At 45.5% G+C, this 122969-nt stretch overlaps 2 protein-coding genes and 1 long non-coding RNA gene across 6 annotated transcripts; 1 reads left to right on the top strand and 2 right to left on the bottom strand.

The window, feature by feature from the left end:
* Positions 1 to 51034: 51034 nt before the first annotated feature.
* CLSPN (claspin) lies at positions 51035 to 76828 on the bottom strand. Of its 4 annotated transcripts, XR_002090507.2 has the most exons (26): positions 76738 to 76828; positions 75732 to 75867; positions 73193 to 73659; positions 72057 to 72224; positions 71626 to 71715; positions 71282 to 71354; positions 70579 to 70687; positions 69159 to 69715; positions 67808 to 67999; positions 65971 to 66149; positions 64924 to 65123; positions 64563 to 64627; positions 62813 to 63015; positions 61977 to 62137; positions 60894 to 61120; positions 60407 to 60521; positions 60192 to 60276; positions 58097 to 58212; positions 56643 to 56807; positions 56388 to 56509; positions 54385 to 54512; positions 53703 to 53817; positions 52926 to 53008; positions 52539 to 52700; positions 52178 to 52347; positions 51035 to 51502 (listed from the first exon to the last, which is right to left on the bottom strand). XR_002090507.2 is itself a non-coding variant. In XM_019488229.2 (25 exons), the coding sequence occupies exons 1-25, from the start codon at positions 76756 to 76758 to the stop codon at positions 52231 to 52233; spliced, it is 4053 nt and encodes a 1350-aa protein (XP_019343774.1). In that variant the 5' UTR covers positions 76759 to 76828; the 3' UTR covers positions 51035 to 52230. The 4 variants fall into 4 exon arrangements, 3 of the variants coding, with proteins under 3 accessions (XP_019343774.1, XP_019343777.1, XP_006269958.2); XM_019488229.2 differs by having other exon boundaries at positions 51035 to 52347; positions 72057 to 72221; XM_019488232.2 differs by having other exon boundaries at positions 51035 to 52347; positions 62813 to 63012.
* A 6641-nt stretch (positions 76829 to 83469) lies between these two features.
* LOC132251124 (uncharacterized) lies at positions 83470 to 93895 on the bottom strand. Its single transcript, XR_009462945.1, has 2 exons — positions 86456 to 93895; positions 83470 to 83612 (listed from the first exon to the last, which is right to left on the bottom strand). It is a non-coding gene; the product is annotated as an uncharacterized LOC132251124 (long non-coding RNA).
* Positions 93896 to 94079: 184 nt separating this feature from the next.
* Positions 94080 to 121664, top strand: AGO4 (argonaute RISC component 4). Its single transcript, XM_059729612.1, has 18 exons — positions 94080 to 94395; positions 98325 to 98490; positions 99056 to 99176; positions 101585 to 101766; positions 103191 to 103327; positions 103430 to 103564; positions 103768 to 103855; positions 105385 to 105532; positions 105626 to 105745; positions 106075 to 106203; positions 106383 to 106516; positions 108636 to 108820; positions 109101 to 109260; positions 109985 to 110300; positions 111662 to 111796; positions 113290 to 113391; positions 113629 to 113828; positions 117833 to 121664. The coding sequence occupies exons 1-18, from the start codon at positions 94377 to 94379 to the stop codon at positions 117939 to 117941; spliced, it is 2586 nt and encodes an 861-aa protein (XP_059585595.1). The 5' UTR covers positions 94080 to 94376; the 3' UTR covers positions 117942 to 121664.
* The last annotated feature ends 1305 nt before the right edge of the window (positions 121665 to 122969 follow it).

Genomic DNA, 122969 nt, shown 5'->3' on the forward strand with positions numbered 1-122969 from the left:
CCTCAATGAAAGCAAATGCTGCCCTTGGAAACAATGGTTGAAGCAAGAAATCCCTGCTTCTTCCCCCACCGTGGGTCAGGAGAGGCCGTTGGTGCTTGGAGCAAAAGGTGACCTCCTCTGCGGGACTGGGCTGTCCCTGCTTCCCAGCAGGCTGTTTCTGGACCGCGCTACGCCAGGTCTCCTGCTCTGAGTCACCTCCTCGGCTGTCGAGTCGGTCAGAAAAGCAATAGGTACGGATCTGAGCAGAAACCCGTGTGACCTTGCCCGCCTCCCTTTCTCACCATTTCCCGGTGAGTTCTGCAGCTGCAGAGCAAGTAGGCCCCCGCATTTATAACTTGTTCATCACCAGTCGCTTGGGAAAGAGGCAGAGCTGCCTGCAGAGCCACAAGACTGTATTAAGAGAAGGCAATGCACATTGAAGCCATCCTCCTTGCTGCTGTGGGCAGGGAGGAAGGAGAATCTTGTTGCCACAGCAAGAGTCAGGACACTGGCACAGTTGTTCCCGTTGACCTACTGTGCGACCACATCCCAGGCATGTTGCCCGCTCTCTCTGTGACCCAGTTCCCTTGCCCATAACATAGAAATAATGCTGCCAAGCCAGCCTTTGGGCACTGAATTAACATCTGTAAAGTGCATGTGGAGCTGCAGCACGTTAATGGCATTTGCACTGTTGAAGTGGGCATCAGATATGCCCCGTATTGGATCTTACAGAACAGATGGTTCAGCAGATTCAGTGGAAAACTCCTGCTGGTTCCAGTGTGGAAGCTTTACTCTGAGATGCAGTGGGTTAAAGTCAGTCATCATCAGTCAAAGAAAGCCAGTGGAAATTGCTAAGCTTGTTTCTTAGCAGGAGACAGGAAAGCTCCTGGAGTTTTAAAAGTAGGTTTTAAGTTCTTTAAGGCAGTGTGGGGCAGGTTTATAAGCCATTACCCTGCTGAAGTTGTATCCCTTCTCACAGCTCAGCCCCTAATTCCTTACAAGTTTGCTTTACAAGGAAGGAAATAAAGTGCTTTACAATCAGAACACAAGAAACGATCCAGATTATTAAAGCAACTTTGTTTTAATAATAATAATATCAGACAGATGGCCATGAATCCATCTCTGGGCTCTGCAAGGGACAGTGGCATATTTATTGGCCTGGGATGATGAAGTTTTTAATTGGGGGCCACTGACTTTGCAGCTGCACTAGCCTTTGTTGTCTGGTTTGTCCTACAGAGAACTTTACAAAAGAAGAGTCCTTGGGTTGTGTGGGTGTTTCTCCCCGCAGGACTGAATTAAGTGTGCTCGCTGCAGGAGGATCTCGGACAGACAACTCCTAGCACAGCGAGGAAGTACCACCCAGAGCAAGACTGAATGGCTTTAGCTCTCAGGGGCTTGCTAAACCTATTTCTGGTTCTGATCGAAGCAGGATTAATTCCCAGAGGCTTTCTTTGCATTTAAGGTCCTCAGAAATCTCACAAGGAAAACTCAGCACCCCAACTACAGATCCAAACCATTTGCAGCCCTTCCCGCAACCTCAAACTGGAGCACATGAATTTGGTGGATTCAAACTCTAAATTCAGCCACCAAGGGTTTATAACCAAGCTCTCCCAAGCGGGCAAATGTTGCCTGCTAACGGCAGGTTTGCACACTTCTGATGGCGTCACGCTGGAGAAAGTCAGCAGCAAGCACTAGTGAGCTAAGGAGTGAGAGACCCTGCTTCCCTGAGATCAAAGCTAAAGGGATAGAAACACACACGGAAAATATATCTTTATAGAAGGGCTTGTCCTAGGGAGTTTCTCATAGTTCCCCCAGGAAAGATTGTCTGCTTGTTAATTGTCCTTTAAGAGGAGGCATTGGGAGTGTGACAGTTTTATTACACTGCAATGAATTCTTTGGCTGTATGATGGCACCAGCCATTTTTCTGAGGGGATTTGCATCAACTTTTTTTTCAGTGAAAAAGTATCTGTTTCTCCAAAACAAAAATTATCATTTTGGGTTGAAAACTTTCCATTTTTGAGCAAGACAATGCCCTCCCCACCCTCAAAATTTCAGGTTTGGAATTTTTTTCCCTTCTTTTGCTTTTCCTTTTTCCTCCTATTCCTGGGATGGGGGGGCATGGATATTCAGGAAAAATAAAGGAGAAACTCAGGAATGTTTTCGAGTGCAAGTGTTTTCCAGTGGGTAACAGTGTATATCAGGGGTGGGCAAAATGCAGCCCGCAGGCCGGATGCGGCCCGCCAGGCCCTTCTATCTGGCTTGCAGGACCCCTCAAAAATTTAGAAAATTAATATTTATCTGCCCCTGGCTGCTTGTCATGCAGCCCTCGATGCCTTGCCAAAACTTAGTAAGCGGCCCTCCGCCTGAAATAATTGCCCGCCCCTGTGTACATCATGGTGGGGGGGACCTTTTTGTAGGCATGCCGCAAATTAGCCCCGCATCCTCCCCAAATGCTACTCCAGTCCCCTTCTCCTGCCTGCTCTGCTGCTCTGCTTTCTGTTCCCCTGCCCACTTCTCCCTTCCCCAACTGCTTTCCTTTCTGCCATTTGTGGCACTTGTGCTATAAGTTGGCTGCCTTGGGCATATATAATGCAATGTGTATGTGTGCATGTATGTGCGTGTGTAAATGCACACCACTGCCCTCTCCTGAATCTGTAAAGAAATGCTCAAGTGTGTCACAGGCTCCTACTGCTACTTTCTAGGGGGGGATTTCTGTTTACCTCAAGTGGGACCATTTGCACCATACAGTTCAAAAAGGGGATGCAAAACGGGGATTTGCACCAGCAGGGTGACAAAACAGGGGTGCCTGGGTGGCCACGAATGTATTACAATAACAACTCGGGGCTGGTTGCGTGTTTGGACGAGAAGGCACATTGCTAGAATTATCACCACCGATCTCAATCTCTGCAAGAGCCCAGTGCCCCCAGCTCAGCGGCTCCTCGCCCGCTTGACTATCGGAGGGAAAGATGGGTATATTTGGTCTAGCCCAACACTTTGCCTTTGAAGGGCCAGACTTGGAATGGGAAATGTCGCACATTTTCGGCTTAGGAAACAAGGGCTTTTAGCAATTATTGCAACATTCCAAGATAAACTCCCGCTTCCTGGTGAGTTTGTTTCCATTAACTTGTTTGGGCCACGGAGAAACGGATCCCTGCGAGAGGGCTCTAGCCCATGCCTCTTCCGACTGAAATAGTTTGGTAAATTCTCTCTGCATGGGTGAAATTCCCTCTGCTACCAGAGGTTATTATCTTCATACAGGAACCAACAATATCCTTTCATTTAGCACTAATTTAAACAATGTGTGCTTGGGGAGGGGGCACTTGCTGCTTAGGGCTCCTTTGCAAATTCCAGGTCTGAGCCAAACCAAAAGGAGGAAAAACTCCCAGCTCACACAAGGGATGTATGTTTGCCGTCGGTCCCCTAGGCTAGAGTCTGTGTTAGAGACATGGGCCCAGGAATTCAGCATTTGGACTGGTACCTGCCTTTGAATTCTGGTCCCGCACCAGAGAGCCGTCTCAATTTGAAATCCTGCCTCTGCGTAGTAGGGACATGGCTCTGAATGTAAAGTTTAGGGACAGGGTCAAGTCTGGCTTTCAATGTTTGGCTATGAGGGAGATGGAGATGGGTTGGGTGCCTTTTGGGGGGGATGACAGGGCACTGGTCTGCGAGCCAGGAGACCTGTGTCCTACTCTTGGCTTAGCCCCTGTTTGGCTCTGAGTTTAGGCAAGTGGTATTTCAATGCCTTTGATTCTCCCTTAGCAGAATGGGGCTAATGATCCTGCTCCCAATCCTCCTATAGCTGCTCTGTGAGATCTAGGCATAAACGGTGTTACACCCAAGTGCAATCACTGATTTGCCTTCCCGGTGGAAGAGTCTCCCTGCAGCACTGGGTTCAGATGTGAATTCAGCTGCCACAAGTCCCAAAATGTGGGGTCGAAGGCTCGTACTCGGGGGTCTGTTTTGGAAGCAGGGCCGGACACAGACAGGGATGGACTGGGCAGCAGCCCAGGGCCTGGACAGAAAGGGGGCCCCAAAATGGTATTTTGGGGGCTGACTATCAATATTATTATCATTATCTCTGGCAAAGGCAGGTCCCATACTACAAGTTCTCCCAGGGCCGCCAGGAGTCTATGTACAGTGCTGGCAGGAAGGTCAAGTTTACAACATCCTCTTTCTCCCTTTTATAGCAGAAAATCCCAGCTGAACAATTTGCTGCTGGTTCCAGTTACCAGATATTAAAGCAGAGAAATGGGGCTTTTGTGGGCTGCAGGGTCCCCGAAAGGAGACCAACAGGAAGCCTACTGGTGATCTATCCCTGGTCTTATAAGATGCTGAAGGGAGATGTTGTCATGTTTTAAAGTCATAGCATGGCCTCAGTCCCTGGGGGGGAGGTCAGATAAAGGGGATCCTTTGTACATGGCAGATCCTGGTGGTGAGAGGTACTGTCGCAATTAGGGAGATGAATCATTGCAAAATATTATGCAGCTGCAGACTTGTTGAGATGAAGGAGACCGAAACAGGAGGGAGGCAGGGGACAGCAAAGTTGCTTCCTTATCTTAAACCACTTCCATGTCCAGGAAATTCTCTGTCATTTCTCACCCCAAGAACCTTGTCAGGAAATTCTCTGTAATTCTTAGGAATTATACAAATATCAATATTAATGATGCAAAGATCAATATCCAGAGAGGAGGAAGTGGGGATAAGGGTGGAGATTGGCCACAAGAGATCTGTCCCTGGATTGCTTTTTTCTTTGACTTTTACAGTGGGAATCGGGAGAACCTGTTAGGAAAAAAATGAACTCACTTCCAGGCCTGTGGTGCAATATCGTTCCCCAGTGCAAAGAATGATATGGTCCCTGATTCAACAGAGCAGGTTCCCTGCTTTTTCCTGGGGTCCCTTCAGAACACAGTGAAAAAGAGAAGATATCTTAGCCCTGTTCAGATTTACACTGCAGCCTCTCTAGTCTCTCTACCCCATGCTGTGGGCAGGGTTTCATAGTAGCAGGAGGGACCTGAACAGATCATCTAGCCTGACCCCCTGCCACAGGCAGGAATGAATGCTGGGTTCACAAGACCCAGGGTTATGTATGACTGTTGCTGTTGACTAGCAAGCAGACGTGATACTAGTGGGACAGGTCCTAGAGCGGGGACATTTGTACTTTGGAAAGAGATAGGAATGCAGATACTGCAAGAAAAAGCACATCCGTGCTCTAGGCGGGAGACATCCATATTGGGAGGACACTGGAAAGCTTTGAATGGAGAAAAAATTCTCATTAAACCTTTTCTGGAGCAGGCAGATGCAGTCCGTGCTGTTTGTGTGTTTTGCCCAATGAAGAAAATCGGCTTCTCTGCTTCACCAAAGTGTTCAGCCTTATAATTACAATTTCCATGCAGCTGGAGGGTACAATAAAATGCTTTTAAATTTGTTCTGTTGCGAAGCTTACATTAGGCATCAGAAAAGTCAGAGTGTGTAATTGATAACTATAAAAACATTTTAATTTCCATTTCCAAGAACAGACAAGACAAACACAGGAGAGAAAAAACAAGGCGCATCTTTATAGCGAAGAGCACTGAGAAGGAAAACGTGCTCTGGAGCAGGACTGTGATGTACACGGTATCAGGCTGCCAATGGCATCATTGAGCATCACCTCCTATAGATCGCCCCTTTATTTTCATCCAGGTGCCTGTCTCAAATTTTCTAGAGAAATATAAACATCTAGGTATTGTATTGCTTAGTTTTTACTAGCATCAAGTGGCCCAAGCCAGGCCCACAGTCTTTAGTGTTATCCCTGTATATACAGAGAGAGAGCCCCTGCCCCAATGAGTTTGCAGTCTAAATAGCTGAGAGCTCAATTAGCCCCATTTTACAGCTGGACAACAGTGAGGCTCAGTAATTTGCCCAAGATCATGTCTGTGGCACAAGCAGGTCTGCTGTGTCCTAGCCCACGGCCACCCCCACAAGCTCACTGTTCCCTCAAACTATTGAGCAAGTCAGTGGCATTCCTTAAGAGGGAATGATCCATGCCCTGTCCCAGGGGGATTGGTGAGTCTCCAGTTTCTGACCCTTGACCACTGAGATACCATGGAGGAGCACAGGGTTCTTCCTCTAAAGCATTCCCGAGAACCTATAATGCACCCCCTGTGCACGTGTCACGGGGAAGACCTGCTTTTTTTCCCTCACCGGCACCAATTGGAAGGAGCTAGTGAGGCCGGGAGCTGTAAAATAGGAGAGGGAGCATAGGGGGAATAGAAGGCAGGATGGGAGCCGCTTGCAGCCAGCACTACGCAAACGCCACGCTCTCTACTCACACGCAGGTCGTAACCAGTGGGGAGAGCCCTGGCCAGTACAGCTCCCAGAGAGTTTTTAGCATAAATTATTTCATTATAAATTAGCCTGCGAGCCAGCCGTATTCTGGAGCACAGGTCAGGTTCTCAGGGAAAGGCAGTGGCAATTAGTGGCCTAATGACCTCTCTGGTTTGGGAGGAGGGGGACCAGGAGAGTCTGTGCCGGTCCAGGCCTGTTTCGGATGCAGTGCCTTTGCCAGGTGAAAAGGTGAAGCGTGTAAAATGCCAGTGGAGAAAGCCTTTCCCTCTGTTGGATCCATGGCTTTTTCCATTCTCCCTCCCCCATCTCTGTCTTGCCCACTGCTGCTGGCTCGCTGGACCATGGCCAGTTATAATGCCTGCACAATAGCATCTGGAGTGGCCAGTACTCTGCCAAAGCACGTAACTCCCACAGGATACCAGGGCACTAGCTACCAACCTTGACTGCCATCACCTATACTACAGTGGTGGGCACTTGGGGATGCAACGGCTAAAAGGGTGGATGATGACATGCAGCTCATCATTATTGTTCTTATTTAACAATGGGGTAAACAGAGGCCAGGAGCTTCGCAGGATGCAAAGGAGGGTGAGGATTCAGATAATGACTTCTGAAGAGAGTCTGAGGAAACTGGGCTTATTTAGTCTGCAGGGGCACAGACAGAAGTGACAAATGTTGCCTGACCTGGCCACAGAAAGTGGTCTATAGCTGTGACCAAACACAAGTGCGTGGCCGCAGACCGCTTCAGAAACGGCCGATTGGGCAAAAAGCTGAACCCTCCCTGTATGAGGGTTCAGATGAAGACATTTCAAAGCAGCAGCATCTGTAACTTGTGTCTGTGCTGCAGAAGTGAAGACTGAGGGGGGATTTAATAACAGCCTTCAGTTCCCTGATGGGGGGCTCCAAAGAGGATGGCGCAGAACTGTTCTCAGCGGTGACAGATGACAGAACAAGGAGCAATGGGCTCAGGTTGCAGGCAGGGAAGTTTTAGGCTGGATATTAGGAAAAACTTTCTCATTAGGAGGGTAGTAAAGCCCTGGAACAGGTTATCCAGAGAGGTTGTGGACTCTCCATCCTTGGAGGCTTTTGAGACCCAGCTAGACAAAGCCTTAGCTGGGATGGTCTAATTGGGGCTGGTCTTGCTCTGAGCAGGGAGTTGGACTAGATGTGACCTCCTGAGGTCCCTTCCAAGCCTCATTTTTTTTATTCTAATGCTTCCAGAGTCATCACAATAAAGGTCCAACTCATAAACCAGCATCTACCTAACAGAAGTCAGAAGGAAACTTCCCCTGGGGACAGGTTATCCCAAACCTGCAGGGCATCTTGCACCTTCTTCTGTCCTCTGTCAGGTACAAGATCTAGGACCAGATGGGTCCAGTCTGACCCTTTGCAGCAATTCCTATAGTGTGGAGAAAGGAGTTCCTTTTTCTGCTCTTCACACTCGAATCCTAACAAGATCTTGGAAGATGAGATATGGATGCAAGGAACTTCTCACTTAAAATTTTAGTGTAATTCTTATGAATATTCACACCCGTGTCAGGGAGAGAACGCTCGTTCCCTCGTGGCAGGATATCAGTTGGAACATCATCTAATTGATTACTTGGAAATCACTCTTGGTGGAAAGGGAAGCCCTCTCTTTACTCTCAGTGAATTAATTTAGCTTGTGCCATTTTTTGCTGTGCTCAATTAATCTTGTTAAAGTGATATAATTTTAGTTTGCACTTCACACAAAGAGGAACACGGAAGGAGCTGTCTGATATGAGGGAGATTAGTTAATGATGAAGTAATGGGGAATTGTTATTTTAGCAAGAGGCTGTGTGGGCCAGTGCCAGATGGGCCATGTTGGAAGGGCCGAGGGGCAAAAGGCGATCCACCCTAGAACAACGAGGGGCTAACACTTCTGCAACCCCCTAGACAGGGGGGCAAGTACCCTCCTGTCAGCTAGGAGATCAGGGCTAGAGTTTCTAATGGAGGATCATACATCCTCTGGCTTGGGTCTAGGCTAGGTAAGTCTAATGCAGAGCCTTGCTCCCTTCCACAGGCTGCCAAGGCTCATGCTTTAAAGGTCACCATTCCAATGTTTCAGCCTCAAATGATGTCTACTACGCTTGTACAAACACTATAGCAGGGCCCAGCCAAACACCCTTCAGAAAATGAGGAATGCTTAATCTTCCCAGGGCAGTGTTGTAGACAGTAACGTCACTTGTTTGTTGGAAATTTTAAAAGGATTGCGACTACCTGAAATTCAGGCTCTGGTCCAAAAAATCTTGTACATTCTGTCGTCGCCAGTGATGCCTAAAATAAGTGCATTTGCTGACACCCCTTAAGCCCCTCTCCCTAAGGGATGGGCCCTTGACCAAAGCTGCTTTGGTCCCCAGAATCCCTCCTCTGTCTCTAGTTCACACCTGGTTATAACTTGTGTTATAACCCAGAGGTCCCAGCCAGCAACAGCGTCCTCTTGTCCCAGGAGTCATACAAACACAGAGTAAAAGACATTTCCTGCCCTAAAGACCTTACAGCTCAAAGTGGCAGAGGAAAGATCATTACCCCCGTTATAGAGGCAAGCATTCAGCAATGTGCCTAAGGTGAGTCAGTGGCAGAACTATCCCACAGCAATGGTGCCCTCGCCCCTTTGTTAACCACCAGACATCCCTTCTTTCCAACCCTCTTTTGCTGTCACTGCAGAGAGACATGCAGCATTATCACCTCCCAAGGCACTAGCATTTGAGTTCAATACATGTAAATGGGCTATATATGAACATCCTCTTTCCTGCCGGGGGCAGGGGGTCGGACACGATGAGCCTTTGTGGTCCCTTCCAACTCTACAATCTATAAGAGGAGAGTTCCCGATATGAAGGCAGCAAGTAGGGGCCTGATCCCAATAGGAGCCAATAGACATCTGGGACCTGATTTGCTATCTATGCCTTGGAAAATTCAGCCCCTAAGTAATAACAGCAAATAGGAATTAAATGTTATCCACTATACCAGAGCACTGCTAACAAGTGAAAGTAGTATTGTTGCTTGGGGTATATCTACTGACTTCTACTGCAGGATTTCCAAGTGACTGAGACCAGCCTCAGCGTCTTCTCTCCCATTGCCCTGAGAAAAAGTAACTTGACATCAACTCCATTGCACAGGGGAGGGAACTCAGGCACTGAGCAAGGACATGACTTGCCCTCCCTCAAGGCAGACAGTAACCCAAGCTATTTGCCTCTATTCCCTCTGAAGGGCCCGGGTGAACCACTGCTCTGATGCTGCAGCCTCTGTGGTTAGAAAATCAAATTCTCTTCTGCTTAACCAGGATACCATTCTGCCAGCGCTCAGTCCCGTGAGCAGAGTGATCATCAGAGGCGGCTCAAGAGAGACTGCAAACTCCTGTGTGGATTCTCTTTATTCTGGTCTAATTTGGCACAGTTTGACGTAGCTCAGTTCTGTTCCTAGTAGTGACTTCAGCTAAACTGAAATCAGCCTGGTTTAAACCGGCACATCTGCACAGCTGGAGGCATCAAAACCTTCCTCTTCGATAAAATGACAGGATTGGCTTTGGACATTATAAGATCTCCAAACTTGGAGCATCTTTTTCAGCTTTGCAAAGTGCCTTATGTTATAAGCAACGGTCCTGTCAGAGCCTTCAGACAAAACCCTTGAAGCCAGGATGCACACAAATAACTGCTCATTCAAAAATAAGTGCGAAACATAGACACGCAGAGCCGAGCCCAGCACATAGCACAGCACAGCTGACCAGGCTATACAGCCAACAAATGCTTTGTAAAGTTTGCCTGGAACTTGGAAATGCTTGAGATTAGCTGCCTGGGTGAGTTTCCAGGAGCCATTTGTATCCATTGCAAGCCCTGTTTGAAGCATCCACCAGTGAAGTGCAGAAACAAAGGGCTGCCACTGAACTTGAGCAACTAAAACTACTCCCGCAAAGACGGGCGAGATCTTGGCCTCCCCCGCCTCTGACACTAGGCAGCTGGCTTGGTGGGACATAATCCCCTTCCTCTTCAGAAGGGGGTGCAGATGGGGGGGGTCACTCCTGGCCATGCCACAACAATTGCTGCCTTTTCTATGGAGGCTATTGACTGTCTAAATAGTTCTTTGGTGATTACAATGTAAATATAGCTTTTCATGGAGTAAAGGCCTTTTATGGGATTCACACACACTTAACCACTTAACCCCGGTGACAAAAAGAGCAGTGAATTAGCTGTTTAGAGGCTGCTCGTGCAGAAAAGCGAGGCCTCAATGGGATTTGGGGAGCTCTGTGTATAAATTGCTATGCTTCAGAGGTTGTCAATGGGGGTTTTGGAGTCAGAGCATGTGCCAATAAGAGTTGTGTGGATATGGATGGGGTATCAAAAAAAAAAGCAGCTGCTTCCCTTTAATAAAACAATGATTTATTCATAGCAACTGGGGAAGGGGGGAGCAGGAGGGGAGGAATACATTGCAAAGCATCCTTTAGGGCCCAAGGACTTAACGCCATCAGCATGCTTTTTCTTTGGACTCTGAGTGACAAAATGATCCTGTCATTGTTATCTGACAAGGAGCCCTAATAGAGATTTACTGCTTTGAACCCTCTCTGCAAAGCAGAGCATTGGCCTGAGAATGGCGGTCACAGTAGAGGTAGGCACAGGTTGGGACGGCAGGGCCTAAGTCTCTCCCCATGGCTCGGGAACACAGGGGTTTGGTGTTCTGGGCCAGCCTGGTAACGGTATGGGTATAAGCCTCTGAGTTTTGCTATCAATAGGGATTCAGACCAGAACTGCCCTTACATGTGAGGCCTCCCAGTCTGGACTTCTGTCTGGTTTGAAAAGATGCCAACGAGTCCCAAGCATGATTCAATGCACTGAAATGGGTGGATTGCTTTCTGGCCACAGCAGCAGGCAGGCAGATGGGACTGTGGCTAAAATGCTCCACTGGGTTGCAGGGGATGTAGGGTCCATTCCCAGCTCTGCTCCAGGAGACCTGTAGGATCTTGGGCACATCATTCTCTCTGTTCCTGACTTCCCCTCCCCGCACCTAGAGGCATTTTAAGACCACGTTCATTCACAACTGCGCTGTCTAGGTTTTACTTTCAAGACTGGAGCTTGGAGACTTCTTTGAGGGGATGTCACATGCTCATGCTCCTGTGTTACCTGCAGGGCAGGAACTCTGTTCCCACAGTGCCTGACTTCCTCCTCTGGATGTTTCCCATAGATTTTGCGGCTATTTGGAGTGGTGACAGTGAAGCAGGTGGAGAGCAGCTCAGCCCTGAGCAGGAGCAGCTTTTCAACAGAGACAGCCTTAGGGGGGACAAAACCATCATGAAGCGTGGGAGACTGCTGGAGTTGGTACTGCACATCAGCACCCTTGAGCCAGAAGCAGCCTCCCTCCTACTCTGATTTCCACCCCTGCTGCAGGCTACAGAGGTCAGAGACCAAGACTAAGTGGTCACAGTCCAGGGTACAGAGTGTCGCGATGCGGGAAGGCTGAGGTCTACCCCAGCCCTCCTGTAACTCTTCCTATGGCACTAGGACAACAGAGTCCCTGTATTATTTGGACCCTTTAGATACTACCTTCATGAAACTATATTGTGATAATTTAGATAACCCACGCAAAAATACTGAATGCTGTATCTTAAATGTATAATTTCCCAGCTAATAAGTATCATAGCTATAAAAAACTTGTTTGTTGTTATGATAATGTGCTATCCCCTTTAGAGCAGTGCATGCTGAGAACATCTTATAGGATATAAAATAAGAGAACTGTCTGCAAAGAGACAATCTGAGTAAGGTGGATAGAAAACCAGCCGGAGCACTGGGCTCGGGGTGGTAATCAATGGCTCAATGTCCAGTTGGCAGCCAGTATCAAGTGGAGTGCCCCAGGGGTCAGTCCTGGGGCTGGTTTTGTTCCATGTCTTTATCAGCGATCTGGAAGATGGGATGGAGCGTGCCCTCGGCAAGTTTGCAGATGACACCAAGCTGAAGGGAGTAATAGATACGCTGGAGAGTAGGGCTAGGATTCAAAGTGACCTAGACAAAGTGGAGGATTGGCCCAAAAGGAATCTCATGAGGTTCAACAAGGACAAATGCAAAATCCTGCACTTAGGATGGAGCAATCCCATGCGCCAGTACAGCCTGGGAGCTGAGTGGCTGGGCAGCAGCTCTGTAGAAAAGGACCTGGGGGTTACAGTGGACAATAAGCTGAATACGAGCCAGCAGTGTGCCCTCGTTGCCAAGAAGGCTAAGAGCATACTGGGCTGCATTGGTAGGAGCGCTGTCAGCAGGTCAAGGGAAGTGATTATTCTGCTCTATTCAGCACTGGTGAGGCCCCATCTGGAGTCCTGAGTCCAGTTTTGGGCCCCCCACTGCAGAAAGGATGTGGATAAATTGGAGAGAGACCAGTGGAGGACAATGAAACTGGTTTGGGGGCTGGGGCACATGACTGAGGAGGAGAGGCTGAGGGAACTGGGTTTATTTATTTTGGAGAAGAGAAGACTGAGAAGGGATTTAATAGCAGCCTCCAACTACCTGAAGGGGTGCTCAAAGAGGATGGAGCTGGACTGTTCTCAGTGGTGGCAGATGACAGAACAAGGAGCAATGGTTTCAAGTTGCAGTAAGGGAAGTTTAGGTTAGATATTAGGAAGAATTTTCTCACTAGGAGGGTAGTAAAACACTGGAGTAGGTTGCCCAGAGAGGTGGTACTCTCCATCCTTGGAGGTTTTTAAGACTCAGCTAGACAAAGTCTTGGCTGGGATGATCTGGTTGGGGATGGTCCTGCTTTGAGCAGGGGGTTGAACTAGATGACCTCCTGAGGCCCCCTCCAACACTAATTTTCTCTGAGTCTATAAGTTAAGGAAGGTTCTGCAGGAGCTGCAGCAATGGGCCTTGCAGGGATATTCAGTTTGGGGGTCACCCCTGATTTTCTGCTCTTCTCAGCTATTGCTAATGTTGTCTTGGGGGTTGTCTTGTCTCTGCAAAGTCTTTGCATGCTGTGGGCTCTGGAGCAGCACTGCAGTTCTGAGCGATCACAAGAAAGGACCTATTCCTCTTCTAACCATACAGCCATCGTGCTTGGCATTGGGTGGACTGTGACGTGTGTCAGGGTGGCTCATAGCACGATGGACCGTGTGTGCCCTGTGCTCACTGCCTAGCCCCTTTTCAAAGCTACTGGAGTCCCAAGCAGCAGCTGTTGTAAGGTAGGAGATGAAGTTCAGACAGAAGCTGATTTCTCTCTTCATGACTTTGTGGTTAGGGCTCCCACCCTCATTTTCTCCCCTTTCATACCCCCTCTCACAGCAAATAGGCAGCCTAGTTCCCACCCTACCACACAAACCAGCCATATTAGCTCCCTTCCTGCAGATAGGCCAATGAACGTGCAGGCAGGTGGCAACCGGCCTCCTCTCCCCTGGGAATTGGTGCATATGCAAAAATGTCTGGAAGACAGCAGCTTCCTGCTCTTCCTTCTTAGCAAATATATTCACTTTAGGACAATGCATGGTCTCTGCTCTCCCACCGCTGTTGCTAAAAGCCAGGAAGAGGCACGTTGCAGATGCATGAAAGACAGTGTCATTCACTGTAGAAGCTCACAAGCAATACTCCCCCCACCCAGTCCCTGTCTTGCAAAATATGGCAAGGAAAGTGCTAAACTGGAGAACATGCTAAAGTACTAAACTGGTTAACAGAACAAGCTAAATCGTCATGAAAAAGTGCGAGCATCGGCCCTGTTGAGGGCAATGAGGGAGAGTTCGCCTGGCAAAGAAAGATCAGCCAAGACTCCTGGGTTCTCTTCCCAGTCCTTACCACTTCTGCTTGTTTAGCTCAAGCCAGGAGCTTAACTGAGCTCTGCTCTCCCCAGCTGTAGTAATGCCCACCCTCTGGAAGGCAAAGGTGCTGAAGCTGTATCACTTACTGTTCATGCAGAGATGCTTGTGGGGGAGCAGCTAGAGAATCACTGCTGTGTGATTTGCTCTATTGAGGATGAATGAAACAAAAGGGTGTCATCCCAGTGAGCTTCTCTGCACAGGCTGTGTAAAGGTCACAGAGACAGTGATGCTACCCCTTAGACCAGGGTCTAGGGCCAGGGAAGCAGGACCCAAAGGAAAAACTTTCTTGTGTTGTGGCGATTCATATTTGCTCAACATACCATCATAGGCAAGGCTGGGGGAGCTGACTAAATTCATCTCTGCAGACCTGAATCAAACCCCAAGTGGAAAACAAGTCAATTTTTCTACCCATCTCAAACTCAAGCAAGCTGAGAACCCCCAAGTGTGCAGCAGACACACAAGCATTAAACCTCGCAGCTCCTGGGAGATCTTCTTTCCTATTCCCATATTATCAACAGGAAAACTGAGCCATAGCCTGGCCAACCAATCAGTGGCAAAGCCTGGAACAGAAGCCAGGAGTCGTGACTCCTAGCCCCAGCTTTAGCCCCCGGCCATGCTTCCCGTCATTCCTCCCAGATGCAGGACTGGACACAGGCATGGGTGAACTGGTCGGCTGACCAGGGCCCAGACAGGGGGCCCCAAAATGGTAATTTTTTCCCCATTGTCCGATAATTATTATAATTATCTCTGGCAAAGGGGGGTGCACAATACTAAAAGTTCGCCTGGGGCTGCCAGGAGTCTAGATACAGTGCTGCTCAGATGCACCGAGACCTTCAGGAGCTCTCCAAACTGAGCCCCGATTCTGGACCATTTGAAGCTTCACTCACTACTAGTGAAACTGTAGTTTATTGCACCAATGCCTGCATGCTCTGATAAAGCTTCATCAAACATTGCACACCTATTGCTTTGGAAACAATGCTTGAAATGCCAGCAAAGTGCGTGCACACTGTGCTGACTCAGAAGTGGTGAGTCTTGCAGGAGATTCTCCATTAAATATGCCAGTCCTCTGAGAAGGTGTAGCAGGATCCTGCCCACTGAAATACATACTGAAACACTGTAAGGTGAACCACAGTTCAGCCTCACATCTCTGCATCTCTCTCTGCAGCTCAGTCCCAGGCACCCCAACACTGGCTGCAGTCTGCTTTCCCCACCATCTCCCCCCTGGCACTGTGCCCTCCTTCCAAGCAGCTCACCTGGAATGGATGGGATTTGGGGCAACTACTCCTTTTTCTGACTTAAAACCAAAAAAGGATTAAAATAACCTATTGCTAGTGCAATCCTGGCACTCATGCCACTAAGGGTCTGTGCTATGTTCTCCCTCGCTCCTGTAGTGAATATGTAGACAGATGAACAGATCAACCAGCTTGCGGCTCTTACAGAGCGGTTGCTTAACCAGACTCCACCTTTCCTGCTAGCTCAGCCTCTCTGGCCACTTGCATTACTGCTTGCTCTTTTCTTTTTTGCTTCTTCCCATGCTGGTAATATGATAACAACTGACAACAAAGCTTTGGCACCTATCTTCCTTTAACACAGTATCAACACGTATCTGCTTGAGCTCAGTCGCTGCTGAGTGGGGGAGAACTCTTTTGGCCCACGAGATTTCCTCTGGGCATGCTCTCTGGGCAGGTGACGTTAGTGTTTGTGTAGCAATGTGCTCAGTGCCCCCCACTTCACTGAAACAAGAACTTCCCAGGGACAAGGACAGTTGAAGAGCATGCTGGAAACCAGAATTTCCATTCCCAGGGAAACCGTGAAATTTCAAAAAATATTCACTCCGTATCAGAAGGAAAAACTGGAATCTGCTGGGGAATGGAAATCCTCCCAGTTTTCATCTGGAGCCACCAGATCATTTCATTTCGCTAACACCAACCCATGTCTTTTCTAGAAGAAAACACATTTCCCTTTACCATCCGTTCATTTTCGTTTTACTTTTCTATTATTTTAAACATTATTTTACTTGTATTACCTTAAGTTGTATTTTATATTGAATAGTATCTATAATGTATGCTACACATAATGTCGACGTCCAAACAGAATTGATTGGAATAATACCTTCAAATCTGAATGTTTGAATGTTATCAAAATGAAGCAAATGGGTTGAAACAATTTGTTTCAGTTTTTTCCCGTGAAATGTTGTTGACATTTTCATGAAACCTGCTGATTGCAGCAGACCTGCATTTTCCCTTGCAAAACTGTCCCATTGAAAAGGTTTTGAGCAACTCCGATGAGGTTATCAGTCACCCCCGCAGCGCTTGACCTGAAGACCTCATCTCCCGGCAATGTAATTACTCGTCATCATACCTACACCTCGCTGCCAACCATGATAACCTCTTCTTCAAATGTCCTGGTGAGGAAATATGTGACTGCTGCAGATAGCCCCAGCTCTTCTGACAGGTGTTCATAACATGGCAATATAGTGTCGTATAGACCCAGCCAGTGAGTGGCGCTGGGTGTGCTCTGGCGCTCTTGATGGCACATGGAGGGGCAAGGATGAGGAGGTTGACCTCAGAGGAACCCGAGCAAGCCAAAAGATTTTATAAACTGTGCCTATGTTTTTCACAGGCTTTAATCCCTCCTTTGTTTCTGAGAGCCGTAACAATGCAAGATTCAGTTTCTTTCCTCTATTTCCAACGTTAGGAATTAAAAAGCTATGAAAAGACTGGACTTGACATTATTTTTGTCTCATAAATAGTTCCCCAGGAACATTAACGTTTTCATTGAAAAATACACACAGATGCCCCTGAACACCGGCACCACAAGTGCGACTCCTAGAGCCCAGGCACCGCTCTCACGGTGAGAGTTTTGGAGCCAATGTGTAGCAAGCCAGCCCTTCTTCACTCCGGCTAGGGACAGACATTATGCATAAACCGGTTTAAGTGATCAAAAACTGGTTTAAACCTGTAACAGAACAGCTGTTCCATGCACATAAACCAGTTTGAAAATGGCTGAAGCCGGTTTGAGATAAACCCGGTTGAACGTAGTATCAGACTTAATGGATTTGGGTCCAACCAGTTTATGTAATGTCTGTCCCAGACCCCTTGCTGGTTTATGTTAAATCAGAGTCCTCCAGCGTCCCAGCATGCTCTCTGGGCTGGGCGGGGCTTTCTGCTCCACAGCAGAGCTGGCCCCTCCCCTCTGCTCCCTGGCTGGAGCCCCAGAGACTGCAGGCATCTGCCTGGCTCCCCCCTATTCCCCCTCCCCACCACCACTCCCTGCAAAGCAGGGATTTCTCCCTCCCCTCTGACTTACACAGACACGTCTTAGCATTAGCTAGCAGACCACATGCTGGCTACGGCCTGTGCTGTGGCAGATGGGACAAAGGCAGAATCAACAGGTAGCTGGTGATGTCCCTCTGTTGTTTTTTTAATGAGCTGATAAACACTGAGTTAGGGGTGATAAACACTGTGTTACCAATTCTCTGCTGGGCTGGTCAGGAGTGGGGAACCCCTCCTTAATAAGAGCATCCTGCCAGGGGCCTGGCCACGCCCCCCTCAGCTCAGCATTGTGGAGGGGAAGGGAGGGCTGCTCTAGCGCCACCCCCACCCCAACCCCCCGGCTTCTAGCCTGAGCCACTGCAGGTGTGTGCCTGCATTTTTTCAGTCCAGAGGGAATGTCTATACAGTTACAAACTGGTTTAGCCTAGCCAGGTTAAACTAACCTGCAAAGATTAAATCAATTCAGGCTCAGGCTTTCTGAATATCTGTCCATAGCCTCAGCCTCTAGACTTTGGTGTGCTACACTTACAATTATACAAATAGGACTTTTGGCAGTATTCCCAGCTGGACACTGGACAAGCCCAATGCCCACTTCATGAGAGGGCATGTTCTCCTGAGAGACCCTGCGCTAACTCTTGCAGATGTGGAAAACAGCCTAGATTCATGTGTTTCTCAACAATGAACCTGACAATTCTGGCTTTCCCTCATCGCCAATTATCATCTCTAATGAACCTCTCCTATTTTACCGTTCTAGTGTATGTTTCCACCACAGACAATCCTCAAGTGCTTTTTAGCTTTGTACAGACAGAGCTACTGCAATCCATCCGCTACCAGGGTGCAGTGCAGGACCAGATGAAATGGGCTTTGTTGAAATGTTGGGTAAAAGCACTAGAGCAACCCTCCCTCCAACACATACACATGTTCAGAAAGCATCATAAGATTGTCTTTCTCCACGCAAGACCTTGCTCTTCAAGGTTTCTTACACAGCAATGTTAGCAGCTCAGAAAGAAGTCAGCTCAAGCTGGTCCTACTGGGATTCAAATCTGGGTGTGGGCAGTAAAAGACTTGCAAGATTTGAAGGCTTAGGCCACTGAGTCGCCCTTCCAACAATCATTGGAAGAAGTGGTGACGTTTTGGGAGTTGTGGTCATGTGCTGGCTGCATTGTGTATTGGCTTGGTTTCCTTTCCCAGCTGTGCCCCATGTGCAAACAAGAGAAACCTTCATGGAGCTGGACTGGGAGGGGGTGAGGCGGGAGAATAAACTCAAAGCAGATCTGAAATGAACGGGCTGAAATAAGAAGATGCAGTTGGACAAAGCCAGGGCTCTGTGTGAAGAACAGAGGAGTATTTGAATGGATGAAAAGCAGACAGCACATGGTTGGAGTTTAAAGAGAAGAAAGACAAACACCACCATGTGCACCAGCAAAGTGCACTGCAGACAGGCATGTCTCGCAGTCTCCCTGCTGTCTAACAGGCCCCTCAGGCATGGATGTGGGTGTCTCCATTAGGGTGGGCAAAAACCACTGGTGCATTCATTTGGTTTTGCAAAACCAGAGCTCAAAGAGGCTTGAATCTAGATCCCAGGGCTTGGGAGAAAGATCAGATAAATGGTGCTGATTTTTATCTTACAAGAAGCAGGGGAGGGAAAAGGTGGTACCCCTGTTTTTCAAAAACCTGGTTGATCTATTTTCATGTTGCAAAGCAAATCTCTAACAAAGATCAGTTCTTCTCCAGGGCCTATTTTATCCCTTCCACCCCCATGTCAGTGCTCAAGCATGTGCTTGGGAACATTAAATTCAACCATAAAAGACTTCTCCTTTAAGTGCCTCTCTAATTCCCATGGCCCAATTCTCCTGTCTTCTCCATCCTTCCCCCTTCCAACACCATTTCAAAAGCTACCTATGCACATAGGAGCATCAGTAATGAAGTGGCCTAAATTATATAACTAGGGGTTTAAGCCATAAAGTCTGAATGTAGATCTCTGTCCTGGGACCTTCTGAGTTCAATGAGACATTCATAGCTCTGCTTGCGATAGGACACAGGAGGTGCCAAGTTCAGGTACAATGCTGGTGGCACATACCAATAGCTGGTCATCTACACCTTGGCGCACTGTTTGAGTGCTTATGGGCCAATGGCCATACAAGGAAATATCTCCTCTGATTGCCTTTGTTGTCTCTTTGAATGACAGCGGGATTTGGTCTGGCAGCAAAGGAAAATGCTGGTCTCAGGACATAACTAGGAGCTGTGGCTGAGCAAAACATTAGGAGTCAGTGCTGGGGTTTGGGTGCTACATAAATAAGACACTAGTCAATCTTGTGATCCCATTAATCAACTAGTTTGTTTGGCCTGAAAGCAAAGAGATCTCTGTGAAAGAGAAATGCCCAGGGGTTGGCAGGGGCCCTTAAAAGAAACAAAGCCAAGTTAGTATAAGCCATGTTCTCAGTGGGCATCTTCCAACCTTAAGCAACCAGTGCGGAGCCTCCCCTGCAAAGCAAGCACAGTCGTTTTCCATGTTTTCTAGGGACCATTCTGCTACAGCACTCGCATCTGTCAGTCCCTTAAGCAGCTTTTTAACATGGACTTCCCAATAACTAGAGGTCATGGTGACAAGTGGAAGGTTTTAGAAGCTTTGAAGCTTCCCAAGTAGTAGGGTAACTAGAGCCGGATGACCACGATACCAACCCAGGATGAAGAACTTACTTTTTATATCTGTTTCCAAGAGTGTTTTACTGAGAAGCTATGGACACATGGACCATTTTATCCGTAGCGTTAACTGTTACATACATCTTTGAATTCCTCAGGTCAATAAGGGAGTTATTAATGCAATATCACCTGGCAGGAAATGGATCCGAAAGCCTCCTCCCCCCGAAGGGGAAATGCATCTATTGGCTTGTTCTGGATAAAGAAGCCTCACAGACAAATAGAGAAGGGGATAAAAGAGACACAGAAAGCAGACCAACCAAGCACACAGGAGGGAACAAGAAACCAAAGGATTTGCGTCTGCATCTGCCAGACTCCTGTGTAATTGAGGAGAGAGGCTTGCAAAGCCAGCATGGACTTAAACACACCCATTTTTACAGGGGGGGAATCAAAAAGTTGAAAAAACATTACTTTGGACCAAATGACTGCTTTGTTTGGGGTTTGACCTTTTCTTTTTTTTTATTCCTTTGACACACATTTTAAGGGCATTTTGAAACAAAAACTCTTTGACTCAGAAAGTCACAAGACAAAATGCTTCAACTTTTCCAACGTTTTCTTTTCTTCCCTTTGCTGAGCAAATGATCCAGTGAAGCCAACAGGATTTTGCAACACGTTTTAGTATCACCAAATATGCAATTGTTGCTCCCCCCCCCCCCCCCAAATATATTTCAACAGGAAAATTGTGCCCTCTATGGTTTGGATCTCCACCATACCCGCTGACACAATTTGTTTCTCTCTATTGTGCCCACCAACCCATAAATATCTGTACAGCAGGATAAGAACGGCTAGAGTTGGAAGTACACCTCCTGCTAGTGAGGGGAGATGGAGAAGGAGAAGGAAGGACACTGCAAACTCCATTCAAACACCAGCTTGTTCATGTGTGGATTTTAACTTACAAGCTGCCCAGGTGCTGGGCCATGTTGCTTTGCACACCTCCTGCCCTAGGATGGATCTAGCACCTTAACTCGTCCAGAAGAAAATAGACCATCCACTTCCTTCCTTCTGTGTCCTACGCAGGAGTCTCTGTGCTGCACACCTGCAGCTTCTGCCAGGAGAAGGATTAGCACGGAGCCTGCCCTTCTGTAACATCTCTGCTCTTGCTGCCCTAATGAGGCACCAGGCCTCTTCCCCTGCGACACCGGTCACATATCACTAAAGATTTGTCTCAAAACACCAGGGGAAGGGATAGACTCTTGCACTAACTTGTGCGGTGTGGGCTCCAGGGAAGGGGGGGCGGTAGGTCCCAGAACCTCTCAACCGCACCGGGGTAGTGTGGCACTGCTTACACAGACGGCTATACCCTGTATCCTGTAGATGAATCATGCAGTGTGTGTGAAAGCACTGGGAGGGTGGGGAACTTCAGGAGCCCATATCTGAAAAAAGAAATAACTGCCCTGTATATGAGTGAACAAGAATATGGCCTGTGGTGTTTACTTAAGCTGCTGACGAGACAAAACCATGGTGGTCAGCCATGAAAGTTCACCAGGGGACCCCTCAGTTTGGATGCCTGAGACTGTGATGCCACCAGCCATGCTGGTTCTTTCCCCTCCTTCCTGTCCAGACTGAAAAAAAAAGATGGGCTACAAATGGGATTTTACTGAAGTCCCCAAAAGTTTAAGCAGTGCAGATAAAGTCAGACCGAGGCCCTGTTTTTAGCCCCGCACAGAAGGATAAAAGAGGGCATAGACAGCCAGACAAACAAACACAGAGCAGATGTTGGGAGAGGTGCTTTCCCATTGCAGGATGTGAGCACACAAGCACCGTTGCAGGGGCACTGCCAGGGTCAGCTGGAGCTTCCTGGGAACTGAGACAGATCACAAGCCTCTACCCTGCTGTTTTGGGGGCCAGGTAGGCTTGGAGGGATGCAAACTGGGGCTCTGCACATCTCAAATGCTGCGGATGCACTCAGAGGGCCAGTCTTCCCTCACCCTTTGCTGATCCCTACCCCATGAGAACTCATCTTCTTCCCTAGTAAGGCAACGTATCTACTCTAAGAGGCGGCAGCCACCTGAACCCCCTGCTGTTACGAGCAATTCTGCTCCTCCATCTCATACCCCCTAACCTTGCACCTGGTCTGATGGGTCCTTGCTACGTGAAGGGACTATGAAAGACCTTGCCTCTGCCTGCACAGTGCTTTAGACTGCCCAGAGAGAGGGCAGCTGTCGACACAAAGGATGTGTATGTTCGACCCAGTCAGCTACCATCTGTCCATGACATTTTTTAGGCACCTGTCAGCTTGGCTCCTGAGCACCCAGAAGAGTGCCTGAGAAGATGAAGTCCCAGAGAGGCACATGCTTTTGCTGCGATGGTGGCTGATACACCCATCTTTGTCTAATGCAGTCTTGCCACCCTGCGGCAAGTGTGGCGCATGTGTACCACGTGTGAACATCCCCACGATGCCTGGGGCAGGACGTGGCTCCTAGTCTACCAGGATAGTCTTGTAACTGAAGCACAAGCGAGAGGATGTCAGGTCACCTTGGTCATCTTCCAGCTCTGCCACTAATTCTTTATCTATGGTTGGTAAGTCACCAAGCCTCAGTTTCCCCACAGGGTAAATGAAAACCATGAATCCCATGAGCCTGCCAAGAGGCAGTGGAGAGATTAGGTCAATTCCTATCTGAGATTGTCAGCCAGAAGGTGTTGAAGAAGGATGGAGTAGAGCTACGATTGCATTTGCTCTTAGTGTAGCTACTAGCCAGTGGAGACAGGAGTCCCTCAATGCAAAGGAGGCGCAGTATTGCTGATTGGCATTGTTGGTAGCCAGAGTCAGACAATGACAGGCTCCAGGGACAGAGCCAAGGGACAATCGTGATGTGCCTATCTCTGGACAGACAAGACTGTGAGCTCTAACATGTCTCAGAAAGACAGGACCACCGGGCCTGGTCCTCTCTGTTCAGATGCAACCAGTTTGGACACATGATGATTTAAAGGCAGGAGCCTGGGGGGGAAGGAGAAGACAGAGCTGCTCCATGTAGCCAAGAAGGGCTTATGTGCAAGGGAAGGCAGCATAGCACGCTCCACAGTTTTTACAAATGGCTTTCAAGTAAACAATGAGGTTATAAAAGTTCATGTGTCTGCACTTTAAATAGTCCATAATTAACTGCCCCCTGGGCCCGCCGGGCTGCTCGCACATTGGCTCTGTCTGAAATTCATTACGTTCCACCAGGAAGCCTGCTGGGTGGAAAATTTTAACGAGAGCCCGGGAAGGCTGTTTGGTGACAACTAATGGAAGAGGCCAGGACTGCCAGTTTGGAGCGGTAGGACCTCTTCCCCTTCTTCCCACCTGTCCCTCGCCGCCCTTCCCCTCTCAGAAAAACACCGCCTTACTCCTAAGAGAAAAAATAAGCCACCCTAAGGAAACATGGTGGGGTGGATGGGTCGAAAAGCAGGCCCCCGGAGAGGAGGGAAGAAAGTAGAGATAGAAGCTCTAAGAGGGGAGAGCATGAAACTGGGGGGACCCCTAAGGAAAGGACAGAGAAAACAGGGTGCTTCCTTGGCAGGGGAAGAACAAACTCCCCTGGGGTGATGAGAGCTGGTCGCAAAGCCGTCATCATCAGAGCAGGAGTCAAGGCTTTGACTGTGGTGTTGGAGGAGATCTGGGATCAGGGGGGATCAGATGGCCAAGGCTGCTAGTACCCTGCTCCTTTTGCTCTCGGGTCGTAGTCAAGCTCTTGTAGCCCAACCACCTCTGGGAAGTCCCCCAGCTCCTTGCCTTTGGGGACAGATCTGAGGCATCCTCCTTTCGGGCATGAGTCTAACTCACCCAGTGTCATACCCAACTGGCGCTCAGTGCCCACAAGTGCTGAAAATACAAAGTTACCTGGAAAAGTCAGAGGAATCTTCCCATTCTGGCCATGATGGTCCCTTGGCAGACACCTCATAGTGCTTCTCATGGAGGAAATAGGAGAGAGCAATCCTTAGCCATCGCTTATCGTTGCAAGAAACACATGGGCTTCTCAGCTGGTAGCAAGTCTTCCTGGAGCATTAACTCCAAGTGAGGCTGTGGCTGGATAATATACAGCAAAATGTGCCAGTCAGTAACTGCTGTTGGCTGGTATTTGTCTCTAATTCCCCAGGGAATCTTAATTCCCTCTGGCTGGATTAAGGTGCAGCAAGGAGCCAAGCAGACTGCTGGCAGTCTGCAAAATGGAGCCTGCTTGTTCGAAGAGGAAGGACTGCTCCCCGGATTTGATGTTTCCCCAGAACTGAAGCAGGATGGCTGTAGCCTCGGACCCTGCCCAGGGCTTTAGGACAAGCAGAGAAGAGCCTCCAGTCCTGAGAAAATCCTAATGAGTTTTTTGTACCGAGCCTCTTGGAAAAGGGCTTTGGGAGTTCAGATGGTGCAGGGATGATCATGCCACACAGGTGGGTTGAATACAATTCAGCTCTGCGCCTTGCTGCTGAATGCCACTGCCTGGATATAAAGAGACACGGGGACATCGTAACAGGGTTCAAAATGGCACATATCCCGGGAACACAGTTATTGCCATACAAATGAGACCCAACATCCATCTAGTCCTGCCTCCAATAATGACTGACTGCTGAATCTTAAGCCACAAAGCTTCATTTTTTCAGTGCGTCTAAAAGTTCACTTGCTTCTCAGGGCCCTGAAAGCCTAGGGCAGCATTCACTGGCCTCCGCTGAAGCTGGAAACACCAGCAAATGGCTTTGCCTGCAAGCTTTCTGTAAGGCAGGCAAACACCTAACGTAAAGGAAAAAAATCATCCTGATTATTTCAAGCTTCAGAAAAAAGCTTGAAGCTGGCAGCCTTGCTGCTGCTTATCTCCATCAGCTTGTCCACCCCTACTTTTGTCCTCCTGCAGATGTTCTGATGTCTTTGCCAACTGCATTGACCCATCAAATCGTGTTGCCCTTCATATAAGAAATAAAAGGGCCAGCTATCCAGGGGTAGGGCTCATAGGGATGTGGCTGCTTTGCCATCACCCCACAGACTGGAAGAGAGAGCTGCGCTTTCCAGATGTCTTATCATACTTTCTGAATCATGTCATGCATGTATCAAGGGTCTCTCTCTCTCACACACCCAGACACACACAGAGCGAGTGAGAGGACGGAGCGGAGGCTATCATAATAAAACCAGATCAGGCTGTGATATCATTCTCCCAGGAGGACCTGATCACTGATTCAGACTCTATATTCCAGGGCCCTCACATGAAGCACAATGGGAAACACGTGTCAGATCTAATTGCCCATTTCTTTAATAATCTTCTTTATATTATTTGATTGTATTTTATATGTTAAATTTGTTCTGAGATGTCCACTGATTTGGCTTCCGCTATTGCATGCATAACCCCTCCTGGTATCTACAGGTCCTGCTGGCATCTACAGGCTATGATCATGCCTTATCTAAAGTCAATGGTGTCTTTTCTCCTCTCTAGACAGAAAAGTCTTCAGTGCCAGAAGTCTTTCTGTGGGGTGCCAGAGAGTCCATTTGGCTACTACTGTAATAGGCAGCAGAAGTGGCAGTACATCCCCTGACTGTAGCACCTTCAGTCTGCGGGTTGAAACAAACACTAATTAATGGCAACGATTAATGGCAGGACTTGCAACAGAACCCAGAGGTCCTGACTCCCAGTTCCCTGTTCTACTAGACTACCTTCTCCAAGCAACTAAGAGGCATGCAAATTGATGAACTGTTTGAAATCCTTTAATGACACAGAATTGCACTGTTTTAACCAGGGAACGCTGCTAGGTCAAAAGGTTTTTCCACTTTTGTTGTTCTTCCTAGTTTTTTCCCTATAGAGCGGTTCACTTCTGCTGAAGCCACTGGGGGGTTTTTGCTTTTTGAGGTGTAGTGCAGTGACCAATGCCTTGAAGGGATTAAAGTAAGGAGGATGTAAGTGGCTGAGATAATGCCTTAATGATGATGTAAATTCACCTCACTGAAACCCATATTTGTCAATCAAGGTGAAGGCCGGACACCAGTCATGCAGGGCATGTCTACATGTGAAAATGCTGTGGGGTGGGTTTACCAATGACTCTAGAATAAACCCTCCCTGAGCAGGCGTCTACACGTGCAGGGATGCAGAAGCAGATCTGCTGCTCCTGGCAGCAGTCTGCTCCCACCCCCTCCGGCCCTGCCTCAGCCCCTTGCGTAGCCAGGGGGAGCTCTAGGCTCCCCCTGGGTGCTAGCCCAGGGGTTGGCAAGGAGCATGTGGCCAGGAGACAGCTGTCCTCTGGCAGGTGATGGGAGATTGTCCCACCTGGACTCTGGGGGCAGAGCCTGCCGCAGCGGCAGGCAGCTCCCAGGGGCAGGGAGCAATGTCCCCCTGCCCCAGAAGCAGGGAGCTCCTGGCCCCAGCTCCATGTTTGGGGAAAGAGGGCTTGGAAGGACTTGCAGGAGAGGGGCAGGTCCCAGCCCCCTGCCCTGATCCACTGGTGGTGCAGATAGCAGTGAGCCCCCGGCTGGCAGGGGTTCCCCACTCAGCTGGGGGCTCACTGCTAGCTGCCCTACCAGTAGATCAGGGCAGGGGACTGGGACCTGCTCCTTCCCTGCAGCTCTCTCTGAGCCCTGCACCCCAATCACCTGATCAGGGCATGGGGCTGGGACCTGCCCCAGACCAGGACAGTTCCCAGCCCCTACTCCATGATCTCAAGGCAGGGGCTGGGGAGCTTGTTCCTAGCCCAGTTCTGCGATTGTGGAGCTGGGCAGGGAACAGCTCTCCAGCCTGTTCCCAGCCCCTGCTCCATGATCCACGAAGCTGTGATTGGGAACTATCTCCCACCCCCGTCTCTGCAAGTGATTGGGGAGCCAGGGCTGGGACCCCCCTGCTGCCAGGGCATGGGGATATTGTCCCAGCCCGAGTTCCGGTGCCCCAGCAGCAGGCAGGTCCCAGGGGCAGGGAGCAATCGTCTACCCCTTGCCACCTGGCTGACAGGGAGCAAGTTTATTCCCACTCAGCTGTCTACTTGTGGTGTATGGCACAGTAAGAAATCACAAGTAAATTTGCTACTTGTATTTACAGGTTGCAAATTTACTCGTGATTAGAGCAAATTGCTGTGCAGTAAGCGTCTGCATGTGTAGATGGTGACACTTACTACGCAATAATTTGCTCTAATCTCAAGTAAAGTGTCTTGTGTAGACGTGCCCACAGGGATCTATAAAGCCAAGTTCGCTGTGTGCCTTTACAGCTGAAGACACCCTGAAGCACATCCTGGGGATTTTCTGAGCACAGTTCTGCCGGGATTCTTGTCTTCTGCTTCTGTGTTGACTCTGGAGAAAATGAAAAGCTGGTAAAAGCCATCTCAGAGATGTATTGTGAGCACAACCAAGGGGCGAGTGAACTAGTCCTTTTGCTCTTTGCCTCCAGGATCCCGGTTCAGCCAGCGAGGGTTGCTCTCCGGATGGACGGGCTGCTACTGTGTGGGTATAACTGGAAATGTCCGTGACTTGGAAGAGCTCTGGAGCTAGGAGGCTGCAGTATAATGCAGTCTCCATGACTGTGTAGCTGAATGTAGCTTATAGTAAAAGCTGTTGTCTCTCATTTCTGGCATCTTACTGACTCTAACACCAAACACACATGCTTATAAAGCAAGGGCCAGTTCCTCAGCTGGTGGAAACGGATTTCCATTGAAGTCAGTGGAGCTGCATCAGCTTATGCCAACTGTGGTTCTGGCACCATAGCTTTAACTTCCTTATGAGCTCACCACATCCCATGCTTTCCTCCAGGCTGCATTTCATTGCAGACTCAAAGACAAAACATGATGGGGGGAATCTTTAGATCTGCGAACTGAGGTGGGGAACTCTTTAGAAAACCCCATGTGATGTTGTCACAGACGTTCCTCAAACACAACCTGCTCCTGTCACCAGAAGCCCCACATTTAAAACAGATTAAAGCCTGAAAGTTTCTGTTTGGCTCTGAGGTAGAGTCTGAGAGCACAAACTAACTGCATGGGGACTACAGGTGGCTGGGACTGGAGGTTAAATTCCCACCGAGTGTGTGGGACGCTCTAGTTAATGGGTCTCCCACTCAAACGGCAGCCTCACAAGCTAGAAGTGTCCACCTAGGATCCCTACAGCCAGGACGGGAGGGGGATGTTAAGTAGCAGCATGAGCCAGTTTGTTTCTATTCCACGTGCCCAAGGTCCCGTCTAACCCAAATCTTCCATGCTTCTGTGTTCAGAGCATGGCACAAGCCAGCGCGTCCTGACGGAGGGGTGGACGGTGAATTATCGAATCATGGAAAAAGAGGGTTGGAAGGGATCGCAAGAGGTCATCTAATCCAACCCCCTGCTCAAAGCAGGACCATCCCCACCTAGATCGTCCCAGCCAAGGCTTTGTCTAGCTGAGTCTTCACAACCTCCAAGGGTAGAGACTCCACCACCTCTCTGGGTAACCTGTCCCAGTGTGTTACTACCCTCCTCGTGAGAAAGTTCTCCATAATATCCAACCTAAACTTCCCTTGCTGTAACTTGAACCCATGGCTCCTTGTTCTGTCATCTGCCACCACTGAGAACAATCCAGCTCCATCCTCTTTGGATCCACCCATCAGGGAGTTGAAGGCTGCTATTAAATCCCCCCTCAGTCTTCTCTTCTCCAAACTAAATACACCCAATTCGCTCAGCCTCTCCTCATCACTCATGTCCCCCAGCCCCCGAACCATTTTTGTTACCCTCCGCTGCACTCTCTCCATTTTGTCCACATCCTTTCTGTAGTGGGGGGCCCAAAACTGGACACAGTACTCCAGATGTGGCCTTGCCAGTGCTGAATAGAGGGGAATAATCACATCCCTTTATCTTCTGGCAATGCTCCTACTGCTGCAGCCCAGGATGCCATTAGCCTTCTTGGCAAAAAGAGCACAGTGTTGGCTCATATTCAGCTTATTGTCCACTGTAACCCCCTTCCTCGGGTCTCACCCACAGGGCAAAGGCAACATGCCCGCCCCCACCTTGCCCTATCTGGGGCAGTGGAGGGCAAAGTTTAAAGGAACTAAGTTGTAGGTGAGGGCGGGCACCTCTTGGCCACCCTCACACCTTTGCTCTGCTGCCAAGGGGCAGCCTGAACTGCCCACTACCTCAGCTCCCCAGCAGGGACCCACTAGGCCCTGTTGAACCTGACAGTTAGGCAATGGGAGGGTGAGGAATGGAGGTCCACATCACCCCCAAACAAGGCCCTGTCACAGATCCTACAGTCTGCCCCCGGCTTCCACCTGCTCCGTGACAGCCGGCTTTGCTGAATAGGTCCCACACAAGGCAAGGCCTGTACATGGCCAGCCTCTGCCACTGGGGTCTTTGTGACAACCCAGGCTGTCGCAGGGGCAAAACGCACACCTTGTTGCATGTTGTCGATGATTGCCCATTGACTAAGTCCAGCGATGGACTGCAGGAGCTGTGCGTGGCCACTGGAGATACTGGTACATGGCTGGGCAGTCCTGCACGCGCCGACTGAGTGACTAAGCAAAGCATGGGCCTGGCACCTGCTCAACTCCCCTCCTCAGGAGCCATCGCACCACCCTGACAAAGGGATTGGCTTCCTGTCGCTGCAGCAAGCTGCTGGCCTGCAGGCACCAGGCTCTGATTTCCATGAACAACCCCCTCAGCTTGATGGCCACTCATGCATGCTATGAAGCTTGTTTGCTGGAAAGATACATTCAGCAAATTAAGTTTGGAGAGTTTGGGAACTTGCGTTTCCCACTATCTGCACACAGCAGTATAAACATGCTAGACTGCCCCATAGGCGACACGTAGGGGGACATGTGCCCCCCCGCCCCCGAGACTGGCCACCACCAAAGCCGCGGCCGGTTTCTGCAGGCAGTTGCCGCTCACCACCCACCCCCCACCACCACCGACATCACCATCGACATCTGCGGGTGGTTCCCACTAGCCACTCGCCACCTCCCTCCTGCTGCCAACACCACCACTGGCATCTGCAGGCGATCCCCACTCACTGCTCACCACCACTGACACCACCGCCAGCATCTGCAGGGGGCCCCGCTCACTGCTGCCAGCATCTGCAGGTGGTCCTCGCTCACTGCTCACCACCCCCGACACTGCTGCTGGCATCTGCAGGCAGTCACCGCTCACCACCAACTTCAAATGGTGTCCCCCCAGTCTCAGGAGGCACCAGGAGTTCATGACCCCCAGTGCTGACTGGACCATTATTATTTATGTTATAGAAGCACCTGAGACCAAGGCCCTTGGTGGGCAGGAAGTGCAATATGGCCCCTGCCTCAAAGAGTGATTGATCACAAGAGCGAATGCGGATGAGGAGTAGAAAGGGAAGCAGGGACAGCAGGGGGAAGGTGAATTGCCCACGATGGGCAGTGGCAAAGCCAAAAGCAAAACCCAGGTCTCCTGTTTACCCCACTGCCACTCTGGTTAGCAATGAGGCAAATGGCTCATAACTCGTTGCATGCTACAAGCATTTCCCCTCCTCACCTAGAAAAACAGCCCCCATCTCTCCTGCCCGCTCTGTCAAGGCTCTAGCTAAGCTGCCTCCAGACTGGGTGAAGCCTGCCTCATACTCAACCAAGACAATAGGAAATGTGTGTATGTTTGAGCTCCATTTCTTCTCTGTTGTCCCTCTGACCTCTGCCAACAGATGCAAGGTGGAGGACTTGCTCTTTCATTGCACGTTTGCCTCTCAACACTTGGGGAGGTGGAGGGGAAGAGGGAAAGGCAGACTCTACAGTGAAGGGAAGAAGTGACTTTTGCTTGGGGCTAGAAATAGATATATGACAGAAATGCTTTCCATTGCCCCCTTCAAAAACTCTGCACCAGACGCGCCAGCCCAGCTTTGTACCCGGACCACAGGGTCTCAGCCCAGGGACTCCACACCCCTCGTCCTTCCCTGGTCAGCAGTGAGATGCGTTGCACAAAGAGAGATTTAAAACAAATCTCTGAAAGGCCCAGCCTGGGCAGGGAAGACACAATGGCAGCAGACGGAGTGATTGACAGGCTTGCTAATTCCAGGGACAGCCTGATTGACGGCTGTTTCAGCCAACGCCCAGGGCCTCTTCACAGCTCACGGAGGTGAAATGTTCAACCAGAGAAGGAGAGCTTGTCCCCAGAGGCGCATTCAGGACCTTTAACCTGTTTCCTCGCCCGCGCCCCCTCCCCCTCCATAGCCAGGAGTGGAGAGGGGGCAGCTTCTGCTCCAGCCCGCATCAGCCCCTGGCTAGTGCTGCACGGACGGTGGTTTTTAATGTTAAGTGCAGAGGCTGGAAAACTCCTCGCATTGTCCGTGTAAAAGCAAGCGGCACCCGTGACTGTGCTGCAGGCACAGGCCACTGGGAGGCAACACTGGCTACAAACCCATGGGACTGCCCATCTCCCCCAAGCCCTGCTCTCTTCCTCGCCCCCAACACTGTGCACTTGTCCTTTTAGTCCTTTTGGAGGCCAAGGAAGAGGTGGGGTTGTTGTACAAAGGAGGCTTAGGTTTGTGCAGTTGCCATGTACTTCCTTGTTGCAGAACGGACGTGCAGATCCCAATGCGGCAGGGTGTGTATACTCACACATGCGTGTGCACATGCTTATGCATGTATGTGAGGCCTGTATGTCTGTGTGCGTACCTATGTGCACATATGCAAGGGGCCCCAAATGACTCTCTTGCCCGGGGCCCCAACAGCCCTAAGGCCACCACCGCATGCGTGACCACAGGCATGTGCCTGTGGGCACAGGTGCACACATATGAGCATGCCAGCAAGTAGGCATGCACGTGTTCCTATCCAAGTGCCAGGGCGCACACAGACAGCTGTGCATGCATAGGTATGTATGTGTGCATATGCAAGTGGCCAGTCCCATGTGTGTCTATATATGTGCGTACACATCTGTAATGTCATGGATTTATTGTCACTGGTTCGAGGATCACTCCTGTTTCTCAACATGTGCCCCAACCCTCTGACCCATCCTACCCACTTCCTCTACCTCATTCCCAGGTTGGCTGTGGATCAGGGCCAGGGGGCAGGTGACTGCTCTTTCCTCGTGCCCCTGCCCGCACCCCGCCATGGAGGAGGGCAGGGCAAGCTGTCAGACGGGCTGCATGGGAGACCCCTTAGTCTGGAATCAGCATAACAGCATCTCGCTGAGCCTGCGATGGAGCAGAGGTGGGAAGGAAAAGCCATTTTTCTAATCTGGTATTTAATTATGAAAGGTTGGGGTTTTTCAAAGCCCCCCTTCAGGCTGAATGTAAAATAGGAATGTGGAAATACCACCTATTAATATCCCAAGCAGCCAGGGATACAGCATTAGCTCCTCGCCTGGGCAATTAATTATGCTTTTTTCAGAGAAATGAGGTGATATTAACTGTGTTGAATGGAATTTTAAACAGCTGGCACCGTCAGAGTGCCGGGTAAAGGGTCCTGCTATGCCATGCAAGGGCCAGGGCCACCACTGGGGCATGGGAATCCATGCCACACAGTCCCCTCACCCCAAATACCATGCAGCATCGTGCTCATCCTCAGAGAATAAGGAGTGAGGCCCCACATGGGGACTAGTGATTAGGGAAAACAGCTTTGTGTTGGGACACTGGAGTCCTGTCCCCAGGTCCGTGAGGGCAGTGGGGTCTAGCTGTTAGAGCAAAACTCCTGGGTTTTACTATGTGCATTGAGAGGGACAGGGGATCTAGTGTTTAGAGCAAGCCTGAGACTCAAGACTCTCCATCCCCCATCTCTGGGAGGAGATTGGGATCAGGGGGATTGGGAGCCAAGGTGGGCTGGGAGTCGGGACGCCTGGGTCTAAGCTCTGCTGAGCCACTGACTCGACGCGGTGCTGAGCAGGGTGTGTGCGGAGGGGACACCCCCAGGGGACCTAGGTTCAGGTTGGGGTGTGTCGCGTCCCCTAGACACCAGCATCCTGGGCCCTGGGAAGGGGTGGGATCAGGGTGATACCTCCACAACTGACCCTATATCGGACTTGGAGGAGTCTGCAACAACTCCTCAGGAAGCACTTCTCTGATCAGAGCTCACCTGACCCCAGGACCACGCAAGGCAGGTCCCTGCCTGGGACCACCATGCTGAGACTGAGCTGCCCCCACAACCTCAATTCTGGCTGACTCCATCCTCCCAGGGTGATGGCTCTTAGCTGTCCTCCCAGCCAAGCCCATCCTTGCCCATCTGCCTGGCGAAGGGCAAGAGGCAGCGCCTTCTTGCTGCTGCTTCTCATGGCATAGCACAGCCAACATGGCATTGAGCGGAAGCAGCGGGGCTGGGAGAGGAGCAGCACGTTTTCCCACAGCGCCTACCCTGAGGATGTGGCCAGATGTTGCTGATAAGGGTCTGTGATTCCTTTTAATTAATCACAGCTGTTTCCATGCACGCCGAGTTTTACTGGCAATAGCACGAGAGAGCCCTCGGGGTAAGGCAGAGGTGCACAGCTCCCCCGGCGCAAGCGGCAGGGGCTACTTCTGTGGGACGCAGCAACCTGGGTTCTCGGCTCCCCGTGTTTGGCACAGCGGTGCAGGCAGCAGAGCCGGTCCCACTGGACAGGGGACGACTCATGGATGTAGCTGCCAAGCTACCTTGCTAAAACGGGGAATCCTTTGATGAGATGCCTGCCCTTCTCCGGAGGCTTTTCATCTGGAAAGACTCAAAGCAGGTTAAAAACGTCAACCTGGCACCTCTGCAAGCTGGGGAAGCAAAATGAGTGGCAGCTACTTCCCTGGCACTGCCAGGCAGCCACCTCTGGTGCAGGATAGGGCAGCGGCTTTGTGCAGTAGCTGAAAGCAGGGAGTGAGGAATCCCCTGCACATTCAGACTCGCTGGGATTCGGGGGGAGGTGGGATCTGAACAAAGAAGAACCCAAGCTAAGTTGGGGATGGGACAGGACATGCTGCCTCCAAAAGCAAGGGCGGTGGGGTCTTTTATCACCACAGGGCATCAGGACCTTGGTTCTACGTGTCCGTGGAAGCGACGCACAGGGCTTTTGGTTATAAGCTGTTTTTGTGCCACGGAGGCTCCCGCATTTGGAAACCTGGCTCTTGGTTGCTAATTAACTGGAGAGAGCATCATAGCAGGGGTCAAGAAAGCCCAGCACAGAGCCCAGGTGAGCTGCTGCTGAGAAGACTGTCACGAGGGAACAAGCAGGGGCCTTTGTCCTGCCAGAATAGAGCTTGGTGGGCTGAGTGCATTAACCTTTCACCTCTAGAGACCTGCATTCAACTCCTGTCATAAATCACAGGCGAAAATGGGCTTGATAGTTCTCATTTGTCCACATCATCAAAACCAACACATTTCAGTATGATCGGGGGCCCCTGCCCAAGAGACTTGGGGCAGGAAAGGAAGGGGGGTCTGGGTCAGGAGTGAAGGGACTGAGAGAGCTGGTGGGGGGGTGGGAGAGGACAAAGGTACCTGAGTGGACCTGAGAGTAACCACAGGATTGAGATGGAGGTGCAGGGAAAAGCTGGGGAAAGGCCAGGGCTAGGTGCTGCTAGTCAGAGCTGTGCACTGCAGTGCGGTCATGGGCCAGCCGGGTTGTGCTGGGCGCTGGATGGATACAGGGCATCAGGAATGCTGCAGGAGGCAGAGAGAGGCGCTGGCACAGCACCTGCCTGACTCTGGCTGGCTTTATCCCTCCCTCATTTCCACAACCACATTCATAAACCACTGTAGAAAAGAGGGAGGCCTTCAGCAGAGGTGCTTGCAGCTGCAGGCACTAAAAGGGTTCGTGACCTGGCCCCTGGCTGATGCCTCTAGTTTGCTGTGCCGCTCAGACCCCTGGATCTCCTGCTGCGTGTGTTAGTATATGCTGCATAGCAGGTGCAGGGGGATCCAGGGCCCAGTAGGATGGGACTCAAAAGCATTTGTCAATATAAAAGTTTGTGCCGATGACAGAGCATGAGGATGCTCTTTAAGCTTCAGGCCCTCACCAGGGTGGCGGGGCATCTGGATTCAGCTTCTACCTGTGTCAGAGCTGTCTCTGTGATGTGGGGAAGTCACCTGATTCCACTGTACCCCACCGCCCCAGAGTGACAATGGTCCGTCCGGTCTGGGACTGTAAGCCCTGTGGGGCAGAGGCTGTCTGGACCTCTCTGTGCAGAGCGTGTACTGGGCAATGGGGTCCATAGATTCTGCTGGACTGCCCAAAAAGTCTTACCAGGTGCTCCAGGAGAAGGGCAGCCCATGTCCAATATGACACTACTAATTAATGCCTCTGCCCTTGGCTCTGAGAGCAATGGTGCCTCCCCTTCTCCCTGTTGTCATGAAGAGCTGCTGAGATGGTCGCTTTGGAGCAGATGGCTTGGGGCTCCCCCTGCTCACTTCTGAAATGGGGCCTTTCTCCTTTTACAGGCTCTGCTTGCCCTGATTCAGACTGAGCTGCCCAAAGACCCTCTTGTTTGGGTATGCGATTGGGTTTTTTAGCATGGAAGAGGCTGTTGTTGCAATGGCTCCAGGGACTGGAGTCCTCTCTCTAGCCCCAGAGCCAAAACAGCACAGACAGCAACAGGACCAGTGTTCCCAATGCAGCACCCTTGCTACAGGCCTCAGCCCAGAGCTGGACAGACTTCCAGGGCTTGTATGGAGCACTGAGTGCAGAGATGGATGGCTAGATGGCTGGACAGATGGACAGACAGGATGCCTGTAAGGACAGATGGGTCTAGATGGGGCGTGGAATGGTCAGAGTAGAGGAAAGGGCTGGGCTGACATGGGGATGGATAGAGTAGTCTTCATGCTTTGTTCTGTCCTCGGCCTCTCTGCCAACAATGCCAGCACATGGCCTATTAGACACCTTTGTGCCCAGAAACCAGCCACAAATGGCCCCAGCTCCCTTGTTCGAAGCCCTTACACCCTTACATCTCCATGTTAAATGTGAATCAAACCCAGTGTGCCATGGGGCCAGGGCAGGGAAAACGTATATAGCTTTGAGGGCTAGGAAAAACCGACTGCCTCTTATTTATGATTCGGCCTCCAGGCCTCAGAGCATTTCCTCCAAGGAGCTGGCAAAGAGCTGACCGGTGCTAAAGATGCTGTATTTTGCTGTGCTGGCTCCCCGCTTTGCCGCTAGCCTGACAGATAGCCCTGCCCCAGCTGGGGGCCAGGTCCAATTTGTTGCAGTGACTGGTTTAAAATGGGTCATGCTTCCCCTGGGCCTGGAGGCTGCTGCACATGCAGATCCAGTGACCCTTCACACGGAGACAGCAGGCAAAAAGCAGTCACCATCCTTCTTCTACCCTTCTCCAGCATCAGCTCCACCAGAAGAGCATACAGAGCTACCCAGAGCTCTCCTCACCCCTTTGCACCCTGCTCACCATGCGCAGTCCATCACACTAGTGCCCCAGACCATCCCCGGTAGAGTCAAGGGGGTGTTGCTATTGACTTTCAGAGGACTATTTGTTAGGATCCACTTTAAGCATACATAGATCAAGGCTGCTGGTTTATGCCCCTGTACTCCTTGCACGGTCTGGACTCTTTCTAACAGCTGGACCAGGGTGATGGAGGCACTGCCCTATGGATTCAAGCCTCACGAGTCCTGAAAGGAGCTATTCTGGGGAAGCTGTTTCCTCCGATTCCTCTCCCTTCCTCAAATCGTACCACAGCAGAGTCCATTTTCTTCTCACCAGTCCTTTCCAGAGCATGGGTGTCCAGTTCCTTAAACACATGAGACAAATGACCTGGTCAGAGCAGGCTAGCCAGACCCCATCATTGCCTCGGGGAGGGAGAAGCAGCTCTCTGCAGCTGCCCCCAGCATCACCCATCACCAGCACCAAGTTCTGGCCAAGCCAAGATACACACTCAGATCTCACTGGAGGAGAGCATCGTCCATGATTGACCACCCTCCCTGAGCTGGTTGGCCTTCGCTAGAGGCTACCAGGGTGGCAAGGACCTTATCCATGCCAAGGCACTGACACGACTTCCTAATCAAGGAAAGCAGGAACACACAAGTTCAGCCAGGCAAAGCCATCTCCACTCCCCCAGGTCCCACCTTTCTCATTCACTCATCAAGGCAATAGGGGCCTTGGATAATATTGAACTGCGCCAAGTAATGTGGCTTCCACCATTTCCTGCTGCAACTTCCCCCCTGAGCAGCCCAGCCCTTCTCCCTTATGTTCACCTCCTCTCTGCACCCAGTGCCAGGTCAGCTCTGCTGCCGTTCAGAAAACCCAGCCTGTGCGCTCAAGTCTAGGATGGAGCTATTGGCACTCACACAAGCCATTGCACAGCCGGAAGGCAAATAGGGTCCCTAATATAAAGAGTTGAATCAGAAGTCATTGCAGAGTGCTTCCACGCTTAGTAATATGGAGGCTTGCCCTTCATGCTCCAGAGAGGTGTGGCTGTCCTTTGCTTTGGAGTGGAAGGATCTCAACTGGGGTGGAAAGCTGTAGCTTGGCAGATACCTCAGGCTGGAGAAAGGTCAGGCCAGGGTGTTCCTTTGAAGCCATCTCCAGTGTTAGGGGAAGAGCTGGGACGGCTTATGAAAAGATGGCCTTCCTCATCACTCCAAGCTCCTCCCAGCCTCTAAGATGGAAAACTAGGGTGGGGAACGAGGCCCAGGGAGATTAAGTGACCTGCCCAAAGTCTTATGAGAAGTCAGGGCAGAGCAGGTCCTGAATGCAAATGGACCAGGCAAGCACCCCGCCTCCTGCCCGTATGTACACCCCTGCCCGTACGTACACCCCTGCTCGTACGTACACCCCTGCTGCCTAGAACTGCACAGAGATGCTGACCCTGAACACCGTAACGCAGGATGATGCAAGGGACCCCCCACAACAAGGTGCTGCAGGTGCGCTCAGCCTCAGCCCCGTCTCTCTCATGTTCCAAACCCTCAGGGCTCATGAGCATCTGCCACCCAAGCTGTATTTGGAGGAGAAGGAGGCCAGGCAAACCTTAGCACTTCAGTCCCTGCCCCATTTGCAAGTGCCAGGGTGGCCCCCCACAGCACATGCACCGCACTCCCAGCCACCAGGGCCTGGCATCACAAAGCTGCCAGCTCCTTCTCTGCTATCTGCTGAGGAAAGCTAATACTGACCTGCCCAGAGTGCATCCCCTGAAGGGGCCTCCAGTGAGAGTGGAAGGTGCATGTCCATAGCCCTCCCCATTTGGGAGCTCTCAGTGCAGCCTGCAGTGATGATAAGAATATGGATAAAGCTACCTCTTCTGTTCATAGGGATCATGCAGCATCCACCCAATCATGACTCCATTGCTAATCTCAGCCAACTTCTAATGCATCACTTAGTTTAGATCAATGATTTTCAACCATGGTGCCGTGGCACTCCAGGGTGCCTTGAAATCCTTTCAAGGGTGCCACACAGTATTAGCACTGTTGGGTGTACAAACATGATTCACAAGATTAAACACAGAGATTTCAAATAGGAATTTGTAGTGTTAAAACTTTCCGACCTGCTGTAGCCTTTCTGAGTTCTCTGCCACAGAAGAAGTGCTTTATGATTTTTCTGCAGTTCAAAAACCTAGTGAAAACTAAGAGCTGGCATTTTCTAACCTTATCAAGTCTACCTAACAAAGGCTTTCTAACAGACCTGCACACCATGTTCAGGTGTTTCTAGTATTACCCAGAAGCTGGCTGAGACCCCCAAGCTGCAGCTCCTGTGTTAAGAACTCCAAACAGAAGTAAAACTGGGACCTGGCTCAGCAGAGGTAAACAGGACTGAAATGGTGAATGGATTCTCCTTGTGCACAGGGCAAATTTCATGCAAAATCCCAACTTGAATGTTGCCTGGACTAAATATTCATACTGGAAGGGTTTTTGAGCCCATCTAGGTGGGAAATGACCCCTCCTCACTACCACCCCAACACACACACATATGCACACCCACACCCTTCCAGACAAGGACATCTAAACACCCCAGCTAGCATTCAGAACACCTTACACTGACCACTGAATTTCAAATGGAAGAGGCTCCTAAGTCCATCTGAATCTCAAAGGCCGTGTGGTCAGGTTTCCAATACGTAGAGGCTACGATTCTTAACCTCTGTGAATTGTTTGCTCTGTTCTAACCCAGATAATTGGTTCTCTGCTTTGTCAGTCACCTCCCTTGCCAATAGAAATCAGTGTTTTCATCTAGAATTGTTCTAACTGAGCTGTTTCCCTTCTGTATAGCACTGAACGCAGGATTTTTTGATTTCTAATATTCCAGGGTGTGTCGTCCACTTGTTAAACACGGTGTTTAATAATTTTCTTTTAATATCTTCCTGGATAGAGCACTAACAGTTCTGTACTAGGGAACAAGCCATCCTGAGCTGGTTGGGTTGGAATGGATGGAGCCTACTGGGTTTACTCATTTCCCATCATTTGGGTGTTTCAAAATGGATGTTTTAGGGCCCCTAGCCTATACCACCACCCATGCCCCACGTTCTGGTTCAGAACTGGATTATAAATGCCTTGAGAAGGTACCGTGACATTCAGCAGGGTGGACCAAAAAGGAAACAGGACATTTTAATGAAACGAGGGGGTAATTTCTGCACAATTTTTCACTGATTCACATACCCACCCACCCACCCACTCCATTTTTTTCAGTTATTTCTGCTCTTAATGTGGCAGGGGACCTAGTGGGAAAGCCTCTATAAAGATGAGGATGTGTTATGCGCCACTGCCCTCTCCTGGATAAAGCCAGGATGGCTTGTTTGTGTGTCCTAGACCTCACACGGCTAATACCTGGCAGAGATTCACATTTAGGTCAGGGACAGGGGCTTGACAGTAATTCACACCCATTCTGATTCAGAACTGGACGGACCTGAGAGTCGCTCTTCCCCATCCTGTGAATTAAAGCAACTTGATTTGCCTGTGGCAGCAACCTAGTGAGGCTGGGCCCTTGCTGGGAGCCACTGGCCCCTGCTGCCCATCTGCCCCCCAACCTCTTCCAGTTCACTTTGGTGCTTTCCAACTTGCCCAAGCTCCAAATGTAGCTTTGCTCCAGGGACGGCTCTGCAAGCTCCACCTTGGGCTTAGGCTGGGAGAGGTTAGTGTTCCCATGCTGCCATCTGATGGCCAAAGCACGAAGGTAAGGAAATGGCCTAAAGGGGCTGCTTCTGCCACCACCTGCTCTGAGGACCATCCCTGCTGAAGCAATGGGACATTTGCTCTGCCCCAAGCCCTCCAAGTCCTGCAGTCTGGCAGCGCATCCCTGGGGGCATCATTGCAGCCACCACCTCCCCTTGGACTGCGAGACAAGTCCTGGCTCTCTGCTGTCTCTGAGCTTTTGCAGAAAGACAGGCCTTTTGGCTCCTCTTTATCCCTCCCTTAATAAGCAAGGAGCCTGCCCCCTCATGCGTGCATGTCTAGCCAACAAGTGGGCACTTTTTATCTGCAGGAAAAATGAGCTGCAGTGAGAAATGGGGCTTGTCCTCTCCCAGCCTCCCTGCAGGAAAAGGTGAATGCTTCAGGTGTGAGGGGAGCTCAGCGCATCTTCAATGCTAGCTGGACATTTCAGCCACAAAGGGTCAACAGGGCTCAGGCCCAGCTGACTGATTCCCAGTTATTTTTCCCCTCCACTTGGGTTGGGGTGGAGAGTGGCAGACAGAGCTGTCTTTCAAGCATTTTCTTCCTTAGGGTCAGGGGCTTGCCTGGTACTCGCTGTGAATTAGAGCAGCCTTGGGCTCTGGGAAGGAGACAATAGCCATAGAGACGTGCAATGAAGCAACACCCCCTACACCCCAGGCTGGAATCAGGGCTGGCATAGACCCAGTCGCAGTTCTTTATCAACCAGGGAGCTCCTCTGACACCAGTGACAATAGACTGAGTCTCCAGGATGCGTGTTTTCACACTGGGACACTCAGAAAGGGGTACACTTGTTCCACTCCAAAGGGAAAGAGCTGTCATCACCCAGCCACATAAAGCAAATGTGCTAATATCACCAAATATTGGAAATCAATGGGCCTCTGCAAGGGGAACTGCACAGAGCATCACAGCAAAACAGCCCCGAGGAGGGAAAAGTCTTAGCTAAAAATGAAATTCATCTCTTGCTAAGCTCGGAGGCTTGTCCCATTCCCCACCCGCCTGCCCCCTGCACGCCAAGCTTTTATGTCAGCTTCCTGGTTCAGATCTTTGCTGTGTAGAGCAATGATTCTTCATCAGGATGCTGTTGCACCCTAGGGTGCCGCAAGATCCTTTTAAGGGTGCTGTGCAATATTAGAACTGTTGGGTATGGACAGGACACGGCTACACAGGATTCACCAGATAAACCCAGAGATTTCAAAAAGAAATCCATAGTATCAAAACCAGTCTGACCTGTTGTCTTCTTTGCAACAGAAGACTTGCTCTATTATTTTCCTATCGCTAAAAAGCAAGTGCTAAGAGCTGGCATTTTTTTAGGGGTGCCTTGAGTCCAAAAAGGTTGAGAACAACTGATCTAGAGAAAAATAGAGGGATTTTTGTCATTAATTGGGCTTCTCTGTGATACAAGAGAAAATGATGATGCCCTGGCCTGAAACGCCATCCCCAAAGCTACATACAGTTACGGTCAACAGGAAGGACTAATCATAATTAAAACACAAGGCAGCTTTTGCTCCCCTGGGGAGCCAAGACACATGGCTTTAGTGCATGTCCCTGAGAAAAAGAGTAATTTATAGTTATTACCTACTACATGTACTTATTTATCCTGCAGCCCAATATTGTTTTACTCCGCAAAGGCAGATCCCAAGGGTCCAGTCCAAGAGCAATTATAACTAAGCGATCAGAATTCAGGGAGCTCCAAGGAAAGACTCTGGCTCAGGCTCCTCCCTTGAGAAGACGTGCACCGTCAACACAGGAGATGCGAACGAGGAACGCTCGCTGTTGCCCACCCGGAGCCCTGGCTGGACCACCAGCTCCTTGGGACAGGGACTGTATCTTGCTGTTGGATATGTGCAGCACCCAGCACAATGAGCCCAGAGGCGCTGCTCCAATGCAAACACTGAATCACATCCGCAAAAGACCTGGCCGTGCTGCCTGGATCAGCTCACTCATCCCCTTGTCCACCAGCAACCGGCTTGGTCTGCTTTCCTAAGTTTTTATCCATGTCAGCCCTCTTGCACGTGGAAGGGAGCAGCAGAAGGGGTGTCTAATGTTGAAGACTCCCTGACCTGGGGGCTAGGGATGGTATAAGGGAAACTGCCATGTGCCATGGTCTGCTGGAGGCTTAGCAAGCATCTCGTGGCAGGACACAGCATTGGAAGGATTCAAGACTCCAGGCTGCTGAGCACATTCCCCCTCTTCCCTCCCCACTGTAACCCTGGTATCTTTTACAACCCACTGCTCCTAGTGACACGGGAGGCATGGTGACTGATTTCCTCGCCCTGGGTGGGTCAGGGGCGGCAGAGCGGTGGGGGAGGTCTCTGTTAAATTTCAATTTTCCCATTTGATTTCAGATCATTTATAAAACACGGGAGTCCGGGGTATGTTGGGGGCCCTTTCGGCACAGTGTTAACTTCATCAAGGCTCCAGTGCTGGGCTGAGATGGATGGAGTGTCCCTAAGGTCTGTCACTAGCAGATTAATGCGATCAGCTAAATAGCCCTTTACTGGCTAGAAGGCCAAAAAATTTTGTAGTCATAGGAAGAGGAGGGAGAGAGGGAGGGGAGGAGGGGGGACGACATCTGTCTGGACCTGGGTCAGATGTCTTCGTCTGGCAGGATTCGCTGTAGATGACGCTGCTGGTGCCTGTGGGAAACAACCCCTTTGAATAGACACCACCCCACTGAGTAGATGGGGCACGTCTATTCATACCCATACTCACTGCAGCTCCTCAGCTTCCCTTCAGAGAGGCACACTGGTATTTGAAGGGGTCTCAGGTCTCCTCTGTTTATTGGCAGTCCTACCCCCCAAGCTGCCCACGTACCCTGCAGAGCTCTGTTAAGTTGCATGGGTTCACATCAGGGCAAGAGGCACTGGTCTTCATTTATAGCCTCATTGAAATGAAAGGCCCTCTGGGGGGCTTCTGCTCACCTACTGGCGGCTGTGCCCTTGGCAGCCCCTGGGACTTTTGGTATCTACCGCACTAGTCCCTACACACATCCACTTCTCACCCTGCTCCGCTGAGCACAGGGGCAGCATAGCTGTCCTCTTTGGAAACCCATGCACCCGGGATATACCTGAGCCATCCCTGTGCTGGGGGAGAGCAGGTGCGTCTGATCCTTATGCATCACACACAGAGAGGGTGGGAAGCTGCATGCTGGCCCCTTTCCGCCAGCTCCCCCTGCACATCCCCACAACGGAGACAGAGTCTGAACTGGTTTGCAATCAAAAGCACAGGGAGAATCAGCCACAGGCCAGGAGGTAGTAGGAAGGGAAACCCCGAGGAGATGGGGTTAGTACATCCTGGAAATATTCTTTTAAAAAAACCCAGGGGAATTTATAAAATGGGCCCTGGAAGTCAACAGAAACGGGCTCTAGGAAGGCTGGCACTGCAGGAACCAGAGGGATATTCCACACGAGGCTAGCATGGGTCCCACTCTGAGGCCAGATCAAAGGACAGAGGCTATTAGCCACAGCCCCGTGCCTCAGATTCTGCTGGCATGTGATTCCATCTGAATTTTGGCCTTTATTTAAAAACCCAACATAAGTTTCTAGTCCAGCAGCTGTGCAGGGAAGCTTGAAAACATGACCCAAGCGTGCCTGGTGGAGCAGGGTCTGCCTGAATCTGCAGGTAGCCTGCAACAATCTCGCTAAAAGGGGCCCAGTCCCTCCCTCACCCAAAGTGCAGCATGGAGGTGCAGCATGGGGCAGGAAGGCTGGATGTGTCTATAGCCACAGATCACCCCAGCACAGCCCTGTTCCACCCTAACATACCAAGAAGGAAAGAAGGAAAAGAATAGCTCTGAAGGGAAGAGAAGCAGGAAATAAGTGAGGGAAGTGAGAGAGATCCTTCTCAGCCAGACACTTTTTTTTTTTCGGTTTTATTTATAGCTCCAAGTGAGCAGATAATTTAATTTTCTCCCCAGTCATAAAAGGAGGGGGAGACCCCTTCACTCTGTTCCTGCTGCTTATGTTTCCCATGTTTCATTTCTAATAACAAAGAACCTGAAGGAAAACAGACCGACGCTAATGCTGTCACCTGCTCGGTTCCAAAAACAAATGTGCCTAAGACATATTTCATAGACCCGAAAACACTCCCCATCCGTCAGTCCCAGAGATAGGATGCACCCGCTAATGAGATGGTTGAAAACCAGAGGAACTAAATAACTGTGACACGGCTGTTTCAGGAGACAGCCTGCCTCTCCTCTTTCCACTGATCCCTTAAGGGCTCCTATTGTCCTTTAACCCCCATAGCAGGGCTTGTGTGAGTGATGAAAGACCCAGGACAGATGAGGTTCAGGCTGCTCACATGTGCTGAGCACACACATGTACATACACTTCTTCTCACTTGTCCACTTTGACGTAATTTTTCATGTTTGGAAAATACAGATGATTTTAGCCTGGGTCCATCTGGTTTCTCAAATAACCTGTCTCTTTGATAAATAACGTAAATTAAATTAGACAAGACAAACAAATAGTTTTTTTCCCTCTCCCCCTTTCGGTCTCTGTGAAGAAGGAAAAAAAATAAGTAAAGAAAAAGAAAACATAATTCAGCAAGTGCCTGGAACCCCCAAGGAGCCGCGCGGTGGTGAAAGCGCTGATTATAAACGTGTCTGCAATGTTAACCCTTAACAGGGACCAAAGACCCTTCCGTCCCTTTGCTTTTAAGGTCATTTTAATTTTTCCTCCATTATATGGGTTCCCAAGAGCTGATTCTCTTAACATGGCAGAGCATCCCTGCTCACTTACATTGCTCCTGTTAGCCAGGCATCCCCAAGTGCTTTGCAGAAATGTTTCACAATTTCTTCTCATACTAAGGAATTGTTAGCTGCCTCTTGGCAGACAGGGAAACTGAGGCACAGAGAATGACAGTAATTGAGCCATGGTTGCACGCGCAGACAGGGATGGGACAGGAATAGAGCATACATGATCTGGTGAGTCCCCTGCTCCAAGCACTAGAGATGCTTCCCATTCAGAGTTGAAGCAGACCCTCAAAGTCTCGACTCTCAGCTCTGATTCCTGGACAAGATGTGGTGAAAGGTGGAAAAGCAATGAATGAGGCAGATGATTTCAGGACAGCTGCTGCATCCTCTCACTGCCGCTTGCTTCCTGGGACAGTCCTGCTGGGAAGGCACGTACGGTCCTATTCATCTCCCAAAGACCTGGTATAAGCTGGAGACTTTAACCTGTTAAGCCAGAACCGTTGCAGTGGAGCAGGCAACACAGGGCTGGCACCTCTCCCCATCTCCTGTGAGTGCCTGCCCTCATATTGACCTCACACCCAGAGGCCGTCAGTTTTGTGTCCCTCTTTATATACCTCTTCAGTCCTGACAGGAGCTATTCCTATTGCAAACTACTTCTCTCTGGTTGTGCTTTTCCAGCACACCCATCACTGTGGTCTCCAGGAGCCAAAAAAAAATTTCACCCCATCCAGCATCTTCCTTCCATAGGTCTCATGGCACTTGTAAACCTTAACTAGCTGTAGCTTCACAACCCCACTGTGAGGCAATGAAGTGTGATTGCACCCATTTCCCAGAGGGGGAAATTAAGGCCCAAAACTTACACAACCAGTCAGTGGCAGAGTAGAGTAGGGAACCCAGAAGTCCAGTATCCAATCATTAGTCCATTTTTCTGTCTTGCTTAGTTGAAAATATTCAGGCAGACTGGAAAATGCTGCAATTCTTCTTTAGCTTTTCCTGCAACAGATGGGAGGATCTCTCTTCCTCAGCAGTGCTGCATCATCTTAATGCGAGGAGGGGAGAAATGGATCAATACTTGAAAATGAGACGATGAGGCTGAGTTAATGGGAGGGAGGGAGAGGCAGAGCCTGGAGGGATTAGAGCACCAACAACTGATGGGCAGCAAAGTGTGTGTGTGGGAAGGCAAGGACAGAGAGATGAATGAGAGGATCACCAAGATGAATGGAAAGGGGAAAAGCCACAGAGGAGAAAGGACTAGGGCACCAGGCAGGCTTCTCCTCTTACAGCTGGGGACATGAAGCCACAACCAGAAGTGTTGCATCAGTACTGGTGGCATCACACTTGCACCCTGCTTTCCACCCTTATAGGTAACACTCCTTGGCATTTTCCTGTGACCAGCCTGGATGGATTAGCTAATTTAGTCCCCCACTCCATGCTGCCCCAGTGGAACCAGGCATCCAAGACTAACAGCTCTCTCCAGCAGCTATTAGTCAGTCCTTAGCCAGACCAAAGCCCTGCTCACATCCTCACACCCAACAGCAAAGGGAGTTGAGCTGTCTGTTCTGGGACATCCAGGGATGAAGCTGGGTCTCTACGTTTGTGGCCTTGTGGGTTGCATTTCTCACCATTCAGGTTAGTTAAAGGCTGTTTTGAGAGAGACAGCATTCAACTGTAAAACTAGATGCTGAGATCTGTGGTCCAAGCCTGGTTTTGCCATGGTGACACAGCTCTGTTCTGGGATGTGCAGATACCCTGAGGACTATTGCACACCAGAGGAACAAAAGTCATCCTTTGCACCACCACAAAGGTTTGCAGCCCCCCAACCCAACATGGGCCAAACCCCTGTAGCTGCAGACACAAACAAGGGCAACAGACCTGGTAGTTGTGCAAAGCCTTGGGACTAAGAGCTCAGCTCTGCTCCTGCAGAGTGGCATAGCAGGCTTCGAGGTCTTTGGGAGTAGAGGTTGAAACAGTTCAAGTGGGGTGACTATTCCTTTTATCTGGTCCTTGGTGATCAAGTTTTCAGACAGGGCTTCTCCAGTGCTTGGCAGGATTTTTCCTGCTTCTCTTCCTCTGTCACTTTTTTTTGGATAGCAGGTCCTTCAGATTTAGATGACAATGGATCCACTGACTCAGGAAGTGTCAGGAGGGGTACCTAGAGGCTTGGGAAATGCTTCAAGGTTCTTGAAGCAAAGGCATGCAAGTAAATGCAGCATATTCTTGTTGCAGCCTTTCCCTTCTCCAGTAGAGTGGGATAGGAGATATTTCTGGTGCCATTGAATATTTTTTTTATACACTGCATTACCTCCTCATTACTACAGAGACCCAAGTGCTGTACAAGTATATATTAAAACAAAGATGGCCCAGGGAGCTTAGGGGTCAGGTGTACAGGCACTAAATGAGCTAACCCCACACATTTTTGGAGCAGGCACCCGTAATGTGCACACCACAGTGTCTATTGGCTGCTTTCACCTAGGCTTGAGCCGTGGGCCAGCAAAGTGGAGCTGTGCTGACTGAGGAGGACAAGAATGGCAGTAAATGAGGAACTCCAATAAAATGTGTAACCCTGAAGCAAAAAATTCCTCCACAGCTACCAACAGGTTGAGCTGATAACTGGCAATTAGCATGCAATCTCCTTATGGTTAAGAGATAATTCTCTTTGTGGAGGGCTCTGTAACAATTAGCCAATCAATTATAACATGTTTGATCCAAAGGCACACTAAAGTCAGTGAAGAAACTGGTACAGACTTCACTGGGCTTGGAGGCAGCCATGGGTGACCTTAGCCAATACACTTGACATCTCCTGTTTCTCTTAGGCTCTCATTGACCCTGCATTAAAAATAAATTAACAATGGATTTTCCCCACAACACATACCCCTTCCTTGTTTGCCAGAAAAAGCAGCTTGAGGGAACCAGGAAGACAACTGACTCTAATCTGGAGCTTGAGAAGAGCTGCAGCATGGGGTATTAAAATAAAAAGTGGGGCAAAGATAAATGCAACTTAATGAAACCTAATATGAAAAGGTCCTTGGCCACACGCTGAACACCAACAAAAACACCCCCAAAGTGAGCAAAGCAGAGCAGGTTTGAACTAGACAAGGCTTAGTCTTGTGCCGCACCATATCTGTATATCGTCTACCTTCTCCTCCTGCAAGCTTCCCTTTGCTTTGACGTCTGCAAGTCCCTCACGTGGGTGGCCAGCTGCTTACCAGTGCAGTTTTTCATTTCACTGTCACCCTGGCCCTCAGCTGATGGCATGACCTCCACTGGTTTCATCTCTGGCTTGTCGCAAGCAGTTCAGGGCATGGCCTCTCTTATCCCTCTGCAAAGGGGTTGTTGGCAGTCTCTGTTAGGGTTCCCTCTAGGCACCCTGAACACACAGGAAGGATAAGTGTCGATAGGTAACAAAGGGAAGCAGAAATCATTCCTTCCTTTGGTTAGCTGAAGGGGGGATGATGTGATGCTATGTTGCTCTCAGCTGCCAGGGAGGTAAGGACACAATGCATTCCTGCATTATGGTCTGAGGTTTCCCATTGCCACACCTTTCACCTAATAGATCCTAGAGCAGGAACAGACTGACCATCCTGGCCCCATTTCACGCAGAGCTAACCCAGGTACACATTCAACTTCCCACACTGCTAACAGTCCCAATGAATTCCACAGCACCAGGTATAAAGCTACAAAATCATGTCATGACAGGCAGCTCTAAGCTAGACTTTTTAGAAGGATGAGTTCAAATCCCCAAAGCTGGTCTCCAACACCAGTGATTAAGCCGCTAAATCAGAATAAACTTCTTTATTTTCCTCATCGATACATCATGCACATCTAGGACCATTTTAAACACCTCGATGCACTGCAAGTTCCTGAAGGGGCACCTGTTCTATCATCCCCAGCATCAAGTTCTGCTAAACTAAATTTACTAGCTTAGTAATAGTTATTTAATGTTTTATGATCGCAAGAAGATTAATGGTAACATTTTGTAATGCCCTGAACTCCTGCAAATTTTCAGTGGGAAGTAAAGTGTTTTTTTCATTCCTAAAAATCTACAGGGAATATTTTTTTTTTCCTGGCTCCATTCTATTTCTCTTAGAAACTCTTGAGGCCAGGTAGTGTTTTTCTATTTGAGGCAACTAGCACACTATAAACTGTGTGAAATATAGCCTTCCCTGGATAACAGTTCTAGCCTACAGGCAAGCCAGATACCACCGTTATGCCAAATTCTCTCATCAGAATGACTCTCCTGAAGACAGCCAATAATGAGGCCTCTAAGAGCCACCCAGCACAATGGCAATCCTAGGTCTAATCAGGGAAATTGGTCTTTCCATTGAGCCTGGAAAGCCATCACACTTAAATGTATGCTTCAAATCAGACACTCTTTTAGGGTTTGTGCCTTTGCAAAGAGAAGCTGCCTGGCCTCTCTCTCCATCTAGCAGAATAGCTATTGCTTGAGATTTCTGATGCTGTCTTGGAGCAGGAATTGTTAGCAAAACCTTTAGGAATATTTCTGGAGTCAGAAATACCCATATATTTAAAAAGAAAAATAGGAATTCTTTGGAGGCCTTGGGCTGGTTTCCTATAAGCAAACTGGTGCTGAAATCAGTTCAACTTGCAAATCAATGCAAATAATTTCAGAAGCAGGATGACCACCTAGGGCATGGGGTCAACAATCTACAGCCCACAGGCTGGATCCAGCCCAACAAGCTATTCAATGGGGCCCAAAAAGCTCAGATACTGGCAGCATTTCAGTGGGGGATGGGTTGGCTTCTGAGATGCTGCATCAGACGTGGTAGCAGAGAGAAGTGGCAGCCAAACCAGAAATGTTGGCACACCTGACTGATCTATTTTGGTACACTGCTCTGAAAAGTATACCAAGCAAGCCCTGATCTAGGGGGCTGCAACTCCATCCTTTCCTTTTTCAAGTCCATGAAACCTTCCACCCTTTATTGTGTCTTTAAAAAGCAGGAGAAAACTGGATGCCCCTAGTACCCCAGATATAGAAACAACCTCCCAGAATCACCAGCAGTAGGCAGAGTGCTCAGGATTGCCCTACCTAACCCGTCTCTTGTGAATGCTTTTTTAAAGATTTTTGATTAAGCCACACTAGAGCAAAGCATTGGTTCTGCTACACTAATGTGAGGTCTCTACACAAATCATTTTTGCTCTAGGTTTCTAATACAATCCGCAGTCCTGGCCTACTATATGACTGAATATCTCAGATGCTCCTGCATGTTTTTCCCCTTTGTTGCTATAGCAGAAATGACAGCTGGACAATAAACCAAAGGTGTGTCTACACAGTCCCCAGCATAAGTCTCCATGCTGCTTGTCCCGATAGTCTTAGGAAGCATTATGACCATATCATTACCTTCCTCCATTTCTTATTAATATGCTAATATATTGTATTAGATTCCTGAAAGTAAATTGTTAATGCTCAATTTGTCAGTAACCAAGAGACACTCCCTTACCTTTGTGAGGCACTCTCTCTCAACAGTGCACAGCAAGCATTAAGCCTGCTTACAGGAACAAAGTGCAACTGTTTGTGCTAATCTGTGTTAAATTAATGAGATGTTAAGGGAATTATGAACTCGTTAAAGTTTGATTTAATGCGTGTTCCTCTTCTCAAAGTGGCGGGGAAAAAAGAGGGACTTTATTGCTCAAGCCACTGAGCACAAACACTTCTTACCTTATTATTAGCACATTAACTATTCAGTCACAGCAGGACAGAGCTCTCAGCTGGTGCAGTGCAACTGCAACAGCTGGTATATAACTGGAGACTTGTCTAAATGTGCAGCAGTCACCGGCTTAAATGTACAAAAGAAAAGGGCCAAGTGCGGTGGAAACTAAACTATCATCTATGCTGACAAGTGGGGAAGTGTCTGGATAGAAGTGACACCAACTCATTCCTGGGTGCAAGACAAAGCAAGGATGTACACATTTGTGAATATATTACTGAAGCATGAGTGAACGCAGGGGGAGAGGCATTCCAGGGGACTTAACAGGGACAGCATTTCACCTCTGGGTCACCAGTTCAAATTCAGAAAAGGGTGGCAGTAAACGTGCCCTTTTAGCCAGCAATGAAAGAAGTTTTGTCTAGAAACTAATAAACGATTCAGAAAGGAAGTTGAAGGAAATGTCTTTTTAGGGCCAAAAATTTGCATGCAGATGTGAACCTATGTGAATGCCACTTTACAGTCCAGCCCATGAAACACCTTTGACTGCCACAGTTCTTCCCTGCCATGTGAGGGCCCAGCTGTGGGCTAGGATAAATGGATAAGGGAAAAAGCAAGTTAGGTAAATAACTCAGTCTCTGGGATGCCTGCCCACAGGTGAGTGAGGTTTTGCCACTTAATTTCAACTGCCACAGAAAATTAAAAGCTCGTTTTATTGTAAAAATTGCACACCTATTAGTACCGCAGTCCTTTATAAACACAATATACATTAAAATATTTTACATTCAGCCATGCACAAAAGTGTGCTTATGAAATTACAAAATGTACACCTTGGGGTCAAGTCAGCATCTAGAGCATTTGAAATCAAGTCTCAGGAAAATGTTCAGTCTGTGAGAACTAGCCTGAACATTAGAATGAAGTCAAGTCGTCTTTAGCATCACACATTCAAAATGCAAGTAGATGCATGTTTTACCTGTTTTTCAAGTTCTGTTCTTACTGCAAAAGGGTTGTAAATAATTGCTCTTCTGGAGTGTAGCACCTAGTTCCTTCATTCTAAAGAAGGCCCTATGTTATTATCTGTAAAAGGATAGATGATTCACCTCTGCAACAGCTGAATTGTGATGGAGAACTTCAGCTTTATCCAAAAAAAGTCCACAGACAACTGAAAAAAAAAAAATCTTCATTGCATAAAAACAACTTTTACACGCGCATACCCTCTGCATACATATAAAAAGATTGGGTGTAAAAGTTAAGAGCTGGGAAAAGTGAAATGCTATTTACACTATTTTATAAAAGAACATTTTTTTTAAATATATTTAAAATGCAGACTGGAACCTCTCAGGTTATCAAGCCAGTACATGGTCAACACTGAGAAAAAGAAATAGGTGCGATAGAAGACAACAGCACTTTACTACTGCAGCTGTAAACAGTACATGGAAACATTTTTGTTTCTTTTATATAAAAGATCCTACATCTCACCACGCCAAAACTGTTGCCATGCACAGATCCCACTGTTATTCTAAAAACAAACTATCGCAGTAAGGGAATTTGTGGAAGGAAGTGACACTTGTGTCATAACTCTACAAGGTCTGCATTCTGTAGTGTAATGTTAGTAATGCGTTGGCAGACACTGAGTTAATGCCTCAGACCAATTAAAGCATGGATTTTAAGACTTCTCGTTTGCTGTGGAATGCTGGCAAAGACCTGGTGAGATACGTAAAGGCCACTGTCATGAAAGCACCGAATCTGCTGGGATAACCGACGCAAATAAAAAGCAGCAGGGGCAAAAACAGCAAAGAAAACTAATTTCCCCTGGACATTTAAAAGCATGACATACTGCTGGCTGACAAAAGGACAAGTTACAATTCCTGGCCCCAGAGAGAGAATTATTCAGCTCTCCAAGTATTGGAATATGCTTCGACTCTGGCTCCCTTGTGTTGCAGCAGCATCTGTCTTCAGCCGTTTGGGAGAGGGTGTCACTATTGCAGAAGGACCCCTCTTTTTCACCTAAAACAAGATACAATAGGAAAATATTGAGATCTTGCTAAAAAAGGACAGAGTCTTCCATCAACTTATCAGGATTCTGCCTGCACACTAACTTTTAGTAAGAATGCAGCCAATTAATTGAATCAAACATTAAACACAGCAATACACTATGCAAGTTAAACACTAGTAGCCCACCCCAAGTAAATCTCTACCTGCAGTTTTGATTTCTCCTTTGCTTCTTCACTCTTAGGTGGGGAAAGTGTGTGGAAGACAAAATTTCTTGAATTTCGGGGAGCATTTGGATTAAGGTCTGACATGGCTGCAAGCTTCTGAAGAACAGATTTAGGTCTGTTCAGAAGTGATCCACTCTTTACCTGGAGAGAACAAACAAACGTTGCATAAAAAAAAAAATCACTTACACAAACAACAGGACACAATATAGTTTCTACAAAAGATACGACTGTCACAATATCACATTGGTATCTGTCCTCTCCTCAGAACTCTTCTAGAGCTGGGCCTTCACCAGCTACCTGCCTTTTTCATATTGCATTTGTAGAATGCCCTTAAATCATACAAGTTTATGCAATGTAAATACCAACCATCAGGTCGCTGCCAGGTTTGAATGTTTCAAAAGGATTTCTTGGCAAGGATTTTGCTTCTTTTACAGCTGCTACAGGTTTAGCTGAAAGAAACAAAGAAGGAAACTTCAGTTCCTAAATATCACGAGAAAGACTATGTTTGGGTACAAAACTAGGAAATACGTAGGAATCATACCAGTCCTGTTCCAATAAATGCTGCAGACAGGTGGGTGTTGTTTTTTTTAACTGACCAATGAACCATATGACTGATAGGTAACATTACTAGCCATTAAATGTTTTTGATTTGGAAGGGAAGTTGTTAATTTTGAGGCAGTTATGCAGACTCTGAATCACGCTGTACCATGTGCAAGGAAAAACCTTAATATTCAATTGGGTTTTTAACTAAAACGTGGTATTAGTTTTTCCTCAGCTGTAACCATTTGGAGAAGTAGCTATGCTGTGAAGCATGTCACTACCCCCACAGGTTCTTTGCTAAAAGTGGCAACAAGTCTCTTTGTTGTCAATGTTTCCACAATCTTATTCCTCTTTTGATCACAGCAACACAATTTCTCTTAAATAGCAAAGAAGCATTTTAACAAAGAGAATGTCTTCCTCTGTCAAGCTTCTAGTTGCATCACTGAATGCACTGACACATTCAGCTTTAACAAATTCTGGGGGAGATCATCCTGCTCTACAGCCAGGTAGAGAAATGGCTACTTGCACCAGGGCTCAGGCTGGTCACCGGCTAGTCAAGGTTCATGCCTCTGCAGAGGCCACTCCCATATTAAATAAACCTACCTTTCTTTTGCAGAGACTTAGCAGTCACTTTTTTTGCTAGTTTCATGAATTCACTGTTTTCACCTATTTCTTCCTCCTCCTCCTCCTTCTCTTCCTTCTTGTCTCCTTTCTCTAACTGAAACAGAAAGAAAGGATATTTTGTGAGGATGGATAATGAATGAAAACCACAACTCAAAATGCATGTTTCATTTAGTGACCTGAATGCAGTTAATTCCTTTACTACAATCAATTTTACAATAAAAACTCCATGGAGGTAAAGCTTCCTGCAGTTTCTCAAGTCATTTATCAGCTTCCTTTAATCTATTATGATAGCCTGAGCTAGAGGCTAGCACATTTCAGTCCTTAGACACTATGTTAGTTGAGGCACCTTTGTCAACCTGGAAGTATAATGGCTTTGCAGCTATAGTTCTAGAGCAGGAAACTGGCCTTCAGGCTCTGCCACTGTCTTTGTATAGGAACTTAAGAGGTAATTTCACCTCTCATTTGATGTAGTTGTCCCTTCTATAACGAATATTTAAAAATGTAAAGGTCTAGTCAAATCTAAAGAACCACAGATGGAACAAGTGCAGAATGTTTATAACATACAATTTTTAACTCAAGGAAGCATCTGTTTGTCATCTGCTAACTACGTATCGTTATACATAGAGTAAGGCGGTAGCATTGCTACAGCCTAACTCCATACCTGTTCACGTAACCACTGCTCTCGTTCAAACCGCTCTTTCCTCCACTTTGCCTCTGTCTCATCAAGTTGTTCTTCATTTTCCTCATTATCAGAGTCTCCATGAAACATATCCAATTGGGAAGCATCATCTAGACAAGGAGACAGCAGTTAGCTCTCAAATGCAGGGGACATAACGAATGTAGATACATGCTAAAAAGACAGGTACTGCAAAAAAGCTTTACTTGTGTTGCTCGAGAAAGCAGTACATGTAAAATATTAAATACATTGCACTCACAGGTTAAAAACTTCCCACCCCTGCAAAGCCAGTACGAATCTCAGAACCAATGAAGATCAAACAAGATATTAAAACTAGTCAAGTTCCAACAAAATTCTCTTTGCCAGAAATCTCATCTCCTAAACAACTCAGATATACATTTCCAAGAAGTAAATTACATGCAGAATGCTTCCCCTCATTTAGATGCATCACAGATGGAGCCAGACCATTTAGCAAAATAGAGATGAAATACCCAGTGGAAATGTTTCCTATAAGAAGTTTTAGGCAGCATCACTTGACAAGATTAAAGCTATTTGGCCCGCTTTAAACAGCGAAAGGAACTAAAGCAAGATACTCAAGCATTCTATAGACAGAGTCTTTGTTGCTTATGTATATGTAAACCACATTCTTATTTAAATATACAAGGTAACTTAGTAGCCAAGAGAAGATTAATATTAAATTTAGCATCTATTTACAACTGCCACAGTCCACTGCTTATTCCTTACTGGCATTAAAAACTAGAAGATAAAAACTAGAAGATATTCCACATGCATAATCTGAATGCACATGTCTGGCAGTCTCTAGCCTATTCCCTTACAAATAAGCAAGTATTATATAAAAGAAACAAACATCAGTACACAAAGAATTTTCCCCCAGCACATTAAGTTGTGCTCTGCTTTATCCAAGAAAAACCTTAAAGTAAATTCAAAGCTGTCCAAAAGAATATCTCAAGTATTTCCAAGAGAAATAAAATCGGAATTCTGCAGGTTTTTTTCATTTGTCCAACTGAGCACTCCCCTTTCCCCTCCACATAGGCCATGGTAGTCACTCATAAGAGTTTAATTGGTCTGAGCTGACATGCAAAGAAAACATGGGTATTTCAGGCGAGTGGAAGAATTCTAAAATCCAGCCAGAACAGACTACATTCTTTTCATTCCTCAGTGCATAGGAAACCTTGAATGACTCCTTTAAAGGAAAAATACTGGTGGAAACCGGATCTTGTCAGAGTAGTGTTGTCCTATGGGAGTTCGTAACAACATATAAAGAACTGCTAAAATGATTATTAGTATTTAACAAACTGGCTATGTCATGCCCCCCTCTAGTGGCTACATTCAGGGAATAACGAAAAACCTACCATGGATTAAAAATCAATCAATCAATCAATCAGAAATGCTCTTTTAGCTCAAGTGGTAGAAGTTATAGGTTTGTGTCCTGCTGACAACCCATAAAGGGGTCTTAATCAATACCTGATACCACCTCAGCTTGCCACAAGGCGAGCTTTTGGATTCCATCAGCTTCCTCTTAACTTTTCCTGAACTAAGCCTCTAGGAAAATGAAATACAGGTTCTCTATTCCATTTTAATGATGCACAGAGACTTAAAACCTAAAGTCTTTGTAACAGCTGCAATTAGAGACAAAATATTTCTTTTTACATTAGTAGGAAAGCACGAATTCCCTGGAAGTGCTTGTTTCCATGAAGATAGCTTAAGTAATTTTTGGTCTTTAGCCTTTCCAACCCAAAGTTATGCTGTGACCTGGGACTCAAGAGGAGAAGCTAGAGTGAGTTCCTAGCCCCAGTTACCAAATAAATGAGTTTTTTGGTTGTTGTTTGTTTTTGTTTTTTTAAATAAAGCTCACGATACATCTTACTACCATGAGCTTCATATTTAGATCCCTGTTGAAGTACTTTTCATTCCCCCCTCCCTAGCTTTTGCTCTGTAATTAGAATATTAACATGCCAAAATTATACCTATGTTCTTCCACCTGAATTTTCTCATTCGTCCAGGGCCATCACTGTGCAGGTCTCCATCAGCAAGGTATCTTTCCTGGTACAAGCGTAACTGACGTTTGTCATCATCAAGCATTGCCTTCCTAGCATCAAAATCGAAGGGAGAGAATCATAGTTTAGTCTCATCATTCCAGATTATAGCCCAAAAGATAAGAGTTTTAACATGTCACACACAGGGCAATGGTTGCGCATAACTACACCAATATTGGTACTGACATGTGTATTTTTTGTATTTGATTCTCCAGCTCCATATCAGTAGGGAGTTCTTCATCAATGATCTCCTCTTCATATTCATCCAGTTCTTCACCATCATATTCACTCTCACTTCCTACGTCACTCCCTGATAGCTCTGCCTCATCTTCCATGAAATCCTGCAGTTTTCTATAAAACAAGAATATATACAGGAGTTACAAACAAACTGCTCAGCTGCATCATATGAATGTTGGAAAGTGAATTCTAACATGTTTTTACAACATTCCTAAGAGCAACAATATAAAATTTAAGTTTTCTGTATGACTCAATCATTAGATGTTTTTATACACACAAATGTGGAAGATCTGCCAATATACCTTCTCTTCAAACCAGCACCAGCCAAGACTATGCCACTCCTAAGTTTTCTTGACACCTGCCCAGCTAGGCACAGACGGTCACTTTTTCACTAGCAAAAATATGTATTATTGTTCTAAATCAGTGGTGCTTAACCTTTTTGTTTGGTGAGCCAGGTGGGCAGCGCCATTACCCTTTGTGGGCCGGATTTAGTGGGGCCCCATCCAGCCACACAGAGGGCAGAAAGGGGCAACCTGACCCTGATCCAGGTGCACAGTGCAAAGGGGCTTGGGCCAGCCCCAGCCTGGCCCCACAGCGTGGAAGGATTGTGATCCAGTTCCACAAGGGAAGAGGGCATGGCCTGGCCCCTCAAGAGGAAGGGGGCAGGGTTTGGCCCTCCAGCCTCAAACCAGCTGCATAGAGGGAGGCAATGTGGCCAGCCCTGCAGAAAGAAGGGAGCATGGCCTAGCCCCAACCTAGTCAGGTGGCAGGAAAGGGGCACGACCCAAACTCACGGAGAGAAGGGGGTGCAGCACAGCTCCAACCTAGCCTTGCAGAGGGAAGGGGAAGCGACGTGGCTCCCATTTGACCATACAGAGAAAAGGATCACAGCCTGGTTCCAACTCAACTCACAGGGCTTGGGATTTTGGCAGTAGCAGTTAATGCTGCCACTGTTCCCCCATCACCAAATTTTCCAACCCATGGGGAGCCTCACAGGCCAGACTGTAAGGCTCCCTGGGCCTCATTTGGCCCGCAAGCCAGAGATTGAGCACTCTGCTCTAAATAAAAGTTCTTAAGACATGAGAAATATGAAGAGCAGTCCTATTTCAACAAGAAAAAAGAGAAAAGCATATGTTACTTTTACCTTGATCTACTGCTCTTTCTTATAAAAGGTTATGCATGCCCCAGTTGCTTGTCCAAGTTAAGAGCTATGCAGCTAATTCATATAAAATGACAGTGCCAAAGCAAAAAGAAATGACTTTCAAAGCTAACCCCTCACAGGCACATATATGTCCTCTTGATAAGCGAGACACCCGTCCTCAATTTTTTTTCAGAAACTGCAGACTGTTTCTAATAACATCAATACAGTTATTTGCAGGCAATTCAGAGACAGGTGTACTTACAATTTTTTCTTCAAGCCCTGTCTTTGTCTTAACAGTTCTTCTTCATCATCATCACTAACTTCTACTTCCTCATTATCACAATCTTCACTTCCCTCATCTCCTTCACTTTTTTCATCCTGTAAATCAATGAGACAGTTTTCAGAAATTCCTACAGCATTTCAGTGGATTGTTTACTCCTCCTAACCTTACCTTCCTTTGCTTGGCAGTGATTAAGCAACACAATGTTTCAGTCTAATTTTCAGTGATTCCCAACCAAAGTTGTTGCTACACCCTAGGGTGCTATAATATGTTAGTGTTGTGTGGGTAAACACAGATATTGGATTTGTCCTATAACAAAGCCTTTTATCCTGGGATTCTACAGATGTACAAGCCCATCATTGTCCTACTTTAAGTACCTGTGAAATATCAGATAACTGTTCCCTGGGATAAATCGAGACAAATTTGAATTAACTGACATTCAGGCTACATGAAAACAATTGCCCTGCATCTATTTTGATGCAAGTCAAAGCCCAGGACAAATCAGACCTGGAATAAACCAGATGTCTGTTTTTACCTTTAGGTGTGCAAATGATTCACAAATGTAACCCTGGCGATGGTGCTACCCGCAGCCTTGTCCAAATTTGTGGGATCCTGGGGTGCCAGTAGGTCTCAATCTACAGGCTGGGAGCACACCCTAAATAACTATTTACAATAACTTAATATTTACAGTAATAACTGAGAGATTGACAAATTTGACATCCCACAAACAACAAGCAAAACATTTTCAATGAGCTCAATAATAATCTATACCAGCAGATAAAGCAAATACTTATCATATAACAAAAGCAATTATGTTATCAACTTTAACACTCAGGCAACTTATGACAGGTATATACACTTAATCAACCAGGTCTCCACAAAATCACTCTCCCTGCAGCAAAGTAGCCCACTGTGGAGTGGCTGCAGTGGAGCCCCAGAGAGCGGTGCTTGCTCTGCCTCAGAAGAGGGGTGGCAATGCTGTGGTCTGGACAGAAGGTGGGGTGCCTGTCAGGACCTCAGGTGTGGCTGCTCCGGAGACTAGTGTTTCTTCCCTTTTCCAGTCTTTCCTGGGTGCCTGCAATCGACCACACCATTCCCCAGACACTTCCCAAGGCAGCTCCCCTGTGCTTGGCACCTGGAGTGCCCCTTCTCAGCTGTACTTTATTGAGCTCTGCTGGAGCTCCCACACAGCCACAATTCCCTGCTGCTTTCTCTAGCTCTCCCAGAAAACCTCCTCTAGCAACCCCTGTATCTAATTCCCTCCCCGGGACTCCCTACACTCAGGGATCTTAGGAGTGGGGAAGGGAACCCATATGCACAACCTCTGCTCCTTTAGTAAAGGATACCAGGCAATCCTGGGTACTCTGTAGCTGGTGGCTCCTCTGCCCTCAGTAGCAGCTCACTTAGTCACAATTCTTCTGCCAGTCATCCTCTCAGAAGCACTTGTCCTGGTAGCAGCCTCCTCAGAAGCAGCCCTTCTCAGAACAGCTTCAGCTCCCCTCTCCCCAGCTAGTCTCCCCTGCTTCTTCCCAGGCTTCCCACCCTGGAGTTACAGCTGTCCAATCTCATGCATGCATTCTATGTGTACAGCCTGCTGCAGATCCTTGTTCCAAGACTGCAAACACCCTGACTAAGCTTGCAAGCTCTGAGGAAACCCTTCAGCACCTTTACAACAAGATAAATCTAGAGATTTCAAATAGGAATCAATTGTGCTAAAAACATTCTGCCCTGTTGTGGTCTTTTTAAAGTCATTTGCAACAGAAGAACTGCTCCAATATTTTTCCATAGTCACAGAACAACTGAACGCTAAAGAACTGGCATTTTCTAAGGGGTGCTTTGAGTCTAAAAAGATTCAGAACCACTTGACTATTTTTTCAGAGAACCGTGGCATTTAACTAGCGCACTTGCATTTGATTTTTAGAATGTCTTAAACTAACTGAAAGATTGCTCTGCCAACAGAATCATTAACTTATTCTGGAAGATGAGACATCCTGCATAAATGGCTGCAGATTAAAAAAGACATTGACAAAAAGAATGCTTTCAGCCAGTCTTGTAGTTACATTTCTTTCAAACTCACCTCTTCATTCTCAAATGCATTGTCATCTGTTAAGAGCTGAAAGTCACCAAATTCTTCCTCCTGCTCCTCTTCATCTTCCCCTTCCCTACAAAAACCACATACCTTTAGATGATACTCAGCAGTGGATATGCAAGATGCCATAACAGGATTATAACCATTTAAGCTGGGCTTGCCACGCAATCATGTCCCGTGACTCTCAAAGACAGAATACTGACCTGTCTGTTGGGAAGGATCCCGAACAAAGTGCTAGTGCTTCTGCCATTGGATCTTCTGCGTCACTCTCTTTCTCTGGCTTAGAGGACACGGAAGATGCCCATGTCGGAGAAGCCGCTACAGAGAGGTACAAGAGGACAACTTATTAGACAACTTCTTTAATCATCCGTTTGGAATGATAGCAAGGGTATACATAGCAGAAGGCTATATTCTGCATTAAAGTAATCATCTCATTTACAGTATCTGACCTAGGTCAGAAACCCCTGTAGAACATGGCACAGAGCTACATCAATGTACCCTGAATGTCTTGGAAAATATTGTGTGCCTGAAGATGCTAACCAGTTCCAGGACTACAATTCTGAGCAGTTCCAAACACCATATTGCACAGTACTAGCAAGAACTAAAGGATTTGTTAATATGAAACTTCAATTAAAGTTAATCCAAAGTTAAGCACAAACAGTGAAGTCACCAAGCAGAATCAGGACCTACTCTGAGACACAAATTTTCCGGAACACAGATTGAGCAGTTCTTCCATGTTCTGCTTTTTGCCACTGCTAGAATTTGGAGTGCGCTCTCCATGGCTGCTGAACTGTCCAGAACACAAATCCAATAATTCATCCATGTTGGCATCCATTGCATTCTCATCCATGCTAGCCAGAGTCAGACGATGCTTTGAGGACTGGTATTTATTCCTGTGGTGCCCAACGTTCAGGAACCTGAAAATAAACCTTTAGCTAAAAATTATCAATTACAATTTAACATCGGCCACATCTTAGTGAATTCTGCCTTTCCATATATACAGGGAGTTTGTCTTTAAAGTCTAAAAAATACTCCCACAAAGTTTTAAAACAGTCATATCGTGACATTGTGAGCAAATGTGATCTAGAGTCAGAGAGAGGTAATTCATGTAAATGGTTTCTTTAAACTGCAAGTCTTCCAAGCCCAAACTAGAAGAGGAAAATTCAGTTTGGTTTCCCATATCATGTTACCAGTAGTAATGATTCTGTCACTAGAATGTAACTATTCTGGTGATGAAAAAAGGCCAAATACAATGCGCGTTCAAGTCTTAGCAGGTAATACTAGCAGTCTGGTAGATTCAGAAAGCTTTGTTACATAACTTTCTGATTTTAGCCACATTTTGATAAAATCAACACTGAAACCCGAAAGACAGAAATTAGATCTTCAATCCAGATATATTTCCATCCAGATACACAATCCAGACGTACGGTATTTGTTTTCAGTTTCTTAAGGATAAGAGAAAAAGGCAAATTTTAAAATACAAGCTACAAATTTGTGATGGAAGAGTTGTGTGCGAGACAGAGAGAGAGAGAATGCTGTCATCTTTATAATGCAATAGACCAGATGTTTCCATTTTCAACGTTAAAGAGCTTTTAACAGAGGCAAAAGCACTGTGTAACAGTTCCCCGAGGCAATGTGCAACATAAAAGGCCAATTATTTATCTATGCCTCGCCACATAACCCAAGAGCATAACACTAAATATCTCACAAGCTGATTGGTGTACTGATGTTAGTACACAATAGAACAACAGCCAGTATACACCACAAACCTACCCATCTGCATCAAGCAATTGACTCTGAGTATCATCTTCCAGAGAAAACTGAAACTGAGACTCTCCAGCTCCTGGAAATAAACTCTTGGGCTCAGGGGAGGCATTATACAGATCCTGGGAATCCTCTATGGGCAGGGAGGGCTCAGATATCTTTCCAGAACTCTAATAGGAAATAAATAAAGTCTTTAGTTATTTTTAAATACTTCATCTTTTTATAATCCTGAAAGTTAGAAGCAAAACCATAGTTAATATTCATGGCGAAGGCCAAGAATTTTTGTGGGTGATACCTTTTATTGAATTAAATGCATGGTTGGGATTAGACGTAAAAAAAGCTTTTGGGTACAACAGTGTCTTTCCTTGGACCGTGGTAATCTTTATGGTAGTGTTAGAGTGATGTAGCTGTAATAGCTCACTGTCATCTTACAGGCAGATCATAGTACAGGCTAAAAATGATGTTAGCAAGCATCCATAAACCTAATACACACCATTCAGAACTCACTATTGTGAGATATAGGAGGAATGAAATCCTTTTTTGGATCAAACATGAACAATTATAATTAACAATGAAAAGCTATTGCCGACTAATCCAATTGATGTTTTAGACATTTTTAAAATTGTAGTTGTCAAGTCAGCATGCTCCCCTGGGTCATTCCAAAGGGTAGGTTCTACGTCTACTTTTGTGTATTCCAGGAAGGATTAGCATTTCTGAAACCCCAATTAACCAAAGGTGTTGGTAAGTATTTGTTAAGATGACCTTCTAGAGATACAAAAGGAAACTGGAATTCTGTTTGATAGAAACATAAAGAGTTATGAACGATTAGAAACAAAGGGACATACCTTGGAAGCAGAGCTGATAAAGCTAGCTTTGAAAAAACCTGGAGATGGTGACCTAAAACCTCCTGCCGCAGGTAGAAAGTTTCCTCCACGTGCCAGTTTGTTGCAAGGCTGGTACGATGGAATCATAGAGCCGATCAACTCGAAGCTGCTGTTGTGGCTGTTTTCTTTTGCCAAAGTTGGCAGAGAAAATGAATCGTCATCTTCTAAAGAAGAAAGCAACTGTTTAAGGCAGGAGCGGGCAACTATTTCAGCTAGAGGGCTGCTTAACAAGTTTTGGTGAGCAGTCAATGGCCACATGGGTTGCCCACCTCCCCCCCCGGTTGCTATATTGGGACCAGAAGTCCCATCCCCTAACCTTGCCACTGGACGACCCTCCCCTTACCCCCATAAATACTTCTTTTGCAAGGGGAGAGTTGCCAGAACAAGAAAAAAAAACAAGTTATACACTAAAACTCAAAACACCTGCTATAACATATTTTAATTTTATTACAAAAAATATTTGTTATGATTTGTGTACTATATATCTCTCTATACATCTATAAATAAATAAATAAATAAATAAATAAATAAATAAAGAGAGAGAGAGAGAAGGGGTTGCATAGTAACTCTAAAATAGTATTCCTCTTGTATAGTATGTGTGGGGGGGTACAGAATATGTGAGGGGAGTGTAAGTCAGGGGGTTGTGGGGCAAGGTATATGTGAGGTTTGTGGGGTGAGGGATGGTGGCGGGATGCGAGGACCCCCCTGACACTTCCCCACATGGCGTGCAGCAGCAGCAGGCAGGGGCACTCTGAGCACCTGTGCCCTGAGTAGGTGCTGGCACCCAGCAGCGCACAGCTCTGGCCAGCACTGTGCATTGGGGCGAAGTGTGCATCTGCATGGTCGGGAGAGAGTTTAGACAAGCTTTCAAGTAGAACATAGCTGCTTTTAATCAAAAATATCCTTGTTTCTTGCGTATTTCCTGGACCATCAGGGTTACAACATCACTTCAGTGCTACCCTGTTCCTGTTAGCTTTAATTTTTTTAAGCATCTGGTCACATTTAAGCCTTCTCTGCCACCCTTTACATGATCTTTACCTTCCTCTGACTAATTCTGTATTTAAAGAACCTCATCTTACTTTCACTTATAGATATTGCTTGTTGCAGTTTATTTTGTCTTAATCATCTCAATGTTGTCCCTATATTTTTTCACTATTTTTGTCATCCTTAGCAACGCATCCTTTTTTTGAAAGGTGGGGAGGTGTGCTTATTTATTTTGCAAATATTCCCCTTTTATTTTCAGGTCATTAAAAGGTATTCTGATGCTGCTATCTTGGTCTTAAAACTTTCTATTTTTCCTGTGCAGTGAGAGAGTGTGATTATGCCAAAAGAGCTGCACACCTCAGTATGTCACACTAAATTTCAAATCCCATGGTATGTTATAGCTTGTGTGGCACTATCAATTCTGTTAAAATATCAACTCAGACGACATTTTATACATCAGCTCCAAGCCAGGGCCCACATACTAAAGTACAATCTAGCATCACTCCGATCTGTTTCTTTTCTGATGTAGCAAGTGAACGAGCCACTGTTTTTTTTCAAGTTTGATACTAGAAGCGGCACAGAAAAATGTCACAGTCCAACTACAAGTGCGTGACAGCAAGACTCACATAATTGGGAATCCAGGTACAGGAATGTGCAAAAATCACTTGTTTATCAAAACCGCTAATCCCAAAAGAAATGCAAGCAATATGCAGCAGTTGCACTTTACCTAATTTGCTAGGCCTTTTGTCTGGAGCTTCCTCCAACTCGGTTTTTTCATCAGGAATGGAATATCTGCAATTTAAAAATAATGTGTGACAAAACTGTTATTCAGCGCAAAACTGCCAGACCTTGCCTGACAAAAAATGTTCTTAGCTGCAATATGAAAGTGGATTCTTCAGCCAAATGACAGAGATACCCATTTACTTGTATATGAAAACAGTTTGCATACACAGCTGTTTAGATTGTGAAAAATAGGGGGAAAATTCTAAAAGTTACATCCTGTCCATCTGCTGTATCTAAGAGAACCAACAGGCATTTTTGTTTTTAACACAGTGCAACTGAGACAGGCTGGGATCACCCTTTCTTACCCCAGCTTGGAGGAGTTGTCCTTGAACAGTATCAGTGTGGATTCTGTTGAAGGAGGTTTGGAGACAGAATCACAATGCACAGATTTCTCCACCCGTTCTTCATCAACTGATTCTTTGTCAGTTTCTTTATCTCCATCATCAGTGCCCTTCTCTTCCAACTCATTTTCTTCCTCTGCCTCACCAAGAAGAAAGTCCACAGTCTAAAACACCCAATATACATCCATGTAATCAGACAGCAAAGAAGTATTTTTTACTCAGCTGCTCAACTGTGTACTTTCATACACAAAGTTCTAACAAAAATTGGGCGGGGGAATTGAAAGAAATGCCCAATTCTCAGACTTCTCTATTCCACCCTATGCAACCTAGGTACAGACGGGTCTTTGAATAGTTAAGCCATTTTGATCCTTTTAAAACATCCATGACTGACGCTTCTAAATCTGAGATCAACCAGGTGATTTCAATTAAGTGTTCATACATCCTACTGAAACTTACCCACTCCCAATCAGGAGCTCAAGATACTAGCATCACTCAATATGGCAAGGTTTTTATAGGCTTTTGTTTAATTAGCTAAATGATACGGAATGAGAGCTTCACTCCACTGAAGGATCAGATATTGCTCAATCCACAAGGTGCAAACTGCAGAATTAATTATTTGAACCAATATGGCTAATGCAACATTTACTCTAAGCAGCAAGAAAAGGTCTGAATTGTCAAAAGGTCTGACCCACCACTAAAGGAATATAATAACTACTGCAAAAACAGTGTTCAGATATCTTTGTTGTTTTAAAATAAGTTTGAACTAGTGTAGGAATGGCAAAGAAAACTAAACAAGAGAACAGTGTTAAAAACAGTGAGGGGCAACTAAAACCCTGAGGGTCTTATAGTAATTTGCAATTTAAAAACAAAACTAAAACCACTTGGCTCTATTTGGCAATTCCCCAATATTAATGCTGTGCAAGTCTGATTTCTTTCATTTCCTTGTTAATTAATTAGGAGGAATCAGACCTGAGAAGTTGACTAAGTTATGTAAAAATATGGTACACAGACCTCATGGTTGCCTTCCTCCTCCTCCGACTCATCTGTCATCTCCTCTTCCTCCTCCTCCTCCTCCTCCTCCATGTCCTCATTATCCAGTTTAAACAGTGCTTGCCGCTTCTGCCGTTCCTCAATCCTGCGGAGTTTCATGGCCTCCTGTAGTTTAGCCTTCAGCACTTGTAGCTTTTCACCTGGGCAGAAGTGAATAAATGAATAGATTAGATGCACTACAATGAATCCTTAAAACTTTACTGCCTTCAAGCATTCAATTTAATAGAACTACATTCACAGAAAGAAGATTAAAGGCAATGGTGCTTTATTTTATAAAAGGTTTTCTGAATTGATCTACTGGCTAGAAGAGCTAAACCTAGCCTGAATAAGCTCCATTTAGAGAGGCAACATAATCTTATGAATTATCAAGGAGATTCCTCATTACCCACAAATGCCACTGGCACAGCTCTGTAAAACCAGTATAAGGGCTTTCTTCCCATTGTGTCTTATAGGAACAATGGCTTCCACTTACCCAAAGATGATTTAATAAGGCATATAAAATAATTAAAAGCAGCTAGCTAGAATGGATGCATGCCTATAGGACCTACCAAATTACCCCTCTCCTCTACCATTTAAATAATAGGTAAATCAGATTAGTTTTCAGGATTTTTTTTTTTTTAATTTGCAAATGCTTACAAGTAAAATATGTTACAAAACCCATCTGCATGAAGAATTGCAAGAGAAAAAAATATTGCTATTAAATATAAACAACACATGAAGGATGATCTACAGATTGCATATAGATCTATTTGTTCTCTATATCTATTTACATCAGACATTTAGAGACTGCATCAGGATGAAGAAAATTTCAGAGCCAGCAGCCAGAATTCTAGCTGAGAGCCACCTGTTTCCCAATAGCCAGCCCCCTTTTAAGATTTTTACATGCCCAACTGATCAAAAAAATATAACTGGAACAAGATGGGTTGTGTACACACAGATTTTTTTCATTTTAGTTTAGATTTTTGAAGGGAAATAAATACAGTGCCCACCCCCTTCCTCCCCCACAACCCACAAATCTGAAGTAAGAGAATCTGAATGCTTTTGCTCTTAAGTAATTTTCTCACTTATAACAGTTCATTCTGAAACTGATGCAGGACTGTAGGTAACTGCAACGTGCTCAGCACTTTAGATGAAAGTTTAGACCATCCTTCCTCAAAATCAAAATGTGCCATAAACCTACACCTTATTATCTAACAGAGTTTCACAGTTGGTAGGGTCAGAAGGGACCCGAGGAGATCATCTAGTCCAACCCCCTGCTGTGGCAGGAAAGAGTACTGGGGTCAAACGACCCTGGCCAGATGTTCGTCCAGCCTTTTTTTTTTTTTTTTTAAAGACCCCCAGGGGAGGAGCCAGCACCACTTCTTTTGGAAGTTGGTTCCAGGTCCTAGCCGCCCTGACTATGAAATAGTGCCTCCTAATGTCTAGCCTGAAACTACCCTCCGCTAGCTTGTGTCCGTTGTTTCTTGTAACTCCTGGGAGTGCTCAAGGGAACAGGGACTCTCCCAATGCCTGCTGGTCCCCCTTGGCTAGTTTGTAGACTGCCACTAGATCCCCTCTCAGCCTTCTCTTTTGGAGGCTGACAGGTTCAGGTCCCAGGCAGACAGAAAAAAAAATAAGACACCAAAAAATGCAGAGGAGATAGTCAATTTACTTTCACTAAGATAGAAGCATAAAGTTAACTTCAGGTCGAGCCTGGACTGCCAGGAAAGATATAAGATACTGCATATTATTCACATTATCTGTCAGAGACAACATACTTATTTTTCAATACAATCCCTCCCTCTTCTCCCAGATATACCTGGCTTTGTGTAGACTGTTTCATCTACGTTTTCTGCAGCCAATGTCACTGGCACCACATCTGATTTTAGCTCCTCTTTTCCCTCAGAAGTGGTCTCTTTACGAATAATGTTCAAGTTTACAATCCGCTCGGTTTTTGGTTTGGCTGTCTGAAGAGTGTGCTTCAAGAAACGTGCCTTCAAAGCTTCCAGTTCTTTAAATAGATATTACATTTAGGGCCATCAATATAATACTTGCTCTTACCAAATTCATACAATGCAGCAAAGATATAAATAGTTGCAGTCACTTTTATACTTAGGCAAATCTCATTACAAATTATTCTTAGAAAAGTGATATAATATTTTAGGATCTAATCCATAAAAATGGGGGGAGGGGGTCAATGTTGTTTGATTTGGAAGTATAAAGTAATACAGTGACCCAAGCTCAGGATATTCAAGTGGGTACTCGAAGAAAGGTCAATGAATATAATATTTGGGTATTTGTTCCAAGATTAGATTACTGTTAACTGAAAGCTTAAAATAACTTGATTTATTCATTGATGATTTGGGTATTATCATCCAATTTCATTAAAAGAGTCTCTATTCCCATAATCAGAGATATCCAGCATTCTATTGATAAATATATATGTTTAAATCCATGTTGAAAATCGACAAATTTCTGGTTTTGGGCAGAGCCCATATATCTCTATAAACTTTAAAGAAAGCAGATGGTGTAGACTAAATGCTATTAATAAATATAAATGTATAAATGTAACGTTTTACTACAATTATAGAATCTCAAAGTACTAAGCAAAATCAAATTAATACAGAATCACCATCTACCATTGAAACAAACAGCCTAAATTTTCAAACGTGGGTGTCTAAATCTTTATTTAGAAAACTAAAGAGCAACCTATTATCCATCTGCTGTACAACCATGACTGCTAGTGAAATGCAGCAGAAGATTCTTATGCCCACCAGTTCTGAAAGTCAAGTCATATACTGGGCAACTAAAATCCCCAGATGCTCACCTTTAGGCACCAAGACTAAAAAATGTTGGCCCTCTTGGTGCCTATTTCCGGTATTAACTTATTTAACTGCATGGAGATCTGTAGTAAACAAAATGTCACTACACTTCTTAATAAGAGTTTCATGGGTTTTTTTAAGCACCATAAGGTATCAGGCCTTCTGTTTTACATCTCATCTAAAAGAAAATGCCAACACCAGCACAAAGCAGAAACCTAAGTTCTGCTCAGAAGGAAGTATCTCCCCTTTCTGAACTGCTAACATCTAGCTGTTCCCAGAGGTCTGCCTTCTAAAGTGCCGATTTGACCTTGCTTAGCTTCTCGGATCTAGCAACAGGTAATGCAGTACCTTTGTTTGATTCAGGCTCGTCAAGGTTAATAAAGGAATCCTTGTCAGAACAGAGTCTTGGTTTGACAGATAGGTCGACTCCCAGCTCCCGAAGTTTATCCAGCTTGGACTTCCTTACTTTTTCAGGCTGTGCCATTACTACTGAAGCCACCTGTTGAACAGGCTTGTCACATTCTACACCTGTTTTTTGCAGCTGGTCCTCTCTTTGTTCAAGGGCACTTGCTTCAGATGCCAAGGAAAGTTCACTCTCCATTTGCTCCCTACATTGACTACTCTGCAAGTCAGAAACCTGCTCTTCTGAATTAACAGCAGTTGTTAGGCTCTTAAGAGTATCCAAGGCACCATCCTGCCTGTGCTTTTCATTACAATCTTCTCTCAGATTCTCCTCCACATCTGTGGAGGGTTTATCCGCAAAGGTGTCAATATTCTCATCGAGTCCTGTTTCCAGCTCCCTAGCTGTTGCTTGACCAGCCTCTGTCCAAGTGTCTTTGATATTCACACTTGAGGTCTCAGTGTCTGCACTTTCTTCATTTAGGCAGGGTTGATACTTAGTAGACCTATAAAGAGCAGAAAGCGAGTCGTAACCCAACATACACTTTCTCATCCTTAGCTTGACTGGCATGAGATGGGAGGGTAGGGGAAGGATGAGGGGGGAAAAGACTAAACCAAACAAGAGAAAGGAACAGTGGTAATTTCTATGTCTGCGTATAATGCTGCACTTAGTTACATGAAAAAACTAGGTCGTTTCTACAATGCCAGTTAGAGTGGTTGCGGGAAGCAGGACATGAAGATTTTAAATGCCCAGTCTTTAGTTATTTAATAATTAATACATGATTCTTTTGTTCTAGGTTTATTTAAAGGGAAAAAAGGTATTATATTTTGAACAAGGTTTAAGTACACAGCATTATTAAAAACCTTCTCAAATAAAATTTGACTTTGCATAGGGCAATGAGTTTTAAACCATAGCTATAAATTTGGATTTGAAGGACAGCATGGGATACCTTCACAAAAAATTCAGACTGGACTAATGACAGCACATTGCTTTCAAGTTTTACTTCTTTATAGATTATGTAGCAAATAAACCCAGTTAGGGGAAATATTCTGTCATTATATACAAAACTAGCAGATCAGCCACTTCGAACTTTGGCTCTCAAACTATGGTCTTCAGACCACTGCTAATCCCCACATCCCAGACTTCTGGTCTGTGAATCACTTCTTATTTTTCAGCTATTACACTACATTAAAATGATACTCAAGGAATATCAAGGAAATCCCTAATTTTGCATGAAAGTAGTTGCTGCAGGTGCCCCGATAGCAATACATGATTATAAACTGAAACAGAAACTACATACGAAGTAAATTACTTAAGCAAATCAAGAACCGGACATACAAGACAACATGAGACAGAAGAGTTCCTTACTTCAGCAATGCCATAGCATTTCCCTGACAAGCTGGTCTAGGTCTACGCTTGAAGAACTCATGTATGGTTTTGGTTTCAGGCACATAATATGGGAGCGACAGACATGATTCTACCAAAGGAAATAAGAGTCATTTTAGTCACGTACTGAAGCGGCAGGCATTTTCTCAAATATTCAGATGAGCCTGGCACAAGTATTTTGCAACTAAGAGATCCAGCTAGACATGAAGAGCAGAGCTTAACTCCAATATATAAAACATGTAGCTGTTGGACCTCTATCCAAACACCCACAAACTGCCCTGAAGAATAAGGCCTGCAACATACCCAAGAACTCAGAATAAAGTGGACTGAGCTACCAGTAACAGAAGAACAAGACCCATTCTAATTACTTGGTATAACTAAGTGCCCAATACACATGAAGTCAGTTACTTCTAGTCCAGATTTAAACTTTAAAAAGAAGTCTCCAAGAGAGACTTCCAAAGTTGTTTAAAGACAAGTTGTAGTTTCCAGAAAGAAATCATGCTTGCAGTGAAATGCGTATTTTGATATAATCTCAGGAGAAACAGCTTTGCAGCTTATCTAATTTAAATTCTGAATACCACATATCAAGCAAGAACAAAGTCCACTGCTTTGATTGACACTCCTTTTCTGTTGCCTTCCTAAGGAAATTTCATCTTACATTTAACACAAGTGGTTCAGGTTTTACCTCTTACAAGTCTCTGGCTCTCACTATGCAGTTGTTTCATGGCTTCTTTACTTAACCTTGCTGCCTTCCGCTCCTGAGAGAGAGAAGAAAACACAGGACTGAATATAGGCGTAGTTCTACAAGTTCAAAACAATGTTTTTGAAAAAGTTTTTCAAAAGGTTCCCCCCTCCCCACACACACACTTTTTAAGCAGCAGGGAAACACAAGAAAACAGAAATAAATCTTTAAAATATGCTCATCACACTGATTCCGTTCTTGAGCACCAAGTAACACCTTCACATAAAATTAGTATTATGGACTAGTGAGAATTAAAAGGAACTAAGAAGCCTAAAGAAATATTTTACCTTTCTCTTAGCTCTTTTCAATGTGGGTTCCTCATTCTCATCATCAAATACATGTTTGTAATTTTGATCTTCAGAAAACAAATTCTTACCCTATAAAAATGGATTGATTAATTTCACTGCATAGCGAGGAGCTGTCAAAAGCAAAATGCAATAATGTTGTGCAATGATTTTCTGTATCATCGTTGTGAATTTCCATCTGCAAGCATTTTCAGAAACAGATATAAACATTATACTGCAAATTCTTCAACTGCCTCCACAACAATATTCTTTTTGGCACCTCCTATGACATTAGTGCTTAAAGAAGGCATTTCTGTTCCTACACCCCTAGAAACAAGACATTAGGGGCTATTTTCTTCATGTAGAAGTGGAATGGCATCAGTGTCAACAAAAGATTGATATATGCGCTAAGGTACAAGAATAAATTAAGTTACCTTATGTTTTTTCACTTTGCCTTTCACTGCAGCTCTTATTGATTCTAGTGACTCTTCATCTTCAGGATGGGAATCATTTTCTTCCTCTAAATCATTATCAAAGAGTTCTTTGTCAGCAAGAAGACACCCACTATCATTAATAGAATTTTTCTCACCATTATCTTCCTGCTGAGTAAAAAAAGCAACATTTAAAAACATTATTACTTCAGAAGCTCACTTACAAATATTTGAAAGACATCTTTACAATTTCAGGATAATTGATAAAAATCCCATCCCATCATTCAGACAAAAAAATAAGTAACTTTCAAATAAATTCTGTAGTCAAGTCTTTATATTACAAAATTAGGCCAATGCAGGTTCTCAACTTCTGCAATCAGGAGAGACAGGAAAAGAATTATGTAAAACTCACCAGGGCTCATAGAGTCCTGCACAGACCATAGATTTGACAATTGTGCATAGTTAACAATATTTGCCCACAAAACAGCATTTCTTAAGTGTTAATTTGCTGCCATTACTTGTTACAGCATAATCATTTGATTGCTATGGAAGGCAGCTATGATCAGTTTGGTGGAAACAGATGCCTAATGCCTTGGAATGGGAAAAAAAATCCCTAAATTGTCAACAACAGGCCCATGGATAAATTTGTACTTGTAACCTAGCAGTCATGAGTTGGCTTATGCCCAGGGGAGGCTTACCAACACCTCCTACCAGATGCTCAGTGAGAACAGGGCTCTGATGTCAAGCACAACCCACATCCTCTTTCCAAGGATGGCATGATAGTAGCTTGGCTCCACAGATGAATGGGTTTGATAGATTTCATACCTTACATCAAGCCAAGGCCACAAGCCCTGTTGTATCAGGAACTAAAACAATTCATGTTTTGAAACAAGCTGAACCATTATCATCCCAGCTATGTGTTGGGCTGCCTCTAGATTGGCAAGCCCACCTTAAGGACTGATACTTTAAAATGCCAATTAGGTTGGTGGTATCCTGTCTGTAGACTCTTGTGGAAGTCCAAACTGCTAGTGGGTTGTGAGTACACAAATTTCATTAGAGGTTTTTAATTACCATCACCAAATGCTTCAACTGTATTTAACCGGACTAAAAATATCAAATGTTTCTCCAAACATTTATACCTTTTGTTTCCGTTTCTTTTCTTTCTTCAGTTCTCTAATAGCCTCCATTTTTTTTTCTTTTTCCATCCTCCTCCTCCTCGATTTCCCCATTGCTTTTTTGCCCGTTTCACCCTCAAAATTACTTTTGTGTTTTTTGTATTGTTTCGGAGATGTTGGCAAAGTCGCCACCTGTGAACCCAAATCCAGCTCATTCTGAGTCGCATCAGACTGCTCATCTATTTCAAGGTTTTTGTGATCTAATGTGTCACCAATATCACTCTCGTCACTGTCCAGCAGAGCCTGGCGAATCCGATGTTTTTTGTTCTTTCGGGCAATAAGATGCTCTTTTTCCTCCCCGCTCTTAACATCTTCAGCTACAGTGTCCGTCTTCTCAAGGGAGCAGCCTCTCTCTTCCCCTTCACTCTCACTGTCCTGAAGCACCTGTTTGCTTTTAGATTTTTTACTTACAAAAATCTCTTCCTCTGAATCTGGTAGAAACATAGAGCATTCTTTATACCATAGATCACAGATTGTTTATAAAAATTCATAGGTCCGTTACCAAATGACATACTATGCCAGACACTGTTCTCCATTCCCAAACTAATTAGTGACATTCCTGTGTTTTATGTAGCCTGTCTCTTACGTAACCAAAGCAAATAGTAACATACTGAAAGAAAACTATAATGGACATGCCATGGTCCCAATCCTGCAAACATTCATGCTGTTCTATACAGAGCGGTTCAATAAAAGCCAATGTGAAAACTGCTTTTTCTACTATATGATAGTTAAATAACAACATGCATTCCTATTCTAACTGCTCTTTGTAAATGCATGATTTCCTTTATCTTTTTTCCCGCAACACAAATGTTCTTTTTCAGGATATATAGAAAAACCTTAATGGAGCACTTCTTGATCTTCTTCTATTTGACTTCGAGTCCAAAATGCCAAAAAAGTACAGGGAGAACAATCCGCTGCAGTGTAGCAGCAACCTTAACTGCATTTCAGTGACAGAAAATAGAATTACTTAAATGTAATTTTAGCTTATGTTTTCTATGTAAAAGCCCTGCAGCCCCATACTTAAAGCTACTAATGAGGCTGGCATGAAAATTTTAGGCATATTATGGTTTACAAAATTCAGGTTTAAGATCAGGAGGAAACTGATTCATCCTACTACTTCATATGTTGACACGCAACACAATGTATTTTCAGGATCCCATTTTATCCTGTCACTTCCCCATCCAAGCACACAAGAAAAGGGAAACAGCACTGAGCTCTAACTTTAAACCATGATTAATCTACACTATAACTTTTATCCAAAAGTGAAAATTGTAAAAAGCATGATCACAGATATCTACTGTGCTCAGGGTATTCAAGGGGGCATCAGGAAATTTAGAACTTGTTAATGGTATGTCTACAGACAAATTCTGCTCTCAAGGTACAAGCTCTATATTCTTGTTTCCCCGTCCCAGAAGCGTTTCAATTCAGCCAGACTAGAACTTCATAAACTTAGAACTAACTCCCCTCTCACCAAAATACACACACACACACACACACAAGTTAAAGGAGTCAGATTCACCTGGGTTAACTATGCAACTCATAAAAGGCAAGGAAATAAAGCAATTAAGATATTCAAAACCCCATCCCCATTTCCCTTTCTCAACCACAACTACCACCTTTTTACCATTTACAGATCTCTACCCACATCCTGAACAACAAAGGCACTCTGAATTCAAACCATATGTATCTGTATATGTTAATGCATTGTGATGGTTCGTATACAGTTGGTGTGGCTCTCTCAAGCTATATCGTACATAGCTGTGGTTCATTTTCAATGAACCGGTAAGCACAATGCAATGTCAGACTGCAAATGGTGGCTGCAAGATATCTTCTCATGTAATAGCTAGAAAACTGCATTTGACTGTATAATTTGTAATAACTGTCCTGAAGTTAAATTAATAAATATTTCAGAATTAAAAGTCTGGATTCATGCATGAATAGTGACTTCTGTTAATGCCAGAGATAAGTGTGCATTACATACTCTTGACAGTGAAATATGTCAACCATTACATATGCCACATCTTTATAACCCAACAAGGAAAAAATAATTCATACAGATAGCATGGAAAATATTTCATAGACATTGGGGCTGGAAGGGACCTCGCGAGATCATTGGGTCTGGCCCCCTGCCCAAGGTGCTGGGGTCAGATCACCCCAGCAAGATAGGCATCCAAGCGTTTCTTAAAGGTATCCAGAGTAGGTGCTTGCACCACTTCTGGGGGAGTCTATTCCAGACTCTGGATACTCGGACGATAAAGAAGTTTTTCCTTATGTCCAGTCTAAAACGGTCTTCCAGCACTTTGTAACCATTAGACCTTGCCTTTCTTTGGGGTGCCCTGGTGAACAGTTTCAAAAGAAACATTACTTCTAACATAAAGTACAGGACCATGTTCTCTCAACCTTCCGCAAAGGTAAAACTATAAAGTACAAAGAACAATCCCAATATTTAGGGGGAAGAGAAAAACCTCACATCTAGCCATAGAGATCTCTTTGTATTACAGACCTCTGTCATCAAGAGACGCAACTTCCTTGTTGGAATGTCCTGGAGAACTTGTTTCACAGCTGCCCTGTCCGCTGTCAGAATCGCCGTCATAAGCTTTCTGCAAGTCAGGTTTTAGCTCCTCTACACCTAAGCAAAGCTAAAAGCCAAGAAGAAAGTTTATTTTCATACAGCATGAGCTATTTAAATTCAAATAGTTCATTGACCTCAGTGTCATCCCAAATTATAGTCATGGGAAAGCAAGGACCTCCCAAGGTCATCTAGTCCAGCCACAATCATCCCTGGCTAAACAATCCCAGCCAAGGTTTGCCCAACCTGCTCTTGAAAGTATCCAGGGATGGGGCTCCCACTTCTCTAGGTAGCCTGTTCCGATGTCTGACCACCCTCATGGCCATCAATTACTCGTTGATACTATAGTCATAAGATTGATTTGGGTTTCAGACATTCAAACAAAAATTACTATATGCTATGTCATTTCCACTACTGTACAGTTCCCTTGTGAAATTCTTAGTTCGTATCAAAGCAAAAAACAAGTATTGTCCTGGACACTGTCTGGTGGCCACAGCTTGAAACTAGCCAGAAACTCGCAACTTTCACGTGCCAGAAAAATACTTTACGAAACTTCACAAAAAGCAGCATCCTCGCAGTTGAGTAACAAAACGTTCTTCATTGCTCTGCGCAAGGGGAAAAGGGCAGGGTACTGGAGAGATCAGCATCCCACCTCCCTGGCCCCATCCAGCACAGGTGAGCCCACTCAAGTACAACCAAGGGCACCAGGTAGCCCCAGGGCAGTGCCCAACCAGGGATGCTTCCCAGCATGCCCCGCGGAGAGCGCTCCCAGCATGCACTGGGGCAGCACCGAGGCGCATGTTGGGAAACGTAGTCCTCTTCAGGGCGCGGGAGTTACGAGCCGCAGCGGCTGCTTCGCGTCCCGAGACGGCCTCCCGGGAGGGGCCCGCGGGGCGGGCGGCGACTCCCACTACCAGCCGGCGGAGCAAAGCAGGCCTACCTCAGGCGCTGCCGCCGCCATGGCGCTGCTCGACCCCGCTGTCCCGCCGCCCGCCAGGAAAGCCGCTTCGATTCTTCGCGCTCTGCCTGGGGCTGATCCCGCCTCCCAGCCGGAGCCAATCACCGCTCGCTCCTCCCTTGAGGCCCCGCCCCCTCAGATCGCCTCATTGGGCCGTTAGCTCGGTAAACCCCGCCCCCTCCTCTCAGCTGCCCAATACGAGTTCCGTCTTAACAGGATGTCTCCGCGCCGCCGCCAATCCTCTCCCGCTGTTGGCTTTCGTCTGCTCTGTGGAGACAGCGGTCCCCAGCGCGGGCCGCTCTAGCTGGGGACTCTATGATCTTGGCCCTAGGCATTGGCAGGGTCGTTCTGCAGGGGAGCAGCTGGGACTGGCCTGGAGCAGGGCCCAGGGAGACCTGCCAGGCTGTGCCCCTTGTGGGGGGCATTCCCAGAGTGCCCTGTACAAGTGCCCTAACTTGACCTGAGCAAATGACCTGATAAAATATTTGTTTGCATTGCGCTGCATTTGACTGGCGCATGCTGTGCCTCGTACTCAAAGCAAGGCCGGAGACCAAGCCTGCCACGTCCTGCTGGAGCTGGACATTCATCCTGCTGTCGTAGCTGGTGTTTCATCCGCGCCGCCCGACAGAGCCTGAACTTGCTCGGATCAACGTCGTGTTGCGGGTGCCGCAGGACACCTTGGAGAGGAGCTGGGTCACCGGGGGACCCAGAGGCTGTTCAAGCCACTGGGTTGGAGATTAAACTGAGCCCCCCGCTGTCATGGTGCTTCTGCTCGGCCGCTTGTGGGCTCGGATCGAGTGTAGTCTCGCTGCCCGAGTCAAAATGGATTTACGTAGGGCTGCGCGACATTTCACCACCGGTTTTGTTTCAACGCTAGCAAAATCGAAACGGAATGGATATGGTCGAAACAGCCTCGAAATAAAATGAGGCGATAATAGGGAAGGTTGAAACAGGCTATAACTTTGTCATTTCTGGCCTGATTTGGATGAAACTTGCAGGAATGGTAGCCCCTTCTGAGGGTGTGAAGTGTGCCAAGTTTCAAGAAGATAGGTGCAGGGGGTCAGAGAAACTGCACCCCAAAGTCTTGAGAACCAAACTTGTGTCACATGTACGTGTTAAGCCACAGCGGGGTGAAAACTGCAAGGGTGGTAGCTCTTACTGAGGCCACCAAGCCTGCCGGCTTTCAAGGAGATAGGTGCAGGGCTTTGGGGGAAACTGCACCTCAAGCTGCGAATAAGCAAAACTCGTGACACGGGTGTCACTGTGTGTGTTAAAGCACAGCAGGGTGAAAGCTGCAGGGGTGGTAGCCCCTGCTGCGGCCATGAAGCCTGCCAGCTGTCAAGGAGATCAGTGCAGGGGTCATGGCTTCTGGGGCGTACATCTAGGGCTCAGTGAACAACTGTTCACCAGGGCACCCTTGGGGAAAACTAGGAGTAATGGTCAGTCTGGACACCCTAGTTGTGAAGTAGTTTTTCCTAATGTTGAGCCTGTAACTATCTTCCAGGAGTTTGTGACCATTACTCCTAGTTTGTTCACCGAGCCCTAGATGTACACTTCTGACGTTGCGGTAAGCTGTTACCAAGTCCCCTCTGAGCCTTCTTTTTCAGCCTGAAGAGTCCCAGGTCCCTCAGCCTTTCTTGTGTGGCTTGCCGTGCAAGTCTCTGATCATGTGAGTGGCCCTTTTCTGGACTCTCTCAAGCTTTACCATGTCCTTGTTAAGGTGTGAAGCCCAGAGCTGGACACAGTCCTCCAGCTGTGATCTCACCAGTGCTGAGAAGAGCCAAGTAGAGCAGGAGAATCACTTCTTTGCAATGGTTTTGCTGGAGATGCATCAATTGATGCATGCCGGCATACTGTTGGCCCTGCTGGCTACAGCAGCATACTGCTGGCTCATGTTCATACTATGGTCAATTATTACCCCCGGGTCTTGGTGACAAGTGATGGGGGGATCTTCAGTCCTGCTGCCTGATGAGCGGCAGCAGTTGCACAAGCACCCATGTCACGAGTTTTGCCTGTCAGCAGCTAGGGGTGCAGGGCCCCAGAACCCCCCTGTACCGATCTCCTTGACAGCTGGCAGGCTTTGTGGCCGCAGCAGGGCCTAGCAGCCAGGCCTGCAGTGGTTCCCCCTCCTCCAAAGACAGACACAGTTGCACGAGCACCCATGTCATGAGTTTTGCCTGCCTGTGGCCAGAGGTGCAGGGCCTCAGAACCCAGAAGCCCCTGCACCAATCTCCTTGACAGCTGGCAGGCATCGTGGCCACAGCAGGGGCCACCATCCCTGCAGCTTTCATCCTGCTGCGCCTTAACACACACAGTGTCACCCATGTCACGAGTTTTGCCTGTCAGTAGCTTGAGGTGAAGTTTCCCCAAAACCCTACACCTATCTCCTTGAAACTTAGCAGGCTTTGTGGCCTCCGCAGGGGCTAGCATGTCCACAGTTTTGACCCTGCTGTGGCTTAACACATACGTGTGACACAAGTTTTGCTTTCAGGATTTTGGGGTGCAGTTTCTCTAAACCCCCTGCACCTGTCTCCTTGAAACTTGGCAGCCTTTGTTGCCTCAGCAGGGGCTACCAGGCCTGCAGTTTTGACTCCACTGTGGCTTAACACAAACGCATAAAATTTTACAGAATATTAAAATAAAATGGTACTTCTCCTGCGGGGATGTCTGCTGCCTTCCTCGCTCTTGCTACATGTTGTTCTGCATCATAAAGCCACCACAGAGCCAAACAAGGTGTTGAGCACATCATGCTGAGCTGGTGGGGGAAGGTGCACCATTAATCTAAAACTTTGCATCGCATTTTTTTAACTTGTATTTAAATGAAATAGCTTTATTCTACAGAGAAAGCAATGGTTCACAGAGTCGCTCAGACCTCACAGTGCAGTTATAATTTCCTGGAGCGGCATTGTGACTCTGCAGGAATGGAGAAGCTAGATCCTGGCGTTAGAAAAACCTCCAGTGAGCAAAGTATCTTGAAGATGTTGTTTACCAAGTAATGCAAGGCTAAATAAGTGTTCCAGGGAGAAATGGGGAACCAGCAGTCGCTGTATTTTAGTGTCAGATGGAATAATGAGTAATGATACTCAGCTCCTTTACTGTGTAGCATTTTTCATCTGTAGACTTTAAAGTGCTTTTGAAAAAGAGGGCAAGCAAGTCTGTGAATTAATAAAGGACTTTGAGTTCTTTTGGCATGCTGTGTAAATACAAACAGGGAAGAAAAATAGACCTGCTGGTGCTTGCAGGAAAGTCAGTCTGTCCCTTTTCTACTCAACCTCATGTTTCAGGGCTGCCTATATAGAAGGGACCGAGCCAAGCGGAACGCTTTGCCTGCTGCTATTATCCTTGATACATGACAGTTTGGCTTCTGTTGCTACTAAACTCTTCAACTGCTAGATGGCAACACAGATTAAGGGAGGCGACACTGCAGATCACAGATTCCTGGGAGTCTGGGATTTTTCTGGATAGACACTGCCAAAAGAAACATGTTAACAAATGCTGAAGTCCATTTACAGTCAAACATAGAGCTGCTTTGGTATGTTGAAAGAGCCTGGGAGTCACAACAAGCTTGTTGTGAAAACGATGCATACAATGGGATTGGGTCTTAAACAGCAACAAGGGAAGATACAAAATAGCAATCGCTAGCCAGCCAAAACTTTTTGTTTTAGATTTTAAAAAAGGTCATGGGGTGGAAAAGGAAAGGGCACTTAGCTGCTCAGTCTGAAAGCTCATACCATCGTGGAAGAAACCTAAAATGTGAAGTGTATTTGAAAATAAAAGAATGGAGCAGATGAGCTGTTAGATCAGGGTCGGGCAATTATTTCAGGCAGAGGGACGCTTACTGAGTTTTGGCAAGCCATCGAGGGCCGCATGACAGGCAGCCAGGGGCAGATAAATACTCAGTTTCTCAATTTTTAGGGGCCCTGTAGGTGGGATAGAAAAACCTGGTGGGCCACATCTGACCCACGGGCTGCATTTTGCCCACCCCTGTGTTAGATGCAGAGGTGGATCCAGAGGGGGTGCAACAACATGGTTGCATCCCCCTTTGCACATGTTGCATGTGAGCTCTCAGAATGGTGTCTGCCCAAAGACCCTATTTTCACACTGCTCTGGAATCAGGGGTGAACAGTTCCATGCTTGTCCCCTCCTTTCCCCTGCTCTGAATTCATTTTCTGATAGGAGGAGAAGGCAGAAAAACCGCAGCATCCACCCTCTGGAGTCCAGAGCCACCTGAAAGCACAAATTCCAGCCACATCGTCCCCAGAATATCTGGATCATACAGAGCTCTGGGACAGGCTGGGGACCGCTGACTAAGTAGCAGCTCTGCAGAAAAGGACCTGGGGGTTACAGTGGACAATAAGCTGAATATGAGCCAGCAGTGTGCCCTTGTTGCCAAGAAGGCTAATGGCATACTGGGCTGCATTAGTAAGCGTGTTGCCAGATGATCAAGGGAAGTGACAGTTCCTCTCTATTTGGTACTGGTGAGGCCACATCTGGAGTACTGTGTCCAGTTTTGGGTCCCCCACTACAGAAAGGACGTGGACAAATGGAGAGGGCCCAGAGGAGGGTTAGGGGGCTGGGGAAAATAACTTCTTGAGAAGCAGAGGGAACTGGGCTTATTTAGCCTGGAGAAAAGAAGATGGGGGGTGGGAGGGGAGTAATAACAGTCTTCATCTACCTGAAGGGTGGTTACAAAGAGGATGGAGCTAGACCAGGGGTGGGCAAAATATGGCCGTGAAGCTGCTCATGGGGCCAAGCACCATTGGAACCAGTCCGCACTGCACTCCAGCCTGCACACACCCTGCACCCGCTGACGGCACTGCCCCAGCCAGTATGCACAGCTTCTTAGCAGCTGCCCTGGTAGTACTCGACTCCACGCACCTCCAGCAGCTCTTCCTCCTTCCCCTGCTATGCTGCTCTAGGACCAGGTGGCATGTCAGGCAGCACATGCCAAGCCAGGCAGGGGGAGGCTGCAGCTGGGCAGCTCCTGCCCCAGCATGTGGGGCTCCAGCTCCAACTCCTGGTTGCTTTCCACCCACTCAGCCACCTGGCATGATGAGCAGCCATCTGGGGGTGGCCAAGTGGGTGGAAGGCAGCCCTGCTGGGAAGTTGTGTGCACTGGCCAGGGCTGGGGCAGGTGGGAGCGTGGCACAGTCTGACTCTGGTGGGAACAGGAAGGGCAATCGTGGACTGAATGGGGACGAAGGGAAGGAGTGAACCGCACTTGCCCCTGCACTGCGCTGCACTGCCTAGGTGAGCTCTGCTGCATGCATCCCCTTTCCCTCCTCCCTCCCTCCCTCCCCACTGCCCTGGCCAGGTCTGGGGACCTAGTGCATAGGCAGACCCCCCACACACTTGCACCCCACTTCCCACACACACACACACACAATATAAACAGTAAGACTATTTTGAGCTATTATGCAATTGCCTCTATATATACCACTCAACAAAACATAAATCAGGACTAAAAATATTTTTAAATAAAAATATGTCATAGTAAATGTTCAATTTTTAATATACAATTTGTTTTTTATCTATCATTTGTTAAAATATCTTCTGAAAGATTTTGTGTGCACAGCCTTCAACAGCTCACCAAAACATGTCAAGTGACCCACCAACCAAAATAATTGCTCACCCCTGAGCTAGACCGTTCTCAGTGGTGGCAGATGGAAAAACAAGGAGCAACGGTCTCAAGTTGCAGCAGGCTCTTTCAACTTTTCTTAATATCCAACCTAAACTTTCTCACTAAAAGAGTGGTGAAGCACTGGAACAGGTTACCCGGAGAGGTGGTGGAATCTCCATCCTTCAAAGTTTTTAAGACCCAGCTACACAAAGCCTTGGCTGGGATGATCTAGTTGGGGCTGGTCCTGCTTTGAGCAGGGGGTTGGACTAGATGACCCCTTGGGGTCCCCTCCAACCCTCATTTTCTATCATTCTGTGACCCCACACTGACTGGGCAGGAAGCTCAGAGCTCACTGCCTATGGCAGCAAACCAAAGTGGGGTGATCCTCACCCACCTTGCCCTGTCCAGACTCCTCTACCAGGTAGAGGCCCTTGCCAACGCAAGGTTCTGTTCATTCCAACAGGTACCTAAGAAACATCCTATATCCAAAATGTAACAGTTCTTAATACTATGAGTAGACAGGCCACTGTAAGGAGACTGTAAGCTTATTTCTAACTTGCTTCAATACTAGTTGAGGAATAATTTTGAACACTTTCATAATTTAAAAGAAAATACATTGTTAGTTTTAAAATTCACTCTCTTAAATAACAAACTGCCTTGCCGCTCTAATGTGTGGGCGGCTGTTGAAACAGGCACTCTCGGCATAATGCCCGTTTCTTGGTGTCATGTCATGCCTAAGCTATGCTCCAGCCTTGACAACTCTTTCTCACATGAGTAGGCATTTTTCATATTAGGCCTATGGACCCAAATCTTCAAAGAGCCTGAGCGCTCTGGCATCAGCCCAGCAAGATGCCTGAACCTAGTCTTATAGTTTAGCATGGGAACAAGCTTGTTGACTTTGCTAGAACGACTCGTGCTTAGGTTAGGTACAGATATAAGTGCTTTGTTGGACTGTGACCAGAGTGTACCATACTTTGCAGGATCCAGCAAAGTATACAAGCCTTGGGACTGGAGCTGTATCTCTGTTCTTTGTAAAGTATAGCGCTGTTTTAGGATAACACACCAATGCTAAATAATAAGCATAAAACCATTGCCAGCTGTCACAATTTTATTGCCAGTCTTGTGATATTCAATGTTTTCCTTAAAGCCCGCCCCCTCTTGGTGTCAGGTAATTTCATAAGAATCTCAGTTTTCTTTAGATTTTAATGTAGGCTTCTGGCTGTCGCAATGGTGGAGACTGAAAATGCAAACATGACAGGTTTAAAAACCAGAAGGCAATTAAAGTGAACCCTATATTTAATCTGAAAATCAAGTCATGTATGTGATAAATTTTTCCCACCGTTTACAGTGAACATTAAAGCCAGCAAAGCACAGCTTGCCAGTGGCTCTGACAATACATTTGAGCAGATGAGCAAAGCTGAGACCCATAGGCATGTTCAATCCAGCTGCAACAGATGTAATGCTCTTTCTTTATTGGCGTAGCAAGCTAAGAGCATGCTGCCAAAAGCAGCTTGTCTTGTCTGGTCTCAAGAGCCTCCATATTCCATAATGATACTTTATACAGTCAAGAAGGTAATCGAGAGAGAAACGTTGTCTGGCCATGTACCGTTCAAAAAACAAGCATGTAGAATCAATAATGCTGTGAAGCCAAAGATGGGGTTTTCCACAGTTACTGTTCTAGGTGAGGGGTGTCAAACTCACCTCCTGGCCCATGCTGGATCTGAACTGTAGGGCTCCTTGTGAGCTGGATCCAGCCCAGGGCATGGGGTGGCTTGGGAGGCAGTGGTGCTGGCAGTGGCAGCAATGGCATCTATTCCAGTTTCTGCCCAGTGCATGTGGCAGTGGTGGCTCCAGCTCCCACCATGTGCCATGCACCCCTTGCCAAAGCTGGAACTGCTGCTGCTAACACATTTCATGCCAGAGCACTGGCTCTGGCACAAAGCTGCAGTGGCAACAGCTCTGGCTCAAGCACAGGGCATGGTTCACATGAATGTGGCAGGTCCAGCTTTCACCACGTGCCCTGGGCTGGAGCTGAAGCTATTGCCACTGACTCATGTTTCAAGCCAGGGTGGCAGCTCTGGCTCTAGCACAGAGTACGTGGTGGCAACAGCTGTCTCCCCCTCTGACGTGGGGCACAAGTCATGTAGTGCCAGTGGCAACAGGGCCAGCTGCCAAGGAACTGGGGCTGCAGCAGTGGGGACAGATGAAGTGGCCAGCGGGCAACAAGGGCTGTTTTAGCCTTTAATCGCCATCCTGCCACTAATTGCCATGTCCACCAGGGCCCAACAGCCCCAGACTCTGTGGCAGACAACCCCCGCTGGCCACACTTGCCAACTCCCGCTGATCTGTCTATAGCCTGGCAGCCTGGATACAGTGACTCCATGTACAGTCTGTGAGCCTTCTTTTTGACACCCCGTGTCTAGGCCTTTCACATGGACAAGAATATTGCTTAATGACCAGATTTGTTCCAAATCTAACTCCAAATGGTCACATTCCAATAACACATTCCTTGGCGTCTCAGACCAGCAGAGACTCCCTATGCCTGGAGAAGGGTGATTGCGCTCAAAAGCTTGAAATAACTTTTTTTTCCCCCAACTACTCAGTTGGTCTGATAAAACATACCACATCTACTCAATGAACATTGCCTGCCCACATTCCAATAACTTCTTCATTTGTCTCTCAAATCTGCAGATCCACAATTTTTAGATGTGACTTTACCAGAAAGGAGCAATTTAGCAGCTAAGATTGTGATGTAAGCGCAGCTAGAGAGAAACACTTAAAAAGTCTGTAAATAATGTTGTTGTGGCCAATTAAGGCTTCCCATTTGTTAGTAGGTAGCATCTCCTGGCCAAAGGGAACTGAACAGTGGCAGCTGGGAAAGGAGTATGCTCCCAGAAGGAAATGTCGGTTTGCAAATGTCGAGCTTATGACACATGGCAGAGCAGATCCAATTCTGCCCAGCAGAAGGCAGTGGACTGCATGTAGAGCAGTAACGTCATTGCCAGGGATCCTGGTTTTCTCCAACTTAAAAAAATCCCAAATTTTCTGTTAAAAAAAGTAACCCCAAATCCATATTTTTCCGCAATTTAAATGAAACACCACTAATATATAGATATATATAATATATATAGTGATGTTTCATTTTAATCATGGAAAAATGTGGATTTGGGGCTACTATTTTTTAACCGAAAATTGGAATTTTTTAAATATCAGATAAAACCAGGATCCCTGGTTGTTACACCCTGCTCCCTCCTTACTCCCCAATTTTTGCACTAGAAGAAGGAAAACGGTGGTCACACAAGCTAACCAATAAGCAACCTGGAAATGCAGGAAAGTCAATTAAACAAGATGAAGGCACGTGTATTTTGAACGCTAGATTTAAGGAGGCACTCACAAGCAATTGTACAGCCTTTAGTTACGTGTTTACACAGCACACCAATATAGGACTTAGTTCTCTGATGCCTCAACAAAACAGTGATTACCTTCCTACTCAGCCAACAAAGCACGATGTTATGTTAACAGTTAGCAAAGTCGCTGCTCCTGGAAATCAAAATAAGCAACTGCTTTAATAGCAGAGATCAAAACTGCGATATCCCAAACCAACTAAGCAAGCATCACACATAATGAATCATGGTTAGTAAGATAGGACATCAGATATAGTATGCAGGTAACTTGTGGTAGTGATCTAAATTCACACCCTGATGTAAAGCTTCTCTCTCTAATGGAAAGGCAATAAAGAGATTTAGAGAGCGGGATAGTTGAACCCAATTCCCAAAGGCAAAGACCCTTTTATAAAAGACTTGAAAATTCAGAGACCCTAATAAATGCAGAAGATGAGCCTATTAGGTAACTCCTTCTTCTGCTGGACCACAGTTAAAAAAAAAAAAGAAGTGTGGGGACATTTAACAACCATGTTCAGTTAATTCAAGATTTACCTGCTGACAAACCAATGTGCAGACATGTAAGTTATTCATCATCTGACAAGTGTGCAGGATTGATCAGTTAATCTAACCACTGGCAAGCCATTGCACGCGCTGCACCTCTGTGCAGGGAAAGCCAGCCAATTCTTTGCAGACATACCTTGTAACTTTTCTTACTCATTTTTTCTGAGCTCTGGCACAATCACCATATAGCTGCATCCGTGTTGGCAGGAGGAGGAGGAAGGAAACACAGCTGTTTTTTTCCACGGGTGCCTTGCTTTTAGGAATGTCCATTAAGGCAGCTTTCCACATTAGTCATCTGTATATCTAGCTGGCTTTACCTGCGCAACCAGATTGCTGTAAAATACTAATGTCTAACAATATTAAGTGCACAGAACACCTGCAGCCTGACAACACCCTGCTCCAGTTCAAAAAAGCTACACCTAATGCTGTCAGCTTATCTTGAAAACATCCCCTAACAGAGTGCATCTAATGCTTAGAGCAGGAGACCTCTAAGCTCTATTCACACTTTGGCTCCTCTTATTCTTGTTAATGTAACAAGAGATGCATGTTCTCTGCTTTACAGACAGGAACAAAGATAAGACGCCCCGCCTTGGATAAGATATAATCTAGACAAGCAAAAGCAGAAATGAAGAATGAGAAGGGATGTAACATGGCATCAAAGCAACTGAGCAAGTATTTTCCAGTGTTTCATCCTAAATTGGACAAGGATCCTCTTGAGCCTGTGGTCACAGAAACACACAGGAAGATAAGGTTCCTGCACCAAAGAATTTAAAAACCAGTGAACTGGTTATCAAACCTCTCTGTGGTTCAGTCAGCTGAGCTGTGATGTAGGATGTGGGCCTCCCTGTCAGGTGACCGGGTAGCTTAATTAATTCTGTCTTTAAAATGCTTTGTGATAAAAGATGGATTGGCATCTGGCTGGGGTCATCTGACCCCAGCGCTCTTTCCTGCCTAGGCAGGGGGTCGGACTTGATGGTCTGTTGAGGTCCCTTCCGACCCTAACATCTATGAATCTATGCTGTTCTTATATAAACTGTTATCATATGACTCAGTGGGATTTAGATGGGAACTAGTGATTTCGTATAAACTTCAGGTGTAATTAATGATCCTCTAAGCCATTTTATCATCAAAACATTCTTATACTGTAAGAGTTGCCAAATGTACCAATATGCTCCTTGTAATTCAGTGAAACCAAACTCAAATTAGAGGATTATAGGGATTGAATGGGGTGTTGTATAGCAACAGTCCTTAAACTGGGGCTATGTGGTGCTTATTATATAGATTTTGTGGTGCACCAGTGCAGGGTTGAGCTTCAGCAACATTAAGTAACTCAGGTATAATTCCATTTTTGGAGTTACACAGCTGCTTCCTAATGGCCCAGTATTAGCAGTTGGTTGGTGTTAGATAGCCTAAGATGCTCAACGACTTTCAGTTTCAGGGGGACTAGCTGCCAAAGACAGGATTTATATTCACAAATGCCATATTTGGCTTGGCATTGAAAGGATACTGGCAAGTTTTACTAACAGGTTTGAGTACTTACCTTAACTTGTACAGAGTTGGCAGCACTGTGAATAAAGAGGGAAGTCAGCTCAATGTTTGGTTTGGTTTTGAAAAAACTAAACAAGCAAAAAAAAAAAAAAAGAACAAACCCCAAAATCCTGAAGTCATTGAAGGGGAGGGTAACCCCCCCCACAGAAGTAGGACAGAGTAGAGAGCAGCTTACTAGTTTACCCAAACTTATGAAATTACAATGAATAAAAATGTCTTTATAACGTTCTCTTATATCCCTCTTTTCAATCAAACAAAAATGGCCAGTTCATCCATATCACTGCAGGGAGAAAACCAATCTGGAGCTGAATATGCATCTAAAGCCCATGCTGTCCCACCGTTAAGGGTTAAAGACCAAGGCAGCACTATGGACAGACGTGGACTTGCAAAAAAAAAGATAGCTTCAAACAAATGAGCAAAAGATTTGACCAGAAGATGAGTGAGAAATGAATGGAAGGCAACAGGACAGCTAAGCAGGTATAGCGGTGACCTAAGATCAAAGGAATATAGATGAGAATAAGGGTTTCAGCTTTCAAGTACATACCCTACTGCTGTACACTATCTTTGTAGTCTTGTTCAGAAATGGTATTTAATTGTTTAGAGTAATTTCAAACTAGTTATTTTAGCTTCTCTCTTTACTACCTTGTGGTTTGTAAGTGTCCTTTCCCCTGCGTGTTGATGCTTCTCTTGAATAACTACATTGCACATTGTTACCGAGATGCAGAAGGATGACAGGTCCAGGTTTAATGTTTGGCATGACCTAATCTTGGCACAAAGTTACAATTAATACTGCATGTAGAGAGAAATATCACAGGGATGACTCTTTATAGCCAACACACCAGGTTTTCTTATCTGGCTGTGTACCATATGTCAGAATGTATTAAATCACACTGAAAATCAACATGAACTGCAAAATTTGTAGTGATTAGATTTCTACCATAGAAGCAAAGAATCCCAATTCCTTACATTTTCATCTGGCACTTGGACTGGTTTATATATCAGTCCAATAAAACACTTACGTGCCTGTATACATTTTATACATGTGTGTATAACTGTACAATATCCCAGAGCTAAATAAGTACGACTGTGAGAAGCTACGTGCATAAGTGTTTAAAGGACTAAGAGCAGACTGTATAAAGCAATCCATGTCAAATACAGCTGAAAGTGTGTCCCAAATATTTAATGACTAAACTGTTAGTGACACTGGCCAAACCCCCAGACAGAGTCACTTTCCAAGGAAATTCTGAGTGACATCCCTCGATTGTTTTTAATCCCTCCCTGGGTGTTAACTATTAGCTACTGGGTGCTCATCAATCATTAGCACTAGCAAGAAAAAACTATTACACTTACTGGTGTACTCTAAACTTGCAAAAAAAAAATAGACATCCCTCAGGAAAATGCTGAGTATGAATGCTCATGTGAAAGCTCAGAGCAAAGTCAATGAATGCTCATGTGAAAGCTCACATTTGCAGTGGGTTTCGGTATCATTTTAAGCTACCTGAAAATAACAGAAGATTTCATGAAGCTCTTTAATTAATACAATTTATTCTGCAATAGGAGATTTTAGAGGGTGTAGGTAGGTTAAGCAACTACTTTAGTTTTGGGCATAGTGTGAGACCTGAGAAGATGAAAACAGGAGGTTTTCACGAAAAGGCCCTGAGGGCTAAAAGCATGAATTGTAAAATATTAGTGAGTAAAAGCAATGTTTCTACAGTGTTCAAGGGAAACAGTGTCACTATACTTCTTAAGTGTGGGGAAATTTTGAACAGATTAAATCCTAAGCAGGTAAGTGGATGATGGAAAGTTTCTAATAGAGGGTTAAAAAAAGATCAGAGCAATTGGTACTCTTAACCTATATCATCTTTGATAAAAAATAAAGGTGTTAGAAAACTACATCTCTAGAACAGTAGTTTTCAACCTTTTTAGGTTCAAGGCATCCCTTGGAAAATGCCAGCTTTCAGCTTTCACTCTTGACTGCAGAAAAATGAGAGAGCAATTCTTTCATTGCAAAGAACTCAGAAAGACTAAACAGGTCAGAATGTTTTTGATACTATGGATTCTTATTTGAAATCTCTGGTTTTCTCTTATGAATCATGTATAAGTGTTTGCATACCTAATATTCCACAGCACCCTTAAATGGATCTCATGTCTCTGTGGTTGAGATTCCCCTAACCTTTTGTAGAGCAGTGAAAGGTTTTTATTGACTACAGGGAGCTATATTCAAATTATATTGCATCTAATTTAGGAAAATGACGTATTAGGGAAGCGACAGTGGAGCTTTTTGTTTCTGATAAAAATTCAAGTGCATCTGATAATGGCTGTTAGATTCCAGAGCAGCTAAGACTATGATATTTATTTTAGACACTAAACTCAAAAGAATGACTGTGTATGGCACTTCAGCTAAAACAGTACTGTCTCCTACTACAGGCAAGTCATTTCCAAAATCAGACAGCAAGTTACAAATGAGCACAGGCTTCAACCTGCCCATATTCACTTGTTTTCATAAATACAAGGAAAATTACTTGTACTGTCATATTGAATGAAATAGTTTGAATGTTTGTAATGGTTGCCCATTAGCCAGTTTTAGGAAGAAGATAAGATTTATCTCCTTATCTAGGTCATTGTTTTGGACTACGTGTGAAAAATCCAGACTTTGCTTAAAGTTTTAACTCTTGAATTTTATCTTTAGAAGTCTTTTACAAAGAGAACCTAACAATGATCTTTTAAGCAAATATCCTGAGTTCCGAGAGATCAAACCCTAGGGCCTTTTGGAAAGATTGGCAAGAAAAGGTCACTTGCAGTGGTATGGAAGTTCCCCAAAGTAATTAAAATGATCAACAAAAGAAACTAATTACTAAGCAAAAGAATCTGTTGAGTAAGATCCGAGCCCAAGTTTGGGGGTAATGACAGGTTTGAGTAGGAGTGGCCCAAGACGGCAGCTCACTCAATAAAAACTGTAACTTACTGTCCCAATTTGGAGGTGACTTCACTTGCAGAACAACGAAGGAAGAATCGCAAGTGTAGGCCGGATCAGACTGATCACCTGAACCACCCTCTCCGTGAACACGAATCTCTTAGTTCACGCTGAAGCTGCAGAGCACCCAAAAGGGACTGAAAGAAGGGGACTTAGTCCTACCAGTATTGAGGCCAGCCCATTGAATCGTATAGCTGAGGTGAGCCCATTGAACCGTACTACTGAGGCCAACCCATTAAATTGTACTACTGAGGAATGAAACCATATTTAGGTGTTTGGCTTCTCGGAATTCTAGGATTGTAAGTATATTATGAAAAATAATAGTACTGATTCAAATTTAACTTTTAGTTGTAATTGTAGTTGTTTTTGTTATACTAATTCTTATAGCATTGTTTGGGAAGGAAGTGCATTTGGAGCATTGTTTCTGATATATGTAATTATTGTGTTCTTAATGTTTGTGGTATTTCTTAAAGCTAAGCAGTGTAATATACGTAGCAAAGAATTTTAAAATAAAATTAGAATGAATTAAGTGTGTAATCATTGTGAAATCATGCAATCAACTAACTACTCCCCCAGCCAGTGCATCAAAATGAATCAGTAAATTGTGTGGGATTTTCTCTATTCCATAACCCACTAGAGACAGTACAAATCTATTTATTAAGCAAAAAAAAAACAAAAAACCCCCCACACAAACTTTCATTTTCAAAAGGGAGTATGTTGAGCGCTATAAGTCTTTACCACCCTTCACCACGTGCAATCATTTACATCTGCCCAAAGCGGATGTCAACTCCTATTTTGATTTGTTCTGCTCATAATTTGGCGCAGTGTAAAGGACTGCGCCTGGAGCAGGACAGATGTCATAACCCAAGTACTCTTTAAAAAACACAACAAAAAACAGTAAACATGAAAATTTTGTTTGTGACCAATGGAGGGGTTAATGTGTGTGAATGAAAGGAGTTAACATGGATAAGGCCTGAAATAAGTGGATGATTAGGCTGTGAAATGCATCCAAACAAAGATGCAGAGAAATTTGTCTTTTCTGGCAGAGACTTTGTTTAATAATTAAACCCGAGTTCTGATCCTGAATCAAGCTCCACGTGAGCGCTGGGATTTGCCCATATGACATTCATTGTAGGGCTGAGGCTTTCGTTAACATGGCAATATTATGACTTTTTTTGCATAAAACATATCCAGGAACACCATCGATCAGAATCTGATTTCACTCCAAATGTAACAGCCCTCGGTGAAATCACACAGGTCAAGTAACGTTTTCATGATTATTGCAGCCCTGGTAGATCTGCTCTTAGATCCACCAGTATATCCCATATTATTAAGCCGAGTGTTGTTATATACCCAGCAGGTGCCTAGTCTGAGCGCCTCAAACTCACGATGGAAGAGACTGTGGGAATGAAGTGTAAATCCAGTGTGGCAATATATATATCTATGGAAGGATTAGCAAGATGGATTTTGGCATACTGTGTTAAGTGGCCTAAGGCTAGCAGTTCTTCGAACCAGATATGCCTTTCAGGTGCAGTTAAGGTACCATGTTGTAACCGCTATAGTCACTGAGAATAAGACAAAATATTTAACAGTATTCTGTAAAGCAAGGGCATGGCATTATCAAGAATACCGGGTTCAGTCCAACTCACATCGTTACTGAAAAAATTTTGCAAGATGAGTGTGGGTTCAAAGCAGGGCAACAAGAATGACAAAGGGCCTGGAAAAAAGTCCTGTCTGATGAGAAAATGGAAAGACGGGATTGTTTATTGTAAAAAGATGAAGATTAAGAGGGATTGATACAGGCTGGGAGCAATTTCAGCATATTTTGTCAAAACAGAATGTTTCAGTGAAGCCAAAACATTAATCAGAAATGAAAGAGGCGGACATCATAGCAGGGCAATTACGATGCTGGTTTGCGGTATGGGAAATTCTGCTCTGCCTCAGTTAGGAGTGAACTAGTTTGAAACACTCTAGCCTGCATTACTCAGAGACAGGACTTGAACTTGGGTCTTCCCCAGTGACCTAGGCACCGGGCACGTAGAACATGACACTTATATGATCCACTTAAGAGAAAAAGTACATTAAATGACAAATGGTGAAAACCTGCTATTCTCCGATATGAGAACAAAGGGGCATCTGATCAAATGAAGCAGTAAGAGATTGAAAACGCATTTTTTCATGCTGTGGAACTCGTGGCCGCCACGCAGGACACCGGTCAAGAGTTTAGCACATTCACAAAGAGACTGGACGTGCACGAGTGAGGATATCAGAAGTTAACGGCTAACATTAGCCAGTCCTGCAAGTGCTATGAAACGTCACCTTTCAGGCCAACGGTTCGGCCTCCGCTTTCTCGCACTCTGGGCTTCCTTTGGAAAATGCCAGCTCTTCGCTTTCACTCCCTTTTTGACTCTTGAAAAATACCAGAGCAAGTCTTCTGTGCCAAAGGCTGCAGGAAGCTCGCAGCAGGGCACAACGTCCTCGACTCTCTGAACTCCTATTGCAAGTCTCGGGGTTGATCTTATCTTGCGAGATCAGCGTTAGGGTTGGCGTTGGCACACCTAACGATGCCGACATGGAGGGAGCGGCACCCTTAGAAAGATCTCATGGCGCCCGGTTGAGAATCACGGCTCGCCCCCTCAGACCGGCCATCAGGAGCGGACCCCGCGGTGTGCACTGGGGCGCTTGCCCCTCCCTTTATTCCCGCTCCACCCAAAGTTTAAAGCCACCTGCCTGGCAACCGCGGCAGCGCCGAGGGAGTCAGCCGACTTCGAGGCTCGTTATAATCTACCTGGTCCTTTCCAAATGGTTCGCTGCACGGTGCCAACAACCCTCGCTCCTCCTCAAGAGTCTCCATGTTGTTATTGATCATTATTATTATCCTTACTATTATAATTATTAGCTATCATTATTAATCATTAATTATTACAATTATTATTATAGTTATTGTTAACAACCACTTTCAATCTCAGCCAGCTACCCCTGTGCCCAGCAATGCCCGGGACCTGCCTTTCAAAGGAGTCACGGGAGCAGCCCCGCCCCGCCCGGGGTTTAAAGGGCCCGGCAGGGGGGCGGGGCCTGGCTCGCGGCGCACGCACGCACGCCGCCCCGCCCCCCCGTGACGCCACTCAGGTGACGGCAGGCGTGCGCGCGCCCGCGCGGGGGCGGGGCCAAAGGGGCGGGGCTCCTGCGCGCGTGCCCCAGCGGCCTCTTCCGCCTGCTGCGCCTGCCACGACTCCGGCCCCGCGCGGCGCGTCGGGAGCGCGCTCCGGCCCGGCCCGGCCCGGCCCGGCTCGGCTCGGCTCGGCCCGGCCCCGCGGCAGGGATCGCTGGTGCCGCCGCCCACACCCGCTGCGCTGCCCCCGGCCCGGCCCGACCCGGCCCGGCCCCGCCCGGACTCAATATTCCCGAGATCAAGCGCTACGCGGCGGCGGCGGGGCCGGGGGCGGCGGGGCCCGGGGCGGCCGCGGCCGGCGGGGAGCGCGGAGAGGCCGCCTCCGCCTCCGCCGCTGCCGCTGCCGCCGCCGCCGCCGCCGCCATGGAGGCGCTGGGACCCGGTGAGTGCGGCCGGGGGCGCTGAGGGGCAAGCGCGTGCCCGCGCCCCCACCCGCCCGCGCGTGCCCGCGGCCCCTCAGGGCCCCCGCGCGGCCCCCCGCAGACTCGCCCCTCGCGGGGCTCCCAGCGCGGTGGTGGTGGTGGTCCTCAGTCCGTGGTGTGTGATACCGACACCGGCGTGGCGGGGTGCCTCGCGGCGTGTTCGGGACGTGGCGCGTGTGGTCAGGCTGGCGTGTTGCGCGGTCGCCCAGCGAGCGGCGTGATCGAGATGCGGTGCGTGCGGGCAGGCCAGGCGTATCGTGAGATCGAGCCGTTCGGGACGTGGCGCGCGTGGCCAGGTGGGGTTTATTGCGCGGTCAACCAGCGGATGGTGCGATCCAGACGTGGCGCGCGTGGCCAGGTTTGTCGTGCGGTCAAGCACCAAACAGCACGGTCGTGACGTGGCCCGTGTGGCGCAGTGTGCCTAGCCCGGCCGTCGACTAGCGAATGAGGCGGTCGTGACGTGGCCCGCGTCGCCGGGTTGGCGTATTGCGCGGGCAGGCAGTGAATGGCGTGGTCCAGACGTGGCACACGTGGCTGAGCTAGGTGATTCGCCGGTTAAATGTGTGCTACTTACTTTGCACACGCGGCCAGTGTAAACTTGTGGTGCAGTTCACCAGCGAATTGCGTGATATATGTAACGTGTGGCAGGGCCCTCTGATTCAGTGGTGCATCCAGGGGAGGTGGGTGCAGATGTGTGGCTGCTCACCCGTGGCTCTGCGTCTGGGTCAGGTGGGTTGGGTGCCAAACCGGACCTAAGTGTTGTCAAGCCATGCTCTGTCGTCATTTTTTTAAAGAGGAACTTCAGCGGGTTGCTAAACTTCACGAGCAGATTCACGTGAACCCTGATGACTTCCTGTGCTCTGGGGCACCCAAACGGCCACAGGGGCTCCCTGCCTAGACGCACGCCTCGCTGGGGTTACGTGACCCCAGCGGTCTTTCCTGCCCAGAGCAGCGGGGCTGGACCCAGTGATCTCACCAGGTCCCGTCCAACCCTAAACTTCTGTCAATCTAGACATTCGGTCTGCACTGGGATCTGTAGCAGAGACCATCCGGAGTCCTTAGCCAAGGAACTGTCACGCTGTGGAAGAGGAACAGTTTGGTAGCAGAAACAGGCTTTTGGATTTCAGAAAACTAGCGTACATGCTGTACAGGCTTACTGGAAATATATTGCATACATAAACACTGTCTATTTTTGAAGCTGAGCCACTATGAAAAGAAACTTCAGACTATAAATTTAAAAAGTGCCTGGGCTTTAACCCAAAAAACAATTGACTTTGCAGCTAAACGTATTTTCCTCCCCCCCCCCCCCCATTTGGAAAATTATATTACATGAAATAATGGTTAAGTATTAAAATGTGTGCAAAATAAATGTCTTTGCTTTGGTGAGGAAGTGTATACATTAGTTCCAAAATACCTTCCCTAATAGATTTGCATTGTCAGGAGACCAAAACATCTATAAATTCTGACTTGTGGTTTTCCAGAGAAGGCTGGCGTTTCACCAAAGCTATCCTCATTAATTCCGGATAAGGGGAGTTTGTTTGCAGATGGATTGGTGGGGGTGTTATTTTGAATGTTTGCAGTCTATTAATAGGGCTGCAACATAAATTCACTACCTTCCTACTTCAGAAATAAGTCCTCTTCTATTTGTGTAGAAATGCTTCCTGTCTGTGGTAAGTGGGCTGGTTGGACTGCATTTGACAACATGGCAAGAAAGCTAAAGCAACAGTGTAAGGGATGCAGATACAAATAGATCCTACTGAAGTTGAATGGACAAAATTCAAATTACAGTCATGAGTTACACAAATTGTAGTGAAGCCCTAACTTTGTCCGGAAAATGGTATTTAATTTGTTAATTCCCGGCTTGGCTCTCACTCAAAGACATTTTGTTGTTATTTCTTAACAAAACTTGTTGATACCAAAGAAGGCAAACGGGTAAATATAGTTGTCATTTAATCTCTTTGAGCCGGTCAGCGCCCACAAAAGCTACGCTACTTCAGACTAATTAGCACAGGATTAATGGATCATCTCTCTAGTATCCGAATAAGCACAGCAAACTTTGATTGCCCTTGATGATTCACACTTGTCAAGATAACTGTATTTTTTAAATAGCAGCAGTAATCTTTGTTAAGTTTAACTATGGCACTGCACACTGTCATTAAATGCAAACCAGTGTTCATGCAGGTGTGATGCCTATGGTGTGTAGCATGTTAGCTGTCTACAAAGAAGCCAGCGTGCTGCTGTGTACAACTTGGGAGAATGGATGTATCGGATGGGCTATATATACCTGGTGCATCATCCTCTAAGTATGACTAGTACATAATGTTCTGACGTTGATATTCTCAGATCTATCATTTACATTGGTAGCTCTAGTAAAGGTTTGGGAGCCCCTAAAACGAACGTCAGTGGGTTCTGGAATTGAGTTTTGATTACAAACATCTTTTGGTTGCACCTCTGTTTCGTCCCTTTGCCCTACTCCCCTTTTTGTGTTTAATTTAGCACTTCTGTATTTCAGCCTTTTGACTGAAAAGGACACTCTTATTTAAAATCCAGTTAAAGAAAGCCTTTAAAGCCAATACTAATAACAAGTTTGCCTTAAGCTGTCCCAACTAACATTTTTGTGGCTTTACCTTCCAATTTTCTGTTTTTAGTGTGACTACACTAAGTGCTGTGAAATGAACAGGATATACTGAAAAAGAGATTTGTTCAGTTCCTTCCAGGTTAGGTGTTACTAGCTTAAAAAGAATAATAATGATATAAACGTGATTTTCAAATTAAATGCTTCCCCCCTTTTTTAAATAACAATTCCAGTTTTACTTTAGCACCTCGAAAATATTAGCAAAGATTACATCGGCTAGTTAGTACTTATGTGTGTCTTTTCTGTAAGCCTCTACTATTTTTTTGGTAGAAATAATTTTAATAAATGTTTTCTAAACACTTTATAATGTAAAATGTTACTTTGACCAGTTCTGTTAAAGATGTCTTGGTACTCTTTTTTTAAATAACACAAATATCTCATAAAAAGATAGCACACACAACTCTTGCCTCGTACGTTTTCTGGACCGTGATGGCTATGGCAACACTCCAACCCTACGAGACTATTTTCTTGTAATGCAAAGCTTTGCCTTCTTGCCATGCCATTACATCTTGGTTGTAGGAAAACACTGTTTGTTCTTCGTTTCAGTCCTTGTCTTGCAATTTCAAATTGGCTTTAGTTTTCATCAGGCTGACTTGCATTTTATTATTAAAAATATACTATTTATGTAGTATAAAGGAAATGACAAGCTTATTTTCGATTTGGTCCTTTCTAAAAAGATACACGCATCTCATTTCTTTTTAAAAATAATAATATTCTCAAATTCCAAGTTGGATCTGTTTTCAAATAAAAATTGGGCTGATGTTACTTGAACGTGCCCAGGAATGGCAGTTGCTGAAATCCTAACTCTGAGCATAATGCATAAGAGCCTGTAGTGGGTTCGGTAAAATAAACTTTTATTGCTGTTGACTAACGGTGCTGTAACTAGCAGGCAGAGTACGTATATCTATTGTACGTGTGTGTGTATATATATACATTGAATCCCACATAGGACTCTGGTAACTTAATAAATCACAGTCTTGAAGTAACTGTCACTAGGACTTTGAGGATGAATTACAGCACTAAAGCGTGTATGTTTTGGGCATATGTTGTTCTTCTCATCATGGAAATCATTTAGAGCTCTCAAAGAGCTATGGAGCCACTCAGAGCACTTTCATTTGCAACCTGTTTAAGCCACTTCAGACTGTGCTCTTTAGCCTGTCCCAAGGATTTTTCAATCAAATCACAGTCCTGTACACGGTTGGGAGGCCGCTGCATTGCAAGTACATCTCAACTGTATTTCTTTGACTTCCACAGGGCCTCCAGCAAGCCTCTTCCAGCCGCCCCGTCGCCCCGGCCTGGGAACTGTTGGGAAACCCATCCGCCTCTTAGCCAATCATTTTCAGGTTCAGATCCCTAAAATTGACGTTTATCATTATGATGTGGATATCAAACCGGAAAAGCGGCCCCGAAGAGTAAACAGGTAGGAGTGGACTCTTAAGACCTTAAGAATCACTAACATAAAGAAACTTTGTTTTGGCACTTCTTCAGATGCTTTTCATCTTAAATATGCTACGTAGGTAGTAGTTACCTAATTTCACAATACCTGTGATGCAATATTCTTGTTGGAGAAAGCTATATTGAAACTTTTACAGTTGGACTGTAGGAGTGGGAAGCACTGCAAAATAGGGAGCGGTCCTACCTTGGCCTTGAGGCAGCAGATCATCTGACCAGCTAGCATTGTTTCCCCTCCATTTCTAATTTAACATAGAGTGAAGTCTGGTAGCTGCTGTTTATTCTTGGGATGGTTTTATGCTCCGTTCTGCATGTACATGTCCTCTAGGTAATTGTTCCATAGTCTCTGTTCAGGTGTAATGGATATTCTGGTAATCTGCATATATGTCACATTAGGTGGGCTTTCGTCTCTAGTAGGCTGCCGATTAGAAGAGAATGCAGACATGGCCAGTTACCATAATTGAGCTTGCACATGGCTGATTTTTTTTTTTTCCTGTTCTCCAAATAAACTAAATATATTCTTTTCTCCTTAGAGAGGTAGTGGATACTATGGTGAGACACTTCAAGATGCAGATATTTGGTGATCGGCAGCCTGGATACGATGGAAAAAGGAATATGTATACTGCACACCCATTGCCAATTGGGCGGGACAGGGTAAGTACTATCATAAAAAAGAAATCTTTGCAGAAATATTAAGACATTGCTGTATTGAGACTGCTGCGTGGCGTTGTAAGGTGGGCTGGGATCTATTCAAGGTTAAGATACTGATTCTGTTGTACTTGTTACTGTAGTTCAAACACCCATGTTCAGTGGCAGTAGGAGTGGTGTGGGTGGGTATTCTATGAATTTGAATTCTGTTTTCTCTTGGATCTCTCTAAGCCCTAGCTCTTATATTTGGTTTTCAGCCTCAAGGTGAATTTCAGTATGTAGTGTGGTCTTGAGTCTGCAAAGCAAAATTGCATTTAATGACAGGAACTTCCTTGATCTTAAAAGGTTGTTACAACCACAGAAAGGGCAGTACTGTTAGATGCTTTGCTGTTGAATTACATGGCAGTTGTAGCCAGCAAGGGTGCTGTTCTGGTGGGACTGGGCTTATTGGGCATGTCCTAACATCCCGTAAGCGATGGCTGCCAGGGCACATCCATGTTCTAGCAACAGCTAAATTAACACAGCAAGACTTGGCATTGAAGTTCAAAGTCGTCATTTTTCAAGTATCCCTGTTGTGAATAATGTGACTTATTAAAACAGTAAGGCCTTTGAATCATCTAATATTACTGGTTTACTCTTTCCATTTATCAGTTTGGATAAAGAAAATAATTTAATTTTTTAATGTTTTAAACTTTTTAGGCTGCCAATATTCCTTGGAAAAAATTCAATGCAGAGCAAGGAATGTTTTCATGAAATGATCAGATTTTAATGGAAGCTTTTTTTCTTAATATTGGATTTTGTAAGATTGAATAGTTCCTTAATACTCACTTTTCTGATACTTGTATTATAGTAGCAATCACAAGTGGTTTTAGGGCTCCAGTGTTCTAGGTATTGGGCAAAGATGTTAGAAAAGAGTCAATATTCTGAGAAGTTCATAGTTTAAAGCAGGGGTTGACAGTCCCCGGCATGCATACCAGAGGGAGCATGTGAAGCCATTTAGCTTGATACACCACAGCTGGCCTGGGGTCTAGGCAGTCCCTTGTACCAGCTATGGAGCCCAAGCTGCTTGCAACAGGTGTTGGGGAGGCTGTAACCAGCTGTGCCAGGGTCTGCGGAGGCCCAGCTTGGCCCTTTGCCAGTGGTGGGTGCACGTGCCCCTCGGGGCAACTGGCAGGGAAGGGGCCAGGACTATGCTGCCGCAGCAAGGATCAGGCCCTCTGCAGCTCTCCTGCCATCCGCCCCTGGCAAACCAACATCTTACAAGTCTAGGTTGCAGGGGTTTTGGGCACTCCGCCCAAAAATGTTGCTGACCCCTGGTCTAAAGTATGCTAAAACCAGGGTTAAGGTTGGAGCAGGCATGTGACATATACAAGCAAACTGATCAGGGTGACGGACTCGCATGACTTTTTCCTGGTTTTAATTTTAATAAAAAATTATTTTAATGATGCTTGTATCTGATGTGGGAAATGGCAACAAAGGAAATGATTAAACGAGAACAAGAGAGGGAAAAGGAACATGAGCACAAAGTGTATGGATCAATAGTTACCAGATATTTCCAGTGTTTCTTGTTTTTCTCACATCTTTTCCAAAGCAATTGGTGGACTGCTTTTAAATGTTGATCTTTATGAGACTAAATGTTTGCAGATTATCACCTTCCTGAGAGTCTTGTATTTACAACTTTTTAATTTCAACAGCACCTAAAGACTCTTAAGGTATCTTAGTAGTTCTTAGCTATGTGGCAAACAGAAGCGCATCCCAAAAAAGTCCTGATTTGAATAAAACCTGTGTATTGCCAAGTGTCTCCAGAAACTGAATTCAGTTTGCTATCCTCTCTGAGGGTCAGATAAGAAATTATACAGATGCAGAACTGAGTCCTGTGCACTGTATGGGCTAATGAAAATACTTATTGGGTACCACTCTGAATCTCTACGGAAAGTGCTTTACATCTGTCAGTTATCTTTTGATCTCTTCTTCCTGTATTGATGAAAGCGTGGTGTTGACTAGCTCCAAAGAAAGTCCAGTTCTTTGAAGTCTTAAGTACCTGTAGGAGGTCAGGAGGTCCCTGCTGTGCTGCCAGCTTCCTACTACTCCTGATACTGTGGGTCAAAAACAAATGTTGATCATTGCTTAAGATTTTGGGTCTCACCATATGAACGTGTACTTGAAAATTAGGCTGACATAAACAGAGCCTCTGTGCTGGAGGGACTAAATCATGCAGTGTCACATTTTTTTTTTATACAACAAAGTTTGTTTACTGTAAAGGCCCCTTAAATTATCACATCCTGGTTGAGATGCCTGTTCTGTACACTCGAAGCAAGCCTACGAGACCAAGATAAATAATGTGCCATAGCCTTGGGCTAAGGTACTCATTGTGTTCTCATAAGTTTGTGTTTAATCTTGCTCTGGTTATTCAGGTGGATATGGAGGTCACGCTTCCAGGTGAGGGGAAGGACCAGACATTTAAAGTGTCCATTCAGTGGGTGTCAGTGGTCAGCCTTCAGTTGCTTTTGGAAGCTCTAGCTGGACATTTGAATGAAGTTCCCGAAGACTCTGTGCAGGCTCTTGATGTAATTACACGACACCTTCCTTCTATGAGGTGGGTACTACTGATTGAGTTCTTCCTAATTGATACGGGCTTGTGCCCATTTGTTACAATTAGTACAATGACTCGCTGCTCCAAACTAAACTACACCGCTCTCAGGGGATTTGTTGTGTTTTTTTTTAACTTTTGACACAAACTTGCATTAGAGGAGGAAGTGTCATGTGAACACAAGCCTTGTGGATCTTGTCTGTGGTTCCGACAGTGATGTTCAGTGGCGTTTCTAGCTTGTTTATTTGTAGAATTCAGATGTGCTTCATATGTTAGCTTTAATTAATAGGGGTGCACCGACAGAGATTTTTTTGGGCCAATACCGATGGCCGATTTTTTTTATTTATTTTTTTTTTAAGGAGCTATATCGGCTGATACCAATCCGATTGCCAATATGCGGCCTGGCACCTTGGAGAGCAGCCTGGCCCGGCTGGTAAGTCTGTTTGTTGGGAGAAGGAAAGGGCATGGGGGGGCAGATCAAGGCCCCTGCTGCAGGTGCTGCCCAGCCAGGGCAGAGCGCAGGACAGAGCTGTGAGTGGCTTGTCTGGGGAGTAGGGGAGAGACTCCCACTGCTGTGCACATCATGGGAGGTGAATGCCCCTGAATCTGCGCATGGGGCAGGGTGGGCTGCTGCTGCGGGCTGGGGCCGGGATGGTGCTGGACTCTTCCTGGCAGAGGGTTGGGCTGGGCTGGGCTGTGCTTGAGGCAGGAGGCAGCAGCACTGGGGCAGGGGGCGCAGCCACCCCAAAATTTGTCGTAGCCCCCTCCCAGTGTTGCTGCCCACATTACGCACAGCCTGGCCCATCCCTCCGCTGGGAAGAGCCCAGTGCAGGCCGAGCCTGCAGCATCAGCATGCCCTGCTGTGCATGCAGATCTGGGGGCACACATCCCTCCCCATGCCCTCCAGGGGTGCACACAGAAGTGGGAGCTGCCCCCCCACCCCCCAATGAGCTGCTTCTGGCTCTGTCCCACATCCCGCCCCACCCTGGCTGGGCAGCATCTACCCCAGCCCCACTCCCTCCCTCACTGCGAGGGCCTCGAGCTGACCCCTTCCCCTCAACAGACTTACCAGCTGGACATTGGCAGGCTGTGCTCTTGCATGCTGCACTGTGGCTGCGCGCATGCATAGGGGTGTTTATCAGTGACATTATCGGCCACATCAGCCAAAAAAAGCTGATTGCCGATGCTGTCAATATTCCTTGTATCAGTGCCGAGCCGATGTGGGACCAATGTATCGGTGCACGTCTATTAACTGACGTTGGTGGAATGCTATAGAAACATTTAGTTAATTTTTAAATGCTATTGAAATGCGTGTAAAAGGAATGTTGGAATCCCTGTTGCATCCAGCAAGACTTTAATGAATGCCTAACAAGCTGAGGGAGTACAATGAAGGGAATGATTTTAAGTGTTAACTCTTCATGTTTCATCAGATACACACCTGTGGGCCGCTCCTTCTTCTCTCCTCCAGAAGGTTACTACCACCCTCTGGGTGGGGGTAGGGAGGTTTGGTTTGGATTCCACCAGTCTGTCAGGCCTGCCATGTGGAACATGATGCTCAATATTGATGGTATGCAAGAACTTCCATATTTAATCCCTAGCTGAGTTTTCCTCTTTCATCAAAATTAAATATCCTCTCCTCTTTTTTCTTCTTCTCCTTATTTCATCTCAGTATCAGCAACTGCATTTTATCGTGCTCAACCTATCATTGAGTTCATGTGTGAGGTCTTGGATATTCAGAACATCAATGAACAAACCAAACCTCTTACAGATTCCCAGCGTGTCAAGTTTACCAAAGAAATCAGAGGTAAATATTGGATTTAAATTTGCTTCTGCAAAATATTGGGAACCCTGTGAACAGTTTACATTGTTTTAACCAAAAGAGTTCATGGCCTGGGGGCATCCAAGAAGCTGGCCTTTTCCTTGTCACTGGCCTATTTTTTTTTGCAGTTCAAAGTTAATTTTATTATAATAATTTGATGACATCTGGTGTCTTTCTTGGGCTCTCAGGTCTAAAAGTAGAAGTGACCCACTGTGGTCAGATGAAGAGAAAATACAGAGTTTGCAATGTTACCAGGCGACCAGCCAGCCATCAGACGTACGTACACAATGTCTTAATTACGTGTGAGAGAGAGTGTAAAAGTAAAACTAAAGTGCATTCATTTTTATGAAGGTAGCCGATTCAGGAGCTAAAATATTCATGTAGCTTCTAAAGTAACTCCTGAATGCATTAAACTAGTTGGGACAATGCCTGTCGGCTTAGACTGCAGCTTGACTTTCCCACCATATTTAACTGTTAAAGATGTGTACTGGCTTTTAAATATCTAGCTAAAGCAGGGGTGGGCAAAATGTGGCCTGCAGGTTGGATCTGGCCCACTAGTTGATTGTATCTGGCCTGCAGCTGCCCCTGCAGTGCTCCGAATGGGGCTGAACCCTGCCTAGGTTGGCTCATGCCCTGTTCCTGCCCATACCTGCCCCATGCCCACTGATGGCTCCGGTCTGCGTGCATAGTGCTGCTGCTGCTGCAGCCGCCTGGATACTGCTTGGCTCCCCTCCACTTTCAGCATTGGTCCTCCTCTTCCTGTCCCTGCTGAGCCGCTCCGGGGGTGGGGGGGAAGCTGCAGTTTTGTGGCTCCTGCCCCAGCATGTGGGGCTTCAGTTCCAGACTGCTTTGCGCCCACCCAGCATGACGAGCAGTCACCTGCGGGTGGCCAAGTGGGTGCAAAGTGGCCGGGAGCTGGAGCCCTGTGTACTGGGGCTGGAGCCAACCGGCTGCAGGTTCCCCCTACCCCCTGCCTGGAGTGGTACAACAGGGACAGAAGGAAGAGGAGGCGAGGGGAGGCACCTGGAGGCGGTGGGGGGAGCCAAACAGTACCCAGGCAGCTGCAGCAGCAGTGAAAGCATCCCTGCCAGGAAGCTGTATGTGCAGGCTGGGGCAGTGCCTTTGGTTGGTGTAGCTGGGAGTGCAGTGAGGGCTGCATGTGGAGCTTGGCTCCGTGCAGAGTGCCATGGAGGCAGTTGTGGGTTGGATCGGGGAGTGGGGACAGAAAGCACCCTTGTCCCCCCACCTCAGGCCAGCTCCCAGGACCTAGTATGCAGGCAGCCCCTACACACATGCGCACCCTTCTCACATAATATACAAGAGTAAGACTTTATTTGAGCTATTATGCAATCGCCTCCATATACATTACTCAAAAAAAATATAAATCAGGACAAAAAATAGTTTTTGAAGTAAAACTAAAATACGTTATATTAAATGTTTGATTTTATTTTTTAGTATATGATTTTTTTAATCTATAATTTGTTAAAATGGTATCTTCTGAAATATTTTGTGTGTGCGGCCCTCATCAGTTCATCATAACTCGTTAAATGGCCTGCCAACCAAAATAATTGCCCACCCCTGAGCTAAGGTCACTCTTTTTAACACGGCTGCTATAAATTCAGTTCTGTCTTTTATCAAAACATTTTATACCTAACAGTTTACATTAAATAAAATAAAACTAATAACGGTTGAAAATGGGTGATCTCGGGGCCTTCACCCTGAATACATGCTCTGTATCACTTTTAAAAAAGGAGAGATCAACATTTTCTTGTGAAGCTTAATCAAAACGTATGCATCTTTTATAGGTTCCCTCTGCAGTTAGAAAATGGACAGGCTATGGAGTGTACAGTAGCTCAGTATTTTAAGCAAAAGTACAGTCTGCAGCTGAAATATCCTCACCTTCCCTGTCTCCAAGTGGGACAGGAACAGAAACACACTTACTTACCACTTGAGGTAAAGGGTCTGGGAACTTCACTGCAGTTGTATTGTCACATATACCTCTTATGTCAGCAGTAACATACCATCTGTAATTCTGTTGCTATACAGGTGTGTAATATTGTGGCAGGCCAGCGATGTATCAAAAAGCTAACAGACAATCAGACATCAACCATGATAAAGGCAACTGCCAGATCTGCCCCAGACAGACAGGAAGAGATCAGCAGACTAGTGAGTAATTATTATAGCTGTTTTCCAAAAATCTTGAAATGTCTTCCTGTGAACTTTTGTTTTATTTATATAAAATTTTCAAGCTGTATATTTGTTTTTCCCCACAGAAAGTATTTGCATCTTTGCTATCTCAAATAGCTTCCACTGAACCATGGCACCAGAAATCATGCAACTTTTTGCCCTTGATGAATAAGTAGAATAACCCCAAATTATGGAAGTTTAAGAAACTGATCTTAAGGGTTCTGGTTTGAACCACTCTGAACTAATTATGCAAGTAAAGACGATCACCTGAGACTTTATAGTTATGAGTGTGTTCTTTTCCTTTCCAGGTGAAGAGTAACAGTATGGTAGGTGGACCTGATCCATATTTGAAGGAGTTTGGTATTGTTGTCCATAACGAAATGACAGAGTTAACAGGCAGAGTATTGCCAGCACCAATGCTGCAGTATGGAGGCAGGGTAAGTTATAGTTGACTTGTAAAACTGCCTGTTATAATTAATCAGAGTTATAATATGCTATCAGTGCATTGCAGCTTAAATGTTTATAATACACACAAGCCTTTTGAGAATACTGTTTGCTGCCTTGCCAACCTGAATGTTGTTTTTCATTATTATAATTTGCTTTTGTCTTTACCTAGAACAAAACGGTAGCTACACCAAACCAGGGGGTTTGGGACATGCGGGGGAAACAGTTCTATGCTGGCATTGAGATTAAAGTTTGGGCTGTTGCCTGCTTCGCACCTCAGAAACAATGCAGGGAAGATTTGTTAAAGTAAGTAGCTTCCTACTTACAGCAAAGTTATATACCTCTTACACATATATTACCACGTTTTGGAAAGATAAATGTGCACTACACTGGGATAACCTGATGTAAACTCCTCTAGTCCAGGAAGCCACGAGCCTGTAGCAGCTTTAATATTTACATGTTAAAGTTGGGAATAACAAAGTCTACAGTCTAAATTGGCAGATTTCTCTAAACTGTTATCTAACAAAAAGGGATTAAGTTGCTTACACTGGAGTTGCATTCATCCTTTGGAGGCAGCTCTTACCTGAGTATTCATTCTTTTTTTTTCCTGCACCATCTTCTGCTACCTGCGTTCTGTCAGTGTTTCTCTCTTGATTCCTGTGTCTTCTTTCTTGACCCCGACTTGCCTTTTGTTTTGCTCTTTATCCTTGAAGAACCCCCACTCCACATATACCAGAGTTTTTCCTTTTCCTGTAGCTTTCTAATGGCCAAATATCCTAAGAACCATCTCCTTTCATTGTGCTTTATTGACAAGGGCGGTTAGACTACAAGCTGTTTGTGACATAGTAGTGTGAAAACAGGGTACACTTCTTTTGAGCTCTTCAGTGGTCATAGGCAGCATTTTCCTGAATTGACTTTTTACACAGTTCAGGTGACTTTTCTGGACTTAAATTGTTTCACATTTTGAATCTAATGCATATTGTTTGGTATGAAGTTCCATAAACATATATGATGGTTTGCAGAATGTTAAACTTAAAACTGTTTGTTGCCTTGTCCTGTTAATAGCCAATGCTTCAATGTAATGTTAGAAGCTTTGATTATGGGTCCCGAAGAGAGAGAACAGTTTTTACATGCATGATTTTTGGATTATAGCAGTCTGGCTCAATTCTACGAAAGCAAAGAAGCAGACCATTTCAAGAGCATTTCATGAGCCTTGTCTGTACTATGCTGGTTTCAGACAGTGGTTGCTTTCTTAATTGCACGTGCTGAAGCTTTCAATCCAACATGATTTTTTTCCACTATGTGAGCAGAATAGACCTGGTCAGGTTGGAGAGGGGATGAGGCTTTTACTGCAATTCATAAAATGAACACAGCAAAACATTTACAGTAAACCTGATCCTTCAGGTGGTGACAAATGTGGAATGCTGTCTTTTTGCTTAGTACAGAAATCTCTCTCTAAGATATAAGATCTTGGTTGATGAATTGTTGGGGGAATAATTAGCAATGTCCTTAACGCTGCATTATTTTCTTGACTTTGTCTACCTTATAGATTGAATTTGCTCCTGGGTTTTATGCTCAGTGAAAACAAGTTAGCTAGTTTGAATACATAAATGGGTTTCGTATGTATACATTTTAATTCAACCATAATTATTGTGCTTAAATAGCAATTTTGCTTATTGCTGCAGTTTCAGTGGCTTGCTTCCTATAATAAATTGTTTCACCCCAGCAATATTAAATGGTATTTGATGTGGGTGTAGTGAGTGCTTTTTAATATAAGAGGTCATGTATATGGCTTTTGGATGGGTGGACAGAATTCCCTTCCCTTGCTCAAATAAACTCCATATGCTTTTAAGGTGACGCAGTCTGATTGCATGCAAATACCTGACCTCAGAGAGTCATTTTTGTATAAGAACTTTCAGAATAAGGTCCTTTTGTTCCTAAATCCAATTGCCTCAAGCCATGCCAAAGGCGCTTGACCTACGTGAAAAAATCGTGGCCAGTTCAGCTTCCAAAATGTCAGCGATTATGAATTTCTTCAGCAGAGAAAGCATTGGAACAGTTGTAATGTATGGGGGATGTTAATGTTTAGGTTAGTTAGATGAATGAACAGGAATCTGCCAGATATGCCAATAAATTGTCTTTGGTTTGGAAATGTGCATTAAACATTTCAGCTGACCGTCAATTTTCTCAGTACTTGTAAAATCCTAAAAAGCAAAACTAATTTAGTTTCTCCCAAGATAAAATAAGAACTTTACCTGTGAGCTCTGTAATATAATTGATTAGAGAGTTTCGGTGGTACAGAGTGACCATAGTATGAAGTAGCTTGCACTGTAAGTACCCAACTGCCAGAGGATTCAGAATGCTACTGGAATTATCTGGACTGGTTTGCCAAATAAGTTTCTTTAATACTCCTTTCATTTTACAGGAGTTTTACGGATCAGCTGCGCAAGATCTCCAAGGATGCAGGGATGCCGATTCAGGGCCAGCCGTGCTTTTGTAAATACGCCCAGGGTGCAGACAGCGTGGAGCCCATGTTTAAACATTTGAAACTAACTTATGTTGGCCTGCAGCTAATAGTGGTGATCCTGCCCGGGAAGACACCTGTGTATGGTATGAAGAGGAGTTCTAACATCCCACATAGTTAACTTGTTGTACGATACATGTACTCATGTGCTTAATGAGGAGATGGGTAGAGAGTGTCAATGCCTTTGGCTAGGATGAAGCTTTTCTTAGAAGTTGGGCAGTTGTCATTGTTTTGTCAACATACACACATGGTACCAAAGAGCAGACTGGAATTTGTTGAGCCTTTTGGCACTTAGTTTTCAGATGTTTTACAAGGGGAGGAGGAGGTTCATGTAATCAGAACCACTTTCTTGCTTTCCTGTTGCAGCTGAGGTGAAGCGTGTTGGTGACACTCTCCTAGGAATGGCCACACAGTGTGTTCAGGTGAAGAATGTGGTGAAAACCTCACCACAAACTCTATCTAACCTTTGTCTGAAGATAAATGCCAAGCTTGGGGGAATCAACAATGTGCTTGTACCTCATCAAAGGTGAGATCAAATGTAAAGCCTTTGTATAGGTATAATTTAGCAGACAAAGTAATTATTTTGGTCTACCTTTTAGTAACCAGAATGATACCTTTGAACACAACATGCATCTTGGACATAGTCTGCTTGTGTATTAAATAAGACAAATGAGAATGCTTTCTAATTGAGCACTGAAACTATGTGACACTGTTTGGTATGTTAATTGGTAAAGAGCACCGGGGGAGTTCAAATCTGCCTAGAGATCTGACTGAAAGGGTTGTGCAAAGGTTAGAGTAAAATAAGATGGCAGAGCTCAGAGGTTGTCTAGGTTCTCAGTTACATGCAGCAGATTGACTAGAGCTCTAGTCTTTTGTGGATACTTGCATTTAGTATTGTCCTCCAGCAAAAGAATTTATTTTTAACTGCCTTATTACATATGGAGCACCTCTAACAAGTGAGAGAAATGAAATGGGCAAGCAAGTGAATTGTGGCAGTTACTTGCTTGTAATCTCACCTTTCAGTCTGCTTTTGGGTACTGCCTTTCCCATTTTCCCTGCCTGCCCTCTCTAGATCATAAACTCTTTGATTCTCTGCAAAGTGTCTAGCATGCTTTTGGTTCTAGAGATTATTTCAGACTTTTTTCCTAACCTTTCTTTGTCAGATGACTTGCTAGGTGTAATTTTGTTTTCCCTTGCTTGGCATTTTTGATTAAGCATTTTTTTTTTTTTTTTTTTTTTAAATTGGACAGGCCCTCCGTATTCCAGCAACCAGTGATCTTTCTGGGGGCAGATGTCACTCACCCTCCTGCTGGGGATGGGAAGAAACCATCTATTGCTGCTGTGGTAGGCAGTATGGATGGCCACCCTAGTCGCTACTGCGCCACAGTGCGTGTGCAGACCTCCCGTCAGGAGACCTCCCAAGAGTTGCTGTACAGTCAGGAAGTGATCCAGGACCTGACTAACATGGTGCGGGAGCTGCTGATCCAGTTCTACAAATCCACCCGCTTCAAGCCCACTCGGATCATTTACTACCGGGGAGGAGTATCAGAGGGGCAGATGAAACAGGTATTTTCCAGCAATGTCCCCTTGGGTATGAATGACATCTTGTGCTTCAGAATGCAAATGTTAGTAGAAATACATTCTTGCTGGAGGGGGAGTGTCCTTAATGGACAATGTTCTGACAGCCTCTGCTCCCTTTTACATATATTATCCACTGAGAGGAAGACTTGCCAACACATCTGGCTCAGAGTAGCTTGACAGCTTTGAGCTTCAGTTTTGAAACGGTTAGAGCTTGCCTACCTGCAGGTTAGAGAGCAACACACTTTTAAATCCAGTTTACAGTACAATAGCCAGTTCACACTGACTCCCTGTGTGGATGTTCTCAGTGCCTTTCTATAAGGTAGATTACTCTGCTTTGAAAGGAGTGCAGTTATCTTGCATTTAGGGACAGGCTGTATTCTACCTTTTAAGTGTGTAAGTAGAGTTAGCTTCCTAAGTGCAATTCTATTCCACCCTGCTGCAGTCCCTGAAAAACAGTTAATGCAAAAGGTGGGTGGGTCCTCCTCTTTCTTGCTGCTTTTTCATGACTCAGTCTTAAGCATGAGATGGCGGTATGTTACAAAAGTAAATGCATTGATTGATTTTTCAGGACTTGAGCAGTGTGAAATAAAATCTCACTTAGGTATTTAAGTCCACTTAGATGCCTAGTAGGTGGAATAGAGGCCTTTTATGTACTATGCATGTCCACATGTGGATTTATTGTAGAGCAGCTATTGCACTTACAAACTCCATATCTTTGGCGTATTGCATTTGAACTTCTGATGTAGATAAGCACCAGGACTCCTCAAGACTACAAATGTGAATCTTGTAAATGTCTACTCACTCCGTCTTCCCAAGTACTATACAAAGGGCTGAGTGCAGTTGATCGCATGCTAAGTGTCTCATCCCAGGGACTGCCACAAGAGGCTTTGTCACCTTCACACAGGCATTAAAACCCCAATACGGATTTCTGAAAAAGTTACATTTGTTTTGACATAAGTCAAAAGTTTTTTCCATTATGGGTGAAATATTCTCTATGCAGTTGCATGCCACATTCCTCCCCATAGGGACTGCATGTTAGAGATAAAAACGTGGGATCCTTTAGGTTGCATATAGGTAGCTGACTTGTTTGTATTTCATGTTTAACATAACTCCCCTAGAAAATTCAGGTGAGAACACTGGCTTTTAATTCAGATCTTGAGGGACAAGATTCCTTAGTTCTAATAAGCAACATTTTGAACTTTCCTGATGCTCTCCACATGAGTAACAGAGTGCAATTATGTTGTTTTTAAACCTTCTTCTTCTTTACAAAATTGCACCCGTTCAGAGGAACAAAGAGGATACTGTCGCCTATATGATTTGCAGCTCTCAACTCTTAAATCTTTTAGGTTGCGTGGCCAGAATTGATAGCAATCCGGAAGGCCTGCATTAGTTTGGAAGAAGATTATAGACCAGGAATAACCTACATTGTTGTGCAGAAAAGGCATCACACCAGACTATTCTGTGCTGACAAAACTGAAAGGGCAAGTAATTTTAAGGATAAATTCTGTTAATGGGTGAACAGCTGGGTAATGGGTGACATTTGGGTCACTCACTAACACAGTGGGTTAGTTCTACTTTGCAGGATGAAGTAGTTCATAACAGAGTGGGCTTTGTAGCAGGTGATCCATAACACCAAGCTGAGGGATCAGCAATCTTGCCTACTTTGTCTAAATAAATAGGAGAGACTTTGCTCATGTCACAACCTCCACACAACCGTGGCCTTTCTTCTTAGAAAAGTTCCTGGTCTTAAGTTTGGTTGATGGATATGAGACCCAGTAGAATGGTATATACAGGACTGCAGAAGGAATCTAAGGCTTCAGTAATGTACCTAAATTTATGCCTTGCTTTTAGGCAATGGACAGATGTTACATTTGTAGACCTAAATACACCCTTGTAGTGCTGAAAAGCAAGCATACAGCCATTTGAGCTGTTTACAGCACTACAATGAGAGTGAAAGTGATAATATCAGTTTTGGAGAGGATTTTCCCAATTCTGTAGCACTATGTGTAACACTTGTACAGAGAAAGAGCAACTGGCTTTCTGATAGGTGAACTGTCAGGGAGCCTTGCTGGGACCCTGCTGCTACTGCTTCTTGAAGAGTCCTCAAGAGAGCTGGTCACTGAATGGCAGAGCTGGGCAGGGGCAGTTCTGTTATGGCCACTGAGGACAGCAGATCTCCAGCTTTGCTGACTCTGGCTGTGACAGAGCCACCTTTTGTGAGAATTGCTACCACTGCTGTAAGGGTCCTGGTTTTTGCAGGGGCTTTTAAAGGGATGACAGCAGAAGATGTCTGGCATTATGAGGGATAGTATAGTGAGGAAAGCAGTTCTCCTTGCTCCTGCTAATGCCACGGGTGATAGAGGGCTGTCTTTAGCACCTGTTGCTTTTCTGCAGCTGCCCGCTGATCATTGACAGCCTACCCACTTCCCTGGCAGAAGAGAGGGCAGTCTGTTAGTGATAAACCTCCCATGGTCGGAGTGGGGCCCAAGGAGCATTCCCCTATCATCTCTTGGCTGGAGAGCTTTCCTTTGAGGCAACTTTGTAGCCCTCCAGTGGAGGTGGGGAGGCTGGAATGTCTCTGTCGCCTATATTTTTGTAGTGTTACAAAGTGCTAAGACATTTTGTAGCACTGCAAATGAATACCTGTCCAAACCCCCTCACTCTACAATTATAATGACGTTAGGAGCAGCCATGTTTAAATTATAGCCTGACTGGGATTTTCAGATAACCTTACACATTTCAACCATGTTATAACTGCTAAAGGTCTGGGATGGTGGGGAATAGTGGGGTCTGTAGCAAGGCTCCCAAAAATGAATGCCGTTTCATCCTTTTTTTTTTTTTTAAAAAGGACTTTAGCATTTCTTCACCTTAAAGAGTTTCTAAATTTACCAACAGCTTAAAATCGGTTCTAGCAAGGGAGTTCCATAGCACTTGTAGAAATAAATATGCTAATTCTATATTTTTCTCCCTATAGGTGGGTAAAAGTGGTAACGTACCAGCAGGCACAACTGTAGACAGCACCATCACACATCCTTCAGAGTTTGACTTTTACCTCTGTAGTCATGCAGGGATTCAGGTAATCCACTGGTACTGCTGAGTTTGCGTTGTGAGAGCAAGATACCAACAGCTGTCACTCGGGGATGGCATCATCTTACGTTTTCAGCTTGAGCAGCCTTGTAGTTGCATCAACTTTACCAAAGCCTGAAGATTTGGTTATGAGATGCTGACCTATCAATAGAGCGTAGAAACGTATGCCTTATGTTGATTTTAGAGGGGCCAGAGCTTTAACCACCTTATCTGTCTTCTCCCCCAGGGAACCAGCCGCCCATCTCACTATCAGGTCTTGTGGGATGACAACTGTTTCACCGCAGATGAACTGCAGCTGCTGACTTACCAACTGTGTCACACATATGTCCGATGTACACGATCAGTCTCCATTCCAGCTCCTGCATACTATGCCAGGCTGGTAGCATTTAGGGCAAGATACCACCTTGTGGACAAGGATCATGACAGGTGAGCAGTCTTTTGCCCACTAGTAAGGCCTTTCTATCTGTATGCTCATCAATGGACTATTTAAACAGATTTGTCCTTGTAAATGAAGAGTAAAATTTAGGGTACAAGAAGACATTGCCAAATGAAGCAGTTTAGCCATGGCAGGATGTGTCCCTTCATAGTGGATCCACTCTTGGGTGAAACACATGTTATCTGTTGTCACACATTGAACAGAGGTTTGATCCAGCTGGATCACAGGCGACAGGTACTGCGCCCCACCTGGGGTCCACTCATTTGCTTTTAACACTACTCGTACTTGCCATGCCCCTGTCCAGATACCATATTTATTCTGCACTTTCTCTACCCACATTACTCTCGGAACACACCATTTCATCCACCTTTCTATGTCTTCTGCCTCTAATAAATCGGTATACATTCATACTACAATCACCTTCTTCCTTGGCGTTTCTCCCAGTGCTATGAATTTTAGCTTTTTTTAATACTTTCCTCTGCATATCTCTTCCAGAAATTTTTATACCCTTCTGTGTTCCAGTAGGTGAATTCCTAAGTCTTTTAGTATTGAAACATTGATCAAGCTGGTTAGATGCTCCACCTGCCAGTATTTCAAACAGTATCTTTTCCAAAAAGTCATATCTGTTCATTGTCATTCCCATCTCCGTCCCGTTGCCAGCTAGTATTACCTTTATCCACAGTCTCCGATCGTCTCTGCCATCTCTTGTTTCATTTTCCATGTCTTCCTGCCATGCTGCTCCTGATGTGCCAGTATGTCATCATGCCACTGTTATTCTCTTCGTTCTTTGCCCAATGTCTTCTGCTGCCTCAGCTCTCTCTTTCACTCTCCTCTGCTCCTGTGTTCCCTCTGTCATCCTCAATCATGTTGCTGTTCTGGTTATTACTCCTTTTGCTTTCATTTTTCTTTTCACTTCATGCTCACTTGCCACCGCTGCCTTTTTTTGAGCTTTGAGTCTCCCTCTTCCACTCCTCATACCCCAAATGCTATCAGTCCCTTTTCTGCCTTTAAGGCATTGCTTAGGCTTTCAGTGCTGATGGGAACCCTTTTTTTTCTGTGTAGCCCTTAAAAAAAATTTTTTTTAAAAGGTGGGGGGATGGAAGGGAAGGAGTGCTGGACCAGGAGGTACCACAAGACCAGCCAGGCCACCACTTGGAAAGGCCATAGAAAGCTTTGACACCCTCCCCTGGTGTTAGAAATGCTGATGGGGAACCCCCCTTCTCCTCCTTTGCTATATAGATATTTATAATCTCTCTCTCTCTCTCTCTGCCAGGTGGCCCCTGTGGTTCACTTGGTAGCTCAAAGCACACTAAAAACCTGTTATACAGTTTGCACCATGTGCCTGCGCACCTATCTCCATACCTGTACCCCCACTTACTGCCGTCTTCAGAGGGTCTACTCATGAAAAAGTCTATACCAGACCCCTCTTCACTAGAGATCTGCCATTTCTTTCTTGTTGTCTTCCTGTAGTACCAGTGCGTTTCACTTAGTCCCATTTTAATACAGTGCTCGACTGGGATCTGTGCAGATTCCTGGCTTTCCACAGTACATTCCTGAAGCAGGATATGAACTGGTTGAAGAGAGTTGTCAGGGTCCCTTGCTGTCTGGTCAGGTGCCTGTAGAGAACTGCTTTCCTGGTCAGGTTTCTGAAACCTGTCACCAGCAGGAGTAGCACATGGACTTCCCATGTGCCAGAGAGGTATGATAGGTAGTCCCAGAAGAGGTGGTCGATTATTTCTCCCTGCCAGCAGCAGGTTTGTCATGGACAGTTTGATGGACCCCTCTGCCCTGTGCTGTTTTTTAGGACTTTTTTTGTGTTCCAAGCCAAATTGATTCCAAATCCGTGAGTCATTCAAGAATCATATATGGCCCTACTACTGGCAAACATCCTCCACACCCACCTGGGGCTTCAGATGCTTACAGATCATTTGGCGAGCATCCTACGTTGGAGGCCCAAGTCTGTGGGCTTGGGCTTCAGATGCCCCCCAGTTTTGCTTGCCCTCAGCCATATGGCTGCAGGAACAAGCTAGGGAGGAGTTTGCCATTTCCATAAAGTCAAAATAAAGTGGGCGTGAAGCCAACATCTTCCGACTGGAAATCAACCTGCCAGAGAAATGATTATTCCCAGTGACTCGGAAAACCTCCTTTAGTGGTCATGGTGTTTCCCCTGCCAGGTCATGGTATTCTTGGTCATGGTGTTTCCCCTGCCGTAGGCCAACATAATCCATCTGAATAAGATACGGTAGTGCCTATTATGCATGGTCCCCGTCCCCCCACCTCCCCCAGCATCAACTCTTTCAGGTCATAGTGAGTCACTACATTGCATACATTTTGACTTTTTTCATTTCCATAACTGAGCTGTGCCTTTCTCTCCCATTTCCAGTTATTTCTTGTTCTTCACTAGCCTTAAATGCCTGGCAAACATTGCCAAACTGGGCCCCAAACAGCTCACCTAGAATCCCTCTGTCACTCCTTGTCTCAGCCTGTCACACATGATTAGTGTGGCCCAACCACCACCCCCCCCCCCCGCCATTAGGTAAAGCTGGATCAAGTTGCCCTGTACCTCATCTGCATACACGTTTTTGGAGCATCCCAGGACTTGTGACAAGAATATGGGTTCCAGTCATGAGTGGAAGAGCTAATTAGTACATGGATCCTTTGTGGGGAGTATCTGGGGTACATGCACATACTGAGCAGTGCTGAGCTGTGGGGTCACCATGGCTTGAAATCCTGTTGACCCTGGTGGAGCCCAGCCCAGTGAACTACATGGTAAATCATGAGCCTTTTGGTTTTGGACAAATATCATACATAGTTTGTACTCTATAAGTAGGGGCCCAAGTGCTGCTTAAAAGCTTGTTTATGGAATACCTGTGCTAAAACTTGCAGCAGTTTCAAAAAAAGGTAATATGAAGCAATTCGGGATGAACTGAAGTTTATGGGTACCATATGAAAATTAACTACAGCTATGTTTAATTTTAAGGTTATTGTTTTTAAATTTGCTCTTCACTTCCATGTGCTCAAGGGGAGTAGGTCTGACAGTAAGGAAAGGGGTTAGTGGCTGCAGCAGCAAGAAACTGGAGGGAAGCTGAGGGCAAAGGAGCTACCTGCCCCCTCCCCGCCAGATGTATTTTCCTTTTTGTAGCAATGGGAGAGGGACAGATTCAAGGCAAATCTCCAGTAATTAGATTCTATACGTGGAAAATTGCAACAAATTTATAAATTTGGTATATATAAAATCTAATTATTGGGGAGGGTCATCTTATTACCAGAGTCATCTTATATTTGAGTAAATACAGTACTAAAATGAACAGTTAGGACTTACTTGAAAATCTGAGGTTGTGATGAAAAGAGGTTTTTTTTGTTACGAAGACAGACCTTTGTGTGGTTGGCTGACTTTTCAGTCTTTTCTTCCCTCTTGGAAAAACAGAGATTTACTATATTTAAATTTGCAAATATAACACCCCTCCCTTCCCCCCCCTCCGCCCCCCTGCCTTACTTTCCTGCCCTGCATTGAAGTTAATGCAAATAAAGCCACTATAAAAACTGGGTTTCCTCCTCTCTAGCTCCTTGCTCACTTAAAACTGAGGTTCTTGTTACTGTTGCTAACTAAAGAGGTTGGAGGGGTTTTTGGATGTTGTATTTTGAGCCAGCATTGATCAGAAGTATAAGCCTACATACTATAATTTCTGATCCTACCTTTGTCCTGATTCCTGGCATCATTGTATATTGGGGATCCTTACTTCACAGGTGTTGGGAGACTGGGCTAATGAAATCCTTGGGTAACCGATTCTATAAAATGGTAACGCATTCAAATGGTAAGCAGTATAAAGGCTAGGAAGGTTAAAGTCTGCCCCGTGCTGACTTGTGATCATCAGCTATTGGCCCAAGTTTTAGCTCAGAGACCAGTTTATCCATGTAGCCAGAAAAATGAATCTTGACTAACTCAGCATGTTCATTATGCATCACCCTTTCAATGTATCTGCATGTCTTACAGTGCTGAAGGCAGCCATGTTTCAGGACAGAGCAATGGCCGTGACCCCCAAGCTCTGGCGAAAGCTGTACAGATCCACCATGATACCCAGCATACGATGTATTTTGCTTGAGAGCATCTGGGAAGATGAAGTAGAACCGGCAACCCACGCAGTCCTGAAATGTTTTGAAAGCCTACTGCTTATAGTTAGGGCCCAGTTTATTTCAGACTGCCTATTACCAGCAGCTCTGAACATTCGCACTGAATCTATACTTCACAGCAACGTCTGATGCACCAACACAATTGAGCCATTTGTTTTGTTATTTTAAGTAATAGAAATTCATAGACTGTCTCTTCTGATGCATTGGACTGAATTTTTACCTCAAGGCGCAAAAGGCTGATCACTTTGAAATTTTTAAAGGACTTGGCATGAAAGGTTTCTATTTGAATATTTTGCTAGCTATGGTTTTTAAGTTATCCTCTCATCCCATTCGTTTATCAAGATAACTAATTCCCTGTCTTCACGCACTGCTTAGTGAGCGTGCATAGAATGTTCTTCTCCAATTAAATGTAATTGTTCTATTATGTGGGGCCATAGTTTTTTAATAGCTATTTTAGACTTCACTACTGTAAATGCCTTTTAACAAATATTAACTTTCACAGGTATTGCAGTCTTTTGTCAGTTTTCCTAATTATCTTTTTAATCTCTGCAGACTCTGGCTGCAAAGCAATTGCACTATACTGCAAATTGAACTAGGTGGTTCTTGTTCTGTGAATGTGCAACATAACCAGACAGTGGTGATGCCTGTCACCAGGTTTTAAATGACAAATGGTTACACATAATACTGCCATGATATGGTAGCAAGTACTGAACCATCATTTCCCCCCTTTAAAAATGATAAAAACATTAAAAAAAAAAATTAGCTTTTAGATATTTTTCAGACTTTTACAAAAATGCCCACTTTATGCTGCTGTGTGGTTTGATAAATCTAAGTGATTTTAAAACTTTTTCTCATAGAAGGTTTAACTTTTGGCAATAAATATTTCTTTTTTTAAGCCCCCTGACAATGTAATTTTCTAGCTGAGGATTGTGCATGAGTTTAACCAACATTCTCGTGTCGTTTTCTGAACACACAATTTGGCAGTTTCTGAAACCAGTCAGAAAAGACGCACTTCCATGCTTTTTTTTTAAGAATTATTTTTAACTGTTTTATAGTCACTGTTGGTGTCCTGTCTACCACTTTTTTATAAGCTTGGGAACTAGGTGTTCTGTGTAGGAAAGGCTTGCCAATCTGTATAGTTCTACATGTGTTGTGTGATAGCAACCTAAAGGCTTTACCAGCATTTTAAACTCTTTTTTTTTTTTCCCCCACGGGAATCTAGGTTGCACACACTACTGCATTAAACAGCATGTTTTAAACAATCGTAAATCTAATATATTGATCCTGTCCCAGCCTTGAAATGTAAGGTATTTTTAATTTGCTTGGCTTTTTTTCAACTGAAATGTGTAATAAGGAAGAGGGACTTGGTTTCATTTAATACTTTTGGAACCCACAAACATGGTATGTTAAGACTAGGTTCCTTGTAGGGTTAATGTGAATTAGCACAGGCTGAACTCTTATTCCTAGATTCAGAATAGCTACCACCACCACTTTGGAAACTAAGAAGAGTTTGGAAAGTCAACAACAATTGCACTGTGGTCTCCGACATTGGTGTGGAGTTTGCTGCTAAATTGTAAATTGTCTGCTGTTCCAAAGCTTGGAAACCAGCCCTCTCGAAAGCTTAGCAATAGGAAATGCTGTGTTTTTTTGTTTTTTTTTTCCTTCGGTCTTTTAAATAAGCTTGTAAATAAATGAAAGTTTACATTTCTAAATGCTGTCTTTCAGTTGTACCAGAGTACACTGAAGTTAGTCTTCAAAACAGTTTTATAACCTGCTTTCAGAGTTGTATGTCTCATTAAAATGAGTTTAAACTTTCTTTTCTGTTTGAAAATGGGACTGAGGCAAACTCTGCTCCTGGCACGTAGCGTAGACAGGTTTAGATAAGATTCTTTTAAATTTGTTAAACTTTTTTTTCTTTTCTTTAAAGAATACCTCACTTGTGTAATAAAAAATCAGGACGTGGTGGGAGACTGACCGCTGCTTCAGCTAGATGGCTGCTTTTCATACTATTTGTTCAGGGAGAATACAAAAAAACCCCTTTTAGGATTAACTTTGACTGACCCAACATATGGAGAACTTTGGCACCTTGAAAAGAAATTGAGAGCACCCTTTAGGTGATAGATCAAAGATCTTTGTGTGGATTTGTGCACTAAGTGAGAATGGTGACTTACTAGTCAGGGTGCATAAGAAAGAGACTTAATTTTTACCACCAGGTAGTTAGTTGTCCAGTGCCAAGCACTCCTAGTTCAGATTGAGTGAAGTGAGAGCCTCTCCTTCGTTTGCCTGCAATTAGACTGAATATTTGACCTTGAAGTGTACGGACTGTTAGACCTCAGCTAGTCTTGGGAAGTACAGTAAGAAGTTAAACTCTGTTTTGTATTAAAACATCACGAAACTCATCCTGGGAAGGATACAGTGCTGTACCTTTAAGAAGCAGAGACAAATGAAGAACATTTAAGGTGGGAGTTGTCATTGCAGGGCGGTTGCAAAGCTAGTAACTGCAAGATCAAAGTTTCAGCAATACTGTTGTACGCAGTTCTGAAAGCTGGGTCTGGAGGTTGAGCTTGACTATCTGAATTAATCCCTTGGGACTGACTGAATCGTTATGCATGTGTCAATCAATGGGAAGATGTGCATTCTGTAGATGTAGTTCTTAGGGTGTTTGGTTTTTTTTTTTTTTTTTTATAAATAAAGCCTGTTGGCCACTGTTTAGCTATGTGGTGTGGAAGATTTTAAATGTAGCAAAGTTTAACGCATTGGGGGAAGGGGGTGGTGGATATTAAAGGACAGCAGAAGCCCCATTTTGGAACCAATTCCTCTTTCTTGGTAAACAATTGAATTCTGAACAAGCTCTGGAAAGAACTCGGCCTGTCTCAGACATTGACAGGCCCAGCTTATCCTTACTGTAAGTACTATAATTTAGCATAGTGCCTGTAGCTGCATCCAAAGGGCATAAAAGGTTGTGATATACAGGCAAACATGATTCATGCAGTATACATCTTGTTCCAAACACAAGTGTCAGAGCTTATTTACTATATCAAAAGCTTTGCCCTTCACATGGGTAAAGGCATCCTTTTTGTTCAGATACAGTGTTTAACAAAATTTTCCCCCCCAAAACTACCTTTGTGGATGTGCTGTAGGATTTTTCTTGCTCAATAGCAAGGGAGTAACTCTACTTTCATTTTAAGAAAGCAGGGTTTGGAGGGCATTGTATCAATACTGTTTCAACTGCAAGGTTTTTTCCTTGTGAAATTTGAGGAAAGATCTTGTAATATCACTTACAGGTTTTCTTATACCTTGCTATTGACATTTTCATATTTCTATGTCTAGAGGCTGAAACTTCAATGTAAAATGTTTGCATTTGTTCATTTTGACTTATGATGTAATTTTTTTGTTTCTATATTGTTAGACTTGTAATGTTTAAAATTGTATTTTATTAAATTTGGACTGGATGTATGTCTATAGCAATACGAGGTACTCTCTCTAAACTGTTATGGGTGGGTTAGCAGCCCCATGTTGCGATAAGATGCTGGTCGTGTACAATTTGCAATGTATTTTTTTTTTAGCCTGCAGGGATATTTTGTGTTCATGTGTCCAAAAAATAAAAAAAAAATATTGGCATTCTTGTGCCAAATGTTCTGTTTTTCCTTGTTGATGTCTAATAAAAATGCAATGTACAGAGTGAGCAACAGTTATTGTTGCTTGTAAACAATGTCTTCCTTACATTATTTAAATTGTAAATTAAATCTTGCACATAACCTTCCGCAAGAGAAGGTTGAGAGGCGACCTTGTGGCTGCCTATAAGTTCATCACAGGGGCACAGAAGGGAATTGCTGAGGTTTTATTCACCAAGGTGCTCCCGGGGGTTACAAGAAATAATGGCCACAAGCTAGTAGAGAGCAGATTTAGACTAGACATTAGGAAGAACTTCTTCACAGAGTGGCCAAGGTCTGGAATGGGCTCCCAAGGGAGGTGGTGCTCTCCCCTACCCTGGGGGTCTTCAAGAGGAGGTTAGATAGACATCTAGCTGGGGTCATCTGAACCCAGCACTCTTTCCTGCTTATGCAGGGGGTCGGACTCGATGATCTATTGAGGTCCCTTCCGACCCTAACATCTATGAATAATGTGTAACCTGTGGAACACAGTCCCACTGCTCTCCAGTGCTTAGTAGGAACTAACCCAACCCCCGCAACCACACTCACTAAATACTTAAGAATAACACCCCCTGTTATATTTAAAAGGGGTATAAACCAGCTTGCTTCAGCGTGCTTAGGCTAACCTCTAACGGGATGGAGCCAGGAGGAAACCCTACCTATAGGCAGGTCATGCTACAAAGGCTTTCTACCCTTTTCCTGAAATACCTGGTAGTAGCTTTTGAGATGATGTAGACTAAAAAGCAAACCTTTGATTCGCTATAGTAATTCTATATTTTCACCAAATAATATAGAAAAAAAACAGAGCTATTTAAGTTCCCAGAAGAGTGAATAAAAAAGTTGAGGGCTAGTTTCCCTTCTAATAACAAACATATTTCAGCACTACAAGCAATGTGACAAGGGCAAAGATGTTTTGGCCAGGCAAGAAGGAAAAACATCTGTGTCTATAAATAAATGCCATATGCTTGACTTAAAATAATCTGTGTCTATAATAACCCAGCACTTCCTATGTGTAATTCTTTTTCCCCCTCCTTTTTTGTAGTAAAGCGCCTGTATATTTGGGAGTAGAGGCTGCTCACCATCAGACAGGCTTTGCCTCCAAGTAGTACTTCAAAGGCAGCAGATACTAGTAATTTTCATGCCAACTCCATCCAAAAACACTTACAGTGAAATTAAGGTGAAAAACCATTCAGATTTGAAATCTAGGGCTGTGGGGTGCCATGAGATTTATGTATTTATTTGTAAGGATGCTGTGGAATATTAAGTGTACAAACACCTGGACATAATTCACGAGATTAAGCCCAATGATTTAAAATTGTAAATCATAATGCCAAAAGCATTCTGACC

This window comes from Alligator mississippiensis, chromosome 6 (genome assembly GCF_030867095.1).
Source record: "Alligator mississippiensis isolate rAllMis1 chromosome 6, rAllMis1, whole genome shotgun sequence".
NCBI lineage: Eukaryota > Metazoa > Chordata > Crocodylia > Alligatoridae > Alligator > Alligator mississippiensis.

Excerpts from the sequence above, each read along its gene's own strand:
- CLSPN (XM_006269896.4), bottom strand. The coding sequence starts at position 76,758 with ATGGCGGCGGCAGCGCCTGAG. Across the intron at positions 63,016-64,562 it reads CAAAAGGCCTAGCAAATTAG|AAGATGACGATTCATTTTCT; the intron begins GTAAAGTGCAAC and ends TTTCTTCTTTAG. Across the intron at positions 60,277-60,406 it reads GGATCCTTCCCAACAGACAG|GGAAGGGGAAGATGAAGAGG; the intron begins GTCAGTATTCTG and ends TGGTTTTTGTAG.
- AGO4 (XM_059729612.1), top strand. Across the intron at positions 103,328-103,429 it reads CATGATGCTCAATATTGATG|TATCAGCAACTGCATTTTAT; the intron begins GTATGCAAGAAC and ends ATTTCATCTCAG. Across the intron at positions 105,533-105,625 it reads ACACTTACTTACCACTTGAG|GTGTGTAATATTGTGGCAGG; the intron begins GTAAAGGGTCTG and ends GTTGCTATACAG.